At 45.8% G+C, this 144,179-nt stretch overlaps 1 protein-coding gene across 1 annotated transcript; it reads left to right on the top strand.

The window, feature by feature from the left end:
- The first annotated feature begins 17,560 nt into the window (after window positions 1-17,560).
- Window positions 17,561-111,948, top strand: LOC147109297 (inverted formin-2-like). Its single transcript, XM_086003104.1, has 23 exons — window positions 17,561-17,911; window positions 71,239-71,654; window positions 73,627-73,742; window positions 80,619-80,778; window positions 83,477-83,510; window positions 83,801-83,942; window positions 86,796-86,937; window positions 87,620-88,357; window positions 95,412-95,554; window positions 95,639-95,700; window positions 97,559-97,661; window positions 97,757-97,842; window positions 99,480-99,580; window positions 100,719-100,789; window positions 101,151-101,258; window positions 101,346-101,416; window positions 102,125-102,245; window positions 102,328-102,492; window positions 103,778-103,880; window positions 104,264-104,440; window positions 106,045-106,767; window positions 109,021-109,077; window positions 110,641-111,948. Exons 2-22 carry the CDS (start codon window positions 71,261-71,263, stop codon window positions 109,074-109,076), a joined length of 3,816 nt encoding a protein of 1,271 aa, XP_085859230.1. The 5' UTR covers window positions 17,561-17,911; window positions 71,239-71,260; the 3' UTR covers window position 109,077; window positions 110,641-111,948.
- Window positions 111,949-144,179: the final 32,231 nt, after the last annotated feature.

Genomic DNA, 144,179 nt, shown 5'->3' on the forward strand with positions numbered 1-144,179 from the left:
GATGAGATGGCGCTGTACTGAACCTCTGGTTTCAGAGAAGCATCTCTCAGCCAACGAGAGGTACTTAAAGAAAGACAGTACTATATTTTCCAACTATTTTATGGCACTGTCACTTCAGCAAGAAAACGTCAGACGTGACAGATATGGTGCTTTCAATTTGAATCTTTTTTTTACTTTCTAAAGGCAGATTTATAAATTAAAAGACAAAGGGGGTAAAATTCAGTACGCCCCGTTTGGGACGCGATTATCGGCTGTGCGCAAAGTTTAGCGCCTGGTGCTAATTATCGCCTCCGACTGCAAACTTGGCTTTTATCGCCCCTGGAGGTGATTGGAGCGTTAATCAGGCGCTACACAACTGTCTTAAGGCACAAAGGCCGAGGAGCTAACTCAGAGCGCGGGCGAAGCTCAGGTGATGTCAGTTAGCAATGGAACACAGACACACTGGCGCCATCCAGTTCTTAAAGGGGAGGGTCGATCTTGCTCTCCAGCCACACCCTGCTCATTGGAGCCTTGAATCTCGGCCTGGACAGACCTCAACCTCAAATCTGCTGCAAAGAACAATGGAGAGGGCCAGGGAACGAGCTCAGCGCTTCAGCGACCAGGCCTTGGTGGCTCTGGTTGGCGCAGTGGAGCGCCGAAGATCAATAATCTGCCCACAGAGTTGCAGGAGGCCATTGCCTCACAACTAAAGAAGAGTGTGGAGGGAGGTGGCTCAGCACATCTCCTCCAGGAGCATGATGCCCAGGACCCACACACAATGTCGAAAAAAGTTCAACAGCCTCACTCGGGTGGTCAGGGTGAGTGGCTGCTTTTCAATACCTCTCCATCCCTCCATCTCAACCTCACTCTATGGCCAGAGGGTGTAAAAACCCAATGCCCGACATTCATCCAAGACCTATGATCATCTCATAAAACACACACACACATTCCACACCTTGCATAGATTAAGGGCTGTTCAACTATGGGAGGCACATCAGGCAAGCACCTGGCTGCATTCATTAAGCGCTATTCAATTATGGAAGGCACATCAGGCAAGCACATGGCTGCATACATTAAGGGCTATTCAACTATGGGAGGCACATCAGGCAAGACCATGGCTGTATAGCTTGCAGGCCAAGCTATCTCATAATAGGAGACAGCAGCAACGGACGGGTGGAGGATGGCCTCAGCTGCAACCCCTCAGCGATCTTGAGGCACGCGTCCACAGGATTGTGGCAAGCCGGGTGATTGGTCCCGTCGCCACTGGAGATGCGACCCTGTTCTGGACAGCAATGGTAAGGTCATCACCTTTTTGTCCTCTCTCATTCCACTTGTCCCTCACAACACCAGCCTTTGACACTTTCAATCCAACTTACTAAATCACTGCACTCATTCCTCCTTTACTGCCACCCTGTCCTCACGCTAAAGTCACTCTTGTACCTCCCTGCTTTCAGATGGTGAACCACCAGCTGAGGAGACAGGCCCTGAAGATGCCAGTGGGAGCGAAGCCACAGGCGAGGAGGAAGAGGAAGCTGGCGCCTCAGCGTCAGCATCTCCCGAGGCAGCCCATGCCCACACTGGGACTACGTCTTCCCTGAGGGGAGAAGTGGGGGAAGGGTCTGATGAGGGTGAAGCTCCAGGACCCAGCGGGCTGCAGCAACGCGATGGGGGTAGGGAAGCTCGGGGGCCTTCTCCCCGGAGGGAGAGCAGGCCAGTGAGTCCTACTGCACTGGACGCAGAGGAGGAGCAGCTCATCACTGAAATGAACACCCAGGCGGTGGACATGCACACCCAGCTCATGGGTGCAGTGGGAAGGGTGCCCGAAAGCATTGATGGACTGGCAAGGAGTGTGGAGCACTTCGCTGCAGCACAGGTGGACACAACACATCTGCTTAGTGCTGCAATTCAGTCACTGGCTGCCGTGATCCAATCTCAGACTGTTCTCATGCAGTCTCAGATTGAGGCAACGCAAGCACTGACTGCTGCCATCGTCGCTGGTTCGGCCACATTGTCCCGGGGCGCTCACGGCGCCGCAGCAGGCCAGCAATCTGTGCTCGAGCAGATTGCTCCGGATGCGGAGGTGCTGCCCCATGGGAGTGCCAGTGTGTCGGTCGAGCAGGGAGGTGCTGTCCTCTCTCAGGATGACAGCATTCCTGCTCCCACCACTGTCACTTCCCCATTGCACTTGCCACCATCTGTAGCCCAGACTGTTGCCGCCCATGCAGAGTTGGTGCAGTCTGCAGCCGGGACCTCCAGGCCCAGAGCTGGTCGAGGGCATCCTTCAAGGGCATCTGTAGTCTCAGGATCTGACATTCAGCAGCCTTCCACCAGCCTTGCTGCAGCCACTGGGGCCCCATTACGGAGGAGCAGTAGGGTGGGAAGGGGGGGAAGTGCGCAAGGGATGGAGATCACCCTCGAAGGGCAAAAAGTAGGAGGTCTCAAGAAATGTTGGGAATGTTTTTATTAAAGGCCGAGGTTCGTCTGGTAACTTTCGTTTGTTGCTTTGGCCATTATCTCCAACTTGTGAGAACCAGTTATGTTAATTAATGATTTGTTGTGTTTGTTTCTATTAGTTTGTCATGAATAAATGACACACACAGAGTTTGTTAAATAAAAAAGTTGTTGTATTCAAAATGTACATGTTTGGCTTTTGGAATCATTGCTGCCTTGGCCGGCTATAGGGGTTGCGGGTTGCTTTGCATCATGTTGTTCTCCATGCCAGAAGCCATCATCTGAGTAGGGGCCTAGAAGCGGCTTGTTATCAGCCATTGACAGATGGCCCTTGCAGTTTCAACATTGTGGGCTTCCCTCCTGCCTTGGTGCTGCTGCTGATCATTCTCCTCCTCTTCCTCATCCTCCTCCTCTTCCTCTTCCTCATCCTCATCCTCCTCCTCCTCCTCCGGTGGTTCTCCAAGGCCTGGTGGCATTGGCTGGTTCCTGAGGATTGCCAGGTTATCAAGAATGCAGCACCCAACTATGAAGAGGGAGACTCACTAGCCGAGTACTGCAGGGCTCCTCCTGAGTGGTCCATACAGTGGAACAGTTGCTTGAGCACGCCGATCGTCTGCTCAATGATGTTCCTGGTGGCGAGATGGCTCTCATTATAACACAGCTCGGCAGGGGTGTTGGGCTTACGGAGCGGTGTCATCAGCCAGGTGCAGAGTGGAAACCCTTGTCCCTGAGGAGCCAACTACTTGGCTGATGCGGTGCCTGTGAAAGGTCTGGCACACTAGTCTGGCACAGGATGAAAGCATCGTGGCTGCTGCCAGGATAGCGGGCATTGACGGCAAGTATCAGCTGTCTGTGGTCACAGACCAACTGGACATTTAAGGAGTAGAACCCCTTGTGGTTTTAGAAAACTTCTGCATTTTCATGCGGTGCCCGCAATGCCACATGCGTGCAGTCAATGGCGCCCTGCCCCATGGGGAAGCCCGCTATCCTCGCAAAGTCACACGCGCGTTCATGCTGTTTGGCCCAGGTCATGGGGAAAGAGATGTACTGACGCCTCCTTTTATAGAGGACATTTCTCACCTCCCGGATACAGCAATGGACCGCGAACTGGGAGACATTGGCGATGTCCCTAGTAGCTGCTTTAAAGGAGCCGGTGGCATAAAAATTCAGACCCATTGTCACCTCCACTGCCGCTGACAGAGATGTTCTGCTCCTCAGTTGAGGCTGCATATCTGGCTGCAGCAGGTGGCAGAGCTCAGTGACCACCTCCTTGCTGAAGCGCAGCCTGCGCAAACACTGCTCCTCAGACATATTAACGTAGGAGAATTGTTCCCGGAATACCCTGGGAGGGTAAGTTCTCCTGGGCAGAGGTCTGTTGGTCCTCCTCCATCTGGCCATGATTGCCACTCTCTCTCTGCGTCTCTGATGCCTCCAATTCTGCAGGCGCAGGACGACGCCCTGAATCAGTGCAGCCCCCACGGTCTCTTGACAATCGAAGCAATGAAGTTCAAATCAAAAAGAACCTGTAAAGTGCTGCTCAGTATCCAAAACTACTTCACACAGCGTTGAATCTCTCCAGAAGTCTCTCTCTCTCTCTCTCTCTCTCAGAATCTCTGTTTCTCTCTCAGAATGCGCGGTGCAAAAATGTCTCAGAAGGGACAGTGAGGAACAAAAAACAAAGGGCCAAACTAATTCATAAAAAATGTGAGCATAAAAAAAGCCTGAGGGTTTTATACCTTAATGCGAGAAGCATCAGGAACAAGGTAGATGAATTAGCTGTGGAAATAGAGGTTAATAATTATGACCTAATTGGGATTACGGAAACATGGTTGCAGGGTGAGCAGGGCTGGGAGCTTAACATACAGGGGTATTCAGTATTTAGGAAGGATCGACAAAAAAGAAAGGGAGGAGGGGTAGCATTGCTAGTAAAAGAGGGGATAAATGCAATTGAAAGGAAGGATATTAACTCAGTTAATACAGAATCTATATGGGTGGAGCTAAGAAATAGCGAGGGGCGAAAAACATTAATAGGAGTGGTATATAGGCCTCCAAATAGTAAAATAGAGGTTAGGGAGGGCATCACGAGGGAAATTAGAGAAGCGTGCAATAAGAGCACAGCTGTCATCATAGGTGACTTTAACTTACATATAGATTGGACTAGCCTAATCAGTAAAAATAATGAGGAGGAGGAATTCCTTGAGTGTTTGAGGGATGGTTATCTGGATCAATATGTCGAGGAACCAACTCGGGAACAGGCTATATTGGACTGGGTACTGTGCAATGAGAAGGGACTAATCAGTAATCTTGTTGTACGGGGACCCTTGGGTCAGAGCGATCATAACATGATCGATTTCTCACTCGAAATGGAGAGTGAAGAAATTGACTCAGAGACTAAGGTCCTGAATTTAAACAAGGGGAATTATGATGCCATGAGACGGGAACTGAGTAGGTCTGATTGGACAACGTTCCTGGGAGGACTGGAGGTAGATAAACAATGGCAAACATTTAAAGATAGAATGACAAAATTGCAAAAATTGTTTATACCAATCTGGCATAAAAGGAAATCTAAAAAGGTGACTCAACCGTGGATAACAGGGGAAATTAGAGACAGCATAAAATCCAAAAATAGGGCGTATAAAATAGCCAAAAAAAGCGCCAGAGCGGAAGATTGGGAACAGTTTAAGATAGAGCAAAGGAGGGCAAAGGGCATAATCAAGAGGGGCAAAATAGCTTACGAAAACAAGCTGGCGGAAAATATAAAAACTAACTCCAAAAGCTTTTATAAGTATATCAAAAGGAAAAGACTGGTGAAAACCAAAGTTGGTCCATTGCAGTCAGATACGGGGGAATATATAATGGGAAATAAGGAAATGGCAGATCAACTAAATGCATACTTTGGGTCAGTCTTTACGAAGGAAGACACAAAAAACCTCCCTGGGATATCGGGAAAAATAGGGACATTGGCAAAGGAGGAACTGACGCAAATCAATATCTCTAAGGATATGGTGTTAAGGAAGCTAAAGGGATTGAAGGTGGACAAATCCCCAGGGCCTGATAACATGCATCCTAGGGTACTGAAGGAGGTGGCCCTAGAGATAGCGGATGCACTAAGGATGATTTTTCAGAATTCATTAGACTCGGGAACAGTGCCGATGGATTGGAGGGTAGCTAACGTTACCCCACTATTCAAAAAGGGGGGTAGGGAAAAAGCAGGTAATTACAGACCTGTAAGCCTTACATCAGTTGTGGGCAAAATGCTGGAGTCCATCATTAAGGATGAAATAGCGGAGCACTTAGCAAATGGGGACAGGATAGGACAGAGTCAACATGGATTTACAAAGGGTAAATCGTGCTTGACTAATCTATTGGAATTTTTTGAGGGAGTAACTGGTAGAATAGATGGGGGAGAGCCAGTAGATGTGGTGTACCTGGACTTCCAAAAGGCCTTCGATAAGGTCCCACATAAAAGATTAGCATGGAAAATTGAGGCTCATGGGATAAAGGGGAAAGTTTTGGCGTGGATAGGGAACTGGCTGTCAGATAGAAAACAGAGAGTTGGAATAAACGGCTCATTTTCTGAATGGCAGGCAGTAACAAGTGGGGTACCACAGGGATCTGTCCTGGGCCCCCAGCTGTTCACAATTTACATTAATGACCTGGATCAGGGAGTCGGATGCAGCATTTCCAAATTTGCAGACGACACTAAACTAGGAGGGGGGGTGGGCTCAGAGGAAGAGACCAGGAAGCTCCAGAGCGATTTGGACAGACTGGGCGATTGGGCGGATAAATGGCAGATGCACTATAATATGGACAAGTGCGAAGTTATCCACCTTGGGTGCAGGAACGGGAGGGCAAATTATTATTTAAATGGCAATAGATTGGGAGAGGGGGAAGTACAGAGAGACCTGGGTGTTCTTGTACACCAGTCACTGAAGGCGAGCATGCAGGTGCAACAGGCGGTCAAGAAGGCAAACGGTATGCTGGCCTTCATAGCAAAAGGGTTAGAATACAGGAACAGGGATACCTTGCTGCAGCTGTACAGGGCACTGGTGAGACCACACCTCGAGTACTGTGTACAGTTTTGGTCGCCTCATCTGAGGAAGGATGTTCTTGCCATGGAGGGGGTGCAGCGGCGATTCACCAGGCTGATACCAGGAATGGCGGGAATGACCTATGAGGAGAGACTATGTAGTTTAGGGATGTACACACTGGAGTTTAGAAGATTGAGAGGGGACCTCATAGAAGTGTATAAAATTCTGACAGGTCTAGACAGACTGGATGCAGAAGGAATGTTTCCCTTGGCGGGTGAGAACAGAACTAGAGGACATAATTTAAGGATAAGGGCTAAACCATTTAGGACAGAGATGAGGGGGAATTTCTTCACTCAGAGAGTGGTGAACCTGTGGAACTCATTGCCACAGAGGGCAGTGTACGCCAGCTCATTAAATATATTTAAGAGGGAATTAGATATATTTCTACGGGCAAAAGGGGTTAAGGGTTACGGAGAGAAGGCGGGGACGGGATACTGAATTAAAGGATCAGCCATGATCTCATCGAATGGCGGAGCAGGCACGAAGGGCCGAATGGCCTACTCCTGCTCCTATCTTCTATGTATCTATGTAAAAAAAGGCAGGAAGAGCCCGCCTTTAAATAGCACTCCCCTAGCCCCTTCCCGACTGCAAAACGTTCCCCCTCCCTGTCGTTGCTTGCGGCAGGTGGAAAGGAAGGGGGCGCCACTCAATATCTGGTCCGGGGCGTTGCACGCTCGACTGACATCACGATCTGCAGGCGTAGGAGATCCTAGCAGTAGAGTTTAGTGCCGCTGCAAAAACTCTGATCAATTTCACGAGCAGCGCAAACATCGCCGCACCCGGGTGGTAGTTGTTTTGCGCCCCGTTAACGCCCTCTTAGGACGCAAATGGGAGGTGCTAATCAACCGAATTTTTCCCCCATTGTGTTTAATCGGAGTTTAGGATGAAATATAACACATTAGCTATACAGCAAAAACATACGACCGTGACAAGCAGCTGGTACCGGGCCTGATCAGACAGACGGCTGGCGTGCATGAACTGTTCTCTGGCTTCCGGCCTGTCTCTGTCTCTCTCTCTCTCTCTCTCTAGAACCTCCGGTGGTGAGCATGGAATCACTCTCAAAAGAGCGTTCGACCAGCCCAGCTTCTCTTTGCAACTTCTGTCCAGCTCTCCCCTCCACCGTCTGTGTGGGCAAGCCCTTGGGGTGTTACTTTTATTCTCTTTTTAGGGGTGAGCCTGAGGCCAAGTTATTGACAAGATCATTTAACCTATTGAGGTTCTTCTAAAACTTCATCAACCAATGACAGCTTAAGTTCTTTGTCTTGGTTCTTGGATGAGATCCCTCCCCAAAGGGGGTCTCATTATTTCATCCAATTTATCTTTCTTGTTTTTACATTTTGAAGGTTCCTCCATTGTAATTCGTCTTATCTCTCTTGACTCTATCCTCCATAACCCACCAAGTACAAGGCTGTCCTGTCCCTCTTAATCATGGCCCCAGCCAGAGCTGTCGCACGTTAGCCAGTCGCTATCTCACCTTCATCTAGCAAATGGCCCATTCTAAGATGGATGCCTTAGCCTCCTCAAATTCCTTTCATTCTATGTCTTTTCCTAATTAACTTTTAATTATCTTCGCAAGCAGTTCTGCTAAACTCCAAATTCTATCTGTAGAGATTATAATATGGTTAATAGTAATAATGGAAGAAACATAGGTTGGGCCTTCACTGGCCAAATTAAAGATACATTAACAAAGTCAAACCCTAACTTACAAACAAGAGATAACTAGCCTGGCAGGGCCATCCTATGGGCCCCCGTGTGGAATGTTTATGCCTCACCTAATCTAACTGATTAAAATGTTGGTTATCTCGATAAACGTTTACAGCACCCTCACAGGCAAGTTTGAGGGCTGTATTTTGGTATTGATTGGCCAGGCAACCATGAACAATATCCCAATTATCCTCTGTAAGTGCTTTGCCTAATCTGTAGGCAGTTACCAGCCCTTTAGTTGTGGCTGTATTAGTGAGTATTTCCTTGATGGAACCCATTACATGCCCGCCCTGAGTTGCGGTGAGAACATAAGCATGTAGGAATTAACGAATTCCAACGAATAACGGAGATCGACACAAGAGAACAATTAAACAGGTCTTTACTCAACGGAGATGCCACGAGGACTGCCTGGGCAGCCCCGTGGTTTGCGACGTGACGTCATCGCGTTTGCCCGCGTTTTCCCGCGCTCTTAAAGGGGCCACACCCCGTACATGCAAACTCTATATACAAAACATAGTAATGCCTAACACAATGGTACAGGTTTAGGCTGGTGTTAGAACATCATTAAAGAGAATTATATACAGTTAGCCAGAGTCATTCAGTGGTTCTGCCACAAGCGTATATTTGAACCCAGTTGTTGCACTGGTTTAATGGGGGTATTAAGTCTGAACTTAGCATCATTTGCAGTAGTTGCCTCAGGTGTTGAGCATTCCAATCTTGGCAACAGGTTTCCAATTTATCAAGGTTAGTTAGAATCCAGCAGGTTTTTTCCTGGCTGGTGTTTCCTGGTCTACCACACATTGTGTAGATAGAGCTCAGGTTTACTTGACCTAGGGGCGCAATTTGTGGTTGCTGGGGTTGGTTTACTGGATCATTAATCATTGCACCTCCATCATTTTGATAAGAGTGAGCTAGTGCCTGTCGGCATTGATTATAATGGATTCTAAGCTGTCTATAGTTTTCTCGAAGATTGTTGTCACTTATTTCATCATGAGTTTGCCACCTTAACTGGAATCCATGGCCCCCAGGAGCATAGGCTGCTCCGGGTCCTGCTATTCGTCCATGGTTGCCACCACCTTGTTGGGCACCGTTCATTAGGCCTCCCAATTGTGCAGGTGTGTGTTAGATCCGTGTATTTTTGATGTAGTTTGTCCTTCAATAACTAGACACGAGACTGCAGGAACAATCAACAGGTATTTACTGGATGAGGGTTACTTTAAAACTAAACGTACAGATCCCTACTCAGGGTTTATATACAGGTGTGGTCACTGCCGGTACTACAGTATACAGGAGCTGTAAAAAGTAGTTCTCCCCTTAAAGGTACATACACTACAATTCCTCCCCTTTTAGATTGACAGTACCATAACATTCTTTTAACAATTAACACTTTTAACATGCACATTAACTGAAAATAGTCCATTTATAAATTCAGTCTTTGGGGCGGCTTCCTGATCCTTTCTGGATAGCGCCTTTCCTGAGTGTCTTGTTCTTGGTGCGGAGGCCCCCTGTCATCAGTTGGTTCATCAGCTTCCGATGCTACTGTTTCTGGGGTAGATGCTACCTGTATGTCGGGTTCATCACCAGGTGCGCGAGTCATGGGGTTGACTCGTTCCTGTGACTCTAGGATCTGGTCGACATGGCGTCTCACAATGTTCTCCCCAACATCCACTGTGTACATTAGTGGCCCCTGCCGTGTGCATATCGTTCCTGGTTGCCATTTCTCTGTTCGGTAGTCGCGGGCCAAGACTGGTTGCCCTACATTGAAGCTCATTGTCGGCTTCTCATTGATGTGCTGGAATTGCTTATTCTCAACATCTCTTCGTACATTTGGTCTGAGCAAATCCAGACGAGATCTCAAGCTTCGGTTAAAGAACATCATGGCCGGGGTCTGGTTGGTGACTGCATGTGTCGCATTTCTGTAGGCTAACAGGAAATTGTCCACCTTATGCTGCAGTGGAATGTCGTCATCGCACATGGCCCTTACTGCTTTCTTAAAGGTTTGTACGAACCTCTCAGCCAATCCATTTGTGGCTGGATGATACGGGGCGGATGTGTAATGCCTTACCCCATTCCTTTTCATGAATCTTCGAAACTCGTCGGACATAAACTGTGGTCCGTTATCAGAGCAAATCTGCTCTGGCAAGCCATTCCTGGCAAATATGGTCCGTAGGACTGCAATAGTTTTCTCCGCGGTGGTGGACGACATTTTGATCACCTCAGGCCATTTCGAGTGCGCATCCACGGCTATTAGAAACATTGAGTCCATGAATGGACCAGCAAAATCAATATGCACCAGTTGCCGTGGAGATGAGGGCCACTCCCATGGGTGTAGAGGGGCATGTGGTGGTGCATTTTGGACCTTCTGGCATCCTGAGCAGCTGTTTGTCAGGTCCTCGATTTGCTGATCGATCCCCGGCCACCACACATAAGTCCTAGCAAGGCTTTTCATTTTTACCCCTCCCAGATGGTCTTCGTGAAGCTCATTGAGCACTCTCTCTCTTAACTTGGGTGGAATTACCACTCGGGATCCACACATCAAGGTCCCCTGGCATACTGACAGCTGTTCTCTTCTGGATGAGAATGCTGGCAACAGTGAGTCGCCATGTGTTGGCCATCCCTTCACCATCAAGTCATATACCCGAGACAGTGTCGGGTCATTTCGGGTCTCCTTCTCTATATCAGCGTTAGTTATTGGCAAGCGTTCAATTATAGTCGAATTAAATATTTCGACAGGGTCCACTGCTGGTGCTTCCTCCGCAGTAGGCAGTGGCAGGCGTGATAGCCCATCAGCGTTTCCATACTGTTTCGTGCCCTTATACTCGATTTCATATTGGTTCGCCCCTAGAAAAAGCGACCATCTTTGTAGCCGTTGCACAGTCATCACCGGCACGCCCTTCTTTGGATTAAAGATGGAGACAAGTGGTTGGTGGTCCGTCAGCAAGGTGAACTTCTGCCCGTGCAGATAGTGGTTGAACTTTTTCAGTCCCCGCACTAGGCTGAGGGCCTCCCTGTCAATCTGGGCGTAGTTACGCTCGGCTGAGGTTAGTGACCAAGACGCAAAGGCTACCGGCCTCTCCGAGCCGTCCGTGAACTTGTGCGACAGCACCGTTCCAATGCCATAGGGTGATGCATCACACGCCAACCGAATTGGTAGTGCTGGGTTGAAATGAGCCAACACCTCTTTTGATGTGATCAATTCTTTGCACTTCTGGAAAGCTCGTTTACATTCGTCATTCCACTTCCATGGTACCCCCATTTGCAGTAGGGTGTTCAGTGGGTGTAGTACTGTAGACAAATTCGGCAAGAACTTATGGTAGTAGTTCACCAGCCCGAGGAACGACCTCAGTTATGACACATTTTCCGGTGCTGGAGCCTTGACTACTGCCTCAATCTTTTCAGGGGACTTATGTAACCCCTCTTCATCAATAACGTGGCCACAATACGAGATCTGCTTCTGGAAAAACTCGCATTTGTGGCGATTTGCTCGGAGCCCATATTCCTTCAATCTAGTGAGCACCTGCTCCAGGTTGGCAAGGTGAGCACTGTCATTTTCGCCCGTGACCAGGATGTCGTCCAAATAACACTGGGTCCCTGCAATCCCTTGCAGGACTTGATCCATTGCCCTTTGCCAAATAGCCGGAGCTGATGCTACCCCGAACACCAGCCAGTTGTATTGGTAGAGACCTTTATGAGTGTTGATCGTGAGGTACTGTTTCGAGGCTTCTTCTACCTCCATTTGCAGGTACGCCTGGGCCAGATCAATCTTAGTGAAGCGTTTCCCTCCAGATAGCGAGGCGAAAGTATCTTCAATCCGCGGAAGCGGATATTGTACCGTGTGAAGGACTGGGTTCACTGTCACCTTAAAGTCCCCACAGATGCAAACTTTCTTTGGTTCCCCAGGCGTATTACTGAACGACCTCTTCATTACAGGAACGATGGGTGTGGCCCACTCGCTCCAGTCCACTTTGGACAGTACTCCTGAACGTTCCAAACCTTCCAGCTCTGCTTCAACGGCTGGGCAGATCGCATAAGGCACCGGTCTGGCCTTAAAAAACTTTGGGCTTGCATTTTCCTCTATTTTGATCGTCGCTGTTATGCCTTTTAGTGTTCCAAGTCCCTCCTGGAACACTTCTTGTGCATCAGTTAGCATTTTTGACAGTCGTCCAGGTGTGGCGTCGTCATCCTTTTTGGCATCTACAGTCAGTGCTTGTATGGAATGCCAATCTAGCTGTATCTTCTGGATCCATTCACGTCCTAGTAGTGGTGGTCCTCCATCTGGCAATACATATAGGTCCATTTTTGGTGTTTCCTTACCGTTATATACAACGTTCACCCTTGTTTTTCCTTTGGGGTAGACTTTTTGCCCCGTGTACGTCTTCAAGACAATCTCTGTATCTCTCAAGGGTATATGTGAGAATAGCCGCTTGTAGTCCCTTCGGTTTATGACTGTTAGGGCTGATCCTGTGTCCAATTCCATTTTCACTTGGACTCCAGCTATCTTGAGCGTGACCCAGATAGTTTGATGATCCTCCGTTTGGATCACCTTATATAGTTTCAGACAACCCAGCTCCTTGCTTCCGGAGTCTGTATCACTTTTCTGTTCGTCTGAACTACTCTCCGTCACCTTATGTACCTTCTTGTACTTCTCCTGTGGCAATCTCTTGTTGCTGGTTTTCTTTCCCGACCTGCAGACTCTTGCTATGTGTCCTATTTTTCCACACTGTCTGCACACTTTGTCCTTAAACCAGCAATCATTATGGTCGTGTGTTGTTCTGCCGCAGCGATAAAACTTCACTGTTCCGTATGACATTTCATTTGTGCCATATTCTTGCGGTCTCCATTGTATCTCTGCAGCGCCCCGTGCGGCTGCTTCATGTGATACTTCCATGCTGAAAGCGTTTTCCAGCGTAAGGTCCTTTTCAGATAAAAGCCATTTCTGGGTTCCTTCACTTTGAAGCCTACACACAAACTTGCCCCTTAAGGTATCTGCCAGTCCCGCTCCAAACTGGCAGTGTTTCGATAGCTTACGCAGTTCCATTAAATACTCAGCATTACTTTCATCTTTATGCTGGTTCCTTTTGTGAAACTTAAATCTTTCTGCTATCAGCAGCGGGGTGGGGTTTAAGTGGTTCTGTAGGGTTGACACTATGTTTCCAAAATCCTTGTCCACTGGCTTCTCTGGGGTTACTAGGTTTTGCAGTAAGCCATACGTTTTTGCACCCACGGAATTCAACAATACCAGCGCTTTCCTCTCATCTGGCACTTCATTCGCCTTGCAGTACACTTCTATGCGTTCGACATATGTCGTCCAATCTTCGACTTCATTGTCGAACGCTGTGATACTGCCACTCTTCGGCATCCCTGGGTGTGGTTAGACTGGCTCAAAATGGCATTTTCCCGTGCTTCCCTTCTTCTCCACTGCGGCTCAAAATGGCGTTTTCCCGCGCTCTCCCTTCTTCTCCGCTGCGGCTCAAAATGGCGTTTTCCCGCGCTCTCCCTTCTTCTCCGCTGCGGCTAAAAATGGCGTTTCCCACGCTCTCCCTTCTTCTCCGCTGCGGCTGCTCGGCCCTTGAACACCGGCTGCGCTCTGCGCATTTCCCTTTCTTCCCCGCTGACGCTGCTCGTCCCTTGAACACCGGCTACGCTCTGCGCGTTTTCTTTCACGCCTCTCTCTCTTCTCCCGTCGACGCCGTTCGGTCCTGAACACTGGCTGCGCCCTGTGCGCTCTACCCTCTCTCTTCTCCCATCGACGCCGTTCAGTCCTGAACACCGGCTGCACCCTGTGCGCTCTACCCTCTCTCTACCCCCGTCGACGCCGCTCGGTCCTGAACACCGGCTGCGCCCTGTGCGCTCTACCCTCTCTCTTCTCCCGTCGATGCTGCTCGGCCTTTTCTGTGCCGTCGGTCGGCTCTAGCCGCCGCTGTCCGGGAAGGGTCTGTGCTGTACCTGTTGCCAGCCCGTTTTGCTGGACCACCGTGACTGGAGAACCAAGCCCAGCTCTCAACAGCCTCCCCTGCAATGCTCAATCTCTGCTGGATGACTGGGCGGTTGCTCGTGGTCGACGCCCGTGCTTCTGGCCTCAACTTTCTTCCACTGTTCTCCAGGAACGAATCCCTGGGAGGTAATGCAGAGTTGCAGGTAGGTTCGAATCTGCCTCGTCGCCACTGTTAGATCCGTGTATTTTTGATGTCGTGTGTCCTTCAATAACTAGACACGAGACTGCAGGAACAATCAACAGGTATTTACTAGATGAGGGTTACTTTAAAACTAAATGTACAGATCCCTACTCAGGGTTTATATACAGGTGTGGTCACTGCCGGTACTACAGTATACAGGAGCTGTAAAAGGTAGTTCTCCCCTTAAAGGTACATACACTACAGTGTGCACCTTATCATTAAGGAATTTAGTGGATTTGGAGTATTCGTTTGATTATCCCACAGGATATTCTGTATCCCCTGGTTCTGGGGATCAACATTAATCATGCCATGAGTTCTAACAGCTCCTTCAGCATCAAAGCCTTCTATTTCAAAAATTATTACTTGGTTTTGTGGAGGTACAGGGATAGGATTATTTCCCTAATAAAGCAATCATTTAAATTTTCTAATACGTAAAAAGACTTGGCCAATTCTGATAGGGTTTGCCATTTCGTCAGGACCTAACCTCGGTTAGGGTTTAATATGAACTTTATAAGAAGCTTCTAGGCCTCAATGGTATTTTGAGGGAGTTCTACAAGGCCTGATCAGGGTCTTGTCATCTCTAGAAACTTAAATCTGGGTCTTAATACCACTGTCAGTAAAACACTCCTTCTATACTTAACAATCTACAACATGGATATAGATATAAATATAAGTATAGGTTCTGTATCAACTCATTAACACACTCGTTGGGCGCCAACTGAATGGATAATTACAAGTCCTAGCCCTTTTCGGGCTACCCCAGATCAGGCGTATTCCCCAGACGTTCACCTTCAACTAAAGTTAGAGATAGCCAAATTCTATAAGATGCTTAAATGGGTCTAAAGGTTCAGGCTATCTCTCCCTAAAGGAAAGGAATGACTGAAGATGTTACCATCCTCCGGATAGCACTTTTAATAAGTTTAACTAGACTTTAACCTGTTGAGTCAGTTGCAACATTAACAATTCAAAATACAAATAGCTTCCATTTCTTATCAGAGATCCTTATTCTCAAATCTTAACTTTGTTATATTTCCACACTTCTACTTATTCTTAATCCAGAATATCCACCAAAATCAAATACTTTGATTACCCAAGACTCAGAGTTATAGGCTTACTGAGTGGTTCTGAAGCCGAGAATCGCTTGCCCATTTCCAGCAACTTCTGACTTTCTGTTTGAAAAGCTCTTATTTTTATACCTTTTTTTGAATAGTATATTCTTTGAAGTTTTCTGCTGATGTAAGCTAATTATCTTTAAGTCATTCTTTCTGTTGATTTCTTTCTATTCTTACTGTCAATTTAGCTGCTGCATGCATAATTATGTCTCTACCTTTAGGCGTTCCAAAAACTTATCATAAAACACTATGACAGTAGTCTTTATTTGATGCCATTCTTATCGAAGGACTTTCATTCAATTCTTAATATTGGCTTAACTGGTTATAACCACAGACGTTGTGACTCCATGGTGTTCCAAGTTCAATACAAAAACAATATAATTGCTTGGTGTATCTATTGAAGTTATATCTTCAAAGTGTTCTGTAGGTATCATATTTACTATATGTAAATTAAAACCACTTTAACCAGGGTGTTTCATGCATTTCTAGCTATCTCAATTGGTTGCATATTTAATCTTATGTTTCCTGTCTTATTTGATGTTACTTTAACAAAGGCACATGGTTTTTAATATTCTGTTTCTGTTTCCCTGAATGTTAGCTTATAACACTTTACTTGGGTCATTCCATTGTGTTTCTCCCAAACTCCAGACCTTTTGGAAGCGCCAAACTGCTATTTCAATAGGGCCTTTGTATTAGCATTAACAAGCAATTCCCATTTCAATGCTTGTTGTGTTTACAACTTATGTTATCAAACCATCCCATCACAGAAGCCTGTTTTCTGTTTGCAGCCTGTGTCTCCGAGGCTTTAGACTTTTAAACCCAGTATATCATGTATTAATAATGTCAGAAATCTGTTCATATTATGGTGTATCTCTTGGAATATGGCTTATTCCATCACAATCCCAGGCCTTCGGTACGCTCAGTTTATGTGAACAGAGCATTGCCCAGACAGAACATTCAGCATGGGACCTATTTAAGTTAGTTTTAATATTGAAATGAGGCCCAACAAATACTGGCAAAGCAGCCTCATTTCTGGTCCCCAAACATTTCCAAAATATGCCAGAAATGTTAATAATAACCTGTAATAAAAGTATACTGTAAAATTTTAAAAATAAAATAAATAGCTAAGAACCCTCTGCCCCTTTAAGAGTTCCAGAAGGTCACACTCTGGCTTTATGGAACTGTGCACGATTTTCTGTCTCATCGTCCATTTTATCTTGTGCCACTGAAATATCTACCCTTTTATTGCTCTGGCGATTCTAACCTCAGTAGTTTTGCAACACTCTGAGAAATTATGGTATGGGGGGTGAGGGGGAGATAGAAAGCCATTCCACATGTGCAAAGCCCCAACATGAATACCAACTAAATCTTTGCAAAGCAAAATGCGATCAACCTGCTGAATTGCAACAGCTACAACATTAGTACAGTATGTGATCACAATAACTGTTCGGAATATGTTTTTTGTATGCCGATTTCTTCCTTCATCCCCTGACGGGACAGAAGTGCAGCTCCCAAGTATCAGCAAGCCTCTAGAATTAGACTCAATGCCCGTTCTACAAGTGTGAGCTTAGACTGCAAGTGTTACTTCTTTTTTTAAATGTATTTCTTGTTTTATGTATTTACAAAAATCAATACATTTTCATTCTAAATTGAACAAAAAAGAAATTAGGATTCACACCAGAGGAATGTTCTCTGCTAACAGAAATTATTTGGAGCCTAGAATGTTTCATCAGTGTTTTTCTCCTGAAAGCCTCTGAATAGTTCCTGAAACACAGCACTAGGATAACAATACGTCATCTTATTTTGTCTGATATTGCAATCAACTATAAAGAAAGCCTAAACCATTTTATGGAATTTCTTTTTTTTTAAATTCCCGAGCACTTAAACTGCAATGGTCATCAGAATTACCGCTTTTCCTATGAAAACAACCGCCTTCCTTAACACTGATGCATTTCCACAACTCTCAAGTTACCAGAATGTCAGCATAAAACATGTCACATGACCAAAGTTTGGAATTTGTGTTTTCCCCAGCTGTGAAATAGGACTCTTCAGTCCCAAGGCCTCATTATAAAAAGTGAATGTCTTATTACAGAACACATGGTATGGATTTGACCAGTTTTAGAAGATTTCGAAATGGCATTTACACAGCAGATTTTCAACTCTGAAAAAAATATTTTTGACCAGTGCTCTGAGCATACAGTGTGGAGGTGGAGCCAAGTGGCTACGCCCCTGATGAGCAATGCTAGTTGGAAAAGAACACAGCTTTACTGCGTTGGCTGCTTGGATAATGTACTAATGCTGGAAAAAACATACACAGGAGAAAACAACATGAAACTTGGGCTTGTACAGTTGTTTTAAGAAAACCAAAACCAGCCATCTGTACAATTAGGATTTAGTGGTAAGTAGCTGAACTCTGTTACAGTCTAACTGCAGTGCTAAAATCTAACAAAAATGTTTAGTTGAGACTCTATTTTGATGCTCATTTATACCTAAATAAGCTTGTATAGATTTTGCAGTTACTAGTTACTTCGAATAAAAATATCACAACAGTTTTTTTGGGTGGAATCTTCCAACACTGGACTGATGCTTTCCTGTTCTCAGCGTGAGGAGGAATGCTTTACATAGCACTCCCTCAAAAGTGCATCACACCCAATAAATTACTTTTTTTGTTATGTAGGCAAATACAGCAGCCAATTTGCACATAGCTTGTCCCACAAATAGAAAATGAGATGAAGCACCAATGATACTCTATTCGGTGGCGTTAGTTAAGGTAGAAATGTTGGCCACCTATCATGAGAACTCCCTGCTCGTCTTCAAATTGTACTATGGCATTAATTAAGTCACAAATGGATAGGTTTAACATCTCATTTGAAAGACGGCACCTCCGACAGTGCAGCGCACCCTCAGTACCTCACTGAAGTGTCAGCCTAGCTTGTGTGCTCAAATCCTTGGTGTGGGGCTTGGATCTCAACCTTCTGACTCAGAAACAAGAGTGTTGCCAAATAGATCGAGTTGACTCTCGGTAATTTCGTTATTTTTCACACATATAATGCAAGTTGAATGATTAGTATACAGTTGCATTTTATAAATGCACTACCAGCATAAATCTACGGGTTAAAAAGTTACATTTTTGACAAATAGCTCAGCAGATAACACAATGAAACAGGATGTAGAGGTTTTGTGACCCCACCCAGCACTAGGAATTCTTAACTGTTAAAGTCAGTCTGGATCTGGTATGATTAAGCACTGCCACAATTATAGACTGCATTCCTTAAGTGCGTATGGGCTCACATGATACAAACCTCCAGCCCACAGCTGTCCATCAATGTCCATTTAGAATGACAATTTTTGTTGTCGTGTCACTTCCTATATTTGATAGCAAAACTTGGCAAACTTGATTCAAAACAGGTTGCTTTCCTGATTATTAATAACTAAGATCTTTTGAAGTAGCTTTCATATGACTTGCTAATTAAAAAAAATTATCTTGGTGAAGCAAGGTTTACAGGACAGAATATTCAAGTTCGGATAGCACAAAACTTGACTGAATAACTCCTCACCAGACTGACAGTATCCAGAGGAATTGATGATACTCACTGAACTACATAATTGGCGAGAAAGGAATGTTGTTTTGTATTCCCTGGTGAACTGCTGCTTTTGCTAATTCGCCCATTGTGAAGCAGATGCCGAGATTCTAACAAATGTTAATCACTGAGCACTGCTGTTTAAACACAGTTCACCAGTTTACTAACTGAAAGATTGCTAATGTAGGTGTGGCATGGGTACACATTTGTGTAGTGGGGAAATATTCTTGCATTATTTATGGAGTGAGATACGAACACTTTTATTCTGCCCTGAGAAAGGTACATTTTTGAAACCTCTAAACATTCCTATTCATTGTAGCTATTTTGCTGTCAATGTTGCATTGCTGTGTCTTTCGGATGAGACATTAAACCGAGGCCCCGTATGCTCTCTCAGGTGGACATAAAAGATTCCATGGCACTATTTCGAAGAAGAGCAGGGGAGTTATCCCTGGTGCCCTGGCCAATATTTATCCCTCAATCAACATAACAAAAACAGTTTACCTGGTCATTATCACATTGCTGTTTGTGGGAGCTTGCTGTGCGCAAATTGGCTGCCGCGTTTCCCACATTACAACAGTGACTACACTCCAAAAGTACTTCAATGGCTGTAACGCACATTATGAGGCATCCGGTGGTTGTGAAAGGTGCTATATAAGTGTAAGTCTTTTTCTTTTTTAACACCACACTAGAAATATCCTATTGCGCTGCCAGTAGTTTCCTAATAGTTTCCTATATTTGGACAGAAATAGTCTGTGTTAGGTACTTTCTCCACATAAACACTAAGTAATAGACATTGCAGTACAATTCCCAAAGCTAATTAATTATATGTTAAATCAGTTAAAAGGATTAAAAGTACAGACATAGATGATCAAATGGTCCAATTCTGGATATGGTGACATCATCTATACTATGGGGTAAAATTTGACATGGGGGGAGGGGCGCGCAAAACAGGCGGAATCGCATTTTCCGCCCGTTGAAGTCAATGAAACTGAATATCAGGCGGAGCGTGTAACAGGCAACTGATGCAATCCTGCCTGTCTTGCATCACCGCCCATTTCCAATTTCACCCCCCTATGTGATTGTTTGGGATCTGATGCTCCAGAATGGTTTCTTTGGTTGGCTTCAGGTTTATGGAAGCAATTCTTCTCTAGGAGGTTTTACCTGCATTTGTTTGCCTAGCTAAGGATATTGATCAAGCTAAGATGAATTGATGACAGCACACACTGCGTATGGTCCACTTGACGGAGTGTCCTCCATGAGCTGGATGCCCTTCCATCGCGTGTCTCAGGCTCTTATGCCATTGATATTTTATTGCATTTTTAAGAAAAACACAACCTCTCTCCATTTGTCCTTTTTCTTTCCTTTTGCTCACAAATGAGTCACCTGCAGTGACACGGCCATATTTGAATTTAGGGTGCAGGACATTCCAGCCTGTAGGCATCAGTGACCCGGTCAGATAAAGAAATACAATAGCAATTTATCACGTCATCGAAACAACTCAAAGCACTTCACACAGTTAGTTGCTTTTGGAAATGCAGCGTATTTAGCTGTTCTGCACCAACAACTGGCCACCAGTTAATCTGCTTTTTGGTTGTGTTGTTTGGAAGATTATTGACCAGACCACGAGGAGAACTCCCTGCTCTTCCTCAAATTATCTTTAATGTCCATCTGTACTGTGCTAGAATAAATGAAAAGCAAAAAAACAAACTGCAAATGCTGGAAATTGGAAGAAAAAAGAGAAAATGCTGTAAACATTCAGCATGCCAGTCAGAGAACAGGCAAGTTAACACCTGAAATACTAACTTATCTGTTGACTGCACTGGAATGTCAGTATATGTTCTGAGCTTTAACCCACAACCTTTTGACTCAGACATGAGACTGCTCTTTGGAAAACATGCTTCAGCAGCAAAGGAGGGGATTCTAGATAGTTCTCCTACTTTCTGACACATGACCTAAATGAGATGGGAATTCAAACTTACATTCCCTAGTTCAAAGGTCAATGTGTAGCTACCTAGGATTTTTAATAACTAAATCTGTAATGCACAAGAGTTTGAGATTGCTGCTATTCTTTTATTTTAAGGCTTATAGTCTAAGCAAGCGGTAGTCACAAGAACAGTTTGCATTTATATAGAGCCTTTAACATAGAAAAAGTCCCAACGCTTCACAGAAGCGTAATCAGATAAAAATGAATGGCGAGACAAAAAAAGAGGTGAATTTTTAGGAGGGCCTTAAAGCAGGTAGAGGGGCAGAGGGATCACATTGGCCCAGAAATTTGGGTCTCCACGGGTGAGTACGCACGGGGTACTCACCCGTAAGCCCAATGGAAGTGCCGGTTTCCTGCATGCACTGCGCATGCGCGGGAAACCGGCACTTCCGTTCCCCTGAACGAAGAGGTTCAGAGGTCGAATGCGTGCGCAGGGGAGGCTGCGCGTGCGCATCAAACTTCGTTTTTTTTTAACAGGTTTTCCCAGGAGGGTAAGTCTCCAGAAGTTAGACATGTAAAAAGCAGGCGTAAGGCCTGCTTTTTACAAGGTAAGTGGTGAATTAATTAAAATTAAAACATTTTTTCCACAGGTTTATTATTTTTAAATACTTTAAAGCAAGGTAAGTTTATTTTTAGCCCCGTTAGAAAATGAAATTATTTTTTTCAAAAATTTAAATTATTGTTTAAAATAGTTATTTCATGTAATTTATAGTTTATTTAAAAATGTGATTTAAAAAAAATGTATTTGAAGATTGATGCGCCATCAATTACTCAAAAGACTGAGGTTAAGCGAGTAACAACCAGGCCTTTATTAACTAAAGAATGAAGGTCTAGTCTCGAGTGGTCGACCCGTCCAGAATACTAAGGGACTGGGAGGTAGTCACTTATATACCTGGAATAGTGGGAGGAGTCAGCCGAGGCATGTCCAGACCTGTACCTAGTGGAATACACATACACATACAGACAGGTATAACAGTGGTTTACCACAAAGATTTAGTGCTGTTTTGGGGCCGTAGAATAACTTCTGACAGGTCTTCCTGTCAATCTTATGAATGGAGCATTCCCTGCTCTGATTGGCTCCCCATGGCCCACGTGATCCCAGGAGACGCATCGAACTAACTGCGCCCCTGGGATACGCAAGCACTGCGCACCGGCAGCTGGACCAGGCCCCGGATCGGAATTCCACGGGGGCCCACAGCTCAACGGCCAAATTTCTGGATTATATATTCAGTGACTTGGTCCCTGAATCTCTGTGCAAATTGTCCTTTATTGTTCAAAATCCTAAAGAACAGTTGCCTTTATCAAAGTAACCGATGCACATAAGCGATAAATTTATAAATATTTAGCTGCAAAGTTTGTAAGTTGAGAATAAGTTGACCACTTCGTAAATACTGCAAATAAAAATAGGAAAAGGAAGAAATGGAAGGCCAATCATTTCATTGAGATCAATGCTAAAGTAAAATCATTCATATTATATTTCTGCGGAATATTTGTGCTCATCAAGGTTCAGACTGGAACAGTTCTTTCCCCTCCCCAAGTCTCCCCCTCTACATGAAACCAATTTTAACCCCAGCTGGTTTTGGGAATGGTGGCAGGGTGAGTGTAAAAGACACTTGCTGGCCCAGGTTTGAAGCCCCGGGTATTTTAACTCACAGGCTAGTTTGGTATGTTTTGGATTTGTCAGAAATCCCATTATATCTGCCAGTATTGTACCTGGGTTAATTCAAACTTGTATAAAAGAAGCTTAAGTTACTTGCATGACTCGCCAAACCCAGAAATAACTGCTTTCACAGGCTTTAACTGTCTACAAACTTTATCTCATAGCTGTAGTTGGGGCAATTTGAAAATAACTTTGTACTGTGCTGCTTAAAAAGGATTCTGCAAGCTGCCTTTCAGCAGTTTCAGGCAGGGAAATCTTTTTCTTCCCAATCTTCTGTCATCGTGCCCATACCATGGGGTTCCCTATGGGCAGTCCTCCTAGCAGGTAGAAGAGCAGGAGGATGAAGAGGAAATGAGAGGTATGCAGCATAAGACTGCACCAAAGGAGAAAAAGAGTAGCTAGGAGGTACCCTTCCACCAGAGCTGGATCTGCCTGCCCATTGATCAGCATGAGCACAGACCATGTGGGATTTTGATCATGCAGACCTTGAAAGATGCCGCCCCAATGTTCTTGGCTCCCCCAAGGCCTGAAGGCCTGAAGGTCAATGTAGGAGTCACTAATTGTTGTACTGAAATCTCAGTTGTGGGGGAGGGGGGGACACAGATGCAGAGGTTCCACTCATTCCAGGTAGCATTGCATCATTTTTAATCCATCTCGGATACTAGCACAGAGGGTGACACTGGTCTCCGCCATGGCCACTGCTAGCTGTCTCAGATCCTTGAAGGTGATCCTCAGTACTTTACGTGAGTCCAGTATTCTTTTTAGAACAGGACCCCTGAGATCCGAGTGCTGAGGCTCCGAAACCAGGGGTTGACTTCTGTGATGCGTCTAATCCCCACTGTCAGGCTCCCCTGCCACCTGTGACTCCCCAGAAGCCGCAAGCTCATAATACAGACTGTCACTTACAAATACAGACTGTCACTTACAAATACAGACTGTCACTTACAAATACAGACTGTCACTTACAAATACAGACTGTCACTTCAAAGCTTTCACCAGCCCCTTTCTAGCAATTAGAACAATCTCTAGAAATTAAAGAGGGTATCTTGCCTCAGGTAGATAGTTTGACATGAAATAGGTGAGCCAAATACTCACACTGAGTCTGAACAACCTTTAGTTATCTAGTCAGAACTAAGAAGCCACAAAAGGGCATTACTTTTATCCTCCCTTAATTCCTTTAAAAAATAAAGAAACTTCACTGATGTAGAAACCCAGAAACCTATCAATGATGCAATGTGGAGAAATGTGTTGTGCAGTCAGAGCCCACCACATGCAGCTTTTACCAACACAGCATATAACAAACAGTCTCTCAACAAATTCCCTTGGCGGGAGACATTGGGGAAAAATTCAGTTGGTTGCGCCTCCCGTTAGCGCCTTAAGAGGGCGCTAACGGGACGCAAACCAACTAGCGCCCGGGCGCGGCACTGCCCACGCCTCCCGCAAAATTCAGCGGGAGGTTAGCGGTGGCACTAACCGGTAGCGGTGCGCCGCTGGCGATGACGTCATTGGCGTGCGCAGTGCCCCGCTCACGCCCGGCCACGATCTTCGGGAGCGCCCTCTGACTTACCGCCGGACGCTATGTCCGACCGGGTCAGGGGGGCGTACCTGCGGCCGGGGAGGCGCAATTTAAAGGCGAGGTGCGGGGCGGCCATTTTTGTTGCTGGCCGCCTGCCAGCACCTGCCTGCACTCCCGTCCCAAACCTCCTGAAACGCCCCCCCCCCCGCGGAGTGCTGGCTGCGCTCCAAGAGCCCGGCACTTCTCTTGAGTGCTAGGCTCTTTTGCCTGCACTCCCGATCCCCGGGGGCCCAGCTGGGCCCCAGGTCGCGCTGCACAAGGCCCCTCCCCTTTAAGAAGGGGAGGAAGGCCTGCAATACCGCGGCGTGACGTGCCGCAGCGTGTGGCACTGCGGCACATAACGCCGCAATATTGACTCACAGCGCCCCAAGAGGGATGCGGGGCGCTTCCAGTAGCACCCCACTTCCCTCTTGGGGCACAACCACTCAATTTCTGGCGCGGGGACGCTAATTTTTCTGGGGCGCCACTTTTAGTGCCCCGGCGAAGTTAGTGCCCCAGTTGGGGCGCTACTCAATTTTTAGCCCATTGTTTCACACTTCATGCTGCTTCCAGACAGTTGAATGGAATGGAAGGCTCAGAAATGAACATTCCACTTTACAAATAGCTACTTGATCTCATTTCACAAAAGGAGCAAAGCCAGAAAACCTTCCCTGAAGTAAAGAAAGAACAGTCCCTTTTTAGATTCTTGGATGGAAAAATACTGCTGTTGTTTTACATAAAATACAGGACAAATTTCATGATTTGTGATAGGAAATCATGCCGTTGAACCAACCTATCACATGTAGCATTTAGAAACTGAGTAGCAATAGCTCTCAATAACATTATTGATATAGCCTTTCTACCTGACTGCAGTCTTCAATTAATTCATCATCATTTTCATGGTTTCTGCTAATGTAAAACTATGGAACCTAAACTTATTTTTCATCTGCACTGGAGCATATATAGGTTCTACTCTGCTGAAAACTACATTGAGAATTCAGATAGAATAACCTTAATATATCTTCATTACTTGTCAAGCAGAAGTTGATGTGTTTTACAGAAAGGGAGCTGGTAGAAACTCATCAGGTAATATTTACTTTTAACAAAAGTACCTCTCATTAACTTATCATGATGACTGGTAACTTGCTCATTTAAATAGAAAGGTAAAGCATTGTTATCATTGCAGTATTCAATACTATAGAATGCTGCACTGTTGTTGCTAAATCGCATCAACTTCTGCTTTACAAATAATGAAGATCTTGGTAAGGTGATTCTCTCTAAATTTGCAAAGTAGTTTTAAGGAAATCTTACAAAACACACAATGCTGATGGACAGGAAAAGACCAGCTTGTCCATTGAGCCTGTCCCATACAATCATGTTGCCGCTAAGCATCATGACCCCCAATGCTCCCCACCCACCAACAGCCATGTAATCTCCTGGGAGAGGCATGAAAAGCACACAAAAAACACTAGGCTAATTCAGGGGGAAAGGAATGCTGGGAAATTTCTCTCCAATTCCTGAAGGTGATCAGAATGAATTCCAGGAGGCCATAGTGACCATGAGGCTCATCACCCAACATCCCGCCTACTTTTGCACGCAGCGACATCAGCCAGAAACTCATCCAGCTCCATTCTGAACCCTGACAATGAATCTGCACTCAGTGCACAAACTGCCAACTTGTTCCAAAGCTCGATGACCGTCTGCGTAAATGAAAACCTGCTGGCATTTAATCTCATTCTATACTTATGTAACTTACATGCATGTTGCCTCACTCTACCTAACCTATCGTTAGGCCTATTCACATGGATACAGTCTTGTCCCTCCATTATTTTAAATACCTCAATCAAATCTCCCTGAACTCCATGCTTCTCTCGAGTAAGAAGACCCACTCTCCAGGCCTATCATGGGGGGCAATTTTCTCAGCCCTGAGGAGGCGGGTACGGAGGCGGGACTGCCGGGAAAATGGCAGAAACTGGGGGCGGATGGCAAACCCGCCCCCAACCCACCTCCATGCCATCTTCCCAGGAGGTGGGTTGCTGTCCCGCGCCGGGTCCCATCTCCTTGGAGGCGGGAAGGGATTAAAGCCTATTAACTGCCTGTTAACAGGCAGAAAATAGGTTAATCCCGTTTTTGCCCTCACAGGTGCGGGCTTCTCGACGGCTCCAAAACCCGCCAACAGCGAGGCGAGTACTGGGTCTGCGGGGGTCGGGGGGTGCAAAAGTGTGGTGTGAAGGCAAGTGATGGGTGCAAGAGTGTAGAGGTGAGTATCTGAGGTAAGTGCAAAGTGTTTTTAAAAGTGTACTTACCTTTGTTACTTCCTGCAGGCTTCAGTCGATTTCTAATCGGAGAGTCTCACACCTCCGTGTTGCAGATGAGAGATGTCCGTTGCATTCTCCAATGCAACAAACATCTCATTTCTGTAAAAGAAAGAAGGTTGATGAGGTCTTGTATGCAAGACCTTATCAAACTGCAGAGATTGTCACTGTGTGACAGCTTCAGAGCTTCACAGAGCTGTCAAACGATGACAATTCATCTGTCAAAATTTTTTGACAGATGGCACGTCATACGTTGATGTGCTCTGCAACTGGCTTTCCCTTAATTGGCCTGCTAAGCCCGCTAGGCGGGCTTAACAAGTTAATCATGGGAAAATAGTGTGGGTTGGCCACAACCCTATGGAGGCGGAACTGAAACCCAACAAGCAGCAGTCCCGCCTCCAACGCGCCGCCATTCACAAAATCACCCCCGTGGTAACATGGGGCTTTTAAACTAAGTATCAAGCTAGTGGCCCTCCTCTGAATCTTTTCCAGGGTTTCTCTATCACCCACCACGTGAGGGGACCAAAACTGGACACAGCCTCTAAATGAGGCCTAACCAATGTCTATTATACTACTATACTACTTTATGTTTTATATTGAATCGTCTGAACAATACATCCTAATACCCTATTTGCTTTTGCTATAGCTGCATGGCACTAGTCGTGAGCCTTTAGAGATTCATGACCTAAGTGTCTTTCCCGCTCAACAGACTGAAGTTCAGAACGCTGCATGCTTGGTGTTAGCTCTACCCACATGCATAACACTACATTTATTTACATTAATAAAGGTCATCTGTAAGATGTGGGCCAATTCCCCCATTGCATCTAGATCTGATTGTAGTCTTTTTCTCCTCTCCAAGATTCTAACACTAGCATAAATCTTTGTGGTACCTGCGAACTGGCAGACAGTTCTCCCAACACCTTCATCCAGATCATTAATATAGATAGTGAAGAGCAACAGTCCGAACACTGATCCCTGTGGGACTTAAATCCTCTGCCTATGAGAATGCAACTAATTTTTTTAATTGAACCCAACCCAAGATATGTTCCCAATCCCATAGGACTCTATCTTATAAATGATCCTATTGTGTGACTGCTTGTCAAACTTTTTTTGAAAATCCTAGTATACTATGTTGACCAGGCTAGCTTCATCTACCAACCTAGTGATACCGTCGAAAAAATTCAACCAGGTTGGTGAGACATGACCTTCTTTTCCAGAAGCCACATTGACAGTCTCTAATAACCCCATGTCTTTCCAGGCGGTCATACAGAGTATCTCTAATGCCTATAACCAAAATCATGTTAATGAGCCTAAAATGTCCCAGTTCTGACCTGCTGCCCTTTTGAATATTATCACATTAGCCTCCCTTCAGTCCATGGAAACAATCCCAAGCTGTTAAATATATATGCAAGGGGCTCACTGAGCACACCTCCCATTTCTTTGATACCCTCGGGTGATTGCTGTCAAGACCAGCAGCTGTAGAGATTCGCGTATCTCTGGTAAACAGGATCGAGTGCAAACCAATGTGGTGGGTATATTGGCCCAGAAATTCAGTTCGGAGGATTCCCGCGGGTGCAAGCCCCCGACCTGCACTTACCTTGCGCGCCGGCAGTTGAGCTCTGGGCTCCCGTGGAATTCCGCACCGGGGCCTGCTCCAACTCCCGGTGCGCTGTGCTTGCGTGTCCCAGGGGCGTAGTTAGTGCAATGTGTCCCCTGGGATCACGTGAGCCATGGGCAGCCAATCAGAGGATAGAAAAGCCCATTCATAAGATTGACAGGAAGACCTGTCTAAACTTATGAATATACGGGCCCCAAAATAACAGTAAACCTTCAAATAATTTTTTTTTCAAATCACACTTTTAAAATAAACTATAAATTACATTAAATAACTATTTTAAACAATAATTTAAATTTTTGAAAAAAATAATTTTATAAAAAAACGGGGCTAAAAATAAACTTACCTTGCTTTAAAGTATTTAAAAATAATAAACCTGTGGAAAAAATGTTTTAATTTTAATTAATTGACCACTTACCTTTTAAAATGCAGGCCTTACGCCTGGTTTTTACATTTCTAAAATCTAAAGACTTACCCTCACGGAAAAACCTGTAAAAAAAACGTAAGTTCAAAGCGCACGCGTAGACTCCCGCGCGTACGCATTCGACCTCTGAACCCCTTCGTTCAGAGGAACGGAAGTGCCGGTTTCCCGCGCATGCGCAGTGCATGCAAGAAACCGGCACTTCCATCGGGTCCACGCGTGAGTACCCCGTCCGTACTCGCGCGTTGGGACCCAAATTTCTGGGCCATTGTGTTTAATCGGAATTTAGGACAGAATATAACACACTAGTAATACAGCAAAAATATATGACCATGACAAGCAGCTGGTACTGGACCGGATCGGACAGACGGCTGGCGTGCATGAACAGTTCTCTGACTTGTGGCCTCTCTTCCTTTCGTCAATGACTGGTGAGCATGGGATCACTCTCGGAAGAGCGCTCGACCAGCCCAACCTTTGCTTAGCTCTCCCCTCCCCGTCTGAGTGGGCAAGCCCTCAGGGTGTTATTTCTATGCTCTTTTTAGGGGTGGGCCTGAGGCCAAATTATTGACAAGACCATTTAACCTATAGAGGTTCCCCTAAAATCTCATCACCCAATGGGCATCAAGTTCTTTGTCTCGATTCTTGGATGAAAGCCCTCCCCAAAAGGTGTTTCATGATCTCATCCAATTTATCTTTCTTGTTTTTACATTTTGAAGGTTCCTCCGTTGGAATTCGTCTTATCTCTCTTTGCCACCATCCTTCCGAGTAAAATTGGCACTAGGCCTGGCCTTCAATCAAGAGGCCCAAGCCAGAGCTGCCTTGCTCATCCTGCAGTTATCCAACTATCTCCCTTTAATCTAACAGACTGTTCCATCCTGAGATGGATACCTTAACTCCCCTAAATTCCTTTTATTCTATGTCTTTCAACTAACTAACTTTTAATTATCTTCACAAGCAGTTCTGCTAAACAAACTCCAAATTCTACCTGTAGAGATTATAATATGGTTATTAGTAATAATGGAAGAAACATAGGTTGGGCCTTCACTGGCCAAATTAAAGATACATTAACAAAGTCAAAACCCTAACTTACAAACAACAGACAGCTAGCATGGCAGGGCGAGGCCATGCTATGGGCCACTGTGTGGGCGTAGCTAATCTAACTGAAAACATTTTGTCTCAAATTCTAATATGAGTTTTCCAGGAAAACAAAACTTATGCAATCCCCAGTAAACATAACTTATGCATTAACCCCTTACATGTCTCAAGCAGAAACATACAATCATTTAAACACAGTGTGGCAGAACCACTGAATGACTCTGGCTAACTGTATATAATTCTCTTTAACGAGGTTCTAACACCAGCCTAAACCTGTACCATTGTGTTAGGCATTACTGTGTTTTGTATATAGAGTTTGCATGTACGGGGCGTGGCCCCTTTAAGAGCACGGGAAAACGCGGGCAAACGCGATGACGTCACGTCGCAAACCACGGGACTGCCCAGTCAGTCCTCGTGGCATCTCCGTTGAGTAAAGACCTGTTTAATCGTTCTCTGGTGTCGATCTCAGTTATTCGTAGGAATTCGTTAATTCCTACATTGGTGACCCCGTTTTTGTGAACGTTTTCACAAAAGAAGAGCACAGCATGGAAGCGAACGCCGTTTCCCTAAAGCTACCGCAGTTCTGGGAGCAGCAGGTGCCCTCGTGGTTTATTCAGGTCGAGGCCTAGTTCGTCCTGAGGAACATCGATGCGGATCAGACCAAGTATCTTTATGTGGTCTCCGCACTCAACAGCTCTACCGCCTCCAGGCTTGTCAGACCCCCTCACCATTTGACTTTGTCCGTTAAAGCGAATTCTGGGGGGGCGCATGTGGCAGAACCACTGAATGACTCTGGCTAACTGTATATAATTCTCTTTAACGAGGTTCTAACACCAGCCTAAACCTGTACCATTGTGTTAGGCATTACTGTGTTTTGTATATAGAGTTTGCATGTACGGGGCGTGGCCCCTTTAAGAGCACGGGAAAACGCAGGCAAACGCGATGACGTCACGTCGCAAACCATGGGACTGCCCAGTCAGTCCTCGTGGCATCTCCGTTGAGTAAAGACCTGTTTAATCGTTCTCTGGTGTCGATCTCAGTTATTCGTAGGAATTCGTTAATTCCTACAACAGTATTATTCACGTAGCCATACACAACCTGATCTAATTTGACACCCCTTATTCTTTCCAGGATTACATCTGTATCCACTTTGGCATTTAGAACTTTATTGTCAGCTGTACATTGCATTAATGGTAATGGAGAATGGTCTACTGGAGTGAGGACTGATGCAATGTAGCAATTTAAGACCTCTGTCATGTCCTGAGAGTTTACCTGAATCTGCCCTGAGGAATCCTTTAATGGCCGAAGATAGTCCCTTTACCGCCTGCTAACTTCTAACTTTAATGTTTTGTACAACAGGCTAAAATAAACAAGAAATCTATAAAAATTAATCTAAAACTTTTAGCACTGGATTACACAAAAACAAGATTTACCAGTGAATAATTAAAAGAGAACTGTTACCTATATTAAAGAAAGAAAGACTTGCATTTATATAGCGCCTTTCACGACCACCGGACGTCCCAAAGCACTTTACAGCCAATGAAGTACTTTTTGAAGTGGAGTCACTGTTGCAATGTAGGAAATGCGGCAGCTAACTTGCGCACAGCAAGTTCCCACAAACAGCAATGTGATAATGACCAGATAATCTGTTTCTGTTATGTTGATTGAGGGATAAATATTGACCAGGACACCGGGGATAGCTCCCCTGCTCTTCTTCAAAATAGTGCCATGGGATCATTTACGTCCACCTGAAAGAGAGCAGACAGTTTAACGTCTCATCCAAAAGATGGTACTTCTAACAGTGCCGCACTCCCTCAGTACTGCACTGGAGTGTCAGCCTAGATTTCTGTACTCAAGTCTCTGGAGTGGGACTTGAACCCACAATCTTATGACTCAGAGGTAAGGGTGCTACCAACTGAGCCACGCCTGACTATAAAATGTTAATGGCTATTCCACCCTCTGGTGAAAGAAAAATCAACTTTAAAACACACAGAACACTTGCACTTTTTGTTATTTCATGTAAGTAATGCGATATTCTGCTCTGCTGGAAAAGGTTGCCAAGAATTTCTCAACAAGTAATGGCAGGTCTTATTAAAGGGGACAACATTCACTTTCGAATTTGCTGTTACTGCGCAGATAAGCTTATAAAAAATATTTTGGGGTGAATTTTAACATCCAAAAACGGGTGGGTTCGGTTCGGGTCAGATGTTCAAAATCTGAAACCCGACCCCAACCTGCCCACTTCCGGTTATAACGGAGGCAGGACAAGGGTCGGGCAGCCAACCCACTCCCAGGAGGCAGGTGGGCAATTTAAATATTTGAATGAGGCTGGCAGCCTCTGATTTAATCTGCTTTGCAGGTTTTACTGTGGGTGGCCAGGTTTCCCAGGCCTTGGGAAACCTGACAGCTGAAGGGAGACGAGGACAGCCTAGAGAGAAGGTAAGTGCCTTTACAACACTGCTTCTGGGCCAGGAGGAGCAGGTTTGCTTCAACCCAGCCACCCCCCCAAGCTCCCACTCATCAGATGCCCCTTACAAAGACTCCTGGGGTTAGCAATCGGAATCGGACCCCCGGGGTCTGCGATTGGACCTTTCTCCCCTCTGGGATCGGATCCCCCTGGGGTCAGAGATTGGCCCCCCCTTCTGGGATTGAACCCCACCCCCCGACGTCAGGGAACTGACCTCCCTGGGGTCGGCGCTCAAACTCCCCCCCCCCCCCCGTCCCCCAGGATTGGACAACCCCTGGGATCGGACTCCCCAGGGTCCGAGATTGGTCCCCTCCCCCGGGATTGGAACCCCTCCCGAGGTCGGGGATCGGACCTGCCTGCTCCTGCAGCCAGCTCCTGAGTCCTCCCCGCCTGACTGGAAGCCAAGCCGGTCAATCAGGCTGACTTCTGGGTGGGGAACCTGTCAAGGACAACAGATGCACGCCCACACCCGGGCTTCCGGGTTTCCCTTCCAAAACTCCAGCCCCCCCGCCTTTGTAACCCATCCCTGTTAATATCCAGGCCTTTGAAGATAGTCGCTGGAGACTTCAGCAGAAATCTGGCAGGTTAGCAACATAAGGGGCTTTGTCTAACTTCCATGCCACTGAGCCCAGTGAATTTTCTGGAGTCAGCCTAATTTGGGGGTGAGGTGGGGGTGGGGATTCCCACCTGTGATGTGAAGCCTACCTCAGGGAGAGAGGAAAGGGGAAAGTGGCTGCTTGAGGCTTCAGATGCCTGCAGCAATGGAACAGAGCAGGCTGAATGCAGCACAGTTAAAGAGGAGGCCGAACTTTTTTCAAACTTGTCAATTTTTCTCAGTTGGGGGCTGCAATCAATGGCCCCTGAGGTCAATTGCATTCCTGGAGAAGGCCATTTGAAATTTAAATCCCCCCGTCCACTATTGCAATGCTGGATGTCTGTTACATGCCGATGTGCCTTGTGACCAGTGTTGCTATGATGATAGTGATGGAAAATGTGGCAGATGATGTCATTGCCCACTTTGAATTCAACAGCCATAGCAGTAGCTGTCAAGGAGCTGGCAGGACAGCTTTCTGGCCGATTTCCCACCCTTGTCTGTCCCAGATCCACTTGTCATCGGGGAGAGATGCAGTGACAGACTGGAGCTTGAGAATGTGCTGTGTGTATTAAATAGAAATTTCTTAGGGTCAGGCATTCTTTTTACATATTTGCTTATTTTAAATGTTTTGCCAATGATTGTAAACTATTGCTTAAAATTCTGCTCAAAAGTAGCCATAGAAAATGTTTAGTCTAAATTTTTTGACATAAAGACAATTCTATATTAGTTTGTTTTTCCTATTTTCCACTGAGCAGTGAGTTTCCATTACACTGGTCATCTTTCTGAACGTTGCATCAGGTTTTATCCAGCTTTTAAACTGGGAGGCAACACAGATCACCAAAAAGTGGAGGGACGCAAAATTGACATTCATGCTCTGCTTGTTCTTGATCACAATACAAAATGGAGGCGAGACATTATCTGGGGAGGGAAAAGGTGTGGAGGAAATGGAGGCCGAGTCTTGCATACTTCCTAGCAGCTAGATGTATTAGTGAAGGCCTGGGAGCAAGTCACCCGCCCTGTTTTCTTCGGCATAAATGTTGCATGGGGTGATGAGCAAGAGGAGGGAGAAAGCAAGTTTTAGGTGAGGAATGCATTGCCTCACAAAAATAAATCAACCCATGATAGCCATGTTTGTTTGATAAACACTGTATGTCACACATTGGCATAATTGAATAACACAACATGCAAATCACCTCTCATTGGTGAATACTTTAAAGCTACATTTAAATTTGACTGTAAATCATGCAGTAACTTGGCACCTATGCACTGCATCTAAACACACTGTTCATCTGGAAGCAGAGAAATATTATCCTCTCCTGCTGACAAACAACCTATCTGCATTTATTTTTGCCACAACAAAATGTCATTTGGGAACCAGGGAGGAAATAACCTCATATGGCAGAGAGTGAAGGTCAATATTATTTCCTTCCTGGGATTAGAGGACAAGGAGAGTTTTTTTTTGGAAAAAAGCCACTTGGTTTAATTGTAAATTAGGATTTTTTTAAAATGTATGTAAAATGTGCTTGTGGTGTACTGTGCATTGCTCACAGTAGGCATAATATCTTAATGTAAAATAAAATTTAATAGGAACTACATTAATATGCACTCTACCTCCTTTTGTGTTTGGATTGGAGGTTAGAATAGGTCCATGGTCTTATGTCAGGGTAAAATGCATTTTCACCTTGCATTGTCAGGATGCAACCTGAACGAGAGGGGAGGCTCCGATCGAATACTAAACCTCACTACCTCACTGCTGAGTAAAGCACACAGCACCTCAACATGCCATGATATAGGAGCTGAAATTCCTCAGGATGTGCACCAGTTGTTGCGTTTGCAAAGATAATCCAGAGACCGTCAGTGAGTTCAGTTCATGCTGCTTTTAATATGGCTGCCACACACACATACTTCCAGGCACAAGCAATCGAATACCTATACACAATACAATGATCACAGCACTATCAAACTCCATGTGCTCAGGCCAAGGCAATCGAGTACCTATCACCAAATGTCAGACATAACATTTCCTCCCCCCTCACAGAATTTCAAACATGAAATGTAGTGACAAAGTCCTGTAGGTGGCCAGGGCGAGAACGTGTACGAACAGGCCGAGGTGCGGACTGGTGAGGAGCAGGCTGAGGCACAACATCTGCTTGAGGGTTGGCTGGCTGAGCCACATGTGCATCCCGCCACTCTGGGGGTAAGGCTTGGGGGTTAGGTCCGTATAATCCCGCATCAGGGGGTGCTGGCACCTTCTGAAGGCGGCTGGCATGCCACCGAGAGCTGTCAGTGAGGCAGAAAGTGGCTGGTCCAAGTTGGCGGCTGATTTGGAGAGGGGAGGACCAGAATGACGCCATCTTATTATTGCGGTGAGGCCTGCGGACTCTGACCCAATCGGAGACTGAGATGTTGGGCGCCTTGGCCCTCTTCGACTGGTCGAAGCGGAGTTTCATCTTCTCCTGCTGTCTAGCGACTGTGGCTTGAGCCGGTGGAGCAGGGCTCTGAGCTAGCGAGGGGCGGAGCCTGCCAAGGGGCAGCATGAGCTCATGGCCTAGCATGAGGGATGCGGGTGAGACCCCTGTAGTGGAATGCTGGGAGGCTCTATAGTGCAGCAGTGTGTGGAGGAGGGCCTTGTCAAACGCACACCCCTGGGATAGGTGTGCTTTGAGGCCATTTTTCAGAGTCTGGTTAAAACACTCCACCCCCCCATTTGACTCGGGGTGGTAGTACGCTGTGCGAATGTGACGGATGCCCTTGCTCTCAAGGTAAGAGGAGAGTTCCGAAGAGACCATTTGGGGGCCATTGTCTGTGGTGATGGCCTTTGGATGCCCCCAGCGGGAGAAGAGGGACTCAAGGATATCAATGATGACCCGAGAGGTGACGGAGCCCACGGCAGTGACCTCTGGCCATTTTGAGTGCAGGTCATAGGTCACCACTAGGAACCGTTGATGGTGGGGGACACCATGGATCTCCCCGCAGACGTCCAGCTGCAGGTGCTCCCAGGGCTGAGAGGGCCAGGCAAGGGGTTGCAGGGGTAGGGGAGCTTGGTGGCCAGTCTTGCCACTTACAAGGCAGGCTGCACAGTCCTTGACCAGGGCCTCGATTTCCCTGTCGATACCCAGCCACCACACTAGGTCTTGGCATCGTTGTTTGAGCTTCACTATGCCCAAGTGGCCCTCATGCGCCATGGATAAAACACGCGCACGAAGGGCACTTGGGACCACAGTGCATGCGCCAACGTGCAACACAGGAGTCATTCTAGCAGGAGAGCTCCTCTTTAACTCTGGAGTAGGCAGACAGTTCCTCAGGCACCTTGCGAGGCCAGCCATCTCTGATGAAGGTGCACAGCTGGGAGAGGGCCGGATCCTGTTCAGAGGCCTCTTTGAGCTCCTGGAGAGAGACTGTGGTTTGGAGAGGCGTGTACAGCATCTGGACGATATCCTGTTCCACTTGTTCAGACCCGACGAGTGGGGCTGGGGCAGAGACAGTGCGGGAGAGCAGATCGGCAACAACATTGTCACGTCCTGGTGTGAACTGGAGACTGAAATTGTATTGGCGGAGGCGGTCAGACCAGCGGTGTAGACGCAGTGGTCTGTGGCCCATGCCGGATGTCGACAGCAGGGCAGTGAGAGCCTGGTGATCGGTTCGCAGGGTGAAGGCACAGCCATACGTGAACAGGTGCCACCGCTCACATGCCCAGACACACGCCAGCGCCTCACGCTCGCCTACTGAGTACTTCTGTTCGGTGGGGCTAAGGGCTCGGGAGGCAAAGGCGATTGGTTTCTCCACTCCATTCTGTATCTGCGATAACACCGCCCCCACAGCTGCAGCGGACGCGTCGCAGGTGACGAGGGTGGGGCTGGCGACATCAAAGTGAGCCAACACTGGAGGCGACGTGAGCTGCGAATTGAGGAGGCGAACAGCTTCCGTACAGGCTTGTGACCACACCCAGGGCTCATCCTTTCACAGGAGCTGGCGCAGTGGGGCTGTGGTGGCTGAGTACTGGGGCAAAAACTTCAGGTAGTACCCAGTCATGCCAAGGAAGGAGGCAACCTGTGCTGCAGAGCTGGGTTCTGGGATGCTGTGAATGGTATCCACGTTTGACTGGAGTGGGGATATACCATCAGCCGACAACCGAAACCCCACAAATTCGATCTCTGAAACAGCAAAGACACACTTTTCGCCATTCAGTGTGAGCTTGTGTTTTGCTAGAGCTGTGAAAACTCTGTGAAGGCATTCGTCGTGAGTGGAGGTCGAGGGCCCATGCACGACGATGTCATCCAGGTAGATGGCCACCCCAGCAATGCCCGCGAGCACAGAGGCCATCACCTTTTGGAAGCAGCTGGGTGCAGAGCTAAGTCCAAATAGCATCCTGGTGTACCGAAAGACGCCAGCATGTGTCACAAAAGCAGTGAGGTCCCTACTGCTGGGGTGGAGGGGAACCTGTAGATTGCCCTGTCGAAGGTCCAGTTTCGAGAACAGGATGGAACCATAGAACTGCGCTGTGAGTTCCTCTGACGTGGGCAGTGGATACTTGTCAGGGATTACGGCCTTATTCACTGCTCGAAGATCGACACAGACGCGTAGACCACCTGACTTTTTCGTTGCGACCACCAGGTTGGAGACCCATGGGGAGGCATCAACTGGTTCGATGATGCCGGGTTCCAATAGCTGCTTTAGTTCAGCTGTGACCCCGTCACGGAAAGCAAGCAGGATGCGGCGCAGTGGCTGAATGACAGGGGTAACGGTGGAGTCAACCATGGGCTGGTGGGTGAAGGCAGTCAGGCAGCCCAGACCCTCGAAGAGTGCTGGCCATGTTTGGCGCCACGGTGAGGCGACGTGCAGAATCGCAGACCCGCCGGTGTCCAAGAGAGAAAAACCCAGGTCAGTGAAAAGATCCAGTCCCATCAGGTTAGCTCCTTGGCGTGCCACATGAAAACAAAAATCTGGCAAAACTTTTGTTCCATAGCGTACAGTGAGGCTGACTGAGCCCACGAGTCCAATTTTCAAATTACCATACCCGCAAAGGATAGTGGAGGGCGCAGAGAGTGGCAGGAAGCTGAAAAAGCGTTTGAATGTGTCCACATTCAGCAGTGAGACACTGGCACCGGTATCCAACAACAGCGGGATGCACACATCATTCAGGTTAATTGTGCATGATTTGAAAGCCACTACTGGCCCAGAGCTCACGTTGTGAATTGTAGGCCAACTGCTTGAGGACTGAGAGTGTCATTCTGTAGCAACAGGGGCAGAGCGGCAGACCTTGGCAAAGTGATTTTGTTTTCCACAATTGTGACAGGCTTGGCCGCGCGCGGGGCAATTCTGCGCTCTGATAGCATGTGAACGAGATCCGCAGTTTCCACACTGTTGCCGCGGTAGCGCGCGTTGCTGCCGTCGCGCGAGCATTACCGTGTCAGAGCTGTCGGGGCTGAGGGCGCTGTCACTGGGTGTGTGTGCTAGTTTCGCTGCACATTCGGCTGCAGACTCCACTTGAAAGGCAATGTTGACTGCCTGTGACAATGACAGATCGTCGGACTCGAGTAACAGTCTTTCACGCACTCTCACGTTGTTTGTGTGCTCTATTAGTTGATCACACACCATCTCATCTTGTAATGCACCGAACTTGCACGAGCTAGCTAACCCCCTCAAATTAGCCACGTATTGATGCACTGACTCGCCGAGGAGTTGGTGACGCTGTCTAAAAATGAATCGCCGCAGGAGGGCACTTTGTGGGGCAGAGAAGTGTGTGCTTAACAGAGCCACAGCCTCATCATATGTTTGGATTGAGTCTGCTGTGCATAATGTCCCAAGAACACGCTGGCCCTCCGCTCCCAAGCAATGGGATAACAGTGCCTTTTTCCGAGCCGTACTCACAGTTTCTAGTCCAAGAGCAATGAGGTAGGTTTCAAAGGACTGTAACCAGCGAACCCATGGGATCGGGGGCTCACCGGATAGTGCAAGGAAGGGAGGAGGTGGTGGAAGAGAGATTTCAGCCATCCTTGTCGCCAAATATTGCGTTTGCAAAGATAATCCAGAGACCGTCAGTGAGTTCAGTTCATGCTGCTTTTAATATGGCTGCCACACACACATACTTCCAGGCACAAGCAATCGAATACCTATACACAATACAATGATCACAGCACTATCAAACTCCATGTGCTCAGGCCAAGGCAATCGAGTACCTATCACCAAATGTCAGACATAACACCAGTCTCGCGCCTTAACTTTGGCAGGTGACCACTGGAACCTCCGAGAAACTGGGGGGAGGACTAAATAATCCCCTCCCCAATGGCTGCATGAGACAAGCAGGTGCCAAAGGGGCGCCTGCCAGCAACATGCAAATTAGGTACCTTCTCATTGATCCCACAGACTTCGGCAGCGTCAGCACCAGAGGGCACCGGCATCACAATATAATCACATCCTAAAGGACTTCAGAGCCATAATATGAGTTGACACTTGTGTTTCTCTAATCAGCAAATTACATATGCTACCTGTGTCCTTATGGGAGGCACTAGACAGAATAGAGGCCAGTGAGGAAGAAAACAAAGACTAAACAAAGAGATTCGTTGCACGCTTTCCTTGTTCAGCTCCTTTTGGCCAATTTCAGAGTGACAGTGGCCTAAGAATAGGTCACCTATCTCTCAACTGGGATGGTATACTTCAGGGGCGGCCAAGCTTTTATCTTCATTAGCCGCATAGGTGCTTACCATGGATCCTTGAAGTCCTTGTTTAAAACCTTTGGGGTGATTCATGGTCCTGTGCTCCCAGAGAGTATCCATGCTCACAGTGAGCAGAGGCCAGAGATAGGACTACAACACTGTAGTCCTGATTCACCAGTCCATACTTCCTACCAGTGTGGCTCCTGCTGGGATTAGGGAAATCACCCATCATGTTCCCACTAATTTGCATTTACCTGAAGTTGCTGATAATAACATGTCTTGAATAAAAATACTGATTTAGGATTTATCTCCAATAAGAGAACTGTGCTAAAAACAGCCCTTTCTAAAACTCCAGGCCCATAATATTCAAACAAAACTAACCAGCATATAAGAAAATTAGATTCAATAAGACTGAGTTGCCTGGGCTTTGAGGGCAGGACTGTTCAGGCTTGGGGAGCTGCATGACCTCAATTTATCACTCTGTTCACTGATGTTAGTGTTATCTCCACTGGTCAACACTGTTTGTCTTGTTGACTCAGGTTAAGAATGAAAGCATTGGCCATGATTTTGCCAGCGCTCAGAGGGCAGGTTTGGAGGCAGGTCAGTAGTGAAAATCTAAATGATTGACGACGGGTTGCGAACCCGCCGCCATCCCGCCTCCACGCAACTTTGCAAAGTGTCGGGTCTGCGAGTCCCGATCAAACCCGACACCAAATGGCGGGAGAGGCACTTAAAGCTGGTAACAGCTTGTTAACTGCCTAGATAATCCGATTTTAACAGGCTCTTCCCATTTTACTACATTTTCCGCATGTTGCACGTCGTGTGACAAACACGCCAGCTGATTGTGCCGCGTTCAGCAAGTACCTGAATTCTTGACAGCTGCACCAGCCGCATAAAAACGGGCCTATAACATGGCTGAGTTTCAGATGAAAGAACTTTGTGTTTTGAGGTTTTGGAACATATTTTGCAGGTCTATTGAGCTTGTAAGTGTTGTAAGTGAGCTTGCTTCCAAAATTCTATAGACTCTGGAACAGTACCCATGGATTGGAGGGTAGCGAATGTTACCCCACTATTCAAAAAAGGTGGTAGAGAAAAAGCGGGGAATTATAGACCGGTAAGGCTGACATCGGTAGTGGGGAAAATGCTAGAGTCCATTATAAAAGATGTAATAGCAGAGCACTTGGAAAGCAGTGACAGGATCGGACAAAGTCAACATGGATTTACAAAAGGTAAATCGTGCTTGACTAATCTACTGGAATTTTTTGAGGATGTAACTGGTAGAATAGATAAGGGAGAACCAGTGGATGTGGTATATTTGGACTTTCAAAAGGCTTTCAATAAGGTCCCGCATAAGAGATTAGCGTGTAAAGTTAAGGCACATGGGATTAGGGGCAAGGTACTGACTTGGATAGAGAACTGGTTGGCAGACAGGAAGAAAAGAGTTGGAATAAACGGGTCTTTTTCCTAGTGGCAGGCAGTGATTAGTGGGGTACCGCAGGGATCGGTCCTAGGACCCCAGCTATTCACAATATGTATTAATGATCTAGACGAGGGAACTAGATGTAATATCTCCAAGTTTGCAGGCGACACAAAGCTGGGTGGGCGTGTGTGCTGTGAGGAGGATGCCGAGAAACTCCAGTATGATTTGGACAGGTTGGGTGATTGGGCAGATGCATGGCAGATGCAGTACAATGTGGATAAATGTGAGGTTATTCACTTTGGTGGCAAAAACAGGAAGGCAGATTATTATCTGAATGGCAATAGATTGGGAGAAGGGGAAGTGCAACGAGACCTGGGTGTCCTTGTGCACCAGTCGCTGAAGGTAAGCATGCAGGTGCAGCAGGCGGTTAAGAAGGTAAATGGTATGTTGGCCTTCGTAGCGAGAGGGTTCGAGTACAGGAACAAGGATGTCTTGCTGCAGTTGTACAGGGCCTTGGTGAGACCACATCTTGAGTATTGTGTGCAGTTTTGGTCACCCTATTTGAGGAAAGATGTTCTTGCCATGGAGGGAGTGCAGCGAAGATTCACCAGACTGATACCTGGGATGGCAGGAATGACATAGGAGGAGAGATTGTGTCAATTGGGCTTATACTCGCTGGAGTTTAGAAGAATGAGAGGGGATCTCATTGAAACTTATAAAATTCTAACAGGACTAGACAGACTAGATGCAGGAATGATGTTCCCGATGGCAGGGAAGTCCAGAACCAGGGGTCACAGTCTAAGGATAAGGGGTAAGCCATTTAGGACAGAGATGAGGAGGAATTTCTTCACCCAGAGAGCGGTGAACCTGTAGAATTCTCTACCACAGAAGGCAGTTGAGGCCAATTCATTAAATATATTCAAGAAGGAGTTAGATATATTTCTTAAGGCTAAAGGGATCAAGGGATATGGGGAGAAGGCAGGGACAGGGTACTGAGTTTGGATGATCAGCCATGATCTCATTGAATGGCGGAGCAGGCTCGAGGGGCCGAATGGCCTACTCCTGCTCCTATCTTCTATGTTTCTATGTTTTTAAGCTGAGATCCATATGCACTGTGACCTTCTTGGAAAGCCCTCTTCCCCACATTGACTGAGTGCATATAACATCTATTCCTCAACTGAGATACATACCAGTGGAATGGGAACCATCTATACCCTCTCATCCTGGTCCTCAGAATCGGAGGATGAGCAGCCGCGGCAGCAGCAGGACCAGGCACAACAGCAGCAGCAACAACAGGAGCGCCAACCTCCTCCTCAGCCACCTGATGCTTCACAGGGCAGAGGGCGTCAGCTCAGGGCTGCACTGCGCCGCAGGAGATACCCCCAACACAGGGTTTACAGGCAGAGGATGAGCTTCCTCAACATGACTGAGCAGCAGTGCCAAAGGAAGCTGAGACTTCTGCGAGAGGTAGTCGCAGACATCTGCACAATGCTGCACCAACACCTGGAGCCCAGAGGAGCGGGTGGACACTCCTTACCAGTGGCTGTCAAAGTCACCACCGCACTTAACTTCTTTGCTTCGGGCTCTTTCCAAGGATCAGCAACAGACATCAGCGGCATCTCCCAGTCAGCCACACACACTTGCATCATGCAGGTTGCCGATGCCCTCTTTGCAAATTCGCACAATTACATCCACTTCTCCAAGGATGAAGCAAGTGTAACCGTGCGTGCGGTTGGCTTTGCAAATATGGCAGGCTTCCCCAAGGGTGCAGGGCATCGTAGACTGCACACATGTGGCCTTAAGGGCACCCCATCACAACCCAGCTGTATTTGTCAACCGCAAGGGCTTCCACTCCCTTAACGTCCAGCTGCTGTGTAACCACAGGAAGAACATTATGCATGTTTGCGCCAAGTTCCCTGGCAGTTGCCATGACTTGTACATCCTGCAGCAGTCTACTGTGCCTCAGCTGTTCAATCCGCCAACCCAACTTTCCAATGGCTCCTTGGAAACAAGGGCTATCCCCTGAAGACATGGCTACTGACACCGATGAGGAGGCCATCAAACGAAACTGAGGAGCGGTGCAATGTGAGCCACATTTCCACCAGAAGCAGAGCAAACCATTGGCTTGTTCAAAATGTGATTCAAATGCCTGGACAGATCTGGTGGAGCCCTGCAGTACTCATCAGCCAGGGTCTCCAGAATCATCGTGGTCTCCTGTGCACTGCACAACATCACACAGCAGCCTCGGAGGAGGAGGATGCAGATGAGGAAGACCTTGTGGAGGCGGCTGTGCCAGTTCCACCAGCACACGAGCACATTGCTGGCTGTGAGGCAAGGGATGCACTAATCCATGCCAGATTCGCTTAAGTTTACGCAGCCAACACGTGTGGCTGGCACATGGAAATGAGTGTCTGACCGACCTTCTTAACACACCATACAGCATCTGTACAATAAACTGTGGCTTCCTACCACTCTCACCACCATCATTACATATGAAAGGCACCCTGACCCCTCACTGTGACCCTTCCATTTCTGAGCACACATAGGCCAACTCTTTGAAGCTTTGCCATCGCATCTCTTTATTAAAATTGAAATAACGATGAAAATCTTCACTTTGTTTCGTATCAAAACATCCAAGTGACTACCCTTGTGACTATTTGTGTGTTAACTTTCTCTTACACGTGCTTCTACACGGTGCTTCCCCTGAGGCTTCAGCAGATGTTGAGGCACCTTGCTCACTTCCATGCTGCGCCTACTTTGACGCCTTTGGCGGGCGTCCTCTGGGTTTGGGAGCTTGGGAGAGCTCGACAACAGTCTGCTCTTCCTGCGGCTGTGCAGGGGCTGAGACGACCATCTCAGTTGGGTGAGGAATCGCAGGCTCTGACCGAGGGCTCCGCGGTGGCATGGGAGTGTGAGCGCTTGGAGAGGAGCCCACACTTCCTTGCTTTCAACCACCAACATCCCTCTCATGGGTCACCTGCACTTCACTGCTAGCAAGTAGCTGGAGAGCACCTTGCTGCACATCAGTGGGACCATGAGGACCCGTCTCTGTACTGACAGTCCTCATAGCAGGGACGTCCATGTACCTCTGGTTCCTCTTCTCAATAGATGCCCATCTATCCTCCATAGCAAACCATCTATTTAGAAGAGACACCATGCTCATTTGCATCTGGTGATTTATGTCCTCCATGGAGGTGGCCATCCTTTCCATGGCAGCACCTACATTCGCCATTGTGTGCACCATGGCATTGCTCATGTTTGAGATGGACTCCTCCATTCTCTGCACACTCGCAGTTACAGTGGTTGCAAACCCTGTCAGAGACTCCTGCACTTGTTCCTGAAGTTCCAGCACTGCTCTCTTTCTGGATGGCCCCAGAGGCACAGGGTCCACATGCAGCTGAGCAGAGCTAGGAGCGTCCAGCGCCCTCTGACGAGGACTCTCCATTGCTGTCCTTGTCTCCGCCATCTGCTGATGCTCACTTGTGAGCTGTGATACACCAGGTAACAACACTAATCTATATCACGAATGACCCACCGAGGTGTGTGTCTCTGTGCTGGTGCTGGGTACGCTCAATTCTGCTGACGCTGCACCCTCAGAGGTTGCAGCTTCCTCTGAGGAATCTTCCGGCTCTTCCTCCTGGACAGTGAGGAGGGGGGCTCTCGATGGTCCTGTGGGGGAGTGAAGGCATGAGTTAGACATGTGGTATTAACATAGCAGACACATCCCATTGTACAGATGATCAGAACTCAATCTGTATGAACATCATAATCATCATAACCATAATCAACTTTATTGTCATTGTTAGTGCACAAGTGCAGTACAACGAAATGTAGGCTTGCGGCTCCCGACAGTGTACATTTAGATTAAGACATTTAAACATTCAACATACATTTGGCTTGTAATACATTAACATAAACATAACCATAAACATAACCCTAATAAAATGCATTGGCAGATGTGCAGGCTTTAGAGTTTATTTGTGGAGTTCAGTAGGATGACAGCCCTGGGAAAGAAGCTGTTCCTAAATCTGGTCGTACGGGTGTGAATGCATCTGTAGCGTCTCCCAGATGGCAGGAGGGCGAACAGACTGTGGCTGGGGTGGGTAGGGTCTTTGATGATGGTCCGTGACCTCCGTAAACAGCGTTTCTGGTATATGTGCTCTATGGTCAGTAGCCGGGTGCCGGTAATGCGTTGGGCAGTTTTGACTACCCGCTGCAGGGCTTTCCGGTCATAGTAGCTACAGCTGCCATACCATACTGTGATACAGTTCGTCAGGATGCTCTCTATTATCAGTCACTCATGCAATCTAAATGAGAGGGCTGCAAATCTATTCTGTCACCAGCTTGCTCTACTGCGCCCGTTTGACCATCCCCCACTTCCAGATCCTCAGCACCTCCGGCGATGTTGAGAGCAGCCTCCTCAGCGGTGTTCAAATGGGCAGTCGAAGGTGGCCCTCCTCCTGTCCTGCCCCTCTCCCTCTTATTGTGGGCTCTCTTTTCCTGCAATGAGGGACACAAATGGAGTTTGAGCGAGAATGTTGGGGTGAGTGTAGAGAATCCGTAGCATAGATGCTTAGAGGGAGACAAAGATGGAGTGAGGTGCCAATACCAAGGACCCTCCCTGTGCATTGTTAGTTGTTGCCATTGCATAACAGTGATAGCGAGTGTGAGGGGTGCATAGTAGAATGGTGGAGTGATTCTATACATAGAGAGAGAGGGATGGTTAAGGGTGCAAGGGATGTAAGGGTAAAGTGGGATGTGCAGGAGTAGGTTGACAATGCAAAGTGATGGGGATGAGAGGAGATGGGGAGCAGATTGAAGGTAAGTGTGATGTTATACTCACTTTTGCTGTGCGCAGCAGATCATTGAACCTTTTCCTGCACTGATCCCAGGTGCGACCACACAAAGACCTGGCGCTGACCTCCTCAGCAATTTGCAGCCAGGCTGCTTTGGTTTGCTGAGGAGGCTTCCTCTGTTCATTTGAGGGGAACAGAACCTCTTTGCACCCACAAGAGCATGGAAGGAGTCATCATCAAAAAGTGGAGAAGCCTTTGATCTTGACCCGCTCATCACTCATCTGGAACCCGCCGACCAGCCAACCCGACTCCAACCCACCTCCACTCGGAAAATCGCGGCCTTTGTGTCTAACAATGCTTTTAGTAGTTTCATTGCTTGCCAATATCTTGGCACTGGGGCTATAAAGGGAGCTTGGCTTTCTTTTAATCAGACCCCAATCCTGTTTTGAATTTTTGACTGCCCCACTCCAATAAATCAAAAGCACCACTTGAAAAAAAGTTCCACAAAATAACACATAAATAGGGAGAGGGAGAAAATATTCCTTAAATTATTTTACCACAAAATGTAAAACTTTTTTCCTCCACAATAGGATGGTGACTTATATTCTATGTTGGCGCCAGTTTTTAATGAGCTTACGCAACATCAGATGTAGCACAAGGTTCACTTTGCCTGAATTTATTAGCAAAATATCAATTGATGCATTTTCCACTTGAGGAAATACGATTAATGAAGCAAAAGAAAAAATCAGCATCTGTACCAAAGTTGAAAAATTGGCCCTCATAATTGTTGAGGTTAAATTCCGCTGTGAAATGCTTTGTATTTTTTGTTTTATTTTATTGTTTTCACGTGACTAGCTGCAGAACATTATACCAGTTCCTAAAAGAAAAGCAGAATCTATTGTATAATCAAAACCGTTGTGGGTATTTGACTGAGACATCCTCTATACAGCAGAAAAGAGTTAGTCATTGATGTTGGCAATGGTTCTGCTGAAATTAACATTTCAGTCTCTGAAATCTGCTGCAGAGGCACTGTGTAAGGTTTCCCAGTAAATCAGTCGCAGAAGCTCAGTACAGCTGCCTGCACAACCAATACTATCTACATGAAGAATTTCTAATCACATGAGTTAAGAGGCCCTTGCAAACAAATTATTTACTTTTAAAAGTATGCAAGTTAAATATGCCTTCAAAGGATTTAAATGGGAAAGCGAGTGACTTTTGAAGAGAAGGCTCGAGCTAATCTCTTCGCCAAAATACACGGACAACTGCTGGGTAAGTTTCTTCATATTGAATTACTATTTAACAAAACTAGAATAGCTTTGAAGAACAAGTAAAACTTTTCAGTAGTGGGGATTCAGTTAATTGAGCATTTTGAGATGAGGCATGTTAGGTTAATATTGCATTTACTCTGTCATTCCAAAAATAGTAACTACCTTAACAGTTTGTTGAACAATAAATGTGCTTTGTTTTACTGTCATGGACATTAACAGTATCACAGATTTCTTCATAATGAATGAATTGACATAAACCTTTGCATAGGTTGTTATCTGCCTGGAATCAAGCCTTGGAGAGGTAAGGAAGTAGTTAGTTCTGGTAAGTGGGTACTGCTTGGTGAGCTTAGGAACCTCGAACTTTTTCAGTTCCCCTCTGAACTTTCAAATTCAGCCTGGTTCTCACTTCTATTCTCAACCTAACATCTGTCATACACCTTTTTCTGCTTCATCTTACTCTCGATCTCTTTTGACATCCAGGGAGCTCTGGCTTTGTTTGCCCTACCTTTCCCCCTCGTGGGCATGTACCTCGACTGTACCTGAACCATCTCCTCTTTAAAGGCAGCCCATTGTTCGATTACAGTTTTGCCTGCCAATCTTTGATGCCAATTTACCCGGGCCCTAATTGTTTATGTAGGGGTAATGTTATGTTAAACATAGCTTTATTTACTATATTGACAGATATTGTTCCATTGTATTTAGTGATAAAACAAGGGCATTGCTTCTCCCCACACCCGAGACATCTGCTTTACTTCTGCTGCTGCCTCCAATAAAATAATGGCTTTTGCTGAACGTTGATCACTGGTTGAGTGAATTATAAATACATTTATTATGTACAGAAATTAATGCAGAAATGCCCTATTTCTTCCTTCTATCTGATGGCAGACAGCTCAAGTAAAATTCGAACCAGTTGGTATGGGAGGGGAATGGTTTGTTAATGATTGCAACTAGTATGCAAGGAAGGCTGTACACAAGGCAGATAACATCGACACACACTGTAGATATGTTTGTCTCTTTTGGTATTACTCACTGCTACACATCCTTCTCCAGCTGAAAGGGTAAGATGGGTGGGGCTGCAGGTTTTTCTGTAGCTGGTCAATACTACTTCATAGTTGGCAAGTAGCTGGTATGATTGAAGTGGTCTATCCAAAGTAATCGTGCAAACAAATAATAGCGTTCTAGTGACATATACCACATCAGAAGAAATTCATGCTAAGCTTTTATCTTGCAGTCATTTACAAGATCGAATCCCTCAAGATTCTTTTTCTTTCCCACCACCATGCGCACAAACCTGGGAATTACTGTGAACCAGGTTTTTGTGCCATTGCCGAACATGTTTGTATTAAGTTCTTGCCTCCACTACTTTAACAGAGCTGTTAACCCATTTAAAATAAATAAGTCAACAGATCAATTAAAACAGCAGAGTTTGGCATGAGCAATTTTAGCGTTTTATGATAACATCGCCCACAGTAATATCCCGGCTCTTGTGTTGTTAATATGTAAAATAGTTTCAAACTGATGCACTGCATCCTTGGGCCCTGATATTTACCAGGAGGCGGGTAAGGCCGAAAACAGCCGAAGAATCCAGCAAGGCCGGGGACGCGAGGTCCTGCCGAAAATAACAGCAGGGCCTCATTAACATTTTGTAATTCCGTTCCCTGCCTGGCAGCCGGCCAAATGGACAGCCTGGGGAGGGGGGTAGCTGGTAACTGGGGCTGTGGGGGGTGGTGGTGGTGGGACTGGCGAATGGGGCTGGGGGGGAAGCGGATGGAATCTGGTCTGCAGGAGGCCGAAGGCTTCTTTTGAGAAGCCAGGGGGAGCACTCCTGCTCACAAGGAGTGATGAAAGAGCCAATTGCCTTGGGGAGCCGGCAGCTCCTGCCTCCGTTGCACTGCCGAGTTTCTCGACCCCTAGGAGGCCCGTGCAGCAACAATAAATTTTAAATCAGGCTCCCAATTGCACGGTGTGAGCCCGATTTAAATATGTTAATTAGGTGCCCACCTCTCCACGGTGGGACACTTGGATGCAGTAAAAAAGGCATTGGGTACGTGAGTAGGTTGCATTCCCTGTATTTAACTCTTTAACTGCCCCCCGATCGTCCCCCACCCGTCGTGGAGGGGTTAATATCGAGGCCTTGCTCTGGATTTGCCTGCAGTTTAACTAAGTCATCGAGGAACTGTCACAGTGAAGTGTCTTAATGCAAGGAGCATTCGTAATAAGGTGGATGAATTAGCAGCGCAAATAGAGGTAAATGAACATGATATGATTGGAATTACCGAAACATGGCTCCAGGGAGACCAAGGCTGGGAACTCAACATCCAGGGGTATTCAATATTCAGGAAAGATAGGCAAAAAGGAAAAGGAGGTGGGGTAGCACTGCTGGTTAAAGAGGGGATTAACACAATTGTAAGGAAAGATATTAGCTCTGATGATGTGGAATCTGTATGGGTAGAACTGAGAAATACCAAAGGGCAGAAAACATTAGTGGGAGTGGTGTATAGACCCCCAAACAGTAATGCAGAGGTTGGGGATGGCATTAAAACGGAAATTAGAGAAGCGTGCAATAAGGGCACAGCAGTCATCATGGGTGACTTTAATCTACATATAGATTGGGCTAACCAAATTAGTAACAATACTGTGGAGGAGGAATTCCTGGAGTGTATACGGGATGGTTTCCTGGACCAATATGATGAGGAACCAACTAGAGATCAGGCCATCTTAGACTGGGTATTATGCAATGAGAAATGATTAATTAGCAATCTTGTTGTGCGAGGCCCCTTGAGTCAGAGCGATCATAATATGATCGAATTCTTCATTAAGATGGAGAGGGAAGCAGTTGACTCAGAGACTAAGGTCCTGAATTTAAATAAAGGGAACTATGATGGTATGAGACGCGAGTTGGGTAGGATTGATTGGGTAATGTCACTCAAAGGGTTGACGGTGGATAGGCAATGGCAAACATTCAAAGATCACATGGATGAACTACAGAATTTGTTTATCCTAGTTTGGCATAAAAATAAATCAAAAAAGGTGACTCAACCATGGCTAACAAGGGAAATTAGGGATAACATAAGATCCAAAGAGAAGGCATATAAATTGGCCAAAAATAGCAGCAAACCTGAGGATTGGGAGCAGTTTAGGATTCAGCAAAGGAGGACAAAGGGATTAACTAAGAGGGGGAAAATAGATTATGAAAGTAAGCTTGCAGGGAACATAAAAACTGACTGTAAAAGCTTTTATAGATATGTGAAGAGAAAAAGATTGGTGAAGTCAAGCATAGGTCCCTTGCAGTCAGAATATGGGGAATTTATAATGGGGAACAAAGAAATGGCAGACCAATTAAATACATATTTTGGTTCTGTCTTCACAAAGGAGGACACAAATAACCTCCCAGAGATGTCAGGGAACATAGGGACTAATGAGGGGGAGGAACTGAAAGAAATCAGTATTTGTAGGGAAATGGTGTTGGGGAAGTTGACGGAATTGAAGGCCGATAAATCCCCAGGGCCTGATAATCTACATCCTAGGGTACTTAAGGAAGTGGCCCTGGAGGTAGTAGATGCATTGCTGGTCATCTTCCAGAACTCGATAGACTCTGGAACAGTACCCATGGTTTGGAGGGTAGCTAATGTTACACCACTATTCAAAAAAGGTGGTAGAGAAAAAGCGGGGACTTATAGACCGGTAAGCTTGACATCGATAGTAGGGAAAATGCTAGAGTCCATTATAAAAGATGTAATAGCAGAGCACTTGGAAAGCAGTGACAGGATCGGACAAAGTCAACATGGATTTACAAAAGGTAAATCGTGCTTGACTAATCTACTGGAATTTTTTGAGGATGTAACTGGTAAAATAGATAAGGGAGAACCAGTGGATGTGATGTATTTGGACTTTCAGAAGACTTTCGATAAGGTCCCGCATAAGAGATTAGCTTGTAAAATTAAGGCACATGGGATTGGGGGCAAGGTATTGACTTGGATAGAGAACTGGTTGGCAGATAGAAAGCAAAGAGTTGGAATGAACGGGTCGTTTTCCGAGTGGCAGGCAGTGACTAGTGGGGTACCGCAAGGATCGGTCCTAGGACCCCAGCTGTTCACAATATATATTAATGATCTGGACGAGGGAATTGGATGTAGTATCTCCAAATTTGCAGATGACACAAAGCTGGGTGGGAGGGTATGCTGTGAGGAGGATGTTGTGAAACTCCAGTACGATTTGGACAGGTTGGGTGATTGGGCAGAAACATGGCAAATGCACTATAATGTGGATAAATGTGAGGTTATCCACTTTGGTGGCAAAAACAGGAAGGCAGATTATTATTTGAATGGCAATAGATTGGGAGAAGGGGAAGTACAAAGAGACCTGGGTATTCTTGTGCACCAGCCGCTGAAGGTAAGCATGCAGGTGCAGCAGGTGGTTAAGAAGGCAAATGGTATGTTGGCCTTCGTAGCAAGAGGGTTCGAGTACAGGAACAAGGATGTCTTGCTGCAGTTGTACAGGGCCTTAGTGAGACCGCACCTTGAGTATTGTGTGCAGTTTTGGTCGCCTTATCTGAGGAAGAACGTTCTTGCCATGGAAGGAGTGCAGCGAAGATTCACCAGGCTAATACCTGGGATGGCAGGAATGACACATGAGGAGAGATTGGGTCGATTGGGCTTGTACTCACTGGAGTTTAGAAGATTGAGAGGGGATCTCATCGAAACCTATAAAATTCTGTCAGGCCTGGACAGACTAGATGCAGGAAGGATGTTCCCGATGGTCGGGGAGTCCAGAACTAGGGGTCATAGTCTAAGGATAAGGGGTAAGCAATTTAGGACTGAGATGAGGAGGAATTTCTTCACCCAGAGAGTGGGGAACCTGTAGAATTCTCTACCACAGAAGGCAGTGGAGGCCAATTCATTAAATATATTCAAGAAGGAGTTGGATATATTTCTTAAGGCTAAAGGGATCAAGGGATATGGGGAGAAGGCAGGAACGGGGTACTGAATTTGGATGATCAGCCATGATCTCATTGAATGGCGGAGCAGGCTCGAGGGGCCGAATGGCCTACTCCTGCTCCTATCTTCTATGTTTCTATGTGTCTTACTTCAAGTTCTATGTTTTTTTATTACAATAATTTGGGATAATGCTATTCAGAAAGGAAGATTCAGTATCATTGTTTTCCTCCCCTGATTGAGTGCAAAGTGAAAAGCTGTAAAACTAGGTAGAACTACCCCCTCCCCGCCATCCCCCGATTCTAGCCCCACATCTATTCCTCTCAATCATACATAGCCTCATTTGTGATTGGACTTTGAAGGGAATTTAAAAAAAAATCTAACACTAATTAACTTCTGAAGGAATGAGACTTCACATTTGTAAAATTAAAGTTTCAGGGCCAGAGAGGTTGTCCGGTAATAATTATCACTTACCATGCCATTAAAAATTCACTTACTCCTGAATGCACCGACCCTAACTTTTTCAGCCCTCTTTAATGGAGAGCTGGTGAGCTAGTACAGCAAGTTCATACCACTGCATGTCTTTCAATGCCGAGTCTATCAGTAAGGACTGTCACAGCGCACCCTGTGGAGGAGCGGGGTATCTCTGACAGCAACTTCCAGATTTCTGCATTTAAATGTGGATGTTCGCACGCCAGAAGTTGCTGTCCAATTTGCTCCATAATAACGGTGAGCGCTGTTAGCCTCATCATTATTATTAACGCAAAGTCTGGGCCAATGTCTAATGCTTGCTGGTTGTTTGCTGTAGCCCTAGGGAAGCGGTGCAGAGAGAGGAAGGTACCTTCTATGTTATCATCATTATTATAACAACCATTGCTGCTGCCCCAGGGAAGGAAGAGTAGATTGGGAGTGAGTGAGAGGGATTCCCAAATCACCATATACAGTAACATTTAAGGTGTCAGGCTTGGCTTGGTGATGGCTCTTGCCTCTGAGTCAAAAGGTTGTGGGTCCAAGCCCCACTCCAGAGCACATAATTTAGACTGGCACTTCAGTGCAGTACTGAGGGAGAATTGCACTGTCGGAGGTGCTGTCTTTCGGATGAGATGCTAAACTGCTCTCTCTTGTGAAAGATCCCATGGCGGCACTTTTTTTTATTCGTTCTTGGGATGTGGGCGTCACTTGCAAGGCCAGCATTTATTGCCCATCCCTAATTGCCCTTGCGAAGGTGGCGGTGAGCCGCATTCTTGAACCGCTGCAGTCCGTGAGGTGAAGGTACTCCTACAATGCTGTTAGGTAGGGAGTTCCATGATTTTGACCCAGTGACGATGAAGGATCGGCGATATACTTCTAAGTCAGGATGGTGTGTGACTTGGAGGGGAACTTGGAGGTGGTGGTGTTCCCATGCGCCTGCTGCCCTTGTCCTTTTGGGTCGTAGAGGTCGCGGGTTTGGGAGGCGCTGTCGAAGAAGCCTTGGCGAGTTGCTGCTGTGCATCTTGTAGCTGTTACACACTGCAGCTACAGTGCACTGGTGGTGGAGGGAGTGAATGTTTAAGGTGGTGGATGGGGTGCCAATTAAGCGGGCTGCTTTGTCCTGGATGATGTCGAGCTTCTTGAGTGTTGTTGGAGCTGCACTCATCCAGGCAAGTGGAGAGTATTCCTGATGTGCCTCAATAAATCCGAGACTCAATGTTAGCGGAACAAAACAAGGCTTTTATTAACTTAGAAGGTAACACACAGTGGAGAGGTGTCTTCTATCCAGAGGTCTGCAGTACTGGATGTGAGGCACGCTGAGCCTGCTTACATAGGGGCCAGGTGTGGGCGGAGCCCTACACACAATACAATACAAGGTGAGGAAACGGAACCGAGGTAAGGGAAATGAAACTGAAACTAAACCACAGTCACAGGCACAATCACACAGAGAATACAGATGAGTGATGAATGGCATATTTCATCACATTCACCCCTTCTACAGATTTAGTCTGTTCGGGGGTTTGATAGTCCTCTGTGACCGACGTGGCTGTTGTGGTGCCGCGGGTGTCGGCTGGGTGTCCCCGGTGGCCTCCTGGGTCTCTACCGGGGGCGCCGCCAGGGTTGTTGAAGGGGTAGTTGGTGGGGGTACCGTTGGTCGATGTTCTTCCGGGGGTGATGAAAGAGTAGTGGGTGGGTAAGAGTTGCTGTGATCGTTGTTGCTGCTGTTGTCGTGGTTGTTGTCGTTACCGGCTGGGGCGACGTCTTTTATGGACACGGTGTCCTCCCTTCCGTTGGCGTGCCGGACATACGCGTATTGGGGGTTGGCGTGGAGTAGGTGCACTGACTCCACGAGAGGGTCCGTCTTGTGGCCCCTCACATGCCTTCGCACGAATACCGGACCTGGGGTGGAGAGCCATGACGGCATGGATACGCCTGAGGTGGATTTCCGGGGAAAGACAAACATTCGTTCATGAGGCGTGGCATTAGTGGCAGTACACAATAGCGACCGTATCGAATGGAGCACATCTGAGAGGACTTCCTGCCAGCGGGAGATAGGGAGGCCCTTGGTCCTTAGAGCTAGAGTGACTGCTTTCCATACTGTCCCGTTCTCTCGCTCCACTTGACCGTTACCCCGGGGGTTGTAGCTGGTGGTACGGTTCGTGGCGATCCCCCTGGACAGCATGTACTGGCGTAGCTCTTCACTCATGAAGGACGCCCCCCTATCCGTATGGATGTAGCTCGGCATACCGAACAGGCAGAACAGGCTGTTGAGGCATTTAATGACCGTGGCGCTGGTCATGTCTGGGCAGGGGAAGGCGAATGGGAAACGGGAGTATTCGTCCACAATGTTCAGGAAGTAAACATTGCGGTCGACGGACGGGAGGGGCCCTTCAAGTCTAAGCTGAGCCGCTCAAAGGGCCGTGTAGCTTTGATTAAGTGGGCTCTATCTGGGCGGTAGAACCGAGGCTTGCACTCAGCGCAAGTGCGGCAGTTTCTGGTCAGAGACCGAACTTCCTCAATCGAGTAGGGTAAGTTGCGGGACTTTATGAAGTGGAACAGCCGCGTGACCCCTGGGTGGCAGAGGTCGTTGTGGAGGGTCTGTAGCCGATCCCCGGTGGCGCTGGCACACATCCCTCGTGAGAGGGCGTCGGGGGATTCGTTAAGGGCCCCTGGCCGGTAAATGATGTCATAATCGAAGGTGGAGAGCTCGATCCGCCACCTAAGAATCTTATCATTTTTAATCTTCCCCCTCTGTTTATTATTGAACATAAACGCTACCGACCGTTGGTCGGTAAGTAGGGTGAAGCGTTTGCCGGCTAGGTAGTGGCGCCAGTGGCGCACTGCCTCCACGATGGCTTGGGCCTCCTTTTCCACGGAGGAGTGTCTGATCTCGGGCCCTTGGAGGGTCCTCGAGAAGAAAGCTACGGGCCGCCCCGCCTGGTTGAGGGTGGCCGCCAAGGCAAAGTCAGACGCATCACTTTCCACTTGAAAGGGAGTGTTCTCATCCACTGCCTGTAGCGTGGCCCGCTCAATATCCCGCTTAATGCTTTTGAAGGCGGCGTGGGCCTCAGCAGAGAGCGGAAAAGAGGATGCTTTCAAGAGGGGGCGGGCTTTGTCGGAGTAGTTGGGGACCCATTGGGAATAATAAGAAAATAACCCCAGGCACCTTTTCAGGGCTTTGGGAGTGTTGGGCAGGGGCAGCTCCCGTAGGGGGCGCAATCGGTCGGGGTCTGGTCCGATTTCCCCATTCTCCACCACGCTGCCTAGTATGCAGAGGCGCGTGGTGTTGTAAACGCACTTGTCCTCGTTGTAAGTGAGGTTGAGTTTTTGTGCGGTTTTCAGGAACCTCTCGAGGTTCGAGTCGTGATCCTGCTGGTTGTGACCACAGATGGTGACGTTGTCGAGGTAGGGGAAGGTTGCCTGCAAGTGGTGGTCATCGACCATGCGGTCCATCTCCCTCTGGAAGACCGAGACCCCATTCGTCACCCCAAAGGGGACTCTGAGGAATTGGTAGAGGCGTCCGTTCGCCTCGAAGGCGGTGTATGGGCGGTCCTCTGGTCTGATAGGGAGCTGGTGGTACGCTGACTTGAGGTCGATGGTGGAGAACACCCGGTATTGGGCGATTTGGTTCACCATTTCTGATATGCGGGGTAGCGGGTAGGCGTCTAGTTGGGTGTACCTGTTGATCGTTTGGCTATAGTCGATCACCATCCGTTTCTTCTCGCTACCCCTTACCACCACCACTTGGGCGCGCCACGGGCTGTTGCTGCGTTCAATAATGCGCTCCTTCAGGAGCCTGTCTACCTCGGTCACAATAAACCGCCTGTCCTCCCAGCTGTACCTCCTGCTTTTGGTCGCTATTGGCCGGCAGTTAGGGGTAAGGTTCGCGAATAGCGAAGGCGGCTTTACCTTCAGGATAGCCAGACCGCACACTGTGAGGGGCGGCTGGGACCCACCGTAATTGAGCGTGATGTTTTGGTGGTGGCACTGGAAATCCAGGCCCAAGATCACGCTCGCACATAGATTCTTCATGATTAGTACTTTAAAATTATCGTATACAGTTCCGTTAACGGACAATTGTACCGTGCAGTAACCCATAATGGTCGATGTCTGGGTTTTATCAGCCATAGAGATGGTACCCCGAGTAGGGACCACCTTTAGGGAGAGTTGTTGTGCTAGTTCAGGGTGGATAAAACTCTCCGTGCTTCCACTGTCAATTAAACATTTAACCCCGCACCCGTTTACCTCGATGTCCACCATTGATTTGGATAGCGGGTGCGGCCTGGTCTGGACCACTGTGACCGGTGCCACTGTAGGGCCCTGATCGAGACAAGATGGCGTCCACGCTGTCTGCTCACAAGATGGCGGACCCCACGAGGTCGGGCAAGATGGCGTCCAAGATGGCCGCTCCCACGGCGCACACGCGGCAGTGGCGGGTTTTCCGGCGGGGTTCCCTCTGCACACCTTCCCGAAGTGCCCCTTCTTACTGCACTTAAAGCAGGTGGTGCCTTTCGCCGGGCACAGGTTTCTGGTGTGCTTCGACTGCCCGCAGAAGTAGCAGTTGGGTCCCCAACGCGTCGCGGCTGTCGTAGGGCTTCTGTGGGGAGAGCGGGGCCCCGACGGTGTCAGGCTGCCAGGCGGGGAAGATGCCTTCCAAGATGGCGGCGCCCTTGGTGCACACGTGGCGGCGTGGGCGGCGCGGGCTGAAGAGTAGGCGTCCGAGTTTCTCTGGGCCACATCCAGGGATCACGCTGTGTCCACAGCCTGTTTCAGGTCCAATCCCGTTTTTTCCAGCAGTCTCTGCCGGATGTAAGTGGAGCTGAGGCCTGTGATGAAGGCATCACGAACAAGCTCGTCAGCGTACACTGCGGCTTTTACATCTTGGCACTTGCAGTCTTTGCCAAGCGTTTTCAGGGTGACTAGGAACTCATCCAGCGATTCCCCAGGTCGCTGTGCGCGAGTAGCGAGCAGATGCCTAGCATACACCTCATTCGTAGGCTGCTGGTAATGCGCCTTTAAGATGTCGCAGGCGGCCGGGTACGTGTCGGCGTCTTGGATGAGGGGGTAAACCCTGTGGCTTACCCAATTCCGCAGGATTCCGAGTTTCATACTTTCAGCGTCCGTAGCGCCTGTGACGGCTGCGGAATTGTCCAGGAAGAATTCCATACACATAAACCAGTGCCCAAAGCGTGCCGATGCGTCCGAAGCATGCTGGTCCAAATCCAAACGTTCGGGTTTCAAGAGTTGATCCATTGTGTTGAAAAGTAAGTTAATAAAATTGATGTGCCTCAATAAATCCGAGACTCAATGTTAGCGGAACAAAACAAGGCTTTTATTAACTTAGAAGGTAACACACAGTGGAGAGGTGTCTTCCATCCAGAGGTCTGCAGTACTGGATGTGAGGCACGCCGAACCTGCTTACATAGGGGCCAGGTATGGGCGGAGCCCTACACACAATACAATACAAGGTGAGGAAACGGAACTGAGGTAAGGGAAATGAAACTGAAACTAAACCACAGTCACAGGCACAATCACACAGAGAATACAGATGAGTGATGAATGGCATATTTCATCACAATTCCATTTGAGGAAAAGCAAGGGAGTTCTCCCAGTGTCCTGGCCAACTTTTATCCCTCAAACAACAGCTAAGAAAAATGATCTGATCATTTATTTCATTGCTATTTGTGGGATCCTGTTGTATGCAAATTGAAAGCTACGTTTCCATTACAACAGTGACTATACTTCAAAAGTATTTAATTGGCTGTAAAGCGCTTTGGAACACCCTGAGCTTGTGAAAGATGCTATATAAATACAAGTTTTTCCTTTCTGTTATCTTTTAAATTCCTACTTGTGCACTGTTGGCTTGTGCAACCTTGATCTAACTGGTTGCATACCCTATATGGCGTTAGGTACCGATTACATTGAATGACATATAATACACTGGCCATTCGGCCCAACCAGTTCATGCCGGCGTTTATGCTCCACTCGAGCCTCCTCCCATCCTTCCTCATCTAACTCTATCAGCGTAACCCTCCATTCCCTTCCCTTATTAAGGGCCTGTCTGTAAATTCTTGTACTGATATGGAATATTGACACTGAGGTAAGGGAATGTCTCAAATAGTGAACAGAGGAATGTTATACAAAAGATTTAAGCTAATATCACCAACAGTAGCTGCTAGAATTATGTCTCATCGTAAAGTCTTTCATTTTTTTTAATGCACTTTTTATTTTTCACCATGCAGGTACTTTTAAATAGATTTAAATATCATTATGAATTCTAAGTTAAATTCAACAGTCTAATACTCCCAGCAAGAAGCCATACTGAAGGGAGAATTATCACTAGTGTCATAGCTCTATCTCTGACCTGTACTTCCTTTAAAGCAACATCCCACTGGGAGCATGGAAGTGCTGAATGTCCCTGAAATCAGCTCCCGTACTCCACCCTGCCGCTGAGCCATCGATTTACAAGATACCAATAGGGAAGGGCAATAACTGCTGGCCTTGCCAGGGATGCTCAAATCCCATGAATGAATAAAACAAAAGAGACCTAACCAATCAGGACTCAGCTGCGATAATGTTCACTTAGCACATCTCAAGTGGCTTGATATCCACTTAACCTTGTCAAGTAGCAGCCAGCAATGTTATTCCAAGTACGGAAAGCAGTAAATTAAGCTGTACAGGAACTTCTACATCCTGATTTACTGACACGACCCTTTCCTGAATTTTAAAGACCGGTTAATAGGTCCATGGCATTAGGGTCAAACGTATTATTCTTATGTCTGTATTCGACCAGAGCGCTAAAATGAGAAGCAAAGTGGTAACAATTAATGGTGTAGAGATTTGGCCAATTAGTAGCTTATCTCTAGTCTTTCAAATAATCAGGATCGAGTGCAAACCAATATGGTGGGTATATTGTGTTTAATCGGAGTTTAAGATGGAATATAACATGCTAGTTATACAGCAAAAACATACGATCGTGACAAGCAGCTGGTACCGGTCCCTATCAGACAGACGGCTGGCGTGTGTGAACAATTCTCTGGCTTCCGGCCTCTCCCTCTCTCTCTCTATAGAACCTCCAATGGTGAACATGGAATCACTCTCAACAGAGCGTTCGACCAGCCCAGCTTCTCTTTGCAACTTCTGTCCGGCTCTCCCCTCCACCGTCTGTGTGGGCAAGCCCTTGGGGTGTCACTTTTATTCTCTATTTAGGGGTGGGTCTGAGGCCAAGTTATTGACAAGACCATTTAACCTATTGATGTGCCAAATAACTGCCCGAATCCAAAGTTAAAGCTTAAGACTGAAGCCTTTTATTAAATAAGAATCATGGCAGAGTTAACAGAGTCCATCATCGACCGAGCCCTTGGTAGAACATACCAGAAGAGGGGCGGGGCCAGGGAGGAGCATTAGTGGTTCCCCCTGGTGGAACATTCCAGACATTACAAGTGCAAGTACAAATATCAGAACACAGTTATTTCATCACATTCACCCCCTGCTATAGATTCAGTCTGTCAGGAGGTCTGATAATCCTCTGGGAACAATGTAATTCTTGCGGAGGCTCCTCCCGGAGTACTAACTCCAGTTCATTCGAATTCCCAGAATCATCAGTATTTTCCACACTGAGGGTTTGTGTCTCTGAAGGTCCAATACCACGATTGAAAACTCTACTCTCAGAGTCAAACTCTTTTCGAGCTCCAACAGGTGCAAGAGCTTTAATAGAGACCGTATCCTCTCGCCCATCCGAATATTGAATATACGCATACTGGGGATTAGCATGGAGGAGTTGTACTTCCTCCACCAGTGGATCAGTCTTGTGGCCTCTCACATGTCTGCGCAACAACACAGGGCCCGTGGTCGTCAACCATGTGGGTAACGATACTCCATTAGTAGCTTTTCTTGGAAAACTAAACATCCTTTCATGAGGGGTGGCATTCGTCGCTGTACACAAAAGAGACCTTATGGAATGCAGCACGTCTGGCAGGACATCCTGCCAGCGAGAGGTCGGCAGGCCTCGTGACTTCAGAGACAGTACGATAGCCTTCCACACTGTCGCATTTTCTTTCTCGACCTGCCCATTACCACGAGGGTTATAGCTGGTAGTTCTACTCGTTGCAATCCCCTTCGATAGCAAAAACTATCGTAATTCTTCGCTCATAAAGGAAGAACCCCTATCACTATGTATATAGTTAGGCATGCCGAACAAGGAAAACAGTTGGCAGAGGCATTTAATTACAACAGCACTAGTCACATCTGGACAGGGGATAACAAAAGGGAACCGAGAGTACTCGTCTATAATATTAAGAAAATAGACATTACGGTTGGTCGATGGAAGGGGACCTTTAAAATATAGACTCAAACGCTCAAATGGTCGAGTTGCTTTAATAAGATGAGCTGGCTCAGACGGCTTATAGAAGCGGGGTTTGCATTCAGCACAAACATGACAGGTTCTGGTCATTGTCCGGACCTCCTCAATAGAGTAGGGTAGATTGTGGGACATAATGAAGTGGTTCATTCTGGTAACCCCAGGGTGGCAGAGTGCGTCGTGGAGACTTTGAAGCTTATCTGTACCTAGACTAGCACATACTCCTCGTGACAAAGCATCCGATGGCTCATTAAATACTCCAGGCCTGTACTGAATATCATAGTCATATGTTGACAGTTCTATTCGCCATCTTAAAATCTTATCATTTTTGATCTTGCCTCTCTGCTTAGTGTTGAACATAAAGGCCACAGATCGCTGGTCAGTAATGAGCGTAAAACGTTGGCCAGCGAGATAATGTCTCCAATACCTGACTGCTTCAATAATTGCCTGTGCCTCCTTTTCCAGTGAAGAATGTCGAACTTCTGGTCCTTGCAATGTACGAGAGAAGAAGGCTACTGGTCTACCAGCTTGGTTAAGAGTTGCTGCCAACGCAAAATCAGATGCATCACTTTCCACTTGAAATGGGATCTTCTCATCCACGGCACATACCACTGCCTTCTCAATGTCCTGTTTGATATTAAGGAAAGCCTCCTGAGCTTCCGCCGATAGCGGAAAAGACATCGACTTAATAAGAGGTCGGACTTTATCTGAGTAGCTAGCCACCCACTGGGCATAGTACGAGAAGAATCCCAGACACCTTCTTAAGGCTTTTACAGTGTGAGGTAAAGGTAATTCCTTAAGTGGGCGTAATCTTTCAGGGTCTGGCCCGATTACCCCATTCTCCACAACGCAACCAAGAATACACAAATGTGTAGTATTGAAGGTACACTTGTTTTTGTTGTAGGTCAGGTTTAACCTCTTTGCAGTCTCTAGGAACTTCGCGAGATTTTGATCATGCTCCCTGATGCGCTATCAATTACTCATAAAAGACTGAGAGTTAAGAGAGTAACTAAAGGCTTTTATTAGCAAAGAACAGAGCATGCCTCTCGTGGTTGACTGGGTTCCAAGAAGGCAGGGGGCTGCAGGTCAATCACCTTTATACCTGGGCCTGTGTGGGTGGAGCCAGCCGAGACATGTTGAGGCATGCATAGGTACAACAGTGTGTAATAACAACAACAACAACAACAACAAGTGGTTTACCTCATTCACCCCTTGTTTAAAATTGAGTCCGGCGGGGTGAAGTGTACTAAAGGTTCGTGTAAGTAAGTCTATCAGGTGGCCTTGTATGCCGTCCTGATCGTCGTGGTGGTGGCGGTGATGGTGCAGCATCCAACGTTGAGTCTGGCGTCTCATTGAGTGGTTGGGTGGTCAATGACGGGTCCTGGGGCTGCGGCATGCCGTCTAGCGGGGTTGGGTTGTGGGTAGTGGTGGATGGCAATGGTAGTGTTTCAGGGGCACCCAAAGGTGCGAGATCTCGTGTGGGGGCTGTGTCCTCCCGCCCGTCCGGGTACGCTACATAAGCGTACTGGGGGTAGGCGTGGGTAGTGGTGGATGGCGAGGGGGGTGTTTCGGGAGCACCCGAAGGTGCGAGGTCTCGTATGGAGACTGTGTCCTCCTGCCCGTCCAGGTACACCACGTAAGCATACTGAGGGTTGGCATGGAGGAGGCTCACCCTCTCGACCAGGGGGTCCGTCTTATTGGACCTCACGTGCTTCCGCAGTAGGACGGGTCCTGGAGAAGTCAGCCATGTCGGTAACGAGATCCCCAATGTGGACTTCCTGGGGAAGGAGAACATTCTCTCGTGAGGGGTAGCATTGGTGGCTGTAGAGAGCAGTGACCGAATGGAATGGAGCGCCGCAGGGAGGACTTCCTGCCAGCGAGAGGTCGGAAGGCCCTTAGATTTCAAGTTTAAAAGGACTGCCTTCCAGACCGTCGCATTCTCCCTTTCCACCTGGCCATTCCCCCGGGGGTTGTAGCTGGTGGTCCTGCTTGTAGCGATACCTCTCGAGAGCAGGTACTGCCGGAGTTCGTTGCTCATAAAGGATGAGCCCCTGTCGCTATGAATATAGCTAGGGAAACCGAACAAGGCGAAGAGGTCATTCAGACATTTAATGACCGTGGTACTGGTCATGTCTGAGCAAGGGATGGCAAATGGGAAACGAGAGTACTCATCAATTATATTGAGGAAGTACACATTGCGGTCGGAGGAGGGGAGGGGCCCTTTAAAATCGACGCTCAGCCGTTCAAAGGGGCGCGTGGCTTTGATCAGGCTTGCTCTGTCTGGCCTATAAAAATGCGGTTTGCACTCGGCACAGATTTGGCAGTTCCTGGTCATGGTCCTGACCTCCTCGATGGAGTAGGGCAGGTTACGGGATTTGATGAAGTGAAAAAACCTGGTGACCCCCGGGTGGCAGAGGTCATTGTGGAGGGTCTTCAGGCTATCGACCTGCGCGTTGGTGCATGTACCACGTGATAGGGCATCTGGGGGCTCATTGAGTTTCCCGGGCCGGTACAAGATATCGTAATTGTAGGTGGAGAGTTCGATTCTCCACCTCAAGATCTTGTCGTTCTTGATTTTGCCCCTCTGCTTATTATTAAACATAAAAGCTACTGAACACTGGTCAGTGAGCAGGGTAAATCGTTTTCCGGCCAGGTAATGCCTCCAATGTCGCACAGCTTCCACAATGGCCTGGGCCTCCTTTTCGACAGAGGAGTGTCGAATCTCGGGGCCCTGGAGGGTCCTTGAGAAAAAGGCCACGGGTCTCCCCGCCTGGTTAAGGGTTGCAGCTAGGGCAAAGTCGGATGCGTCGCTCTCCACTTGGAAAGGGATGGACTCATCCACTGCGTGCATTGTGGCCTTCGCAATATCTCCTTTTATGAGAGTGAAGGCTGCACAGGCCTCTGCTGTCAGGGGGAAGGAGGTGGACTTGATGAGGGGTCTGGCTTTGTCCGCATAGTTGGGCACCCACTGAGCATAGTACGAGAAAAACCCTAGGCATCTCTTCAGTGCTTTTTGGCAGTGGGGGAGGGGGAGCTCCATAAGGGGGCGCATCCTGTCGGGGTCGGGGCCGATGACTCCGTTCTCCACTACACAGCCAAGAATGGCAAGGCGCTTGGTACGAAACATACATTTGTCCTTGTTGTATGTTAGGTTCAGCCGCTGGGCCGTACGGAGGAATTTTTCTAGATTAACATCATGGTCCTGCTGGTCGCGGCCGCAGATGGTGACGTTGTCTAGATAGGGGAAAGTGGCCTGGAGCGCGTTATGGTCGACCATCTGGTCCATCTCCCGTTGGAAGACTGAAACCCCGTTGGTGACGCCGAAGGGAACTCTGAGGAAGTGGTAGAGACGACCGTCAGCTTCAAAAGCTGTGTACTAGCGGTCCTCAGCCCTGATGGGGAGCTGGTGGTATGCCGACTTCAGATCAATCGTCGAGAACACCCGGTATTGTGCTATCTGATTGACCATGTCAGATATGCGGGGGAGTGGGTATGCATCTAGCTGGGTGTAGCGATTGATCGTCTGGCTGTAGTCAATAACTAGGCGCTGTTTTTCGCCAGTCTTCACTACCACCACTTGTGCTCGCCATGGGCTGGTGCTACTTTCAATAATCCCTTCCTTCAGGAGTCTTACTACCTCGGATTTAATGAAGCTCCTATCCCCGGCACTGTAACGCCTGCTTTTGGTAGCGATGGGCTTACAGTCGCGGGTGAGGTTAGCGAACAGGGAGGGGGGGGGGACTTTAAGGGTGGAGAGGCTGCAAATGGTGCGCGGCGGGCGATTTAAAAGCTGCTGGCTGCAGACTGTGAGTGGGGGGAGGGGTCCGTCGTACGCTAATGTGACACTCTTAAGGTTGCACTGAAAATCCAACCCCAGTAGAACGGCAGCGCAAAGATGGGGCAGAACCAGGAGTTTAACATTTTTGTATTCTGTGCCCCTTACTGAAAGGGTCACTACACAGTAGCCACCGACGTCCGCTGACTGGGCTTTGGAAGCCAAAGAGATCCGATGTCGCGTCGGCAGGACCGGGAGAGAGTAACTGCGCACCGTGTCGGGGTGGATAAAGCTTTCCGTGCTCCCGCTGTCAAAAAGGCAGGTAGTGGCGCGGCCGTTTACCTTAATGTCCATCATGGACCTGGACAGTTGATGAGGGAGAGATTGGTCCAGCGTCACGGAGGCCAGCGTATGGTCGAGCGAGTCGATGTGGTCGTCAGATGAGGCGGTGGTTGAGTCCGGGTCCCCCGTGGTTGAAGTTGGAGACGTCCGAGATGGCGGACAAAATGGCGGCGCCCATGGTCCCGATCCCCACGCGGCTGGGGGAGCCCAAGATGGCGGACAAGATGGCTGCCCCCACGGTTTGCACGCGGCGCTGCTGGCGTTAGCGGTTTTACCTTTGCAGGCGCTGACATATTGTCCTTTCTTCCCGCAGCCGGAGCAGGTAGCGTTTCTCGCCGGGCAGCGTGCTCTGGTGTGTTTTGCCTGGCCACAAAAATAACATTTCTGTGCCTTGGACATCGCAGCAGCAGTTGAAGGTGGCGGTCCCATGACCCAAGGTTGTGGCGTCCACGTTGCGGAGCGGTTAGGGGAGAAGGCGTCCATATTCCTGTGGGCCGCGTCGAGCGAGAGCGCGAGGGACACTGCCTTTCTCAGGTCCATTTCTCCCTTTTCCAACAGTCTCTGCCGGGAGTAGTCGGACCTTAGACCCGCAATGAAAGCATCTCGGATCAGTCCCTCCGTGTGTGCTGCGGCTGATGCTTCTTTGCAATCGCAGTCTCGGCCGAGTATCCGTAGTGCCCGTAGGAAGGCCTCCACCGATTCCCCGGGCTGCTGTCTGCGGGATCTTAAGAGGTGCCGGGCATGGACCGTATTTACCGGGCGTGCGTATTGCCCTTTTAGCAGACCGATAGCCGCCGCGTAGGTCGTCGCGTCCTGGATTATTGTATAAACTTGGTGGCTCACCTTTGAGGCCAGGATTTCCAACTTGTTTTCATCCAGGGTCACAGTTGAGGCTTGCAGGTAGGCCTCGAAGCAACGCAGCCAATGCGCGAATTTGGTAGCCGAACCCGCTTCTTGCGGGTCTAGGTCCAGGCATGTTGGTCTGAGGGCTCGCAGCAGCTCCTGTTGCTCAGCGTTTGGTGCAGCAGCCTGCTGTTCAGCGTTTGGTGCAGCAGCCTGCTGTTCAGCAAATGTCGACATTTTGTTTTTGCTAATAAAATTGATGCGCTATCAATTACTCATAAAAGACTGAGAGTTAAGAGAGTAACTAAAGGCTTTTATTAGCAAAGAACAGAGCATGCCTCTCGTGGTTGACTGGGTTCCAAGAAGGCAGGGGGCTGCAGGTCAATCACCTTTATACCTGGGCCTGTGTGGGTGGAGCCAGCCGAGACATGTTGAGGCATGCATAGGTACAACAGTGTGTAATAACAACAACAACAACAACAGTGGTTTACCACACTCCCGTTGGTCACGCCCACAGATGGTAACATTGTCCAGGTACGGGAATGTTGCTTCCAACGCGTATTCATCCACCATACGATCCATCTCCCGTTGGAAGACGGATACCCCATTCGTCACTCCAAAGGGCACCCGAAGGAATTGGAACAGGCGCCCATTAGCTTCGAAGGCCGTATAAGGTCGGTCTTCTATTTTGATGGGGAGTTGATGGTAGGCAGACTTTAAATCAATGGTGGAGAACACGCGGTACTGAGCTATCTGGTTCACCATCTCAGAAATACGAGGCAAAGGATAGGCGTCTAATTGGGTATACAAGTTTATAGTCTGGCTATAATCGACCACAAGTCTTTTCTTCTCATTAGTTTTAACCACCACCACCTGGGCACGCCACGGGCTACCACTGTGTTCGATGATTCCCTCCCGTTGAAGCCTTTCCACTTCCTCTTTTATAAATGTTTTATCTTCTGAACTATACCGTCGACTCTTAGTCGCTATAGGTCTACAATTAGGAGCAAGGTTCACAAACAAAGAAGGCGGGCTTACGTTTAAAGTAGAAAGGCCGCAGACTGTGAGCGGAGGCTGGGATCCACCATACTTAAGGGTAACGCTCTCATGCTGACACTGGAAGTCCAAGCCTAATATTAAGTTCACACACAACTGAGGTAATATGAGGAGTTTAAAGTCCTTATACTCCGTATCCTTAACGATCAATGTGACTTTACAATATCCAGTTACCTCCGAAGTAAGGGATTTGGACGCCATCACAATTTCACTTCGAGTAGGATACACCTTCAATGAACAGGAGTTAACAAGGTTGGGGTGTATAAAACTTTCAGTACTGCCACAGTCTATCAAACACCCAGTAGGACGACCATTAATCTTAATGTCCATCATAGATTTTGACAAGGAACACGGTATGGTCTGATCAACCGTAGCCGAGGCTAGAGTAAAACGATAGGCGGCAGCAGAGAAGACATCGGGTACAGGATTACCCTTACACACTTTACTAAAATGTCCCCGTTTCTTACATTTAAAACAGGTAGCCTCTCTGGCTGGGCAACTTTGCCTGGGGTGTTTAGATTGGCCACAAAAATAACACTTAGACCCATGGGGCACAGCCGCAACAATAGGATTAAGTGGGGGCTCCATTGGTGTTATGGATGCCTCCATACTCGGAACACACGAGGCTGAGAGAGATGCATGGGCTGATGCATACACTTCTGAATTCTTCTGGGCTACATCTAACGATTGAGCAGCAGCGACGACCGTTTTTAAAACTAACGAGTCGTTCTCGAGGAGTCTCTGTCTAATATAATTAGATCGGAGGCCAGATATGAAAGAATCGCGGATGGCTTCTTCCTGATACACTATGGCAGAGACAGCCTTGTAGTTGCAACCCTTAGCCAAAGCCTTAAGGTCCTGCAGGAAATCGTCCAGAGATTCCTCGGGTAATTGCCTGTGAGTAGACAGGAGATACCTGGCGTATACTTCGTTAACCGACTTAAGGTACTGGGCTTTAAGAGCTGCGAGGGCCTCTTCATATGTAGTAATATCTTCAATTATAGAGTAAATTTGATGACTTACCAAGTTGGTTAGAAGACCCAACTTGTTAACCGTCGGATCGGTCGATGATGCGATGAAGTGTTCAAAACATCGGAGCCAATGCGTAAATTTCTTCGACGCATCTGCCGAATGGGGATCGATATCCAGACGCTCTGGTTTCAAAAATCGATCCATCTTCCAAAAGTTGTTATTTAATAAAATTGATGTGCCAAATAACTGCCCGAATCCGAAGTTACAGCTTAAGACTGAAGCCTTTTATTAAATAAGAATCATGGCAGAGTTAACAGAGTCCATCATCGACCAAGCCCTTGGCAGAACATACCAGAAGAGGGGCGGGGCCAGGGAGGAGCATTAGTGGTTCCCCCTGGTGGAACATTCCAGACATTACAAGTGCAAGTACAAATATCAGAACACAGTTATTTCATCACACCTATAGAGGTTCTTCTAAAACCTCATCAACCAATGACAGCTCAAGTTCTTTGTCTTGGTTCTTGGATGAAAGCCCTCCCCAAAAGGGGGTCGCATTACCTCATCTAATTTGTCTTATTGTTTAATCTTTCTGAAGGTTCTTCCTTTGGAATTTGTATCTTATCTCTCTTGGCTCTATCCTCCTTAACCCAGCAAGTACAAGGCCCGACCCTGTCCCTCTTAATCATGGCCCCAGCCAGAGCTGTCTAGTCGCTATCTCACCTTCATCTAGCAAATGGCCCATTCTCAGATGGATACCTTAGCCTCCTCAAATTCCTTTCATTCTATGTCTTTTCCTAATTAACTTGTAATTATCTTCACAAGCAGTTCTGCTAAACAAACACCAAATTCTATCTGTAGAGATTATAATATGGTTATTAGTAATAATGGAAGAAACATAGGTTGGGCCTTCACTGGCCAAATTAAAGATACATTAACAAAGTGAAAACCTTAACTTACAAACGACAGATAACTAGCCTGACAGGGCCATCCTATGGGCCCCCCGTGTGGGATGTTTATTCCTCACCTAATCTAACTGATTAAAAAGACTGTCTCAAATTCTAATGCAAGTTTTCCAGGAAAACGAAACTTAATCAATCCCCTTACTTGTCTCAAGCCAAAACATACAATCATTTAAACACAGTATCATTCGTGTAGCCATATACATTTTTAGGCACCCCTAGATTCTAACAATGGGCGGACAATCATGGTGGGCATCCACCCAAGTGTCCATTGTGTGCTCCCAATGTGTGAAGCTTTGCACTAAAATCGCAAATCTACCTTAAAGAGCAATCTACAATTCCAGTTTTTAAAATGGCCTCGTTGTGTAGATTTTATTGAAAATTCTACTGTTACTAAATTTTTGATTAATTCTGGCCTTATTTGTTCTTGTAATTATTTAGTTAAATAGTCAAATCTTGAGATTTCTTATGAGGAAAAATTAAATATAAAGCTCAGCTCAGCAGTGCAGCGGGGCTTTTCAACAGTTTACTGCTGATCTTTTCAAAGTGCTCCTGAGCCACGACTGCTCAACTGATGAAGTACTTGTGACTGCAGTGCAGTACTGCTTCAAAGACTGATGGTAGTTGGTGGTCGTGGAAGCTCTCCTACCACTGAACCAATGAAGGTAACAATTGCAGAAAAGTCCATGTTGAACAGATAAGCTGCCACAGAACTTAGCTGCTCTATCATAGAATGAGGTCCTTAGCGGGTGAACTAATTCTTGGTTGTTTGAATTTGCGCCAGCGTTAAACTGTACCATCTTTCTCTGAAAGCTCATTAAGCAGACCTTAACAAACAGCACCAAATTCGTCAAGAAAACGCGATTACCCATTTCACTCTCCCTTTCTCTATGCGCCAAAAAGAGCGAGTGGTGTAGAAAAGGATATAAACTGGCACTGATCTCATCTCCTGTTTTTCTGCCAGTTTTTATGCATGTTGTTGCCATTAAAATGTGAAACATATCCAATCGTGATTCCACTACCAAAGTTAGTAGATAGGAACCAGAATCCTTGAGCTCTTGAAATTGCTTAAGTGGGCTCTGCTGGGATATTCAGCACTTGGTAACATGTTGAAAATAAAAACTGATTGTGTTAGAACAAAATATCATTATACTACATGGACATTTTTTTAACCTGCATTCCACAAGAGGATGACATGGGGTAATTTTACAAGCCCAGTTATTGAGATTAGCCAATTTGTAGATATTAGCTTATTTCTGGTCTTTCAAATAATCAGGATCGAGTGCAAACCAATATGGTGGGTATATTGCATTTAATCGCAGTTTAAGACAGAATATAACACACTAGTTATACAGCAAAAACATACAACCATGACAAGCAGCTGGTACCGGTCCCGATCGGACAGATGGCTCCTCCTTGTCTCACGTATCAATCTCTCTCTCTTCTTGAACTATCCAAGAGTATTAGACCGAAGTCAGCATGGTGTCCACCCTTGGGAGTTCTCACTTCACCGTCTGTGCTAAGGCCTCTTTAGGTCTTGCTTTTATTCTCTTTTATGGGGTGGGCCTGATGTAGAATATGGACAGGACCATTTAACCTGTAAGGGCTCTTCTTAAACCAAGGTGCCCAATGGCATGTCAAGTTCTTTGTCTTAACTTTCTGATGAAAACCCTCCCCTATGGGGTCTCATGCTCTTCCCTCACGTCTTTCCTGTTTATACATTCCGAGGCCCATCCATTTGAATTCCTCTTATCTCTCCTTATCCTCCCAAGTTTGTAGTCAGACATGCCATTCTCGGCCTTCAGATGTTCGTAGCCGCTTGTTCTCAGTTATTTATGTTCAAGCTGTTAATGCAGCTTTAGCTGTGCAAAACTAACTATTTCATTCCATTATCAGACTATTGTACCATGGAATGAATCATTAAATTCCCAATGATATCTTCTATTCTATTCTCATACACTGGTTAACTTATGCATTTTAAAGCAGCTTTGTTAAACAAAGTCAAAATCCTAACTTAGCATTATAATATGGTTATTAGCAGTCATGGAAGAAACATAGGCGTTGGGCCTTAGTTGGTCAAATTAAAGATACATAAAACAAAGTCGAAATCCTTAATTGCAAACAGCACATAGCTAGCCTGGGAAGCAAGGTCATATGAGACTTGCCACGGTGCAGAATGTTATAACATCCGCAGGGAACCAGAAACATAAGCAAATTCTAAGCATCTATCCAGCTATTCTAATACTAGTCTGAAAAGATACTTTTGTCTCAAGTTCTAATACAATCATCTAAACACAGTATTATTCATGTCACAATTTCATTCACATAACCATGTACATTTTAGATCCCCTAATTTCTAACACAGTCTGCCAGCAGGAATTAATGTTTGGAAAATCCCGCAGAACATGCACCCAAACTTCCAGTACGTGCTTCTAGCAGGTGAGGCCTCCTGCCATTGGTGTGAAATTGTAACGTTACCCTGAGGCGCAATCCTGGAGTCAGTGATGGTGCAAAATAATAACTGATTTGATTCTATTGTAAAAGACTATATTTATATTAACAAGTTCTTCTCATTCCATTTTACAGGTGAACAAAGTACATAAGCAATATGTCTGCAAAACAGGAAGGCGTGCAGAAGAAGTGGGCTCTCGTGAAGGAAAAAGTTACCCCCCTCGATACAGACAATACGGAGGCCAACCTGGAAAATGCTGAACCGGAGCTCTGCATCCGTTTGCTGCAGATCCCAACCGTTGTGAATTACTCGGGCCTAAAGAAGCGACTGGAAAATAGCGATAATGGCTGGATGGTACAATTTCTAGAGCTCAGCGGACTTGATTTACTGCTAGAGGCCCTGGACAGGCTGTCTGGCAGAGGGGTGGCAAAGATAACTGATGCACTCCTGCAGCTCACCTGCGTTAAATGTGTACGAGCTGTGATGAACTCTCCAAGAGGCATTGACTACATTGTGAACAATGAAGGCTACATTCGGAAACTTTCCCAAGGTACGAAGAGTGAGCGTATCTCGGTACAGCTTCAATCTATGGGATTTAATACTTTAGAACTCTCAGTGCTTTCTGTATCAGACTTATCCTACAACTGAATATCAATAGTCATAGCTCACAGGAAATGGAAACTAGGATTAACAAAAGAAATGAGGAGGTTCTCCAAATGATCATTTTCAGCTGTATGATAGTATAGTTTATAAAAATTCTGCAACTCAATAGAAACTACTAAAATGAAAAAACACATTTCAATTTTGTTTACTTTTAACCAACTGTTAAAATTTAAGTCAACAAAATTTAACATAAATTAGGCTAAATATGTTAACCCATTTTTAACATGTTAACCCATTTTTAACATGATTTACCTGACTAAACAGGAATTTTGGGAATGTTCAAGTAATTACTAGATGTAATTCCTGCTAGCCATGTAAAAGCAATTCCTCAATATATTGTGGAACTCCCTACATAAAGATAATCCTGAATTTTCCATTGTATTCCACACTGGTTTAAAGGATAATTTTCAATCATATTGAAAGACGATCTCATTCCCCTTTGTATTCATCAGATGTCTATGTCATCCTTATTCTAGAAATACATTAAGCGCATTGTGTAGATTACCATTAGTGGTGTTGTAATGTTGGTTCGTAGCTTCAACTTTTCTTTCTTTATGTAATAATGACAAGTATTGTATATAAGAAAAGAAAGACACAAAGAGAGAACCCAAAAATTAAGAGAATCCCGCTTTTATCATTTAAGTAAGCATGGCTCTATAGTTCAGGCTAGACGTGAATCAATAAGGCTGCATCTCATCTGTCTGAAATCTGGAAACAATACCCCTGAATTCAAAGCAACTTCACTGCACCATCATGGTTAAATACTCACGTTTAACTGTCTTGCTTTGGTTTAAACAGTAGAGATTTTTTTAAATCTGAGTAATATGTAAATCTTTCCTTACAGTACAGCACCTACAACAATGTATAACATCACATCTTTAACTTATTGCATTTTTTCTTCTGGAGATGGATAATAAGAACTTTGATGGTTTTTATTCTTCATTTAGACATGTGGGTCAGTGCAATACTACAAGGCACTGATCGGCATTCATCAGTGTGTAACAGCCCCGGCCCCATCTCTACTCCACACCAGGCCCTAACTCCCTTCTTATTACCAATTTTAGAAATTAGATACAAATAAAAGAAGTTCTTACTCAATATAGTGCCAGCTGAATGCCATGCTGCAACCAATACATTTGATTCAGGCTCCAGCCTGTATACTGTCAAGCAGTGTAACTTGAATCAGGTAGACATTTCTGTTGCATACACAGTACATCACAAGTTACTGGCAAGTATGCTACTTTTTTTTCTGCAAAGGTTACACACTGCCCAAAAGATTAGAGAGAGAAAGTTATTTTTAAACCCAACCAAATTATACTAGTTTTTCAGAGGGCTGTCCCTGTTGGATGACAAAAATCCATCAGGATATTCTCCTCTAGAGCTAAATTGTCCAAAGGTTTTCAGGGGAAGACACAAAGCCGGGTCCCGCACAGTTAATTTACAGGACAGCAATAGCAGAAATCCACCCGACGTCCTATAGGTCAACATTTATGTCATTACATACATGCAGCAGTCCATTACATTTAAACAACACTTTTCTAACTCTTTTTTGATGCGTATTTTCTTGGCGTCTTACTTTGTGAATTATAGCATTTTAGGGCCTATTACAAGGACGTTGAACACATGAAGTTACCCAACACATGAAAGATTTTCAATTAATTGACTTATTTTTCAACATTTTGCATCATTACTGCAGAATAATAAGTTATGATTGAATTTAGTTAGGTAGTTAAAAATGAGATTTGGATTTAAACTGTTGCAAAAACGCCTACAAGAACAAGCCAGTTCGTAATTATAATATTTTGTTGCCTTATGTTGAATTTTGCTTTTATAATGATAATGTAAACTCTGATTTATAGCTTTGGACACAGCCAATGTCACAGTAAAGAAACAAGTGTTTGAGCTGTTAGCAGCACTATCTATCTACTCACTGGAAGGTCACAATCTGGCTTTGGATGCACTGGAACACTACAAGGCAAGTGGTTTTTGTTGTAAAGCTACTGTTCGAAACACATCCTGCACTTTGACTATCAGTACCTGTAAAAACACCCTGATCAGTAAGGTGGCCCTCCTGTTAAATCACTTGTCTTTCTTTGTGGGAGAGGAGTGGCAGTATTTCAGAATTTCTGCCACTGATCTGTGGACAACCTCTTCAAAGAATTATTGTCACAGGAAAACATGCAACAATCACAATTAAAATACAGAAACCCTGCATAAATCACTGCTTAAATAAAACACTACCTGCACTCATTATTCAGTTATACAGGCTGACAGAGTAAAACTATAGGATTGGCAACTTAATTTTATGTTCCTTTTATGATATCGTTATATTGTATCCATGCCATGTCAAGACTTGACGTACCTGTGTCAAAAGTGCAGTGTAATGCTGGTGCAAGGCTGTATTGGTGTAAAACAACCTGGAAGAGATTATCTCAAATTGTTTCGATTCCCATCAGCACTACTTTACCTTTTAAAAAGACTGAAACTAAAGCATTATCCTGTACGACCATTCTATTTCTACCAATTGAACTTATTTGACTGCAGACAAACAATTACAGTATTACGGTCGACAAACTAGTAAAACAACCATTCCCAGACACAACAGATGTTTATTCACTTTTAATCAAAATTTAAAAGTCAAATTCCTAAAATTCAGCGCAGTTTCCTAGTCCCAGTGAGTTGCCTTTGCATGATAATGAACTCAATGCATAATAAATTCCCTTGGTCCATTTCAAAACCTATAAATGTTCTGTTTAAATGCTATCTCTAAAGTGATTATTCAGAAAGCACTGTGATCTTGTAATGGAAAAATGACACGTACAATGTCCCTTTACCTTATAGTAACCTCAATAAAGCATTGTGATATAAAGCTTCCTCATTCCCACTATAAACAAGTGGTACTCAGCACATTTTCTACCATTGTTGGTATCAGTGTTTCTAATGATCTCATTTAGAGAGAGGTTATGCTTTATCCTCACTAAACCTCACAACCACCATTGACCTTGCCATCTCATGTGACCTCTCTATTCTCAAGGTCACGATTACAGACAAGGTCATCTGTGATCATCTCCTTGTATCCCTCATCAGCCAGATCATCCTAACATCACTTCCTTCTGCATCTGTTTACATAAGAACATAAGAAATAGGAGCAGGAGTAGGCCAATCGGCCCCTCGAGCCTGCTCCACCATTCAATAAGATCATGGCTGATCTGATCCTAACCTCAAATCTTCTATCACTCTGCATCCACCCGAACCCATGTGATCTCCCGGGAGAGGCGAAAAACCAGATAAAGACCCAATGGCCAATTTGGGAGAAAAAAATCTGGGAAATTCCTCTCCGACCCATCTAGGCGATCGAAATTCTTCCAGGAGATCACTCTGTCCCTATATTTTCTACAGTGCTTACCTTCTGTAAAGGCGATCTCCACCCCAGCCAGGAACAGGAATAAAACCATCTCCTGAAATCTAACAGAATTAGAACACAGTAGGAGCAGAACAAGGCTACACGGCCCCTGGGCCCGCTCCACTACCCACAGGGCCATGACCATTCCGAACCCAGACTCATGTCCAATTTCCTGCCCGCTCCCCGTAACCCTTTATTCCCTTTACTTCTAGGAAACTATCTATTTCTGTTTTAAATTTATTTAATGATGTAGCTTCCACAGCTTTCTGGGGCAGCAAATTCCACAAACCTACCACCCTCTGAGTGAAGAAGTTTCTCCTCATCTCAGTTTTGAATGAGCAGCCCCTTATTTTAAGATTATGCCCCCTAGTTCTAGTTTCACCCATCATTGGGAACATCCTCACCGCATCCACCCGATCAAGCCCCTTCACAATCTTATATGTTTCAATAAGATCGCCTCTCATTCTTCTGAACTCCAATGAGTAGAGTCCCAATCTACTCAACCTCTCCTCATATGACCACCCCCTCATCCCCGGGATTAACCGAGTGAACCTTCTTTGTACTGACTCGAGAGCAAGTATGTCTTTTCTTAAGTATGGACACCAAAACTGTATGCAGTATTCCAGGTGCGGCCTCACCAATACCTTGTACAACTGCAGCAATACCTCCCTGTTTTTATATTCCAACCCCCTAGCAATAAAAGCCAACATTCCATTGGCCTTCTTAATCACTTGCTGCACCTGCATACTAACTTTTTGAGTTTCGTGCACCAGGACCCCCAGATCCCTTTGTACTACAGTACTTTCCAGTTTCTTTCCATTAAGATAATAACTTGCTCTATGATTTTTCCTGCCAAAGTGCATAACCTCACACTTTCCAGTATTGTATTCCATCTGCCAAATCTCTGCCCACTTACTTAGCCTGTCTATGTCCCTTTGCAGGTTTTTTATGTCCTCCTCACTCACTACTTTCCCTCCCATCTTTGTATCATCTGCAAACTTTGATATGTTACACTCGGTCCCCTCCTCCAAATCGTTAATATAGATTGTAAAGAGTTGGGGACCCAGCACTGACCCCTGCGGAACACCACTAGTTACTGGTTGCCAATCTGAGAACGAACCATTTATCCCAACTCTCTGCTTTCTGTTAGAGAGCCAATCCTCCACCTACGCCAGAATATTACCCCCAATCCCGTGATTTTTTATCTTGAGCAATAATCTTTTGTGTGGCACCTTGTCAAATGCCTTTTGGAAGTCTAAATACACTACGTCCACTGGTTCCCCTTTATCCACCCTATATGTTACTTCCTCAAAAAACTCAAGCAAATTTGTTAAACATGACTTCCCCTTCATGAAACCATGCTGAGTTTGCCCTATTAAATTATGTTTATCCAAATGTCCCGTTACTGTCTCCTTAATAATGGACTCTAACATTTTACCAACCACAGATGTTAGGCTAACAGGTCTATAGTTTCCAGCCTTCTGCCTACTACCCTTTTTAAATAAGGGTGTTACATTAGCAGTTTTCCAATCTGCCGGGACCTTTGCTGAGTCCAGTGAGTTTTGGAAAATTATTACCAATGCATCCACAATCCCTACCGCTACTTCCCTCAAGACCCTGGGATGCAAGCCATCAGGTCCAGGGGATTTATCCACCTTGAGTCCCATTATTTTACCAAGTACCACTTCCTTAGTGATTTTAATCGTATTTAGTTCCTCCCCCCCTAGAGCCCCCTGTTTGTCCAGTGTTGGGATATTCTTAGTGTCCTCTACTGTAAAGACTGATACAAAATAATTGTTCAGTGTTTTTGCCATCTCCATGTTTCCCACCATTAATTTCCCGGTCTCATCCTCTAAGGGACCAACATTTACTTTAGCCACCCTTTTTCTTTTTATATAACTATAGAAACTTTTACTGTCTGTTTTTATATTTTTTGCTAATTTACTTTCATAATCTATCTTCCCTTTCTTAATCAATCTTTTTGTTATTTTTTGCTGTCTTTTAAAGACTTCCCAATCTTCCATCCTCCCACTAGATTTGGCTACCTTATATGCCCTTGTTTTTAGTCGGATACTATCCTTAATTACTTTACTTAGCCACGGATGGCTCTTTTCTTTTACACCCTTTTTTCCTCAGTGGAATATATTTTTTTTGGAAGTTGTAAAATAACTCCTTAAATGTACACCACTGGTCATGTACCGTCTTACCCTTTAATCTATTTTCCCAGTCCACTCTAATTAATTCCGCTCTCATACCTTCATAGTCTCCTTTATTCAAGCTCAGCACGCTTGTTTGAGATCCAACCTTCTCACCCTCTAATTGAATATGGAACTCAACCATGTTATGGTCACTCATTCCAAGGGGATCCTTTACTAGGACATTTTTAATTAATCCTGTCTCATTACACAGGACCAAATCTAAGGTTGCTTGCCCCCTGGTCGGTTCAGTTACATACTGCTCAAGAAACCCATCCCTAATACACTCAATGAACTCTTCCTCAAGGCTGCTCTGCCCAATTTGATTTGTCCAGTTAATATGATAATTAAAATCCCCCATAATTATAGCTGTTCCCTTATTACAAGCCTCAACTATTTCCTGATTAATACTCCGTCCAACAGTGTTGCAACTGTTCGGAGGCCTATAGACTACACCCACTAGTGTTTTTTTCCCCTTATTATTCCTTACCTCCACCCAAACTGTTTCACTATCCTGCTCCTTTGACCCAATATCATTTCTCTGTATTATAGTGATTCCTTCCTTTATTAACATAGCCACCCCACCTCCTCTCCCTTCCTGCCTGTCCTTCCTGATTGTTAAATAACCTGGTATGTTTAATTCCCAGTCATGGTCACCCTGCAGCCATGTTTCTGTAATGGCCACAAGATCATACCCATATGTCATTATTTGTGCCGTTAACTCATTAATTTTGTTACGAATGCTACGTGCATTCAGATAAAGAACTTTCAGATATGTTTTGTAACACTTAGTTCCTGTTTTTTCCCTTTTTAGTACTTTACTTTTTACTCCATACCTTCTGTCCCTTCCTGACACATTCTGTTTTTTAATTCCCCCACTGCTACCTAAGTCTATGACCTTCTCTGTTGTCATTTCTATTATTTGCTCTCTCGAAACCTCCCCCCCACTAATTAGTTTAAAGCCCTCTCTACAGCCCTAGTTATATGATTCGCCAGGACTCTAGTCCCAGCACTGGCCAAGTGGAGTCCGTCCCAACAGAACAGCTCCCTCCTGTCCCAGTACTGGTGCCAGTGTCCCAAGAAGCAAAACCCATTTCTCCCACACCAGTCTTTGAGCCACGCATTTAACTCTTTAATTTTATTTATCCTAGCCAAATTCGCTCGTGGCTCAGGTAATAACCCAGAGATTATTACCCTTGAGGTTCTGTTTTTTAATTTGACCCCTAGCTGCTCATACTCCTTTAACAGAACCGTCTTCCTTGTCCTATCTACGTCGTTTGTACCAACATGGACCACGACAACTGGATCCTCCCCCTCCCACTGCAAGTTTCTTTCCAGCCCAGAAGAGATGTCCTTAACCCTGGCACCAGGCAGGCAACACAGCCTTCGGGACTCCCGCTCTTGACTGCAGAGAACCCTATCTATCCCCCTAATGATACTATCCCCTACCACTACAACATTTCTTTTTACTCCCTCCACTTGAATGGCCCCCTGTACCACGGTGCTGTGGCCAGGTTGCTCATCCTCCCTGCAGTCCCCGGAACAATCTCTCCCCAAAGTTACTTAAAATCGGACTTTGAAGCTGCCAGCTGTCTATCTGTTAGCCTTCCATTTGTCTCACTATTTCTGCTGTTATCAGTCTGCACAACCATTCCCTCACTTCCACTTTTGATGCACTTGTCCCCAGTAAAACCTTTAGGGGGAGTAATTCGGTATTGCCCCATTTGGGGCGCAATTATCGGCCGGGCTCAAAGTTTAGCGCCTGGCGCTAATTATCACCTCCGACTGCAGACTTGGCTTCTATCACCCCTGGAGGTGATTGGAGCGCTAAATCAGGCACTACACACCTCTCTTAAGGTGCTAACGCCAAGGAGCGAGGTGCTACCTCAGAGCGCTGGCGAAGCTCATGTGATGTCAATTAGCAATGGAACACAGACACACTGGTGCCGGCCAGTTCTTAAAGGGGAGGGTCGATCTTGCTCTCCAGCCACACCCTGCTCATTGCAGCCTTGAATCTCGGCCTGGAGAGACCTGTACATCAATTCTGCTGGAAAGAACAATGGAGAGGCCCAGGGAAAGAGCTCAGAGTGCAGCCCCCATAGTCTCTTCTAATTCAATGCAAGGAAGGTCAAATCAAAATGAACCTGCAAAGTGCTGCTCAGTAGCCAAAACTCCTTCACACAGCATTGAATATCTCTCTCTCTCTTTCTCTCAGAATGAGTGGTGCAAAAATGTCGCAGACAAAAAAAGGCAGGAAGCGGCCGCCTTTAAATAGCGCTCCACCAGTCCCTTCCCGACTGCAAAACGCTCCCCTCAACCTGTCGCTGCTAGCGGCAGGCAGAAAAGCAGGGGGCGCCACTCAATATCTGGTCCGGGGCGCTACACGCTCGACTGACGTCACGATCTGCGGGCGCAGGAGATCATGGTGGTAGTGTTTAGCGCCGCCGCAAAATGTTTGGTCAATTTCGCAAGCGCTGCAAACATCGCCGCGCCTGGGCGCTAGTTGCTTTGCGCCCGTTAGCGCCCTCTTAGGACGCTAATGGGAGGCATTAATCAACCGAATTGTTCCACCTTACTCTTTCCCTCCTGGCCATTCCTCCAGGAACAGCCTCCATCATTTTCTTCTTCAAGTCCAAGGGGTGTAGATTTGAGTATATCTCGCACACAACTGCCATATCCATCCATCCATCCATCACCAGATCTCGTACAACCACATCAAGCACTATCAGGCCTCACTTTCCTCTGTCAAAACTGTTCCCTACTCCAGAATCATCCTGGAGAGCAAAGATAACCAATGGCTTCTTTTTCCCACTACCAACTGTTTCTGTGAACTCCTCTTCCCTGCCACCTTCACACTTACCTTCAACAACAAATGTGAGGAGCTCATGAACTTATTTGCTGCCAAAATTAAGACCATTCAGCTGTCTCTGCTGCTCCCCTCTTCCCTCTAGCCCACCAAGTCAAACTTCTCCCCAGCCCACCCCACCCCACCCCCTGCCACATTCCTGAACCCATATCTTTCTCTAGTTCCTCTCTTATCCCCCTTATGCCTCTAAAAAGCTCATCTTATCAATGTTACCTGTTCTCTTGACCACCGAACTTTCCTTCCTAGCCCTCATGCTAGCTGCTCATGTAAATAGTTCCCACTCCTCACTCACTGTCCCCTCCCTGTCAAAACCATCATCTCGCCCCCATGTATTAATAGGAAACATATTTTTAAAGTTTGTGATTTTCCGTGTTTCTTTCTTGATAGACTGTGAAAAGACAGCAGTATCGATTTAGTGTTATCATGAATGAACTCCAGACCACAGATAATGTTCCGTATATGACAATACTACTGAGTGTCATCAATGCCATCATCTTGGGGGCTGAGGAACTGACATCTCGTGCACAGCTCCGGAACGAATTCATAGGTACAACATTCTTTATTTAATGCAGTTTATTCAGTTACTTGCAGTCTACCCTATATAGTGCTTTGGGATTTCGCAGATCATAGAAAGCCACAATAGCAATATACATACACAATATTTTTGATATACATAAAAAGTCACCATTCTTATATGGTAAAGAAACACAGTACTGACCACTTCCTGTCCTTGGATACAAGACCTATGGTGATTGTTGATTTGTCTGTAAAATTTACAACTGCATTTGTACTGTTAATCCTAAAGCTGGTTTTAAGGCTTTGTTTTATTGCGGCTAATGAATGTAATGGATTTATTATGTAATTGATGAGTTGTAACAAGTACTACCATATTTAAATAAATATGTTTTACTGAAAAAAAAGACCTATGGTGAAACTTACAGCAAAATGCCAGTTCAGCACCTTGTCACTGAAAACAAGCTTCCCTCACTTGTTTAGAGAGGGTTACAATAATTGCATACTCCACAGCTGCGTCTGGTTAAGTGGCTCAGTAACTGTTTAAGTAGCGTTAACAGATTATTCAAGCAGGTGCACCATGACTGGGAAGGGGTTGCCAAAACAATTGGAATCTCAGGAATGGCAGTTGTGTTGGATCTTGTAAAAACATTTTAAATGGGCATTTCAGCCCTATACTCCCCTTTTGCTGAGTCTTAATGTCATTCTTTAGACTTTCTTATGTTTGTGAGGTATCCGAGAGCAGCGGAAACCATAACTGTGTTGGAGGAAACAGTATTCATTTTGCTAATCCATTGACTACAGTAATTATATAAATGGCCCTCTTGGTTAGACCCAATTAACTGTAAATTAAATAGAACTTAAAAAAAAAACTTATCAAATCAAATAAAAATTTGGTTTGCCGGGGTGATGATGCACTCCAGTCCCCGCGGCGCCCACCGGTCTCGGAAGCGTAATTGTATAAATGGTGCAGTCTCCTTGAACAATTCCATAAGTTTCCCATGTGATATAAATGAAGTCTTTAAAAGACGAAGAGGTAAATTAATACACAGAAGGTTCAAATTATATTTGGTGTTTCAATTTTTTTTAAATGAAAGTAAATGACATATTTCTTCACTTTCCCTTCCTGTCCTATAGACAAAATAAATTGTCCTGTGGTCAGAACTCTCTATGTGATATAATAAAGTAAATGTTCATAGTTCTAGCACACGATTGCCTCCAAACTAGTTTTCAGTGAATCCACTGAGGCCAGGTTTTCCAAAGTTACTTCCACTTTCAAAGTGGATGGTAGGATCTGGAAAACAGAAAATCAGGCAAGTAAAGTGTTTAGAATGTACATATTTTAATATAAAATTAAAAAAGGATAGAATGGAGGAAAAAGGTGGAATGAAGGAAAAGAAAAAACTAGGCAAGCAAAAGTAATTTTTTTTATTTTATATTTAAAGTTGCTTAATTGTTTAGTATAATAGTGTTTATTTTATCACAGCATATGAGCTGAACACCTAAAAAAGGATTCTGAAATCTTAGCAATCTAAGGGTTAATACAATATTGTAGTAAAACCTAGGAGTTTCTGTTGTTTTAATAGTTATTAAAAGTGGTAATCTAAAGTTATTTCTGAATTAAAACCATTTCTGATTAAACATTCAGAGCACATTACCCTATTTTTGTATTGTTTGATTTATCACTTCTATTAAAATGCCTTTGCTTTAATACCTTTCCCTCTGTAAAATGTTCCCCTTTCTGTACTTGGCTATGGCAAAAAGACATCTACAAATCATGCTACCTAAAACACAAAACTAATTTCCATACTTAAAATTATCTTTTGCAGAAGAACCCCATTGTACTAACCTATACTGATTATGTTTAGCACATTTGATAAGCAACATATCATTTGTCAGTATATGGGACCAAATACAACTCCACTTCTACTTATTACAATTAATACACTTTTTTCTAGTGATTTTTTTTAAAAAGAGAGGCTTTTCTATGTAGTTAAGATACTTGTAAACCTAGCAGACAGATGTCCTGGATTAAGCAATTACATCTATGGTTTCCCATTGGTATTCTGATAAAATTGCTTTAGATTCTGAGCAGTTCATGACTTGATTCTGACTCTTTCATTGGTAACTCTCCTTAAAGAGACACATTTTTAGTTGATATAGGTTGTAATTCATAACCATTAAATGCCAAATCAAACTACTTTTTAAAAAAAATTCTGATTGTGAAAAAGTATGGATAAATAAAGTGGAATACTGTGCTGATTTCATTGCTGGTTGTTTTAAAATGCACTTTGAGACAAGAGAAATAATGTCACTTTAAATGTTAGAAAAATACACATTTGTATAAATAAATTACACCTGCACAGTTTCAGCACTGATTTGTTCTGAAATGCACACCTTAAATTGGAGCTGTTTTTTGTGCACAAAATTAACTGTGTTTACTTCAAAAATAAAAACAGTGCAAATTAAATATTTGATACATCCAAAGTTTTAGCTTCTTTGACTTTAGATAATAGCTAAGTTAGTTTCTTTATGGTAGCAATGAACTTTTAAGGCACTATTTCCTTTGCTTCTAATAATAAGTAGCTTCAGGCTGCATGTGGCTTCACACAAGCATTGCATAAAAACCAATGGTTTTAAAACCCATCAGTGACCACCCAAACCACATTAACTGAATCAAATGTGTGACACTTGTTGTATGTCAAATAATTCTACAAAATTATTGCTTTTAGGTCTCCACCTTTTGGATTTGCTGCCATTATTAAGGTATGGGGTTTTCATGTAGATTGTCCAGTTTTAGTAAATTTAGTTTTATGTTTCCTGAATTTGTGTTCAAATTTGCTGATCACAACCCATCAATTAATGCACATTTTGGATTGTGATTTTTTTTTTTAAGTGATTAAATCTAAATATGAATGAATTGTATTTAACTCACACATTGCTTGAGTGCTTTGTTTAAGCCACAGAAGGGCATTAGCTGATTGCTTATAGGTGTAGCAGTGTTTCTTTCAAGGGAAATGCACAAACATCATCTGTATGATTATGCATTGCTTAAGGGAAAAAGATGATGACGATCTACTGGTCCAATGTTTAACTTTTGAGGAAGCCAAAGGGGATGATGATGAAGAACTAATGAGCATCTATGATGGCATTGATATGAACAGTCACCAAGAAGTATTTGCAGCATTATTTAATAAAGTAAGTACTTGGTTTACTATAGATGCTATTTTAAAATCTGAACTGATTTATTACTTCAATTTCAGCATGTACTATTAAAACAAGTGAGCCTGATGTGTTTTACAAAATGTACTGTTGTGTACAATATTCATGTTTATCAGTGACATTTGTTTCTAGTTTAATTGTCCTTGGCTCCCACAAACCATTTGACTTATGATCGCGCAGTGAAAGTTGTCCTCAATCTAAATTGAAGAACTTTGTTGTCAAGGTAATCATAAAGTGGCACTAAATGATACTGCTTCAGTCTGAGTTTCAAGTCCCACTCCTTGTATCATGTCAGTTTCTGAATTTCACCTTGCCAACCTTAGAGTGTTGCCAGGAGCTGCTAGATGAGGCACTGTGTGAAGGGGTGCTCCATCTTTGTATATTAATTTATAAATGATCAAGTGTTGAGAACTGTGAAATTTTATCTATGGCAATTAACTGTTGATTATCACTTGACAAAATTGGAGTGATTGCACAATAATTCTCAATTCTTCTGTGGATGCTCTGACGTGACCATTGTGTGAAACATCTGCCTTTTACAAAATAAAATAAAATCATGTTTCTATAGAATTATAAACCCCGGAGAGTCATTATGAAGCAGTTCTCTCATTTTAAGGTTTAGCTGATTGGTATAAACGACTACAGAAGTTTTCCTCACATTACTTATGATGTTATCTGAACTCCTAGATGAAACTACTGCCTTGTAATTAGTCCTGAGTATCTCTCCTAAATAACAACCCCTCTTTTGCCCTCCCCCACCAAACCAGGTGTTTTTACTCCTGATTCTATCCAGTGAAAAGTATGGATGTAGCAACATTGAGGATAGGTTTTGGCTCAGCTGTCCTCCTCTCATGGGCCTCTAGAATGACAACACTCACTATCAGGGTTGAAACATGACGTTTCCTTGGGCAAACTACCCAAGGAAACTTATGTCAACCCCTGTAGAAGAAGAGGGAAACATAGAAACATAGAAGATAGGAGTAGGCCATTCGGCCCCTCGAGCCTGCTTCGCCATTTAATGAGATCATGGCTGATCTTCCAAATTCAGTACCCTGTCCCTGCTTTCTCCCCATATCCCTTGATCCCTTTAGCCTTAAGAAATATATCTAACTCCTTCTTGAATATATTTAATGAATTGGCCTCAACGGCCTTCTGTGGTAGAGAATTCCACAGGTTCACCACGCTCTGGGTGAAGAAATTCCTCCTCATCTCAGTCCTAAATGACTTACCCCTTATTCTTAGTCTGTGACCCCTGGTTCTGGACTCCCCAACCATCGGGAACATCCTTCCTGCATCTAGTTTGTCTAGTCCTGTTAGAATTTTATGAGATCCCCTCTCATTCTTCTAAACTCTAGCGAATATAAACTTAATCGACCCAATCTCTCTCCATACGTCATTCCTGCCATCCCAGGTATCAGTCTGGTGAATCTTTGCTGCACTCCCTCCATGGCAAGAACATAATTCCTCAGATAAGGTGACCAAAACTGCACACAATACTCAAGGTGTGGTCTCACCAAGGCCCTGTACAACTGCAGCATGACATCCTTGCTCCTGTACTCGAATCCTCTCGCTATGAAGGCCAACATACCATTTGCCTTCTTAACCGTCTGCATGTTTACGTTCAGTGACTGGTGCACAAGGACACCCAGGTCTTGTTGCACTTCCCCTTTTCCCAATCTATTGCCATTCAGGTAATCTGTCTTCCTGTTTTTGCCACCAAAGTGGATAACCTCGCATTTATCCACATTATACTGCATCTGTCCAATCACCCAACCTGTCCAAATCATACTGGAGTTTCTCTGCAGAAGAAGGTTGAGATCTTTTAAAATTACAATTTGCAAACATTCTCTCCACCCCACCCCCCCCCAAAAAAAAAATCTGTTGCACGAAGATGCTTCCATCATCCTGTTCATCAATTTAGCTCTAGCCTGTAACTTATTTATATTTAAGGGGCTAGGCAGCTATGTGGCAAAAGCAGTTCATTGAAGATGAATGTAAAGTAGTACATTGTGGGTGGGGGAGAGAAATGGATGAAAATATAACTTGAATCATCCAACCCTTTTCTCTTTCTAGCTACATAGATGTGTACCATGGAGACTTGGGGCCCACTTACAGTTTCATTCCATGTTCCCATGAATTTGTATGTATCTGAAGTTGCTGATACTTCCCGATCTGATTTAGGATTTTTTCATCAATGAAGCAACAGTGCTAAGAACAGCCTTGCCCTAAATGAGAAAATTCTCGATGTAGTAAAGGAAAACTGATCTAGGGGGTGCAGATACACACATCTTTAAAAGTTGGATTACAGGTGGAAACAGCCATACAATGAGGAAACACAATTCTGGATTTTACATATAGGGGCCTTCAATACAAAAGCAGTGATAATGACTCTGTACAAGGCTTTAGGCAACTGTGTGTGTCTTGGACACATTGTAGAAAGGGTGTTGCGAGCGATGGAAATGGTTCAATGTTGATTTACTAAGATGGTAGCAAGGATGAGAGGAGATCATTTTTTGATGAGAACATGGAAAAACTAGGGCTGTATTCACTGGAGCAGTGAAGGAACCTAATCATAAAGAGTTCAAAATTATGAAGGAATTTGAGAGGGTAAAAAGTGAAAGAGTATCTCCAGTGGAACCTGTAACAAAAGCATTTTTGATGCAAAGTGTTATTAGAATATGAAGACCAGTTAATAGATAAAAATAAGAAAAATATTAGAGAATGGGCAGGAAAATAGGATACGAGTAGGTAGCTCTGGTATGGGTCCTTCTGTGCTTAACTTTCTATGATTCTATTTAACTGCATTTTCATCTTTGTCTTTAATTCTAGGTGAGCACCTCACCTGTCTCCACTCAGCTGCTGTCAATTCTCCAGGGGCTCCTACAGCTAGAACCATCTAACAGCAGCAGTCTCCTGCTCTGGGAAGCACTAGAAATCTTGGTGAATAGAGCCATCCTAATCGCTGATGACAGTAAGGAAAGATTTCTCCACAGTATATTGGAAAATATTTAATTCTTAAGACATTAGGATAACACATTAGGGTGGTGGGGGTGAGATGAGGGCAAGAACTAAGCTCTATTTTTACTGTCATTGTTGTTAATTACCATTAATAAACATAATATGATGAGCTGTTCTGATGAGTTACTGGGTAAATGCAGCACCTGGTGTGGTACTGAGCATATAGGCCAGGAAGGTTACTGGTTTTGATTCCTCGTGAGCTCAATTAGTTGATCTTGGAGAAACACAATTAGCCTCGTCAGTCCTGGGAGGGGAAAAATCCACTGTGTTCCTACTCCTGATTGCTATCCACAAACTCCCCTTGGAGTGCACTTGTTTGGACAGCTGTCCCCAAGTTGAATAGCCTGCGTCTATTCACTTTCTGCATTCTTCACTTTCTGCACTTGTACATGAAGATTTACCACAGGGATATGGTACTAGAGGGTAGCCAACATCTGTGGAACCATAACCCAGTATAAGTCAGTGCCTTCAGCAGGTGAAGGGGAAAAGAGTAAACAAAATCTGATTTTTTTTTTAATGTAACTAGAAAAGTTTTTTAAATTATTGACCTGTCTTGAATTGGCTTGACACAATAATTGCAATGCGGTAAAATTCTACAAGGCAAACATTAATCCACCTAAATATTTTCTTTCTAGCAAATGAAGAAAAAGATGTTGGCCCAATCATGGAAAGACTTGTACTAGTTAAGAAGTTAGGAAAAGATCAGCCAGTGAAGAAAAATGCTAATAAAAAGGCTGTTGATAGAGGTGTACAAACAGAATCATCTCTGTCTGCAATATCAACTGAAGGAAGCCAGGAGTCTAGTTCATCAGGGCCTCTTCCAGCTAGCCAGATGCTGCATCCTCCCCCTCCTCCTCCACTACCTCCATTTCTAGCTGGTTCAATTCAGCCTGGCAATATTCCTCCTCCTCCCCCTCTTCCTGATGCTGGCAGTATGCCACCCCCTCCCCCACCTCTCCCTGGCACTGGTGGTATGTCTCCCCCTCCACCCCCTTTCCCAGGCGCTGGTGGTATCCCTCCCTCTCCTCCTCCTCCACCCCCTCTCCCAGGCGCTGGTGGTGTCCCACCCCCTCCACCCCCTCTCCCAGGCGCTGGTGGTGTCCCTCCCCCTCCACCCCCTCTCCCTGGCGCTGGTGGTATGCCACCCCCTCTCCCTGGCGCTGGTGGTATGCCACCCCCTCCACCCCCTCTTCCTGGTGGCATTCCTCCCCCACCACCGCCACCAGGTGCATTTAACAATGATGCACCGATAGTGGCTTACCAAACTGGCAATCTATTAAACTCCTATGCACCACGTACCCAACATGTTCATCGACCAAAATTACGGATGAAAAAGCTGAACTGGCAGAAAATCCCCTCAAGAATGGTTTCAGGTATGTATGAGAGAGAGCTTTTTAAAAAAATAAAAAATAAAAAAATAAGCATTAATGCAATTTTGAAGGATAGTATATATTACTTTAATAGAATTTAGTCTTAAATGGGCAGGAAGGCAGTGGTGCTTGAACAATGTGGCAGCAGAAACCTACATCTTGTCAATCAATTCACCTTTAGTTTGTCATCCTACTCTATCTCCATTACAAGATCTACTTATATTTTAAATTAATCCAATATCCTGGTTTTGACTACCCTTCCTGACACCACACTGTAGAACTGTTGCTCATCCTTTGTGCCCTCTTGTCCTACCACCTTGGTGAATTTGAAAGGATGCGACTGGTTTACCTTCTCCACCCTGTTAACCATATCCAAGTTCCTCCTCCTAGTTCATCCCACTAACACAAGGGGAGCTTCTGTTGCAGTGACCCAAACAGTACACAGTATTCCCAAATGTAGCCTAGCACTTTATGGCTTCAACATGACATTTTGGATTTTTGAACTCAACTGACTTGCTAGTAATACTCAGTATTTTATTTATTACACTGTTTGGACCTGGTAAGGAATGAGTTAACCAAAACCTCCAGCTCTTTTACAACTTCCCAGTTGACAAGTGCTATCCTACCCATGGAATACATGTGCCTCCTATTTTTACTTCTGATCTGTAGTGCTTTATATTTCTCCATATTATATTTCATTTGACACTGACCGTAAAGGTACAAACCATGCCAAGTACTCTTTTTATAAGGTTTTGGCTGCCTCCCTTAAATTCACAGTCTCTCTTCTTTCTTCCCCAATTTGGTGCCATTTGTGAATTTAACTACTTTGCATTGCAGTTGAGAATCTAGGTGAATATACACACTTATACCAAGAACAGACAGGGTCCTGACTCAGACCCCGCAGCTCCTCACTCAACAACTGCCTCCATTTCAATCTAATTCTCAAAAGGAGTATTGTCTGCTTCCTCCCCTTTAGTCAAATAATAATCCAAATCCATGTCTTACTCTTGACACCCACCAGCTTTAATTTACAGGAATTTTTCATGCCATACTTTATCAAAGGTCATCTGGGTGTTTAAATTAAACGCTATAGACCATTAGAGCCCCACAAGCCCTGGCAGTCTGGCCCATTTAGCAACTTTGTTTTATTTGCACTTTTATTTCTTGCGTGTTGGTTTGTTCTGTTTGAACTTTGTGGGCTGTGAAGTTTGGAAAGTATTGTCATAATGTTGCCTCATTGGTAGATAAATCTTAAATCCAAATACCAAGGTGTGTTAGCATCTACAGTTTAAGATGTATGCAGATTAAAGGGAATGTTAATCTAAATATTGTGAGGAGTGTGGAGGTTCTATGGTATGTACCCAAGTATTCTACAAAGAAAAGAAAGCTTGGACATTCCTGCACTACATCATATTGCTTGACCCAGTCATTATGGGATGTCATCTTCTCAAAAGTCTGAGACTGATCTACGCCCCTGAAGCTATGTCGGCTGTCATTTGTTAATTTATCTTCATATAGTTAATCTTCCATTCTACTTCTGGTTATTGATTCCATTCATTTTTCAACTATTGAGCTTCGGCTATTCTGTCTGTAGTTGCCAGATATGGCTTTGTCGCTTTTCTTGAATACGGGAACTGCACTTGCCTGTTTACAGCTTTCAGAACTTCATTGACTCCCTAAACATAACAAATTCTATCTATCTATCTATTTATTTATTATTGGTTTTTCAGCCCCTTAATCCCATCTAGTTCCCTCTGCTTCAGTAATGCCAAAGTCCCAGATTGCCCACGAATGTGTTGATATTCGATATATTATTGGCATCTTCCCTGATTAAAACCTGCAATAAGTAGTTATTAACATGTTTATTAGCCTCATTTTCAATGCCAAATGGATCCTTTAGGGTTTGACTTCCTCTTCAGATACCCTTTGGTTGTTATAATATTGAATAATTTTTGGTGTTGTTTTGCAGCTTATGCTATATATCTTTCCAGTTCTATATCTGAGCACCTTAACCTCATCATAGTAAAGCTTCTGTGTAGCCTTCTAGTTGTTCTCTTCCTCAATTCCCTCTACAAGTTTTGTGAATTTACCTCACTTTCTTAAAGTCCCTTTAAATGTGTGTTCTGTTTTGAGCATATTATTTATGTTGCTTTTGCTGCACTTAGTGCTTGGGTGTATATTAGTCTTTCATACCCTGCAGAATGTTGTGCAAAAGTGTCCATTTATCTACGCCTCCCCCAGCTGACATCAGTCTGTCACCTAGTTTGGCCCACACCTCTTGAAATGTGACTCTATGTTGTATATTGGGGTTTCGCTTTTTGCCTACACAGTTTCAGTTTGAATGCCATTGGGCTATGGGTACTATCACTTAGTGATTCTGTTGTGTATGTCCCTTTAAGGGAATAACTGGTCTCAGACTGCAGTACCGGCAGTGACCATCCCTGTATAAAAGGCCCTGGCAGGCTTCTGTAGTTTCAGTTTTCAGATTGTCTCCATTCAGTAAAGACTTGTTAAACCAACTCCTGCATTCCGTGTCTCCATTAACACACGGATTTAATACTGGCGACGAGTAAGAAACGAACTTACCTGCAACTCGGCAGCACCTCAGACGACATTGTTGAAGGTCGAAGCCAGAAAAGAAAAAGAAAATAATAATCCAAAGAAACTCGAGAAACGGGCGTCGACCGTGGGCAACCGCCCTCCAAATCATCGGATTGAAAACTTGCAGGGGAGACTGTCAAGAGCCAGGCTTGGTTCCCCAGTCTGTGGTTTCCCAGCTAATCGGGCTGGTGGCAGGTAGTGCACTGATCCTTCCTGGGCTGCGGCGGGCTAGAGCTCGATCAGGTGGCTCTGCAACGGGGCCGGGCAGCGAGTCGGGAAGCAAAGAGAGAGAGGGTGCAGCACACGGGCGCGGCCGGTGCTTCGCAGCCGGGCAGCGTTCAGACCTAAGAAGAGGGAGGGAAGTGTCCCAGAGGGTCCGCTCCACGACGGGAACGGTTAAAAATAAAAATACCGCGGAGAGCGGCGTTGACAGCAGTGGCAGTGGCGGGAAAGCGCAGGAGGCGCCATCTTAACTCGGCGGGGAAGAAGGAAAAGCGCGGGAGGCGCCATTTTGATCCATCGGGGACGAAGGAAAAGTGCGGGAGACGCCATCTTAGATTTTCAAGATGCCAAAGACTGGCGATATCACTGCCTTCGATAATGCAATAGAAGACTGGACCACGTATGTGGAAAGAGTCGAGGTATATTGCGAGGCAAACGAAATAGCCGAGGGGAAAAAGGCATCGGTATTGCTAAATTTAATGGGCGCAAGAACGTACGGCCTATTGCGGGACCTGATTACTCCAGCCAAACCGAAGGCGAAGAGTTTTAATGAAATTGTTGCTATCCTACAGGAACGCCTAAATCCTACACCGCTGCTGATAGCAGAAAGATTTAAATTCCACAGGAGAAATCAGCATAAAAATGAGAGCAATGCTGATTACCTTACGGAACTACGCAAGCTATCAAAGCACTGCCAGTTCAGTGCAGTACTGGCAGATACCTTACGGGACAAATTTGTCTGTGGACTCCTGAGTGAAGGAACCCAGAAGAGGTTACTCTCAAAGAGCTGGCGCTAGATAAGGCTTTCAGCGTGGCAGTATCGTACGAAGCAGCAGCAAGGGGAGCTGCGGAAATACAACAAAAGCCACAGGAATACGGCACCCACGAAATGACACGGGGATTTGCAAAATGTTATCGCTGCGGCAGAACAAACCATGACCAGAAGGACTGCTGGTCCAAGGACAAAATATGCAGGCAATGCGGAAAGATGGGACACATTGCACGAGTTTGCAGGTCTGAGAAGAAGACCAACGACAATAAAAAGGCTACTAAGGAACCGTACAGGAAAGTACAAAAGATGACGGACAGTAGTTCCGAAGACCAGATGAGCGATAGTGAATCCGGGAACAAGAGTCTAAGCTGTCTCAAACTTCACAACGTAATCACAAAAGAGGATCACCGAACCATTTGGGTCACCCTCACGATAGCAGGGTCCCAAGTCAAAATGGAATTGGATACAGGATCAGCTCCAACCGTCATGAACCGACGAGACTACGAGCGGCTATTCTCACACATACCCTTGAGAGAGACGTCCATTGTCTTGAGGACGTATACGGGGCAAAAAGTATACCCCAGAGGAAAAATAAGGGTGCCTGTCGAATACAACGGCAAGAAAATACGGAAATTGTATCTCTACATTCTGCAAGATGGTGGACCACCGTTATTGGGACATGAATGGATCAGAAAGATAAGTTTAGACTGGCACTCCATTCAGGCACTGACGGTGGCTGGTAAAAAGAATGACGACGTCACTCCTGGCCGATTGTCAACAATCTTAGCTGACGCCAAAGAGGTATTTCAACAAGAACTGGGCACTCTTAAAGGTGTAACCGCCTCGATAAAAATAGAGAAGAATGCAATTCCCAAGTTTTTCAAAGCAAGACCGGTACCATATGCAATTCGCCCAGCCGTCGAGGCAGAGCTGGAGAATCTGGAGAATGCAGGCGTGTTATCGAAGGTAGACTAGAGCGAGTGGGCGACACCCATCGTTCCTGTCATGAAGAAAACGTTAAACAATAAGTCTGAGGAGGCAAGGAAGGTTCGCATCTGTGGGGACTTCAAGGTGACAGTGAACCCAGTCCTTCACACAGTACAATATCCTCTTCCAAGGATAGAAGATATCTTCGCGTCACTATCCGGAGGGAAGTGTTTTACAAAAATTGACCTAGCGCAAGCATATTTGCAGATGGAGGTTGAAGAATCCTCTAGGAAGTATCTCACGATAAACACTCACAAAGGTCTTTACCAGTATCATCGACTGGTATTCGGAGTAGCATCAGCTCTGGCGATATGGCAAAGAGCGATGGAACAAGTCCTGCAAGGGATTCCGAGGACTCCGTGTTACTTGGACGACATCCTAGTGACAGGTGAAGATGACAGTGAACACCTTGCCAACCTAGAGCAGGTGCTCACTAGACTACGTGAACATGGGCTACGAGCCAATCGCCCCAAGTGCGAGTTTTTTAAGAAACCGATATCGTATTGTGGCCACGTGATTGATTGAAGAGGGGAATCGATAGAGAAATCGAAGAGATGACCAAGAGCTGTACAGGATGCCAGAAGGTCCAAAACGCCCCACCACAAGCCCCTCTACATCCATGGGAGTGGCCCTCATCTCCATGGCAAAGGGTGCACATTGATTTTGCTGGTCCCTTTATGGACTCGATGTTTTTAATTGCGGTGGATGCACATTCAAAGTGGCCAGAGGTAATAAAAATGTCCTCAACCACCACAGAAAAAAACTATCACAGTCTTACGAACCATATTCGCCAGGAATGGGCTGCCTGAACAGATTTGCTCTGACAATGGACCACAGTTTGTGTCTGAAGAGTTCCGGAGGTTCTTAAAGGACAATGGTGTTAAACATTACACATCCGCCCCATATCATCCAGCCACTAATGGATTGGCCGAGAGGTTTGTTCAAACATTCAAGAAGGCTATCAAGGCAATGTGTAATGAAGATATACCCCTACAACACAAGGTGGATAACTTCTTGTTTGCCTACCGGAATGCGACACATGCGGTTGCCAACCAAACTCCAGCCATGATGTTCTTCAATCGAAGACTACGATGCCGCTTGGATTTGGTTAAGCCAAACGTCAGAAGAGATGTGGAGAACAGGCAGTTTCAGAATATGAATGAAAGGCCGACCAGGAGTTTTAAGATAGGTCAACCAGTTTTGGCCCGGGACTACCGCACAGAGAAATGGCAGCCAGGAATGATCTGTACACGGCAAGGACCTCTAATGTATACCGTGGACGTTGGAGAAAGCATTGTAAGACGCCATGCTGACCAGATTCTAGAGTCACTGGAAAACCTCAACTCCACACCACGATCTGATACACCTGGCGATGAAACCGAAGTACCAATTGCATCTGCCGCAGAATCGGTGATATTGGAAGCAGACGAACCAAACAACGACATTGATCCCGACTCAACCTTGCCAGAAGAACCTGATATCCCAAAGAGGCGTTATCCAGATAGAATCAGGAAGCCTCCTCAAAGACTGAACTTATAATTGCTTAACTTCAACTAATGTATCTAGCAATTGTAATTGTAATTAGTTATTATTTAGTTGTTAAATGAATGTTATGTACTGTTTATCTAAAAGGGGAGGAATTGTTGTGTATATCCCTTTAAGGGAATAACTGGTCTCCGACTGCAGTACCGGCAGTGACCATCCCTGTATAAAAGGCCCTGGCAGGCTTCTGTAGTTTCAGTTTCCAGATTGTCTCCATTCAGTAAAGACGTGTTAAACCAACTCCTGCATTCCGTGTCTCCATTAACACACGGATTTAATAGATTCAACTATTTCTGCTCTTTGAATAGTGTTTGGGTCATTCAAACAAACCAAGTCCAGAAGATGGTAGATTCTCCAATGTACTGTTTCTGTGATGTACATTCTATGTAATGAGTTGGAAAGAAGTAATGTATTAAATTGACAGGCTTTAAGTCTTTTTATGTTCGACTTATTGAAGTCCCGCATCATTCTCCTTGCATTGACCAGTCCAAATATTATCCTAACCCACTCCTTGTTCTATACACCTTGTCCGAGAACTTCATACTACAATTCCCCCCCCCCCCCACCCCCGCTGCAATGTTGGCTTTACTATCTTAATCTCCCAGGTGGCCCATGCGTATGAAGTGGCAATCTCTGAATGCTGATCAGATATCTGCAGTTAGGGGAATTTCAGAGTACAGTCAAGGTACTTTTGCCGCTGAAGGGAGGAAGAGAAAATTGGGGTCAGGTTCTCGTGAGGCATAATTGGCAGCAGCAGCCTCGAGCACTATTGTCAGATACCTGTAAGTATGTCACTTGCAATCTTGGTCAGGGAATTGTGTGTGACATGAAGAGACCCAACAATAATCATCTCTTAAATTTTAATTTATTTATATAAGAAGATCTTGACTTCCTTCTCCCTTATGCCAAGTCGTTTTTTGTTTTCTTCTCCAGAGAACAATTCTTTATGGTCATCCATCCGAAGAAATGTTGAACATTTGGATCCGGATTATGCCAGTATTGAACAACTCTTCTGCTTTCCAGTGTCACAGCCAAAACAGAAAGAGCAAACTGTTAGAAAAAAAGAGCTAAAAGAGGTAAGTGCCATTGAATCAAGGTGGTAATGTAAACATAATCACTTCTATGTATACCTCATTATTTCTGTCCTCTTCCCACCACAGATCACGTTTCTGGACTCAAGGAAAAGCCTTAATTTGAACATATTTTTGAAGCAATTCAAATGGTGAGTTACATTAAATGTAATTTGTATTTGCATATATTTAATAGTGCTGGCATTTTGTCAGATAGTAAATGGTTAAACTACAGGCTCATGTTTCACAATCAGTTGATGTATTCAAAAATACATGTTTGTATAGCTTGTGTACCTCTGCTCTCCATAGATCATTTTTAAAAAGGGGAACTGTAACTGTTATTGTCTTTCCAGCTGTTTCCTCGTGAGCCAGTGATCTATCCTGTGATATCAATTAAAAAAAAATATTCTTGAGATGAGAGTGTCATTGGCAATGTTCCCCCTAATTTTTTTTTGGGGTGTGCGGCCCCTTTAAAGGGCTGCGCAACCCATTCACAATTTTGCGTGTGTGGCAAAACTTAACAATGCCAGTCCCGGGCTGCACGGGACCGGCAGCGAGCCACCTGGGAATGTTAGTTGCTGGCAAGGCCAGCATTTATTGTCCATCCCTAGTTGACCTGGGCGTGGGCTGCCTTCTTGAACTACTGGTAGCAGTTTGATACAATTGAGTGGCTTGGGATTTGAACTCGCGTTCTCTGGATTACTGACTCCGTAACATAACCACTACACCACTGTATCTATGTAAATTTGCGGATAAATCCCTGACCAGCACACTTGAAAAGGTTGTTTCAACCTTTCTTAAAGTAAGCACCAGTCAGTGGTATAACTCCCTTGCTCTTATTTAATTTTCAGATTTTAATGAATGCTTTCCCTCCAATGAAGGGTGCACAACCTATTTTTCCCCCTCTGCTTCATTAGCACTGTAAGACGACAAAACTCTGATTCCTGTTTCCAGATCACCATCAGTGCTGATCTTTGGTTGCAACAGGTGTGCAATAAAAGAGGCCCCATAAAGATCCCCACTGCTGTTTTACCTCTTCTTGCAAGGATGCACTTGGTCTTTGCTCATGTCCTTCCTAGGGCAATAAGCTTTGAAGGACCATATTGCCTTTTCTGATTCTAGATTTAACTAGCATCTATCAATCTGGTGGTGAGAGAAACTGCCCTTGACATCAAGGCAGCATTTGACCGAATGTGGCATCGTGGGGCCCTAGTAAAACGGAAGTCAATGGGAACCGGAGAGAAAACTCTCCACTGGCTGGAGTCTTACCTAGCACAAAGGAAGATGGTTGTGGTGGTTGGAGGTCAATCATCACAGCCCCAGGACATCGCTGCAGGAGTTCCTCAGGGCAGTGTCTTAGACCCAACCATCTTCAGCTGCTTCATCAATGACCTTCCTGCCATCATAAGGTCAGAAGTGGGGATGTTCGCTGATGATTGCAGAGTGTTTAGTGCCATTTGCAACTCCTCAGATAATGAAGCAGTCCATGCCTGCATGCAGCAAGACCTGGACAACATTCAGGTTTGGCCTGATGTGTGGCATGAATGTTACATGCCACTTAAGTGCCAGGCAATGACTATCTCCAACAAGCAAGTATCTAACCACCGCCCCTTATCATTCAATGGCATTACCATCACCAAATCCCCCACCATCAATATCTTGGGGGTCACCATTGACCAGAAACTTAACTGGACCAACCACATAAATACTGTGGCAACAAGAGCAGGTGATTAGGGTCTTTTGCCCTTGTGAATTATTGGATTGAATATAGGGCTCAACAAAGTGATTTGTAAATAGGGATATCTATTTCATTAAGGCCATGGAGATAGTCTATAGCTAAGTATTAATGATGATTCTTGCCTGGAAACTAAACCTTCTCCTTGCAACTGAACAAACTATAATGATATATAATGTTGCTTCTTGGTTTGCTTAAAATGTTGTCGCTCAGAATTGTTCTTTTAAAAAAGCAAATATTGATGTAATGACAGTTTCATTTCAATGTTTAATTAGTTCTGATGAAGAAATAGCTGATGTGATAAAGAGAGGGGACCGATCTAAATTTGATGTAGAGATATTAAAGCAACTCAAGAAACTACTGCCAGAGAATCATGAGGCAAGTTGACAAGATGATGAATACCAGAGCTGATATTTTAGCAAATCAATATTATTTCACACACAACTTTTTCTTCAAATTCATTCCATGTGCAGATAGAAAATATAAAGGCTTACAAAGGAGAAAAGGAAAAATTAGCAAGTGCTGATCATTTCTACCTTGTCCTCCTTGATGTTCCTTGGTACGTATTACTGGTGCCACTTCTGTACACAAGGTCACACTCCTGCAAATGTCAGTTATATAACTTTCAGATACAAGTTACATTTGCTAATTGCCCATCCAACTGGAAATGTCACTGCAACACAATATCGCTATTAGAAACTGTAATCTTCCATAATCATGCGATACATTTGATTTTAATAGGGCTCTTCCTGATCTTAAAGTGGATTTTAATATAGCAAAGTACTGCAGTGGGCTGGCAGGAAAGGGGGTGGGCATAAAATGGAATTGAACAGGAAAAGGAATCTGAAGAAAGTGACAAAGAATAAGAGGGAAAGGAGTCTGGGGGGGGGAAACAAGAATAAACCAACACAGTTTAGAAAAAGATAGAGAGAGGAATTTTTTTTAAAGTGGTAAATTTACATTAAAATCCTTGCTTGAACCTCTGCCCTGTTCCAACTCTCGCATTGAGTGGGGGGAGGATTTCTGCTGTTTGTTATCTATAGTGAAATTGTACGCCTGTATATAAAGAACTTGTTTATGATTTTGCTATAAATAGTGAATGGCAGAAACCTTTCCCCATAGCTATTTAGCATTCCATCAGAATTTTACAAGTGCAAAAAGCTTAATGAAAACTTATAAATAACAATTAATACTTGTACTTTTGTTACGTTTGATATATAACGTACTGGAAAATGTAGCCACTAATTCAAGAGACGAGATTACCAATGTTAGACAGCCCTGCTATTCACTGTAAAGCAGCTAAAATATTAAGCCTGGAAGTTGCATGTTGGATTCGAAGGAATAATTATACTACAATGATATTAATCTCTCTTTTGACTAACTGAATCCGTGTGTAAAATTAATTCTTTGGATCCGAAACATACATTTTATCTGCAGTATAAATAGTTTCCAGCACACAGTCACTTCAGTTTCACTGATTACATAATTGCTTAATATACATGAGATCCAACATTGATAAAGAGGAAGGTAAAACATTGTCTTTATAGTGACTGATCTGAAATGTAAGTACTGTATCAAATTCATTTTTTTAATTCAATAAAAATATTTTGGGAACCAGGATTAATGATGTATTGCTCTCTAATATAGAAGTGCTGCATGTTGACTAGTTGGCAAATCAAGTACATTGTTTTCTCAAATCATGTATCATCAATTCCATCTTGGACTCTCTCCAATCAATTTAACTGCCTGAGGAGACATTTTGTAAGTTTTGCCCCGATCTCCAGGGGCAAATTGAGCAAACTTCAAATTTTGTATTCCATATTATACATTAAGAACCAGTTGCCTTATTTGGCGTAATATTTCCATGGTTCAAGCAGCTAGAAAATCATTGTTTTCTTGGCATTTTCTGTATTTATTATTTTAATTCTCAATCCCATTCTTAATCAGATACATTTCCTTTTTTAAAAAATGTTAATCTAGCAATAACTGTTTTATCCCAAATATCTAGTACTGCCTTAATTTTTTTGGTCAGATCATTTTTTTTTAGTATTTTTCAAATTTTATTGATATGGGATGCAAAAATAGCTTCTAATCCCAAATTTGTTTGGGGCTTGTTAATTTTCTATGAATGTTCTCTAGTTTTACACTCTCAATCCAGTTCTCCTTTGTTTATTTCCCTTCCTTGACCCACCACAGCTACCAGCTAAGGGTTGACTGCATGTTACTTTGTGAAGAGGCTACTGTGGCCCTGCAAATGCTCCAGCCAAGAGCTGAACTAATTAAAACTGCTTGTCAAGGTAAGTCCGATGGTTCTGCACAAGCTGCAATATAAAATTGCAGAGCGCAACGAACAGCTGAACAACATTGTGACTGATCAGAGGTCAGAAAGTTAATGCCATCACACATGTGAGTTGATGTAGTGTAACCTAGCATTGACTTCAAAATATGTTGCCCATTTACAACCTTGATGAGCTCATCCCCATCCTCAATTTGAAAGATGCAGTAATGATCATTTTAGGTCCAGTAGTGCTCAAATAAAATATTGAATTCTATCTCAAGATTCACACATTTTAGTTTTTGCTTCTAAGTAACTTTTTAAGACTATTATCTGCCTGGTTACCTATTTTTTTGTTTAGTAAGTATGGTATTCTGTCACTCATTTAATTTGATCATCACATCTCTAATCCAAAGTAAATAATTAATGATAAAACTTTAATGCTAATCTACTCACTTTTAAAGGCAGATATGAATGTTGACTGAACAGATATGTGTTTATAGCATAGTAGTTAGTGGGTATGTGGTAATGTCTTTTCTTGTAATTACACAAATGCTCAGCTACACAACAACAACAACAACAACTTGCATTTATATAGCACCTTTAATGTAATAAAACGTCCCAAGGTGTTTCACAAGAGCGCTTGTCAAACAAAAGCTGACACCGAACCACATAAGCAGCTATTGGGACAAGTTGATCAAAGGTAGTTTTTAAGGAGCGTCTTTAAAGGAGGAGAGAGAGAGAGGTTTAGGGAGGGAATTCCAGGGCTTGGTGCCTAGGCAGCTGAAGGCACGGCCACCAGTGGTGGAGTGATGAAAATTGGGGATACACATGAGACCAGAATTGGCGGAGGGTTGTGGGGCTGGAGGAGGTTACAGAGATAGGGAGGATTTGACAATAAGGATGAGAATTTTTAAATTGAGGCGATGCCGGACCGGGAGCCAATGTTGGTCAGTGGACACGGGGTTTAAAAAAAAATGATAAAATCCAAAAGAAAAAGAAAAAATGATTTGAATTTGAAATTTAAAATAATCAACAATCCCTAAAAAGTTTTGCACAATGTATTATTGTGTGACCTTCAAAGACCCCAGGGCAAATATATATATCAAATTAGCATCAGCAGGACCAAATATATATCATTGTTTTCTGCTTTTGAATAGATCTTCTTTGTGCTACAAGACTACCCCTCTTCTGTGAACTGACTCTTAAAATTGGAAACTTCCTCAACTATGTACGTATTCTGTGAACTATGCAAAATCTACTGGTTTATACAGCGTCTTCTAGGAAACTACTTTGCATTGATTAAATAAAATTAATGATTGAAAATCTATAATAAACAGTCCTCCGTGTTATTGGGCTACCCTGCTAAAGATTAATTTTGTGAAAATTCATTTTTTCCTTGTACACTATTTCCAATAAACCAATAAGAACACAACCTGTTGAGATAAACATACTTTGCACTAGGTGTACAAAATTAGGAAAGATATCTCTGACTGCATGATGAAATCTGCATCAAATGTTATTGCAAATCATTTTCATTACATTTGTGTATATATTTACATGTGTACTTTGTGGTTTTTGCCTTCCATCAGGGTAGTCACACAGGAGATGCAGATGGCTTTAAAATAAATACCCTACTTAAACTTACCGAGACAAAAGCAAACCAATCACGGATTACGTTGCTGCATCACATGATAGAGGTGATGCCTTTCACTATATATTTTGTTTATTTTTTATTTTTAAATTGGTTAGTATCTAACTGCTTTTTGGGTTTTTTTATGTGAAAGGAGGCTGAAAAGTTCCAGCCAGATCTTCTGAAACTTCCTGATGACCTAGAAACCATTTCAAAAGCAGGAGGGTAAGAAGACCATTTGGAATTCTTTGCTATCTAATTTTAATAGTGTCTGAGCTGACAATTATATTTCATGAACAAAACTGAAAAGCAGTACCCTTTGTACAGTGCTAGTGAGTTGAAGCTGACCAACAGGACTGAACAGAGACCATTGCATAATGTTATTCAAGTCAATAGACTATTGGTTCTCCAACACTGCACAAACACATGTTCATTGTTGCTGCTTGATTTTGTACATTTCTGGTAGAAATATTTGTAGAAAAATGTGCAGATCTTGGAACTACAGTGTTTTGAGGATAACTAAAGTATCTCCTTTTGGGAATCCTAAATCTTGTTTAAAAGTGCAACATTTGGGGCCTGGTAAGAAGGCCAAATCTCAATCCCACTGACACTTGCAGCTAGTCTATAAGTGAAACAAGTCTTGCCAGGATCCTCTGGCTGATTAAGGGAAAACTGATTTCTACAGCTTGTATTTCTCCTAGCATGTCACCAAAGATTAGAATTTAGACTATATTCTGGAAAGGGGGGGAGGGGGGGGAAAGAGGGAACAGAAAGGAAGATGAACTGTGATATAATCAATTGCCAAGATTGCTATGTTGTTGAAATATATGCCACGCGTCTCCTTTCTCTTTCTCCCCACTGCACTTGCTGTGTTCTACTAGTTCTGACATATCTCCACTATTTGTATAACTTGAAGATTATGTTTACTGACAGCCTTAGTGTGGACTCACTTCAGTCTGACACAGTCAACCTTTTGGAACGTCTCAAGATGATTGGTGGTAAAGTCAAATCATCTGCAAATGATGTCAAATTACAGTTTGACAAACCTATCCAGGTAAGTAAAACAGCAACTACAAATAATTCAGTATTTTAGTTGCCTATTGTGAAATTATAATTTAAAAAAAAAACTATTTCAGGAAAGTCTATGTGCAACAAACAAACTGAAGCAACTTCTGGAAGATATCGAGTCAGAGAGAAAGAAACTGGCTGAGTACTTCTGTGATGACGTTAGTAAATTGTCACTGGAAGAGCTATTTCTAACCATTAAAACCTTCAGAGATTTGTTCCTCAAAGCAATGAAGGTAAGTCTCCATAGCATTACTGAATAAACCGTCTCCTTTTAATGTACGTTATAAAGTCTTTTGTATGTATCGTGTTGAAGAACTGAATTTCAGGCATCATAAATTTACTTCTAATATTGTCACAAATGAAATGCGAAGTAAACCTTTCATAGACTAGAAGAAATACTACCTTTTTTTTTAGCAGTTGCAACTATAAATAGCAGATGTTTTATGACATTAGCCAGATACTTTATGTTCCTAGACATGTAGAATAGTACAAAAAAGATGTGTGCTGTGCATAGTTAATGGGTTTTTTCTCACTCAATCATCTTTTCCACCACTCTTCCCCTGCTGCCAACCCCCCCCCCTCCTCCTCCCAACTTAAAGTCCTGAAACATTGACTCTTTTCTAAGATATGGTCCCACAACCACGATGCACCCTTGAGTGGACACTATTCATCATTGAGCTTTAATGATAAATGTTGCCACACTAAATAGCTACATTGTGCATCGCGATTGAACTTGATCCTCTCCTGACTAAATATAACACATGCACACTTCCAGCAGATGTCTCTGGATAGCAATCAGAAATGAAAGCTGGCTGGCTTTGTTTTTTTCCCCCCTTCTCAAACCTAGGGCTGATGAGCCCCAGCTAAGTTGATTAGCCTAATACAGGCCAGGGATTGGATTTGGGATCTTTCTGTTCTGTATGGCACAATCACTCATTGGATAAATTCGCTGAGCATTCAGAGGAACACAGTGGGGCTTATAAAAGACTCAGTAAATATTTTACTGAAGCTCAACTTGCAAAGTTCTACCTTGCATCTATTTAAATGTATCCTCATGCCTACCAACATTTAGAGTCAAAGGACTAAAGTGCTAATCTTCCCTCCTTCACCTTGCTCAGGACTATTTTAATTGGATCATTTAGGACAGAAATTGGCACCACAAATGCCCCTCAATTTGAGGAGGGCACTACCTGTACTAATAAAACATTCTAACACGAGGTCCAATCAAACTAAAAGAAGCTTAAAGTAAAACTAAATCAAGCTCTCATTGTCATGATTGATTATACAGTTTACTCCTGCAGAGCCCACCGGTTGTGAAAGGCTTCAAGTGTACTGGCAGACACTGCATGGCCACCCGGGCACCGACAAGACCACGGAAGAGAGGCAGGCTGCCAGAGCGACCCCTCCCCTCCCGCAGATCCCATGCATCCTGGACCTGTGGGTGGCTGTTTTGGCCAGGCCTCCTCATCTTCATGTTGGCACTGGAAAATTAATTGTCTTTTTTTCCTGTGGTTAAAGGAAAATAAGCTCAGAAAAGAGCAGATTGCAAAAGCAGAGAAGAGAAAGCAAAAGCTTCAAGAAGAAGAAGCTAAAAGACAAAAAGGAGAGAATGGACAAATTGGTAAGTCGCATTGGAGGTTTTTATTTTCCTCAATTTAAAGAGTAACTTTTTGTATTGTATTTTTAAATCACTTTTTATCATTTGTTTCTTATATTGATTGTGTTTACTTCACTAAAGTTTGCTTAAGGACAGAAGATGTGTTGAGGAATTGCTTATCAGACACCAATGTTAATATAAAATACACCAATATAAAAGTGATGATCCAGTTAACATCATGATGAATGGCTGATATAAGGCTTAATGCAATGTTGCTCCATCATGTGTCAAGTTTCACCGTTTATTGCTGGTTTTGTTTTAAGTCAAAGATGCTTAGGTCTGGTCTGAAATTTGTGATTTTTAATATTGGAGAACCTCTAGTAAATTGTGACTGCTTTGTTTTATAGTTCATAAATCACCAATAAAGCAAGAGGAGGAATGTATTATTGATGCTCTTCTGTCAGACATAAGAAAAGGTTTTCAATTGAAGAAGACCACCAGGAGAAGGTGCAATACTCTGTCTGCTCCAAAAAGTTCTATTACTGAAACTACTACTGAAACATGTAGGGGGAAAGTATCACTGGGTAAGAGCACATGACTGCATGCATCTGGCTTCAAACTTGCTTTCATCTAAAATAACAGTATTCCCAAACGGAAAGAATCTGACCTGGTTATATTTTACTGGTACCTGCAGGTACTACTTGCCTAATTCATTTTCCCTACACCTGGTATTTTCAATTCTTTCAATAGGTGAAGAAAATACAGCCTTGCATCATCGTAAAGGTTTTGAGGTTTTTTCAACACTGCTTGATGCTTAATACGCAACAGTGCATGTGCTTTAAAATTGCTCACTGAAATAGGCAGGTGTGTGCATATATAATAATTAAAAATAAATACAGGCTTTGTGGAAGTTTGAATTACCATATCTTTACAAATCTGTCAAAGCAGTATGAAAGTGCATTATAACCTTAAATCTTTGGATACATTTTCCTTACTCCACGACCTTCTATTTTAAAGATTGGTTGAATTACGTGCCTTTTCATTTATTTAGAGGCTGTGTCCAATGGAAAATGCATTTACTCTATTGTTTTTGTAAATAAGATAAATATAACCATTTGTAATTTTTTTTGCCAATCTTTGAGATATAAAGTGAAAATGACAGAATTCATCATGACCTATTGGCCTGGGTACTTGTCTTATTCCACGATTGAAAACTATGATTGAGATTATTTGCTATAATGGCAAATTTATTTTTCTGAGGTTTTCTTCGCTTGCACTGGAATTGCTAGCTTATTTTATGTCTTTTGTTTTACCAATGAATACAGAGTAGGCTAAAGCTGAAAAACTTTAAACACCATGCAATATTCAAAATGGTGCTCGGGTGTAGGGTAATGAGTAACTTTGGGTGCAAAAACTCTAATCTGACCCAGGACAAAACGGCTCAGGAAATGGATACAGATAAGGCGTGTGTGTCATTTTCAGTTTCTTGTGTGAAATATATGCACCAGGAATCCCTATGCTGTGTTTACACTAACGAGTTCAGTTTGGCTTGGTTTCCCTACATCTTGACACAATTCATGCCTGCAATCACCAATTTTACCATATTGGGTTACACATTTGCTCATCCCTGCCCTCAATCTCATTTCCAAGCAAGGTGTATTCCCCGCCTAATAGTTTTAATTTTATAATTTAGCAAAAAAAATTCCAGCTGAGGTTTACCATTTTTAAGTTTGAACTTTAGCTCTTCTGCATGCTTTCAGTGCAGTTTTGATGCATGTGAGCTATCTGGTATGTTTTAGATGAAATTGCATATATCAATAGTTGCACAAATTTTGCATCTCCAGCAACCTGTTATATAGGAGGATCCTCCTCCTACCATCTTGACCTATAACATGTAGTAATCATGACTTCCTTTCTACTTAAAGAAAACTTATGAAATGCTTTATCATAGCTCCTCAAGGGCTGTCTTTCTGAGAGGTTCCCGTATACTTAAATATATTTGCATGTATTGATGAGTGTTGTGGTGGTAATTGCTTTTATTTTAAATTGGAGGAGAGAGGAGGGGGGGAGGGGAGAAAGAGTCCCCTTCAGACTTAGAGGTACTTTAAATAGTTCAAATACTCAATCAACTATGGGGTAAGTTCTCACTTTCACTGATGCACAATACTTCATTCATGTGTGTTTACAGACCAAGGTGCCCCTGCTGCAGAAGACAAAGAAAAAGCAATGGATTCTCAATGTACAACTATATCAAAAGTTACAGATGATATTTCTGCTCCCATGGCGAAGGCAGTCACCCGGCAACCACCTGCTGAACAGTTGCCTGCTCAAGAACCACCAGTGCAGAATGCTACACATCAGTCGTCTGCTGAACGCATATCCAGCCCTGAAATAAATGCATCAGGACATAAGGATATGATTGACAAACATCCTGACCTGTCCCCAAGTGAAGTAAATAAAGAAAATGTTTGCAAAGAAAGCCCCACATCTGACTCTGAAATACTATCTGCAAAAGAACATGAACAGTTGAAACAATGTCACGGTGAAGATAATGTCACTACAGTGGGCAGAGAGGAAGAAAATCTCTCTCTTAACAGTAATGTAGATGGGAATTTATCTAAAGCTGATAATAAAATAAACTCCCAAAATAAAGTTATCAAGCATGTTAACCCTACACCTGGTGTGCCTGACTCAGAGACAAACATGGTCGCTGAAATGACAATATCACAAAATGTGGAACATGTCATTCTTGACACAAATGACACACATCCTAACCCAAAGCTCGATCACTCTGGCCATGTGTCACCTGCCATAAGCTCACCAGCTCATTCTACTAAATCTGCTTCACGTACATCTTCACCAACACCATCTGGCAGGAACTCAATTGTTAGGAAAAGTAAGAAAACCAAAGGTAATTGTTTTCAGTTTCTTCCAAGCACTCATTCCACCAGTAACATACTAGAAAATACTGTATTTTAAAATGTATGAAACCTGGAAAAACTAAACTGCAGTTAAAATGATTCTCTTTTCTATATTTAAGGTTCAGTCAATTTGTGAAACTATAAATCCAGTTTACAAAACTACATAAACACGCCAGAATTACCTAGTTTGAACAATTCCCTGCCATTCCATAGAGTTGGTGGCCAATTTTGTTAAGTTGTTACCCATGGGGAGCCTCACCAATTGATAGCACACATTAGGTATTCACACACCCCATGACATTCCACCCATTAATGGATGGAAGATTGTGAGGGGCACACACCTAAATTCCTTACCTGTGTTTTGGTGGATAAAGATCCCTAGTGGCAGTGAATAGCCCTGTAGTCTGCTGCAAGAAATAACCCTTGTTCCACACTTCTGTGAATTGTACTGTGTTTCAGCATATACTCTCACCTAACAGCTGCTGGCCCACTTAGGTGTAACTAGCCTAGTAGTGAATCAAGTTTTAATCCAATTTAAGAGCAGTTAGAGATCCAAAAAAGCTAGGTAAAATCTATAAACAGGTGGAATATAAAATGGGTGTGATAAATGCACCATTGATTGTGTAGAAGACAGAATAAACTTGCATTAACATAGTATCTGTTACATCCTCAGAATATAAAGCATTTTGGAGACAATTAATTACTTTTGAAGTGTAGTCATTGTTGGTTTGTGGGAAAATGCAGCAGCCAATTTGCACATAGCAAGATCCCACAGGTGGCAAATAAAATAACTGACTCATTCATCTGCTTTTTTGGTGGTATTGGTTGAGTGATGAACACTGGCCAGGACACTAAGCCAACTCTCAGCCATTCCTCTTTAAATAGTGGCATGGGATCTTTTATGTCCATTTGAACAGGCAGCTGGGGCCCTGTTTAACATTTCTTTGGAAAGATGGAACCTCCAACAATGTATCACTCCCTCAGTACTGCACTTAAATGTCAGCCTAGCTTAAGTGTTGAAGTCTTGGTGTGGCCCTTGATCCCCAAGCCAGAGTACTACCACCGAACCAAATTGACATTAACTAAAAGTGAAGTTGAACTTGATCTGGTGGTGACTGTAGGTTTGGCAGGTCAAATCAATGTGGAGTAGCAATAAACCAAAGAATGAAATGCTGTACTCTATTGCTAAATTAATTAAATACAAATCAGAGGATGTTTTGCTGAAGCTACTATCACACTGTACCTTGAGTATTGTGTCCAGTTTGATTGCCAAGCCACAAAGGAAACATTCAAGCCAAGGAGTCGATGCAGAGAGTTGGCAGGGGGCCAATGACTAGCATTAGAGTTTCGGGTTATGAGGAAACTCTGAGGCAGAGCCTCAGAGGTGACTGAGATGGAACCTTCTACAGATTTATGAAATATTAACTGTTACAGATAAGGTAAAACCAGAGCACAGAACACTACTTCAGGGTAAGCTAAGACAATAGAACAAGGGGCTATAAACTAAAACTGGTGAAAGGGCAATTTTGTATTGTCAGAAAGAACTTCTTCATGCAACAAATGAGCAACATTTGGAATGGTCATTTCTGTAGGGTAGTGGAGGGGAAACTATTTAAATTCATTCCCGATCCAATTAAATAAATTGGGAATGGGAGACAAGGTAACTTTTGCCTCCTTCATCTGTTTATTTTGTGATTAAGGTGAACTTTTATAAATTGCAGGTCTCCAGAGATTTGCTGCTTATTAAAGTATTCAGTATACTTTTTCAGTAAAATCATAATCCTCTTGTGCTGAAGAGCTAAGAACCATGCAATATGACATACCAGCACAACAGCAGTTTAATTACTTCAATGAACCTTAAATTATTTTGCTATGGGTATTATTTCCTCCTAATTCCTCTCCTCCCACCAGCCAGTGAAGTAATGAGGTAAGTTGCTCCCAATCCTCTGTTAATGCCATTGGGGTGCACAGGAATTGGTACAGGTGAGGTTCCAGGGTGGGTGTTTATTTTATGGATGTCTTTCACGTGCATCTCTCTCTCCCTCTTTCTCTCTATGGAGAATCCATGTCTGTTGTTTAATTTTTATGGAAGCAGAATAGTCTTGCCCCAGCCATTAAAAAAACCCTAAATCTACATTTTTTTATGCTTATATTTTGACAAAAAAATCTTGACATTTTTATTCTGAACTGTGCTTTGTTAAAAATACTCAGTTGTTTGATGGTTACTTTTCATTTCAAAACAGATGACCACCCTGAAAATACAAGCAATAAATTGAAAAAACACTGTTTATTGCACTGAGGTACGTATGAGTCGGACATACATTTTTTTTTAAACCCCAGCATATTTAATCATTTTCTACTTAGGCACTTCATCAAGTGAAAGAATACTACTTTGTTGACTGTAAATGTGACTATGCCATCAGTGAACGCTATTGCTGAACCATTTCATTACGGAGAAAAGACTGGCCATTATATTAGTTCCTGCTCTGTTTCTAAGAATCTTTAGGGTGAAATCGGACTTGGGCATAGACATAAAACAGGTGCTATCGCATCAGTCGCCTGTTAGACACTCCGCCGATATTCAGTTTCATTGACTTCAACAGAACTGAATATCGGGCGTGTCGTTTATCAGACGGAAAAGCGATTCCCGCCCCGTTTTGCATCCCCGTCCAAGTCCAATTTCACCACCTAAATCTTTTATTGCTAACAAAGTTTTTAAAAACATACATGCCATTGTGTAATCTATTTATTTTGTGGGACTTCTCAACATTAGGACCTTTTCTGTGCACATTCATGATATTTTTTACTTCTGAATTTACACCATAGCAGGAGAACCACAATACGTTAATTAATTTGACCTGTGACTACAAAAGCATTCTTTTGTCTACACTCAGCCCTTTTTCAGTGCAGCTGATCAAAACACTAGTCATTGGCTGGCCAGCACAGTCACAATGGGCCGAATGGCCTCCCTCTGTGCCGTAAGTTTCTATGATTCTATGGCTCTCGTGTTGGCTCAATAGTTTACAGCATGGCCTGGCACAGAGCTACAGACCAGCAAGTTTGATTATTGGCTAGTGAGCAGGAGTAGAAACCGTGACTGATTTCCCCTCCCTCTCCAGGTAATGGGCATTGAGTCTAATTAGATTATCCCCAGTACTACTCTGTCAGCACGCAGCCTTCTCATTCACAGACTCAAAGTCCAGCTTCTGCACCTGGTCTATGCTGAGTTAGTTGATCTCAGCTGAAGCAATGTGAAATTCAGACAGGTTCCCTCTTCTAATCACTATCAAGTGCCTCTTACTGGGAAATGTGCCTGTGTGGACACTGGTGAATTCACTGTCCTGCTCATACTTGAAGAATGGCTGCTTGAATGAAGTAGCAGAGGACTATAAAACTGTACCTAAGCACAGGCCACTATTTAGAAGAGAAAATAACCTATAAAATATTCATGTTTGACCAATCACTTGATCAGAAAGTAGGAGGTTGCATAATATTCTGCAATTATTGACCTAAAATTGAGAAACCAAAAGTCACTATAAACATTATGTATTAGATATCAGATATTTCTATCCTTTATAAATCCAAACAATAGCAGGAATGTCCTCGACTGGTAACCTCCTACTACTTACCGTTAAGGCTCACACATGAATAATGGTCAACTGGGTGAGGTGTTGAAGGGCACCTGTGAAACCATACCCCAATGATGGAATCAAAGCCTTAAGGAGAGCATGTATGGGAGAAGAGGAAAGAAATTAAACCTTTCACTTCTAACACAATAGCCAGGAAAATATCTAATAGTCATTTGAGTTGCTTCATATTGTCTGAAAAATATAACTTTTGTTTTTGTCTGATGTTTGTTTCAGAAGAATGGAAGAAAATGAAAGAGGAATAAGTTGGAGGCATCATCAACTAATTTGGCACTAATTCAAGAATGTGTTTTCTAAAACAGAAATAATGAAACTGTTTAGCTGAACTATTATAGATGTTTTCAAAGTATAGCCAAAGCTTTTGAGAGAGATGAAAATATGCAATATTATTGAATGTACATCATATTTCAGAGTATGTTGGTTAACTTGACATTGTTTTGTTTGTAAAACCATGATTCTCATCTAAAGTAGACAAAAACATTTTTTGGAAATAATGGAAACATTTGAAATGTCTGAGTGGGAATTAGTTAAAGATATGTCAATTGAGTTGTGCTCACATTTCAAATTCAGTGAAATTATGTTACCATCGAGGAGCAACATGTTATATATTCAAATTCCAATACTCTATTGTGGTACTTGAATTATTGTGTTTGACAGTGGCAGGTAGTGGCATCTGTTCCCCTTGCACCAACACTGCATTCATAGTGTAAATGCAGCCTGGTCTGGAATCAGGGCCCAATCTGAGCTAAGATGAGCGAGGCTCCCTGGAAGGTCTTCCCATTCAGTTTCACTTTGGAGTCAACTCGGGCCTTAATATACAATTTATAGTTCACAGGTTTGGGGTTGGTGTAAAGCCGAAACTGCTCCACACTAAGCTCGTAATGTGAATGTACCATAAAAGAGGATGTAAAAATATTTTTCATAGGCTCGATGCAAACTGGAACTAGATAATAAGTCATAATACCAGTTTTATTAATATTCTGGAGTTCTTATTTAGCAAGGTAAGGATTACACAGTGAATAATTAACTGTCAAATGTCCTGTTATACTGGGTCAGAAAAGCTGCGGATACTAACAATTTGAGTGTCTTTTGAAAGAAAGAAAATTAATAATCCAATATCAGCTGTAAAACCTTTATTTAGTTACTGTTCATTCTGAAACTCATTTTGATCTTTTAAGTATTAAATTGTTACAATAAATTATCAATTTAAAAGTTTGTTTTTTAATTTTTAGACAACAGTTGTCTGTTATCCTCCAAGCATAAACTTTGTATATTTTAACAGTGTATTTTTGCCAGAGTTTCTCCGGCATGCCTCAAATAGAGCTGGTCTTGCTTAGCTTAGAAAAAAGGCAGACATGTAGTTGGCATGTTCACCACATGGGTTTTGTAGGTAGCTTGTAAAATGGCAGCTGGCTGCAGATTAGAATATTTCAGGTCAATCTTAATAGAAAAAGGATAAAGTAAAATAAAAATATGGTCACGTAGGAATGACAAAGAAACTTTCAGTTAAATGTTTATAAAGTATATAGCTCTTTACACTTGTACCACATTTCTATATTTGTGTATATATAAGGCACAAATAATGCAGGCTGCTTTCCTGTTAAAAATATATCTCATCTTTATAATAATGCAAATTCCACACCTATAATAAAAAAGTAGAAAATATGTTGGCTCTGTTATTCTGTTACAAACATTAACGAATGAAGGATATAATTTCCAGTAAAGTAAATTGTTCTATTCAAGCATGTGAACTTTGGAAATCTTTTAATTTATTCTAAAAATTGCAAATTATTCCAAAACTAAATGTTATAGTCACTCAAAGATCAAATGAGTAATTACAGAGTATGATTCTGCTGTAAAATTTAAATTGATTGCTTCAAAAAGTTCAAAGATTTATTTTAAGTGATTACTTGCCAAATGCTGCTTTTTTTCTTAGTGAGCTTCAAAGATGGTCTGTCTGAGACATCCAATTTTGAATATGAAAATATATTTATAGAATACAAACATTAGGATCAAAGAGTCAAATATTAATTAACAACAGTATTCTTTATACAGCCGTTTTAATTGATTGTGTCTAACATACAATTCATAGAACATTAACTTCACTTATGGGGTGTAGGAATCGACAGATCCCTAACTGAAGTACTGAGGTCGAGTCAGTCCGATAATAAAACGAAGTTTAATGCAAACTAGAGAACAAACAATGGTATGCAGGAGAAACAATCAACAGGTCTTTTCTTAATGCTGGCTTCACGAGCTCTGAGCTGGGAACCTCCCAGTATGACGTCATCACGTTTCCTGCCGTTCGGGACGTCACATGACCAACATGATGACGTCATCGCGCTGGTTCTGGGACCTACCCAGAGCTGGCTATTTACATACAGTAAACAACTTAGGTGCTGTAGCACTCTTGTTAAAGGCAGTTATACAGTTATACAGGAGTCCCTTGGTGGCTTTGCCACAGGGGCAAATTTTATGATTTAGCACTCTTAGTGCAGAGCGCAACTCATTGGAAATGAATATCAAGAATTTGGGCTTGGAGGTCAGTGCACCTAACTCACAGCCTGCACAATTTTCCATCTATTAAGATGCAAATCAATAGATGGAAAACGTGTGGGCTGTGAATTCATTGCATAGACCTTTACACCCAAATTCTTGATACGCATTACCATCATGAAAAGATCTGTGCTGGGAGTGCTAAATCATAAAATGTAACCCCCGTGCAGGTGTGGGTAATGGTGGAACATAATTTTGATAATACGATGTGTATGTCAAACACCAGTCTACTGCACAGTGCCTAATCATACTCATTTAAGCATATTGGCCCTGAATTTCACCAAGGTTATCCCATTCTCCTACCATAACAGCCACTTATGTTGTTTCTTTGGGGCTCCACCAATCTCCCACCAAAGTTATGGCAGGAAATCAGGAGAACCTCTGTAGAAATTTAGGGCCATAGTTTTTTCAAAAGCCAATTTCTTTCCTGTTTTGTAAAATGTTTTTTATGGTATATAGTTATGCTTTCCTTACCTCTCTTCCTTTTCGCTGTTAAAATGCTTGGCTTTTGTTTATTTAATTAGACATCTCCAATTGAACGAGACATCTCCAATTGAATTAGTGCCAGTCTTGGCTCAGTAGTAGCAGGCTCAGGGAAGAGGTAAAGAGAGGAAGATGTCTTCTATGTTATCATCACTGTTATAGCAATGACTGCTGCTGCCCTAGGGAAGGAAGTGGGGTGGAGAGCATCTTGGGAGTGAGTGAGAGTGGCAAGGACTCCAGTATCACCACAACCTGCAGCATTTAGGGACTTCTAGGGTGTCAGCCTTGGCTCAGTGGTAACACTCTTGCCTCTGAGTCAAAAGGTCGTGGGTTCAACCCCACTCGAGACTTGAGCACAGAATGTAAGCTGACACTTCAATACAGTACTGAGGGAGTGCTGCAATATCAAAGGTGCTGTTTTTCAGAATATGGTTACACTGGGGGAGGTCCAGAGATCTAGCAGCACTGAGGGGAGGTTTCAATGTCTGACAGTGGCGTCAGGATTTGTAGCACTGGAGGGGGGCTCGAGAAGCAGTGAGGAATCTCAAGATATGACACCATTGTGCGGGTAGGTAACAAAGTTTGGAGTACTACAGGCTAGGGTGTGTCAAATCTGTAAGGGATGGTCTGGGGTCCCAGGGTCTGGTAGCACTGAGGAGCAATTCCCAAATCTGATAGTACTGGGGATGGAACTTCTGTATTGGGAAATATTAAGGGAACCCAGAATCTGAGAACACTGGGACAGATGTCCTAGACTTTGGGAGAACTGGGATCACTAGGAGGTGCTACTGTGGTGTGGGGCCACTGGGGGATGGGATAATAGGGTCCAGGAGCACGTTTAAGTGCAGTCCATGATGCAGTAGCATTCAGTTAAGAACCACGATGTGGCAACACTGAGGGCCATTTGATACAAGTTTAAATCCATAGAGAATGCTGTGAAATTCTTCAAACTAAAAATATTCAGAATGCACATCTGTGGTTGGTAACTCCCTTTAACTGTTCTGTCGAGAAAATCTCCAGTAGAAGCCCAGGCTTTTGAGACAAGCTCAGGCTTAAGATTTTTTATCATGTAGGGTATAATGAGTGTACATGTTAGTTCCATGGGGCTGTCACAGTAAAGCCAGTTGAGCCTCAATGTATTAATGAGTCACATTAAATGACCATCACAGTTCCACCTACAGGCACAATACCGATGGCCTGTTGCTGCCACTCAACATTTCTGATATATATTAGATATTCAACACATGTTCAGTCTACTATTAGCAAATCGTTCAGTTCTGGAAAGCACATTTAATGCTCAAGGTTAGCGCGATATTGCACCTGCTTTAACATTTCTCTGGCACCTGCTTTGACATTTCTCTGGCAATTACATTTTGTTCTGCAACAAATACCATCTTTAACTTGTAAACATGGCTCTATAACATCATCTAATTTGAGATTTGGCCATAATATTTAGCAACTGTGAACAGAGTCAAATAAATGCACTTCCACTGCTGTTCAAATTGCAATTTACATTTTGTGCACATGGTTCTGTTGTTCGGTCCTGTGGCTCAATCATGAAAGGTATCTCTCCATCCATCCATCCATTCATCCATCCATCCACCATGACACCCTGATGCCAAAAAGAACTAGCCAGAAAAACATAAGCCACAGTATGTGAGTAATGTTAATGTATACATTATACAGAATATCACAAGCTCCAGTGTATTCCAAGACAAAAACAGATCTCGGGGATGAGATAACATTAACATAGTGATGAAGCTCCCAACTATGACTTATGGGCCTAGAAATTGGCCTGAGGCGTCCAAGCGGTGCAAAGTTCGCCTGGGCGCTGGAATTTGCGCCGCAATCGCCGCAAATTCAGTTGAAGTGCACCTAGAGGGCGATGGGGCGCGGCTCGAGGCGCTCCGTGTCCCTCTTAGGGCACTGAAAGTGAATTTCGCAGCGGTACTGCAGGCCTTCCTCCCACTGTTAAGGGGGAGGGGCCTGCAACAGCACGAGCCCCAATCGCGAGTGACGGCAAAAGAGCCCGGCACCGAGGAGAAGTGCTGGGCTCTCGGGAAACAGCCGGCAATGCCGCGGGGGGGGGGAGACCAGGAGGCCGGGGACGGAGGTTCTGGCAGGCGGCCGCCCCGCACCTCCACCTTAACTTGCGCCTCTGCCGGCGCAGCAAGGCCCCATGAACCGGGCGCAGGTAGCGAACAGCGCTACAGTAGCGTTCGCTACCAAATATCGCGATCGGTGCACGAATGGGGCGCTGCGCACACCGATGACGTCATCGGTGGCGGCGCAGCGCAAAAGGCTAGCGCCACCATTAGCGCCCCTGCTGAATATCGCGGGAGGCGCAGCCAGTGGCGCTACAGCCACTGACTGCCTCTAGGCGCTAACAGGTGGCGCTACTCACCCAATTTCTCCCCCATGGTGTTATCTCGGCTCTTCTATGTACAGCCTTATACACTACTTATTGTGAGCCCCAAAATGGCATTTATCACGAACAAATTGATTACCAGATTTTGTTGATTAAAAAGAAACCTGCAGATTTTTTTTCCTATTTATTCATGGGATGTGGGCATCTAATGCCCATTCCTAATTGCCCTTGAGAAGGTGGTGGTGAGCCGCTTTCTTGAACCACTGCAGTCCATGAGGTGAAGGTACTCCCACAGTGCTGTTAGGGAGGGAGTTCCAGAATTTTGACCCAATGATGATGAAGGAACGAACAGTGATATATTTCCAGGTCAGGATGGTGTGTCACTTGGAGGGAAACTTGGAGGTGGTGGTGTTCCCATGCGCCTGCTGCCCTTGTCCTTCTAGGTGGAAGAGGTCGCGGGTTTGGGAGGTGCTGTCGAAGAAGCCTTGGTGAGTTGCTGCAGTGCATCTTGTAGATGGTTCACACTGCAGCCACGGTACGCATGTGGTGGAGGGAGTGCCAAAAGCAGGCTGCTTTGTTCTGGATGGTGTCGGGCTTCTTGAGTGTTGTTGGAGCTGCACTCATCCAGGCAGTGGCGAGTATTCCATCACACTCCTGACTTGTGCCTTGTAGATGGTGGAAAGGCTTTGATTAGTCAGAAGGTGAGACACTTGCTGCAGAATACCCAGCCTCTGACATGCTCTTGTAGCCACAGTATTTATGTGGCTGGTCCAGTTAAGTTTCTGGTCAATAGTGAATCCAAGGATGTTGATGGTGGGAGATTTGGTGATGGTAATCCCGTTGAATGTCAAGGGACAGTGGTTAGACTCTCTCTCTTGTTGGAGCTAGTCATTGCCGGGCTCATGTGGCACAAATGTTAATTGCCACTTATCAGCCCAAGCCAGAATGTCATCCAGGCCTTGCTGCATGTGGGCACGGACTCCTTTATTATCTGAGGAGTTGCGAATGGAACTGAACGCTGTGCAATCGTCAGCAAACATCCCCACTGCTGACCTTATGATGGAGGGAAGGTCATTGATGAAACAGCTGAAGATGGTTGGACATGGACGCTGCCCTGAGGAACTCCTTCTGTGATGTCCTGGGGCTGAGATAAATGGCCTCCAACAACTACAACCATCTTCCTTTGTGCCAGGTAGAACTCCAGTCAGTGGAGAGTTTTCCCCCTGATTCCCATTGACTTCAATTTTCCTAGGGCTCCTTGATGCTACACTCAGTCAACTACTGCCTTGGTAATGGTTGATGGGTGTTTTTGTGACTGGAAGGCTATTTCCAGTGGGGTTCCGCAGGGCTCAGTACTAGGTCCCTTGCTTTTTGTGGTATATATCAATGATCTAGACTTGAATATAGGGGGTATGATTAAGAAGTTTGCAGATGATACTAAAATCGGCTGTGTGATTGATACTGAAGAAGGAAGCTGTAGACTGCAGGAAGATATCAATAAATTGGTCAGGTGGGCAGAACAGTGGCAAATGGAATTCAATCCGGAGAAGTGTGAGGTAATGCATTTGGGGAGCGCTTACAAGGAAAGGGAATACACATTAAATGGTAGGATACTGAGTAGTGTAGAGGAACAAAGGGACCTTGGAGTATATGTCCACAGATCCCTGAAGGTAGCAGGCCAGGTAGATAAGGTGGTTAAGAAGGCATACAGAATGCTTGGCTTTATTAGCCGTGGCATAGAATACAAGAGCAGGGGGGGTTATGCTTCAACTGTATAAAACACTAGTTAGGCCTCAGCTAGAGTACTGCATGCAGTTCTGGTCACCACATTACAGGAAAGATGTGATTGCACTAGAGAGGGTACAGAGGAAATTTACAAGGATGTTGCTGGGAGTAGAGAATCTTAGCTATAAGGAAAGACTGGATAGACTGGGTTTGTTTTCCTTGGAACAGAGGAGGCTGAGGGGAGACCTTATTGAGGTGTATAAAATTATGAGGGGCCTAGATAAAGTGGATAGAAAGGACCTAATTCCCTTAGCAGAGGGTCAAATACCGGGGGGCACAGATTTAAAGTAATTGGTGGAAGGTTTAGAGGGGATTTGAGGGGAAATGTCTTCACCCAGAGGGTTGTGGGGGTCTGGAACTCACTGCCTGAAAGGGTGGTAGAGGCAGAAACCCTAACCACATTTAAAAAGTACTTGGATGTGCACTTGGGATGCTGTAACCTGCAGGGCTACGGACCAAGAGATGGGAAGTGGGATTAGGCTGGATAGCTCTTTGTTGGACACGATGGGCCGAAATGGCCTCCTTCTGTGTTGTAACTTTCTATGATTTTATGATTCTATGATATCAAGGACAGTCACTCTCACCTCACCTCTGGAATTCAGCTCCTTTGTCCATGTTTGGACCAAGGTTGTAGTTGTGAAGTATGTGTCTATACTTAATCCAATAATGAAGAGACAGCTTGGAAGATTCAACGTAGGTCTTTACTTAATACCAACAGGCGGGAACTGAGGGGAGATCAGTACCCACAGTAGTATTTATACCCCTATGGCCAGGAGTGGTACTACAGTATCACTACGCCCTACAAAGTAGTGCTGCCCTGGCCATAGGTTTAAAGTAACATACCTATTACATACACAACAGTAGTGAGGTCGGGAGCCGAGTGGTCTTGGCAGAACCCAAACTGAGCATCGATGAGCAGGTTATTTGTGGGTAAATGTCACTTGATACCGCTGTCGATGACACCTTCCATTACTTTGCTGATGATTAAGCGTAGACTGGTAGGGCTGTAATTGGCCTGATTGGATTTGTCCTGCTTTTTGTGGACAGGACATACCTGGGCAATCTTCCACATTGTCAGGTAGATGCCAGTGCTGTAGCTGTACTGGAACAGCTTGGCTAGAGATGTGGCTAGAGAGCACAAGTCTTCAGTGTTGGATCCGTGATTCAGACGATATGCTGTTATTAAATAACCACACGGATGCAGTACATCAACAATAAACAGGTCTTTACTGGAGGAGGGTAGTCTCAAGACTGGGGGTACAGAGGCATGCGCAAAGCTTATATACCAGTGTGGTCACTGCCGGTACTACAGTATACAGGAGCTGTAAAAGTAGTTCTGACTTAAAGGCACATACACTACAATTCCTCCCCTTTTAGATTAGTAGTACCCCTAATATTCAAATAACAATTAACATTTCAACATGTATATTAAGCAACAAAAGTCCATTTATAGATTCAGTCTTTGGGGCTGCTTCCTGACCCTTTCGGGATAGTGCCTTTCCGGAGGTTCTTGTTCTTGGTGCAGAGGCGATTCTGACCCCTTTTCATCGGGTAGTTCATCGGGTTCCACTGCTACTGGGTCTGAAGTAGATGCTACCGGTATGTCGGGTTCATCCCCAGGTACTCGAGACATGGGGTTGACGCGTTCCTGTGACGTTAAGATCTGATCGACGTGGCGTCTCACAATGTTCTCCCCGACATCCACTGTGTACATTAATGGCCCCTGCCTTGTACATATCATTCCGGGTTGCCATTTCTCTGTTCGATAGTCACGGGCCAAGACTGGTTGCCCTACATTGTTGGCTTCTCATTCATGTGCTGGAATTGTTTGTCCTCAACATTTCTTCGCACATTTGGTCTGAGCAAGTCCAGACGAGATCTCAACCTTCGGTTAAAGAACATCATGGCCAGGGTCTGATTGGTAACTGCATGTGTCGCGTTTTGGTAGGCTAATAAGAAATTGTCCATCTTATGCTGTAGTGGAATTTCATCGTCGCACATGGCCTTTATCGCCTTCTTAAAGGTTTGTACGAACCTCTCAGCCAATCCATTTGTGGCTGGATGATACGGGGCGGATATGTAATGTCTTACCCCATTCCTTCTCATAAATATTTGGAACTTGTCGGACACAAACTGTGGTCCATTATCAGAGCAAATCTGCTCTGGCAACCCGTTTCTGGTAAATATGGTCTGTAGGACTGCAATCGTTTTCTCTGTAGTGGTTGAAGACATTTTTATCACCTCAGGCCACTTTGACTGAGCATCCACTGCTATTAAGAACATTGAGTCCATGAATGGACCAGCGAAATCAATATGCACCCGTTGCCATGGAGAGGAGGGCCACTCCCATGGGTGTAGAGGGGCATGTGGTGGTGCATTTTGGACCTTCTGGCATCCTAAGCAGCTGTTAGTTAGGTCTTCGATTTGTTGATCAATTCCCGGCCACCACACATAAGCCCTAGCAAGGCTTTTCATTTTCACTCCCCCCAGATGACCTTCATGTAGCTCATTTAGCACTCTCTCCCTTAACTTGGGTGGAATCACCACTCGGGATCCACACATCACTGTCCCCTGGCATACTGACAGCTGTTCTCTTCTGGATGAGAATGCTGGCAACAATGAGTCGCCATGTGTTGGCCGTCCCCTCACCGTCAATTCATATACCCGCGACAGCATCGGATCATTGCGGGTCTCCTTCTCTATATCCGCGTTTGTTACTGGCAATCGTTCAATTATTGACGAATAAAATATCTCGATAGGGTCCACTGCTGGTGCTTCCTCCACAATAGGCAGTGGCAGGCACGATATCCCATCAGCGTTCCCATGCTGTTTCGTGCCTTTATATATTCTATTTCATATTGATTCGCCCCTAGAAACAGGGACCATCTTTGTAACCGCTGTGCAGTCATCACTGGAACGCCCCTCTTAGGATTAAAGATGGAGACAAGTGGTTGGTGGTCAGTCAGCAAGGTGAACTTCTGCCCATGCAGATAGTGGTTGAATTTTTTTACTCCCCATACTAGGCTGAGGGCCTCCCTGTCAATCTGGGCATAGTTGCGCTCGGCTGAGGTTAGTGACCGAGACGCAAAGGCTACTGGCCTCTCCAACCCATCTTGGAATTTGTGCGACAGCACCGCTCCAATACCATAGGGTGATGTATCAAATGCCAAACGAATTGGTAGTGCTGGGTTGAAATGGGCCAACACCTCTTTTGATGTGATCAATTCTTTACACTTCTGGAAAGCTCGTCTACGTTCGTCATCCCACTTCCATGGTACCCCTGTTTGCAGTAGGGTGTTCAGTGGGTGTAATACCGTAGACAAATTTGGTAAGAACTTGTGGTAGTAGTTTACCAGCCCGAGGAACGACCTCAGTTGTGACACATTTTCCGGTGCTGGAGCCTTGACTACTGCCTCAATCTTGTCAGGGGACTTATGTAACCCCTCTTCATCGATGACGTGGCCACAATACGAGATCTGTTTCTGGAAAAACTCGCACTTGTGGCGATTAGCTCGTAGCCCATACTCCTTTAATCTGGTGAGCACCTTCTCCAAGTTAGCGAGGTGATCACCGTCATTTTCGCCCGTGACCAAGATGTTGTCCAAATAACACTGGGTCCCTGGAATCCCTTGCAGGACTTGATCCATTTCCCTTTGCCAAATAGCCAGAGCTGATGCTACTCCAAACACCAGCCGGTTGTATTGATAGAGACCTTTATGAGTGTTGATCGTAAGGTATTGTTTCGAAGCTTCTTCTACCTCCATTTGCAAGTACGCCTGGGCTAGATCAATTTTAGTGAAGCGTTTACCTCCAGATAGCGAGGCGAAAATATCCTCAATTCGTGGAAGCGGATATTGTATCGTGTGAAGGACTGGGTTCACTGTCACCTTAAAATCCCCACAGATGTGGACCTTCTTTGGTTCCCCAGGCGTATTACTCAACGACCTCTTCATTACAGGAACGATGGGTGTAGCCCACTCGCTCCAGTCCACTTTGGACAGTACTCCTGAACGTTCCAACCCTTCCAGCTCTGCTTCAACAGCTGGTCTGATCGCAAAAGGCACTGGTCTGGCCTTAAGAAACTTTGGGCTTGCATTTTCCTCTATTTTAATCGTTGCTGTTATGCCTTTTAGTGTTCCGAGTCCCTCCTGGAACACTTCGTTTGCGTCAGTTAGCATTTTTGACAGTCATCCAGGTGTGACGTCATCATCCTTTTTGGCCTCAACCTTCAGTGCCTGTATGGAATGCCAATCTAATTGTATCTTCCGGATCCATTCATGTCCTAGCAGTGGTGGTCCTCCATCTGGCAATACATATATATCCATTTTAGGTATTTCCTGGCCTTTATATGTCACTTTCACCCTTATTTTTCCTTTGGGGTAGACTTTTTGCCCCGTATACGTCTTCAAGACAATCTCTGTAGCTTTCAAGGGTATGTGTGAAAATAGCCGCTTGTAGTCTCTTTGATTTATGACTGTTAGAGCTGACCCTGTGTCCAATTCCATTTTCACTTGGACTCCGTCTATCTTGAGTGTAACCCAGATAGTCTGGTGATCCTCCATTTCGGTTACCTTATGTAATTTCAGACAACCCAGCTCCTTGCTTCCGGAGTCTGTGTCACTTTTCTGTTCGTCTGAACCACTGTCCATCACCTGGTGTACCTTTTTGTACTTCTCCTCTGGAGATTTCTTACTGTTGGTTTTCTTCCCAAACCTGCAGACTCTTGCTATGTGTCCTGCTTTCCCACACTACCTGCACACTTGGTCCTTGAACCAACAACCTTTCTGGTCATGTGTTGTTCTGCCGCAGCGATAGCACTTCCCTGTTCCATAGGACATTTCATTGGTGCCATATTCTTGCGGTCTCCGTTGTATCTCTGCAGCGCCCCTTGCGGCTGCTTCGTGTGATACTGCCATACTGAAAGCTTTGTCCAGCGTAAGATCCTTTTCCGACAGAAGCCGTTTCTGGGTTCCTTCACTCTGTAGCCCACACACAAACTTGTCCCTTAACGTATCTGCTAGTCCTGCTCCAAACTGGCAGTGTTTCGATAGCTTGCGCAGTTCCGTTAGGTACTCAGCATTGCTTTCGTCTTTGCGTTGGTTCCTTTTATAGAACTTAAATCGTTCTGCTATCAGCAGCGGTGTGGGGTTTAAGTGGTCCTGTAGGATTTCTACTATGCTTCCAAAATTCTTGTTCACCGGCTTCTCTGGGGTTATTAGATTTCGCAGTAACCCATAAGTTTTTGCACCCATGGAATTTAACAGAACCAGTGCTTTATTAGCATCTGGCACTTCATTTGCCCTGCAGTACACCTCAATACGTTCCACATATGTCGCCCAATCTTCGACTTCATTGTCGAACATAGAGATACTGCCACTCTTCGGCATCCTTGGGTGTGAGTTCCCTGTCAAAAATGGCACCTCCCGCGCTTCCCCTTCTTCTCCGCTGGCACAAAATGGCGTCTCCTGCGCTTTCCTTCCTTCATCTCCGCGGCTCAATGGCGTCTCCCGCGCTCCCCTTTCTTCGCGCCGCGGACCCTGTTCAGCCCGTGAGCCCTGGCTGTGCTCTGCGCGTTCTTCTTTTTATATTTTTCGATGCCGCTCAGTCTAGAACCCGGCTGTTTCTTTACCCTCTCTCTCTCCGGTTTGTTTTCTTTTTCTCGACGCTGCTCGGTGTTCAACCCCCGGCTGTGCCCTGCGCTCTTCACCCTTTGTCTTACCCCGTCGATGCTGCTCGGCTTTCTCTCTGCCGTCGGTTGGCTCCAGCCGCCGCTGGTTGGGAAGGGTCTGCGCTGGACCTGTCGTCGGTCTCTTGCTGCTCGTCGTGGCTGGGGAACCAAGCCCGGCTCTCCTGCGAAGTTCAATCTCTGCCTGCCGGCTGGGCGGTTGCTCGTGGTCGACGCCCGTGTTCCTGGCCTCGACTATTTTTTTCTTTTTTTTTATGTTGCAGGTAGATTCGAATCGACACTCGTCGCCACTGTTGGATCAGTGATTCAGGCGATATGTTGTTGTTAAATAACCACACGGATGCAGTACATCAACAATAAACAGGTCTTTACTGGAGGAGGGTAGTCTCAAGACTGGGGGTACAGAGGCATGCGCAAAGCTTATATACTGGTGTGGTCACTGCCGGTACTACAGTATACAGGAGCTGTAAAAGTAGTTCTGACTTAAAGGCACATACACTACATTCAGCACGACAGCAGGGATGTTGTCGGGGCCCATAGCCTTTGTTGTATCCAGTGCGCTCAGCCATTTCTTGATATCACATGGAGTGAATCAAATTGGCTGAAGATTGGCTTCTGTGATGGTGGGGACCTTTGGAGGAAGCCGAGATGGATCATCCACTTGGCACGTCTGGCTGAAGCTGGTTGTGAAAGCTTCAGCCTTGTCTTTTGCACTCGTGCTGGGCTCCGCCATCATTGAGGATGGGGATATTCATGCAGCCTCATCCTCCCGTTAGTTGTTTAATAGTCCACCACCATTCATGACTGGATTTGAGAGGAATACAGAGCTTTGATCTGATCTGTTGGTTGTTGGCTCATTTAGCTCTGTCTATAGCATGCTGCTTCCGCTGTTTAGCATGCATGTAATCCTGTGTTGTAGCTTCACCAGGTTGGCACTTCATTTTTAGGTGCGCCTGGTGCTGCTCCTGGTATGCTTTTCTGCACTCCTCATTGAATGCTGTCATGGACAGATGCATCTGTGACAGGTAGATTGGTCAGAGCGAGGTCAAGTTGCTTTTTCCCTCGTGTTGGTTCTCTCACCACCTGCTGCAGGCCCTGTCTGGCAGCTATATCCTTCAGAACTCAGCCAGCTCATTCAGTAGTGGTGCTACCAAGCCACTCTTGGTGATGGACATTGAAGTCCCCCACCCAGGGTATGTTCTGTGCCCTTGTTATCCTCAGTGCTTCTTCCAAGTGGTGTTCAACATGGAGGAATACTGATTCATCAGCTGAGAGAGAGCAGTAGGTAGTAATCAGCAAGAGATTTCCACTGCCTTCACTTAAAGCTCTTAGTTTTTGAGCAGAATTTTTCCTTTGTTCATTGATCTTTGTTATAGGTTGTCATCATGTTCCTTTACCAGCTTAAAATACCAATTTTATTAGATATACACTAGTCAATTTCCCATGGCGTTGCACGTGGAAAGTTAGGACCAAATGTAGTCTTCTTGTGAAGCAGGGTTAGAGACCGGGAAATAATTGGACCAGGGTGCGCAGATATAATTCAGTCCCCATTTTAAAGACATGCATCCTCTCCTTTCTATATTTCCATAAGAATTCCTATCCATTAATAATAGAAACTGCCTATGTAAACTTGTCACACTGCAATTATACTCTCCTGCCTGTGGCAGTGCTGAAGGGTGGGTGTACTTACAGTTTGAAAAGTTTACAAAGGCAGTTTCTATTAGGAGATAGAAATTTATAATGGAAAACATTGACAAGAAATGAGCAAATTCGTATAATTTTTAATATCCTTCTTCTTCTTAGGCAGTCCCTCGGAACCAAGGATGACTTGCTTCCACATTAAAAATGACTGATGAGTCCAATGCGGGACCTACAGTCTCTGTCACAGGTGGGGCAGACGGTGGTTGAAGGGGCGGGCGGGTGGGGTGCTTGTGTTGACGTGCGCTCCTTCCGTTGTTTGCGCTTGGCTTCCGCTTGCTCCCGGCGAAGAGACTCGAGGTGTTCGGCGTCTTCCCGGGTGCTTCTCCTCCACTTTGTGCGGTCTTGGGCCAGGGATTCCCAGGTGTCGATGGGGATGTTACACTTTTTCAAGGAGGCTTTGAGGGTGTCCTTGAAGTGTTTCCTCTGCCCACCTGGGGCTCTCTTGCCGTGCCGGAGCTCCGAGTAGAGCGCTTGTTTTGGGAGTCTCGTATCGGGCATGCGGACAATGTAACCCATCCATCAGAGCTGATTGAGCATGGTCAAAGCTTCGATGCTGGGGATGTTGGCCTGAGCAAGAACACAGACGTTGGTGCGCCTATCCTACCAATGGATTTGCAGGATCTTGTAGAGGCAGCGTTGGTGGTACCTCTCCAGTGCTTTGAGGTGCCTGCTGTACATGGTCCATGTCTCTGAGGCATACAGCAGGGCGGGTATCACTGCTGCTCTGTAGACCATGAGCTTAGTGCCGGTTTGAGGTCCTGGTCTTCAAACACTCTCTTCCTCAGGTGACCGAAGGTTGCACTGGCACACTGAAGGTGGTGTTGGACTTCGTCGTCGACGTCTGCCCTTGTTGACAGTATGCTCCCGAGGTATGGAAAGTGGTCCACGTTGTCCAAGGCCTTGTCGTGGATTTTGATAATTGGGGGGCAGTACTGTGTGGTGGGGGCAGGTTGGCAGAGGACCTTTGTCTTACGGATGTTTAGTGTAAGGCCCTGCTCTCGTACGCTTCGGTGAAGGTGTTGACGATGGTTTGGAGTTCGACCTCCGTGTGAGTGCAGACGCAAGCGTCGTCTGCATACTGTAATTCGATGACAGAGGATGGGACGACCTTAGATCTGGACTGGAGGCGACGGAGGTTGAACAGTTTCCCGTTTGTTCTGTAAATTAGCTCCACTCCAGTGGGGAGCTTACTGAGGGTGAGATGGAGCATTGCAGCAAGGAAGATCGAGAAGCGTGTTGGTGCGATGACACAGCCTTGCTTGACCCCGGTTCGTACGTGAATTGGGTCTGTGGTGGAACCGTTGGTCAGGATCACGGCTTGCATGTCGTCGTGAAGCAGGCAGAGGATGGTGACAAACTTTTGAGGGCGGCCGAATTTGAGGAGGACACTCCATAATCCCTCACGGTTGACAGTGTCAAAGGCCTTTGTGAGATCAAGGCTGTTCCCTGCATTTCTCAAATAATTGACGTGCGGTGTAGATCATGTCCATTGTGCCCCTTAGTGGGCGGAATCCGCATTGCGACTCTGGGAGGAGCTCTTTGGCCACTGGGAGGAGGCAATTGAGGAGGATTCTTGCGATGACTTTCCCTGTGGCAGACAGCAGGGAAACTCCTCTGTAATTACCGCAATCGGACTTGTCACCTTTCTTGAAGATGGTCACAATTACAGCGTCTCTGAGATCCCCTGGCATGCTCTCCTCCTTCCAGATAAGAGAAATTAGCTCATGAATTCGCACCAGTAGTGCTTCTCCGCCATGCTTTAGTGCCTCGGCGGGGATTCCATCTGCCCCTGAGGCCTTGTTGTTCTTCAGTTGTCAGATGGCCTTTTCAACCTCATGCTGGGCTGGGGTTGTGCTGAGATGGTGGCGGGTAGCATGCTGCGGGATGGAGTTGAGGACACTCGCATCGAAGACAGAGTTGCGGTTAAGGACTCGACTCGAATTTTTTATATATTACTGCAATAACATCTTGTATTTAAGCAACTTTAACATAGAAAAATCCTTATTAGATCTCCCATGGCATTGCTCATGATGATTCAAAAGGTTTGCTGTTTTATAACAGTAGATTGTTTATACCAGGTAGGGGATAACATCAGAACTCTTAATTCTAGTGACTGAATAAGTCAAATTCAATTTTTAAAAATGTATTCTACAAGTTTAAAGCCTTTGCTCTTTCCGCTAGGACGTGTCTCCCATCCCAGTTCATTTGGAGCCCGTCCCATCGGTACAGCTCCTTCCTGTCCCAGAATGGTGCCAGTGTCCCATGAAAAGTAACCCCTCTTTCCCACACCAGCCCTGTAGCCACATGTTAATTCTCCTGATCTGTCTGCTTCTATGCCAATTTGCACATGGCTTGGGCAATAATCCAGAGATTATTACCCTAATCCCTGATACTGTTTCAGCAGGACCTTCTCCCTGTTCCTACCTATGTCGTTTGTTCCAACATGGACCACGACAACTGGATTTACCCCCTCCCTTGCTATGTTCCTATCCAGCCGCCATGAGGTATCCCTTACCCTGACACCAGGTAGGCAACACACTGTTCGGGATTCTCATTCTTGGCTGCAGAGGACGCTATCTATCCCCCTAATTATAGAATCCCATATCACTACCACATTCCTATTCTGCTCTTCCCCTCTTTGGACAGCCTTCTGAGCCACAGTGCTTTGGTCTGCACTGTGGCTGTCCTCCCTGCAGTCTTTCTCCTTGTCCTCACAAGTAGCGAGTACATCGTACCTGTTGGATAGGACCAGTGCCTGTGGGACCTCCTTCTCAACCCCATCTAAATCCCTGCTACCCGGCTCCCTAACAGTCCTGAACCTCGGCTTTCCTCTGGGGATTGACTGTATTCTGGATAAAACTGTCCAGAAATTCCTCCCACTCCCTTATGTGTTGGAGTGTCTCCAACTCGCACTTCAGCTCAATGAGTCTGAGCCGGAGAGATTCGAGATGGAGACATCTCCTGCAGACGTGTTTGCTCGGGACAGTCTCGCTGTCCACAAACTCCCACATACTGCAGTCCAGACACACAACCTGCCCTGCCATATCTTAGTCTAGCCTTATTTTATTTATTTAATTAGTTAAAGTCTTTATTCAATGATTATTTATAGTTATATTAATTAGTTTAACTAGTTAATCTATAAATTTAATACAGTATGTTATAGTTTCCCGGTCCTAGATTAAACCACTGTCCTAGGTTAGAGAGCAAAAAAACGTTAATACTCCCCAACCAATCACCTATCTGCAGTCCTTTGACATCATGCCTTGATTTTTCTTTGCTCTCTCATCTTCTCTCCCGCTCCTTTTATCCCCGCCGCTCTCGCTGATCCCGCTCGCACTCTGGTCTCGGGCCTCGGGTCGCCGCTCCTTTTATCACCGCCGGTCTCGCTGATCCCGCTCGCGCTCTGGTCTCTGGCCTCGGGTCGCCGCTCCTTTTATCACCGCCACTCTCGCTGATCCCGCTCGCGCTCTGGTCTCTGGCCTCGGGTCGCCGCTCCTTTTATCACCGCCACTCTCGCTGGTTCCGCTCACGCTCTGGTCTCGGGCCTCGGGTCGCCGCTCCTTTAATCCCCACCGCTCTCGCCGGTTCCGCTCACGCTCTGGTCTCGGGTCGCCGCTCCTTTTATCCCCGCCGCTCTCACTGATCCCGCTCGCGCTCTGGTCTCTGGCCTCGGGTCGCCGCTCCTTTTATCACCGCCACTCTCGCTGATCCCGCTCGCGCTCTGGTCTCTGGCCTCGGGTCGCCGCTCCTTTTATCACCGCCACTCTCGCTGGTTCCGCTCACGCTCTGGTCTCGGGCCTCGGGTCGCCGCTCCTTTAATCCCCACCGCTCTCGCCGGTTCCGCTCACGCTCTGGTCTCGGGCCTCGGGTCGCCGCTCCTTTTATCACCGCCGCTCTCGCTGGTTCCGCTCGCGCAGTGTCTCTGGCCTCGGGTCGCCGCTCCTTTTATCACCGCCACTCTCGCTGGTTCCGCTCACGCTCTGGTCTCGGGCCTCGGGTCGCCGCTCCTTTAATCCCCACCGCTCTCGCCGGTTCCGCTCATGCTCTGGTCTCAGGCCTTGTGTCGCTGCTCCTTTTATCCCCGCCGCTCTCGCTGGTTCCGCTCGCGCTCTGGTCTCGGGCCTTGGGTCGCCGCTCCCTTTATCCCCGCCGCTCTCGCTGATCCTGCTCGCGCTCTGGCCTCGGGCCTCGGGTCGCCGCTCCTTTTATCCCCGCCGCTTTTGCTGGTTCCGCTCGTGCTCTGGTCTCGGGCCTCGGGTCGCCGCTCCTTTTATCACTGCCGCTCTCGCTGATCCCGCTCGCGCTCTGGTCTCGGGCCTCGGGTCGCCGCTCCTTTTATCCCCACCGCTCTCGCCGGTTCCGCTCACGCTCTGGTCTCGGGCCTCGGGTCGCCGCTCCTTTTATCTCCGCCGCTTTCGCTGATCCCGCTCGCGCTCTGGTCTCGGGCCTCGGGTCGCCGCTCCTTTTATCCCCACCGCTCTCGCCGGTTCCGCTCACGCTCTGGTCTCGGGCCTCGGGTCGCCGCTCCTTTTATCACCGCCGCTCTCGCTGATCCCGCTCGCGCTCTGGTCTCTGGCCTCGGGTCGCTGCTCCTTTTATCACCGCCACTCTCGCTGGTTCCGCTCACGCTCTGGTCTCGGGCCTCGGGTCGCCGCTCCTTTAATCCCCACCGCTCTCGCCGGTTCCGCTCGCGCTCTGGTCTCGGGCCTCGGGTCGCCGCTCCTTTTATCCCCGCCACTCTCGCTGATCCCGCTCGCGCTCTGGCCTCGGGCCTCAGGTCACCGCTCCTTTTATCGCCGCCGCTCTCGCCAGTTCCGCTCACGCTCTCGGGCTTCGGGTCACCGCTCCTTTTATCCCCGCCGCTCTCGCTGATCCCGCTCTCGCTCTGGTCTCGGGCCGCCGCTCCTTTTATCACCGCCGCTCTTGCTGATCCCGCTCGCACTCTGGTCTCGGGCCTCGGGTCGCCGCCCCTTTTATCCCCGCCACTCTCGCTGGTCCCGCTCGCGCTCTGGTCTCTGGCCTCGGGTCCCCGCTCCTTTTATCCCCGCCGCTCTCGCTCTGGTCTCGGGCCTCGGGTCGCCGCTCCTATTATCCCCGCCGCTCTCGCTGATCCTGCTCGCGCTCTGGTCTCGGGCCTCGGGTCACCGCTCCTTTTATCCCCGCCGCTCTCGCTGGTTCCGCTCGCGCTCTGGTCTCGGGCCTCGGGTCACCGCTCCTTTTATCCCCGCCGCTCTCGCTGGTTCCACTCGTGCTTTGGTCTCGGGCTTCGGGTCGCTGCTCCTTTTATCCCCGCTGCTCGCGCTCTGGTCTCTGGCCTCGGGCCGCCACTCCTTTTATCTCCGCCGCTCTCGCCGGTTCCGTTCACGTTCTGGCCTCAGGCCTCGGGTCACCGCTCCTTTTATCACCGCCGCTCTCACCGGTTCCGCTCGCGCTCTGGCCTCGGGTCGCCGCTCCTTTTATCCCCGCCGCTCTCGCCGGTTCCGCTCGTGCTCTGGTCTCGGGCCACCGCTCCTTTTATCACCGCCGCTCTCGCTGGTCCAGCTCACGCTCTGGTCTCGGGCCTCGGGTCACCGCTCCTTTTATCACCGCCGCTCTCACTGGTTCCACTCTCGCTCTGGTCTCGGGCCTCGGGTCACCGCTCCTTTCATCCCCACCGCTCTCGCCAGTCCCGCTCACGTTCTGGTCTCGGGCCTCGGGTCACCGCTCCTTTTATCCCCGCCGCTCTCGCCGGTTCCGCTCGTGCTCTGGTCTCGGGCCTCGGGTCGCCGCTCCTTTTATCACCGCCGCTCTCACTGATCCCGCTCGCGCTCTGGGCTCTGGCCTCGGGTCGCCGCTCCTTTTAGCACCGCCGCTCTCGCCAGTTCCGCTCGCGCTCTGGTCTCGGGTCACAGCTCCTTTTATCCCCACCACTCTCGCCGATCCCGCTCGCGTTCTGGTTTCGGGCCTCGGGTCGCCGCTCCTTTTATCCCTGCCGCTCTCGCTGATCCCGCTTGTGCTCTGGTCACGGGCCTCGGGTCACCGCTCCTTTTATCACCACCGCTCTCGCTGACCCCGCTCGCGCTCTGGCCTCGGGCCTCGGGTCACCGCTCCTTTTATCACCGCCACTCTCGCCAGTTCCGCGCACGCTCTCGGGCTTCGGGTCACCGCTCCTTTTATCACCGCCGCTCTCGCTGATCCCGCTCTCGCTCTGGTCTCGGGCCTCGGGTCGCCGCTCCTTTTATCACCGCCGCTCTCGCTGATCCCGCTTGCGCTCTGGTCTCGGGCCTCGGGTCGCCGCTCCTTTTATCCCCGCCGCTCTCGCCGGTTCCACTCGCACTCTGGTCTCGGGCCTTGGGTCACCGCTCCTTTCATCACTGCCGCTCTCGCCGGTTCCGCTCGTGCTCTGGTCTCGGGCCTCGGGCCTCGGGTCACTGCTCCTTTTATCACCGCCGCTCTCGCTGGTTCCGCTTGCGCTCTGGTCTTGGGCCTCGGATCGCCGCTCCTTTTATCCCCGCCGCTCTCGCCGGTTCCGCTCTCGCTCTGGTCTTGGGCCTCGGGTCGCCGCTCCTTTTATCCCCGCCGCTCTCGCTGGTTCCGCTCTCGCTCTGGTCTCGGGCCTTGGGTCACCGCTCCTTTTATCACCGCCGCTCTCGCTGATCCCGCTCGCGCTCTGGTCTCTGGCCTCGGGTCGCCGCTCCTTTTATCCCCGCTGCTCTCGCCGGTTCCGCTCTCGCTCTGGTCTTGGGCCTCGGGTCACCGCTCCTTTTATCCCCGCCACTCTCGCCGGTTCCGCTCTCACTCTGGTCTCGGGCCTCGGGTCACCACTCCTTTTATCACTGCCGCTCTCGCTGATCCCGCTCGCGCTCTGGTCTCTGGCCTCGGGTCGCCGCTCCTTTTATCCCCGCTGCTCTCGCCGGTTCCGCTCGTGCTCTGGTCTCAGGCCTCGGGCCTCGGGCCTCGGGTCACTGCTCCTTTTATCACTGCCGCTCTCGCTGATCCCGCTCGCGCTCTGGTCTCTGGCCTCGGGTCACCGCTCCTTTTATCCCCGCCGCTCTCGCCGGTTCCGCTCTCGCTCTGGTCTTGGGCCTCGGGTCACCGCTCCTTTTATCCCCGCCACTCTCGTCGGTTCCGCTCTCGCTCTGGTCTCGGGCCTCGGGTCACCGCTCCTTTTATCACTGCCGCTCTCGCTGGTCCCGCTCCCACTCTGTTCTCTGTTATGTAAGATGATCAAATTGTATTTAATGGTACTGTGGAGGGGAAATGGGGGGAATGTACTTTGGGAATAAGGAAGGCAGTCCTGGGCTTTGATCGCATCGGGGATTGGCCTGCGGTGTGGCAGCACTGGGTGGGGATCCTGGAGTTTGACAGTCCTGCAGAGGGATCTAATTGGAGGGGGTATCAGCGATGGTGGTACATAAAACAGCGGGACACCAGGCAGCACGGACCTAATTGGAGATGGTATCAGTGGCAGCGGCGGTACGTAAAACAGCGGGAGACCAGGCAGCATGGACCAAATTGGAGGCGGTATCAGCGGCGACAGTACTTAAAACAGCGGGAGACCGGGCAGCACGGCCCTAATTGGAGGCGGTATCAGCGGTGGCGGTACTTAAACCAGCGGGAGACCGGGCAGCACGGACCAAATTGGAGGCAGTATCAGCGGCAACAGTACTTAAAAGCAACAAAAGCAACTACTGCAAAACAGCTATAGTGACGTCACAACCAGGGGTGGAGCTGATTGGTGAGTAGATGGTAAGTGTTTCTAGTTAATAGTCTACAAAGTAAAGGCATGGCAGCTCAGTCCCGTGGAATGCACATCCTGTGCCATGCGGGAAGTCCTGCACGCTTCTCGTGGCCTGGATGACCACGTCTGCAGAAAGTGTCACCAGCTATAGCAGCTCGAGCTCTGGGTTTCGGAGCTTGAGCGGCGGCTGAAGTCACTGCAGTGCATCCGCGAGGCTGAGAACTTCGTGGTGTAAGGGGTGGTGTGTGGGTTGTTTGTCAGCTTCACCTCTGACTCCTTCGAGCGGTTCTAGACTTTGGACTTATTTGGGGGTTGTAATAAACTTGCAACAGACACCTGGGTTAGTCAAAAGAATTCAGATCATTATTTTGAGACAGGAAAATGTACAATACAATAAAACGTATACTCTAAAAGGGTGGGGAACACTCAGAATAAGCGAGGGAGAATTACAATACACAAAATCCCTTACCCTCCCAACCCCACGACACTAGCTAGGCTGGAATCCAGAGGACCAGGAAATGCCCACCAAAACGACTTGAACTGACCTCGAACTGGTGACGAACTTAACTTCTGAGCTGAACTGTTTAACTGAAAAGGCAGGCCTCAATTATACTAATTTGGGGCCTGACTTATCTGACCGCCAAATCTCGGGTTTCTTTGTTAAATTTGGCGGGCTCGTTATTTTTAATGTTTTTAAGCTTTAACGAGCTTCGGGGATGGTCCATTCAAACTTAACGAGTTTAGGGGATGGTTCATCTAAACCTAATCGGCCTTTAACTGGCTTCGGGATTGCCTTGAAACCAGTTTTAAAAATGCAAAACGTTTGTCAATCTCTTAATTGGTTTTGGACTGTGGTTTGTTTGTTGTACTCTGTAGGGCTAATGTTCCTGCCTTTGTGTTGCTGGGGACATGTCCTGTTTATTCAATACCTGGCTCTGCGAATTCTCGGCGGGAAACAGGTTTTATTGTCCTTATGTAAAATTGGAGTAGCCCAGGACATTCCTAAACAGTCCAATATCCAAATTCGGGGGGCCCACTCTCCTCCCCTTTGTCCCAGCCTTTTGCAAGCCTGAACATATCTTTTTAAACCAGCCAAATCTTCCTGGGATTTTTATTTTAAATCCCTTTGGCCCAATAACTCCTTAAAACAGTCCAAAATTTCTTCCTTAATTTACTTCTGAAATTCTTCTGTTAGGCCCAACCGTACAATTATCCTTTTTACAGATTTCTTCTGTAATGTTCCAAAATCATTTTAAAATAATACTTTTCTTCTATTCTGGGGTTGTGCAGAAATTTTTGAACCTTACACACCCCCCTGTGATACTTTATAACACTATAGTATCATGCAGGTGTGAGCAAAATTTCTGATCCTCGGGAGCCAACCTTCCCCTGTATTACCTAAAACTAAAAATACCCACAACAAAACACTCTCCCATTCCCTTTAGGTGTAGTGTTTACCAAGATACACAAAGTAAAAACTTTTATTACATTCACATCCAAGCACGGAGGGGGTCCAACACCCCTGCACCACTTGGAAAAATCAGACACAGGAAAAATAAATCAACACACACCCTTGTCCAACTTTATTTTTAATAACGTTCATGGTAGGTTTTATACCTGGTCATAGACTTTATTTTTGTTTTTGTCCCATGCTCCCTCATGCTGAGAGCGGAGCATTTGGTCCCTTCCTTTGCACTTCGCACATAACAGATAGAAAATTATTCCCAGCTGGCAAACCACTAAAAGATGCGAAGCCAACCTAATCCAAGAGGGGACTTCTATATTTTCAAAAATGTCCCACCAGGGTGGAACCACAATATCCAATATCTTGGCCCCTATCTCAACTGTCTTCTGCTCCAATGTATAGAAATATTTCTCTGAGATGACCACTGCTTTTAATAGGGCGGTAAGATGTTCTGGTAGAGGGGGAATCTCATAGCCAAAATGTGTTACATAACTTTGCAGGTTGGTGATGTTTTCCCTGACAGTGAGTTGAACAGTCGAGGGTTCAGGGATGGGTACAATCCGTTCCTGGGCCATTTGAACTTCTGCCTCGGGTTTAAAACAAAAACTGCTGTCACTCACCGGACACCAGATGTACTGTCCATGCCGGTAGTGTGGCGCACTTGTGGTGACACAGTATGTCCCACCCACTATGAATGCTACCTGAGGGGAAACATGGTCTTTTGCCATTACCTCCATGGTGCAGTTCACAGGTCATGCACCAGCAGCTTTAAACCCGCACTGTGATCTCGAATAGGCATTCAAGTGCTGGGGACACAGTATTATGTCCACATTAGCAAAGTCGAATTCATAAAACTTTCTAAACATTTCCTTCAACAGGGCTTGGTACAACCATTCTGGTAAGTGCACCTTGGTCAGGTTCAGGATCACTGAGGCCACTGCATAATGCACCCCCTGGTACAGCAGCTTATCTGTTGGTACTAGGACTAAACCATTCCCTGGTCCCTTGGTGGTGGTAGGACACCACTGGACTATAGTCCGTGATGTTGTGGTCGTGGGCAGGGGCTTTTGGGGGCGGGTCACAAGTTCAGTGGCATTCACTGGGATCGGGGAGTGTGGGACTGCGCACGCATGCAGGCTGGAATCCCACTCCACCCCCTCCCCGGCATCTTTCCATTGCCGGTGGAAAATGATGGATACGCCTGTGGGGCAGACCTTCCCCTGATCCGGTTCCCACCACTTGTCCCAGCACACACTCAATCCCCCTCGGGTCCCTGTAATCGTCCGATAGGTATTGTTCCCCAATCGTTCCCAATCGACTGTGGGGTTTCCTATATCCTTGCTCAGTTTTCTGAGCCACCACCATCTATCCAAAGGAATCTGTCCCTTGAATGTCAAACATACACATTTCCCCACGGTGACACTGACCCTTGTAGCAACGACCTGTACCATGGGGCACGGGAGGGAGGCCTCCCCGTACGTGAACCCGGTCTGACTGGAGTACTGAGTCGAGTTGGACCCCAACCACCCTGGCCACCTTCCCTCGTAAAAGTAAATGGCAAGCTCCTCCACACCCCGCTCGCCACCCCCTGCGGTAACGATCGGTGCTCTCTCTCCTGAACACCCATAGAGATGGGAGTTCTCCATGTCTCCTCGGTCACTGATGCTCACCGCTACCAGGGCCAGCAGGAGCAGAACCTTCCTCATCCCGATTTCCTTTCTGTAGGGACACACAAACAAAATAGCCATGTCCCAAGAAGGTTCTCTGGCCTGACACAGTTATCAAAATTCAAAACTTAAACTTATCCTAAACCAAAATTAAACCACTAAAATTCCAAACTTCTAAACTGTAAAACACACTTAAAATACATCAGTAAGCTATATACATCCGCCGCCCGTCTCCAGATGGCCAGGCTAATTCCTGTTAGGCCTGTACCTTTTGTGGAATCTGGGCAGCTTGTACACCTGGGCGTAAGGTGACCTGTGCCACCGGACTCGGAGAGTCCTTCTTAAAACAACTGGGAGTTTGCCTGACTCCCAGTTAACCAGGGGAGTGTGCCTTCCTGAGCTGCAACACACTACCCCCTTCTTTGTGGCTGCCGAATCCTTGTCCTGTCCTGTGGGTTCCCCGCAGCCTGATGCCGCAGGCTGGGGACCCTTCACTCTCTCCTTGCCCAACACTACCTCTCTTGTGAGTCCCTCACCTTTGGAGGCTGTAGGCTGGGGATCCGTATCCCTAGACTAGACTTGTCCCTGACCTTTGGTTTTCCCCCTTTGCTAAGGGTTCTCCTGGGGCTGGACCGTACTCTAAAAAGACACTCAGGTGACCAAGGTAGTCTGGGCTGTGGTGTGCGAGGAGACCTTCTTAAGGCTCCAACTACTGGTAGTGTACCTGAATCCCACTTAATTGGTGGGAGGGCCTCTCCAGTCACACAACTCACTGCCCCCACCTTTGCGGTCTGTGAATCATCCACAGCTGCAGGCGGCTGCTCTCTAGCCTTACTGCGGTTAACCCTTGCTGACCGTTCTCCACTCTCCGCCTTAAACAGCTTGCACTGATTAATGTGGAACCACTTTGTGCGGCGGGGCATCTTGATGGCATACACCATGGGGCTTGCCTTGTCCACAATGCTGTATGGTCCCATATACAAGGGTTCGAAACTTCCCAACCGGGCGAAGTTTCGCACCATGACCTGATCCCCTATCTCCCACTCGTGGTGCCTGTTGGGTTCTAGCAGCAATCGGTTACTCCGATGCTGCTTTCCCATGTTACTAGCAGCCTGCCAGTGAATCTGTTTGAGGTGTTCAAACAGATTCCTGACAAAACTGTCCTGGTTCACCTCTCTGAGCTGACCTTCTGTCAGCACCAGGGCTAGCACATGGGTGGGGGTCCGCATAACCCTGCCAGTCATCAGCTCGTGTGGGGAATACCCCGTGCTCTTTGACTGGCTGGCTCGGATCCCCATCAAGACTAATGGTAAGACCTCCACCCACTTCTTGGGTGAGTCTCCCATTTCCTTTCTCAGCTTTTCCTTGATGGTACGGTTTAAACGCTCTACAGGACCCGATGACTGTGGGTTGTAGGCGACGTGCCATTTCCCTTTAATGCCGAGTACCATAAGGGTCTCCTGCATGACCTATCCGGTAAAGTGACTCCCTTGGTCAGACTCCACATACTGTGGGAGTCCCCATCGTGAGAACACTTCCCTGACCAGGATCTTGGCTGTACCCAACGCGGTAGCTGTACGGCAGGGAAAAGCTTCTACCCACTTTGAGAACACATCCACCAGGACTAGGCAATACTTATAGCCTCCCTGGGCGGTGGGTAGGGGCCCGATGTAATCAATCTGGATCGACTGTCATGGTCCCTCTACCCTCCTGGTGTGTCCCAAAGATACCTTCCTTTTCTGGGGGTCAGGGTTATTGGCAGCACACACCAGACAGTCGGCACAGAACTAGCGGACCTGTTCCCTCAGTCCTGGCCACCATCCTGCCTGTTCCACCCTCTGTCAGGTGGCCTCAGACACGGGATGCCCTGCTCCTGGACCCTCATGGGCCAGTTGGAGGAATTCCCTTCTGTGCTGCTGCGGCACTACCCATTGCTCCCCCCTGAACAGCATGCCTTCCTTGATGGTGATGGCTGCTATACCGTATGGGCCCTCTACATTCTCCCCTTTTGTGAGCGCGTCCAGGACGGCTCTGAGGATGGGATCCTGTACCTGGGCCTGCTTTAGGTCTGGGACCAAGGCTACCCCTTGTGTGCCTCCCTTGTCCCGGATTGCGGCTACTGACCCTGTCTGGTAGAGGTCCCAAAACTCTCCTTCCCTAGCTCCCTGCTTGGCTAATTCATCTGCCCTTTGGTTACCCTCCCTCTTGGGGGCTGGTAACTCCTGCACTGCTTCCCTTCTTGCTTTATCTATGGCCCTTTCTCCTGCTCGTACAGCCAGCCCTAGGAACTTGACTTCCTTTTGGCCGATCTTTACCTTCTTGGGGTTTACCTTAAACCCTTCCTGCTTGAGCAACTCCAGCAGTTCAGCCAGTAGTGGACCGTGTTCCTCTCCTTCATCAGTGAATAGGAGCAGGTCATCCACATACTGGACTAACTGTCAGGGTCGGTTGAAGCCTTTTAAGCAATCTGCCATACACTGGTGGAAGATGCTGGGGCTGTTGTGGAACCACTGTGGTAGGCAGTTCCAGATGTACTGTTGGCCCTTGAACGTAAAGGCGAACTTGTACTGGTCCTCTCTCCTCAGAGGGATGGACCAAAACCCGTGAAGGTGGTCGCAGAGGCTGGAATACTCCCTATGAGGTCGGCGACGGCTGCAACCGTGGGTGCACGGGCGGGGATGTTCCTATTGAGCACCCGATAGTCCACCGTGGCTGTCCAGGAGTTGTCCGGTTTCCTAACCGGCCACAACGGAGAGTTTACATGGGTGGCTATTAGTCTCAATACCCCCTGTTTGACCAGAGAGGTCATGGCCGTTTCCATGTCCTTCTCTGCCTCTTTTGGGAAATTATACTGCTTTTGTGGTCTGGTCATGGGGTCCCCATCTACACTCACTTCTACCCCGTTCACCCTCCCACAATCATGCTTGTGGGTGGCAAACGCACCGAGGTGTGCTCGCACAAATGCCTGGTACTCCACTGGAGTGTTACTGACCATTTGCTTGAGGTCGTAACCCTCCTTGGGTTTTAGGGTACACAGGGTCCCCTTGCCCTGTTTCTCTGGGATAACTGCCACTTCACTCTCTTTGCTGGTGCATGCTCCCCACAGACAGTGGTTCCTAAGATCCACTAGGATCCGGTGGCCTATGATAAAATCAGCCCCCAGGATCCCCTTCCCTTCCTGCTCCCACTTCATTAAAACACAAGTCGACTTGGTGTGGAGTGCTCCTAAATGAATGGACAGCGGGATAGAGAACGAGCCAACCCACTGGTTACCTGTGAACCCCACTAAGCTGTATGGGACCCCGTTAGTTAGAGGTGAGGCAGCGGGGCTATCTGAATAGATGATGGTGCTTGAAGCTACCGTGTCCAACAGATAGGTCCCTTTTACCTTTTCCACCTCCATCCTAACAAGCAGCCTTTTCCATACATCGTACTCAAGGGGACACAGATAGACAGGCTGCACTGGCTCTAGTCATAAGTCTGTGTTAACTGGGGGGCAGGTGGAGTTAAAGCACCCATGGCTGTGGCTACCTGCCCTGGGCCAGCCAACAAAACTCGAAGTGCAGCTACTATCGAATCTACTGTGGGGGATGAGGCCTGTGTTTCTGCCTTTGGGGCGGGAGCTGGGGCACTCTTTCCTGCACTATCCTTCCAAGGATTTTTACAGTCCCTTCTCCAATGCCCACACTTCCTGCACCTGAAGCAGTTATGCCTCACATCGGAAGGGGTACCCCCTTCCTGGTGCCATTCCTTCTTACCCTGGCTGGGTTTAAACTCGTGCACTTTCCCTTTTGTCTGTGGTTCGTCTACCCCCCTACCGTTACGGTAAGCCAGGGTCAGTTGTCTGACCACTGCCTCCTCGGTGACCTGGGGGCCCTTTGGGTCGAACCACAGCTCGGCCTTGGCTCTGATCTGTGGCAAGCTGTTTGTCACCAGACTTCGGAGCCAGTGAGCCAGCTCATCCTGATTCAAGTTAGCCCGGTTGAGATCCCCATTACAGGCACTTCTGTACACAGGCCACAGCCTGTCTGCGAAAGCCTGTGGGGTCTCCCCTGCTAACTGGGTAGTCTTCTCCACCCAGGAGAACGGACTACCATCATTCATCCCCATCGCCTCCAGAACTTGATCCCGGAGGGCAGCGTACCCTCCCTGTCCCTTCTTGCACTCAGCAGAGAGGGACTGGTACAGCTTGCCATCCAAGGTGAACAGGAGCATCTTGGTCATTTCTGAGTCGTCGCACTCATTAATGCCTGCTGCTTGTTCCACTTCCAAAAAGTGGACTGAGGGATCTCCCTTGTGGGTGAGCTTACTCAAGTGGCTTACCATAGCCCTAAGCTGTTGGGTCCCATGGGGAATCACAAACTGGCTTTCAAGGGGCCCCAGGCACCACAGGTGGCGGTGGTGTGCACTCCTCCCTGTCTTCCCTACAGATTGCTTGTCCCTCCTGCTGCCCAACCGAGTTGCTCCCCGGCACCACAGGTGACGTCTGCACAGTTTCAACTTCTACTTCCAGGTCTATCCGGGCCGCACCCAGGGCTTACTAGGCATACCATGCCTTTTGCCCTGGACAGAGCAAGTTTTAAACTCTCTATCTGCTTTTGACAGGGGCCGTGATCGCCCGCTTCAAAATCCCTAGTGCTTGCTACTTGATAAGCTGCCTTTATATTCCTATACTGCTCCTCCTGTTCCCTTAACTGTCTGGTTAGGTGAGCGTTCTCCTCTTTCAGCACCAGCTCATTTCCCTTTGCTTCGGTGACTTGACACCGAAAATACTCATGCCTGTTTCTGTGTTTCTCTACTAGCTGCAATTTCTCTTGATTCTGTGCTTGTAATTCTTGCATTAGTTCCTCCCCTGCTAAAGCTCTTGCCTGAGACAGTTTGGCTGCCTCCTGCAGCTCTGCTGTCAAAGCTTTTATCTGCTGGTCTAAAAGCTGGATCTGTCGTAGGGCACAGACCAACCAGATGGCCTTCACTACCAACTTCTTATGATCCTTGCTCTCAGTCCATTTGGCTGCAGCGTCCATGGGATGCCCAGCACGCAACAGACTGGTTACCCACTTCTTGGTGATATTCAGCTTCTCAAAAATGTAAGAGGAAATCCTCTCTTCCATCTTTGTCCTTTCATCAAACACAGGGTCTATTGCATTACTTCCCTTTTGCCAAAGTCCTGCTGCGGTCGCCATGCTGTAAGGGGTGGTGTGTGGGTTGTTTGTCAGCTTCACCTCTGACTCCTTTGAGCAGTTTGAATCGCTCCCACTCCCTTTTTGTTCTAGACTTTGGACTTATTTGGGGGTTGTAATAAACTTGCAACAGATACCTGGGTTAGTCAAAAGAATTCAGATCTTTATTTTGAGACAGGAAAATATACAATACAATAAAACTTATACTCTAAAAGGGTGGGGAACACTCAGAATAAGTGAGGGAGAATTACAATACACAAAATCCCTTACCCTCCCAACCCCACTACACTAGCTAGGCTGGAATCCAGAGGACCAGGAAATGCTCACCAAAACGACTTTCTTGACAGATTATAGAGGTTCGCGATTTCGGGGTTCTCTTTAGTTGTGGCGGTTGGGGCCTGCCATACCTCGGACGTGGTAGAAGACTGCACATGCATTTGGTCTTCAGTTTGGGTTGGTCCGCTGATGTGGTTAGTCGCGCTGTTGGATCTATCGGGTAAGTACCCATTTTCTTTGGTTAGGGCTAGTTTTAGGTTCTTTTGTGTCCAAACCTTACCCAGGGGTAAGTCAGACTAGCCTGTAGAGTGGAAACAAGTCTTTGGTTCGTGAGTTTTTCAGCGGTTGGTTTCTTGTTGGTCGCGGTGGACCAATATTACCTGATTGGTGGTAATATTGGCAGTTGTTGGTTTCTGTAGGCCTTTGGTTGCCGCGATCTCGGTTCCTTCTTTCTTCCTTCAAGTCTCCGATGATGATCTCTCTCTTGAGCTGGTTGGCTGAACTTGAACTTCTGTCTTCTGAGCTGACTTGAACTGGCCTCGAACCGGTGACGAACTTAACTTCTGAGCTGAACTGTTTAACTGAAAAGGCAGGCCTCAATTATACTAATTTGGGGCCTGGCTTATCTGACCACCAAATCTCAGGTTTCTTTGTTAAATTTGGCGGGCTCGTTATTTTTAATGTGTCTTAAAACTTTAACGAGTTTAGGGGATGGTTCATCTAAACTTAATCGGCCTTTAACTGGTTTCGGGATTGCCTTGAAACCAGTTTTAAAAATGCAAAACGTTTGTCAATCTCTTTAATTGGTTTTGGACTGTGGTTTGTTTGTTGTACCCTGTAGGGCTAATATTCCTTCCTTTGTGTTGCTGGGGACATGTCCTGTTTATTTAATACCTGGCTCTGCGAATTCTCAGCGGGAAACAGGTTTCATTGTCCTTATGTAAAATTGGAGTAGCCCAGGACATTCCTGGACAGTCCAATATCCAAACTCGGGGGGGGGGCCCACTCTCCTCCCCTTTGTCCCAGCCTTTTGCAAACCTGAACATGTCTTTTTAAACCAGCCAAATCTTCCTGGGATTTTTATTTTAAATCCCTTTGGCCCAATAACTCCTTAAAACAGTCCAAAATTTCTTCCTTAATTTACTTCTGAAATTCTTCTGTTAGGCCCAACCGTACAATTATCCTTTTTACAGATTTCATCTGTAATGTTCCAAAATCATTTTAAAATAATGCTTTCGTTCTATTCTGAGGTTGTGCAGAAATTTTAGAACCTTACGGTGGTAGCACGTTTCAGGAGGGGGGATCACTCCGCAGCTTAAGAGTGTGCAGGCAGAGAGGGAATGGGTGACTGCCAGACAGAAGAGGAGGACGAGGCAGGTAGGGCAGGAATCCCCTGAGTGCACCTCGCTCACTAACCGGTTTTCAGTTCTGAATACTAGTGGGTGCGATGGTTCCTCTGGGGACTGCAGCCAGAGCCAAGTCCACGGCACCATGTGTGACTCAGCTGCACATCGGGGGTGGAACAAGTGTGGAAGAGCAAAAGTCATAGGGGATTCGATAGTTAGGGGAGCAGACAGGCGTTTCTGCGGCCGCAGACGTGACTCCAGGATGGTATGTTGCCTCCCTGGTGCCAGGGTCAAGGATGTTACTGAGCAACTGCAGGACATTCTGAAGGGGGTGGGGGGTGAACAGCCAGAGGTCGTGATCCATACTGGAACCAACGACATAGGTAGAAAGAGGGATGAGGTCCTGCCGACAGATTTTAGGGAGCTAGGAAAGAGATTAAAAAGCAGGACTGTTGTGTATGTACCTTTAAGAGAGAACTGTTTTACAGCTCCTGTATACTGTAGTACCGGCAGTGACCACACCTGTACATAAAGCCGGAGCAGGCTTCTGTACTTCAGTCTTGAGACTACTCTACTCCAGTAAATACCTGTTGATTGTTAAGTTACAGCATCCGTGTAGTTCTTGGGGAAACATCCTATTTAAAGAATCACGGATCTAACAGTGGCGACGAGTGTCGATTCGAATCTACCTGCAACTCGGCATTTCCCTTCGAGGATTCGCTCCGGGAGGGCGGTGGAAGAAAGTCAAGGCCAGAAACACGGGCGTCGACCACGAGCAACCGCCCAGTCGTCCGGCAGAAAGTGAACATCGCAGGGGAGGCTGTGGAGAGCCGGGCTTGGTTCCCCAGCCATGACAATCAGCAACAGACTGACGACAGGTACAGCGCAGACCCTTCCCGGACAGCGGCGGCTGGAGCCGACCGACGGCAGAGAAAAAGCCGAGCAGCGTCGACGGGGTAAGATAGAGGGTGAAGCGCACAGGGCGCAGCCGGGGGTTGAAAACCGAGCGGGGTCGAGGAAAAACAAAATGGAGAGAGAGAGGGTAAAGCAGCAGCCGGGTTCAGGACCGAGCGGCGGAAATGAGAAAGGCGCACAGAAAAAAAAACACGCAGAGCACAGCCAGGGCTCAAGGGCTGAACAGTGTCCGCGGGGAGAAGAAGGGAGAGCGCGGGAGACGCCATTGAGCCGTGGAGAAGAAGGAAAGCGCGGGAGACGCCATTTTGTGCCAGCGGAGACGAAGGGAAAGCGCGGGAGACGCCATTTTTGACAGTTAAATCACACCCAGGGATGCCGAAGAGTGGCAGTATCTTTACGTTCGACAATGAAGTCGAAGATTGGGCGACATATGTGGAACGTATTGAGGTGTACTGCAGGGTGAATGAAGTGCCAGGTGCTAGGAAAGCACTGGTTTTGTTAAATTCCATGGGTGCAAAAACTTATGGGTTACTGCGAAACCTAATAACCCCAGAGAAGCCTGTGAATAAGAATTTCGAAAGCATAGTAGAAATCCTACAGGACCACT

Source organism: Somniosus microcephalus, chromosome 12 (assembly GCF_052327205.1).
Source record: "Somniosus microcephalus isolate GS21.2 chromosome 12, FLI_Smic_1.0, whole genome shotgun sequence".
NCBI lineage: Eukaryota > Metazoa > Chordata > Chondrichthyes > Squaliformes > Somniosidae > Somniosus > Somniosus microcephalus.

Bases quoted from the DNA above. Each gene is read 5' to 3' on its own strand.
- LOC147109297 (XM_086003104.1), top strand. From the start codon at position 71,261: ATGTCTGCAAAACAGGAAGGCGTGCAGAAGAAGTGGGCTCTCGTGAAG. The intron at 83,511-83,800 runs GTATGGGGTTTT...GCATTGCTTAAG, and splicing joins GATTTGCTGCCATTATTAAG to GGAAAAAGATGATGACGATC. The intron at 86,938-87,619 runs GTAAGGAAAGAT...TTTTCTTTCTAG, and splicing joins CATCCTAATCGCTGATGACA to CAAATGAAGAAAAAGATGTT.